Raw genomic sequence first — 121,896 nt, forward strand, 5'->3', positions numbered from 1 at the left:
CCAGACCACGGATCAAACCCATGTGGCCTGCATTGGCAGGCGGATTCTTAACCACTGTGCCACCTAGGAAGTCCCCAGGCCATTGATTTTTAACAATCCACTGCTGGTCATGCTGAAAGGCTTTGATCTGTGTTGCTGTATAAGAACTACTTTTTACTATCAGGTAAGTAAATCAAACATTTCTTTCATAAACAAATACCTTTTTAAAAATTATTTACTCATAAATATCCTGTGGTTTAGGAATTCCCTCACGGTCCAGTGGTTACAATACCGCCCTTTCACTATCAGGGGAGGTTTGATTCCTGGGGGTGGAACTAAGATTCCAGAAGCCTTGAGGCGCAGCAAAAAAAAAAAAAGAAAGAAAAAAAAAAGTTGACAGTTACTGGCTCACGAAAAAGTGTGAAAAAAGGCAATTCCCCACTGAAAACGAGATACACTAATACGTATCTTTTAATGGTATTATTGATGTTTGCTTCCATTAAGACCAAGAATATAAAATTGTAATAAATTCTGGTTTTGGTATAAATATTTAAATTTAAAATAATGTAAGTTTTAATACAGCAGTTTTTCAGTATTTTTTCAACTACGAGGGTGAGTCAAAAATTACCCTCACTCCAATCATATTAAAACTTCTGTAAATTCTACAGCCAGAGTGCGGATAATTTTTGACCCTTGTACTTTAACATGGTAAGGAAAATCACAACTCCCTGGCGGGCCAGTGGTTCCGATTCCACACCTCCACTACAGGGGGCTTGGGTTCCACCCCTAGTAGGGAAACTGAGTCCCCCTGAAACAGGGAAAGCCAAAAAAAAAAAAACCCAACAACATAGTAAGGAAAACTGAGAGGGAAGAAACTGAAGAGATGGGGAGGGGCAGGGCAATTCACCTCTAGGTCTATTAACCAGTAGAAGTATGTAATAGTTCAGTCACTAGGAGGCAAACAGATAAGATCGGAATTAAGATATCTATCAACAGGCCCTCATCTTGCCACTTCGTCACCAAAACAGAGCCTTTAACTCAGAAAGTGGCGATACCTGAGACCAAGCTGCATTCCTGGTTGAGAAGGGGAAATTCCCAGCAGGGGGTCCTTGCCCTCTGCTTTCCTTCAGGATTTCGCTCTCGTTCTGGAAGGCTGGGGCGAGGGGAAAGGAATGTGGATACGTCCCCCGCGAGAACGGGGACAACAGACCACCATCAGAACCCGCTCTCCCAGGGTCCCACGCCGCGCGAACGCGCGAGGGTAGCACGTGGCGGAAACGCTGCGCATGCGGAGAAGGCGGTGGCTCCCTCCCCCTCCCCCCCGCACGCGACGGGGCGTACCGCGCATGCGCCCGGATCTGGGGACACGCCCTCTTATTTTCCTGCGGGCAGGTGAGCGGCGGCCTCGCTTTCGCGACCTCTCGCCCCGCCTCCTGCTTGGCTCGCCCCCGAGGCGTTGCCATGGGGACCCAGCGGCCACAGCCGGCCTGTGGCGCCGCCGCCTGCCTGGTCGCTTCTGCGGACCAGGCGGCGGCGACGGCGGGAGCTCATGGAGCTTTCGATTAACAGCGTGGACAAGACCAGGAAGCGGTCGGGCCTGGGCCGTTGCAAGCATTTCTTTTGGCTGGGCGTCGCCTTCGACACGGTGGGCGCGACCATGCTGTTCACCGGGGTCTTCGCCGATCTGCTCTTCTACGACCTGTTGCTCTACCTGGGTTCCATCATCATCTTCCTCAGCCTCCTCTGGTGGGTTTTCTGGTACAGCGGTAACATCGAACTCTCTTCTGAAGAGCCCTTGAGCAGGCCGTACCACCTGCCCTCCGCCACCACGCTGGAAGTCCTGAGCCAGACCATCAGCAACCGCTTCTCTTTCTCCATGGGCAGCGTTTCCAGCACTTTTATGCGGATGCGGCGGCGGCGGCACCGCAGGAGGTTCCTGCAAGGGAGTGCTCTGGATATGACCGTCACGGGCCAGGTCGAGAACCAGCTAGACCAGGACAAAGACGGGATGGAAGGTGCCAAGGAGAGCGGCGACGCTCAGGGCTTTGGCAGCGAGGATCTCCCCAAACCCGAAGCTGTCAAAAGTTTAGAGGGAGTTTACCCCCTGGGCCCTGATGCCGGTCCCCTAGGCCCAGAGGCTAGTCTCCCAAGGTTTGTTAAGGGACCGTCGACCCATCTGGTGCTGCCGTTCACTCCATCTCCTCTGGACCAGCCTCTAACTCCAGCCATCCTGGCTTCTAAGAGCCTGCCCATAGTCCCCATGGCCTCTGCTAGCCAGCCTCCACCAATTCTGACTTCTAAGAGCCAGCCTGTAGTTTCCTTGGCCTCTACGAGCCAGCCCCCTGCAGTTTCTCTTGCCTCTGTGAGCCAGCCTGCTGTCCCGTTGGCCTTTACTAGCCAGCCTCTACCTATTCTGACTTCTAAGAGCCAGCCTATAGCTTTCTTGGCCTCTACTAGCCAGCCTCTACCTATTCTGACTTCTAAGAGCCAGCCTGTAGCTTCCTTGGCCTCTACTAGCCAGCCTCCACCTATTCGGATTTCTGAGAGCCAGCCTGTAGCTTCCTTGGCCTCTACTAGCCAGCCTCCACCTATTCTGGCTTCTAAGAGCCAGCCTATAGTTTCCTTGGCCTCTATGGGCCAGCCCCCTGCAGTTTCTCTTGCCTCTGTGAGCCAGCCTGCTGTCCCGTTGGCCTCTACTAGCCAGCCTCTACCTATTCTGACTTCTGAGAGCCAGCCTGTAGCTTCCTCGGCCTCTACTAGCCAGCCTCTACCTATTCTGACTTCTAAGAGCCAGCCTGTAGCTTCCTTGGCCTCTACTAGCCAGCCTCTACCTATTCGGATTTCTGAGAGCCAGCCTGTAGCTTCCTTGGCCGCTACTAGCCAGCCTCCACCTATTCTGGCTTCTAAGAGCCAGCCTATAGTTTCCTTGGCCTCTATGAGCCAGCCCCCTGCAGTTTCTCTTGCCTCTGTGAGCCAGCCTGCTGCCCCTTTGGCCTCTACTAGCCAGCCTCTACCTCTTCGGACTTCTAAGAGCCAGCCTGCTGCCCCCTTGGCCTCCATGAGCCAGCCCCCTGCAGTCACTCTTGCTTCTACGGGCCAGTCTGCTGTCCCTTTGACTTCTACTACTCAGCCTTCAGTCCTCTTTGCCTCTAAGAGCCTGCCTGCTGTCTGTTTGTCCTCTACCAGTCAGCCTCTGACCATCCTTACCTCTCAGAGCCACCCCCTGGTACCTGTGGCCTCTCAGAGCCACTTCCTGGTATCTGTGGCCTCTGACAGCCACCCCCTGGTGCCTGTGGCCTCTCAGAGCCACCTCTTCATGACTGTGGCCTCTCAGAGCCACCTCCTGGTGCCTTTGGCTTCACAAAGCCAGCTCCAGAATCTTTCTCAGGCCTGTCAAACTCAGCCACCACTTCTTGAGGCTTCGCAGTCCCAGGGTCTGGCCACCCAGGTCTCTCTACTCCAGCTTCTGCCCACCCAGTCTTTTCCAACCCAACCTGTGGACCTTCAGGTGGTCCAGGCTATCCAGGATTTTCAGGCCATGTATCACACCCAGCAGGCCTCCCAGAGCAGCTCTTTGGTTCAGAGGATTGGACCAAGTCAGTCTCCATCTGCCCAGGAGTTTTACAAAGAGCCAGTTGCTTTTGAGAGCCCACCACCAGCGGGCCAGGATCTAAGTCAGAACCCCCCTGACATCGCATCCCTGCTCCCTGAGTCCCCAGCTCCAGCTGCTCAAGCCCAGCAGTCAGTGCCCCCTGGAAGGGCACCCACCCCTGTCCCGCAGAGGAGGAGTCACTCTCTCTAGCACAGAACCAGGCCCCAGCCTTCCGAGTGGCCCTCAGGCCTCTGCCAAGTAAGTACCTTTGGAGGAATACCTCTAGTATTCCTTAACTGTTTCCGGATCCATGTTCTGGTGGTTTCCTCAACCCCCTCTGTTCAAAAACATTAAATTACTGGAGGTGAAGTGGCCTTTTCCTTTAGGGATTAGATCATTTGAGCTTTGGTAGATTTTTGAAATTTAGTGCCCTGAGTGGATGAGTTGCTGTTAAGGTTTTATGGTCTACCAGCCTGATGATATTTTATTTGGACTTTGTAAGGAGAGGGTGTTAATTACCTTCCCTCAGGGGCTCTAAGGTTGGGGGGAGGTTCCACAGTGTTTCTGAAACAAGATGATTTTAGGTGGTACAGGGACACAGCACAAATAGCAATGAGCCTTCCATTGGGAAAGTTATTCCCTTTTCAATTATTTTTCAATCCTTCTGATTATATAAAGGAGAATGTCCTTAGTTTGGGGTTAGCGATCTCTAAAACCTCTGTAACACTTTGGAGGCAACACCTGCACCCAGCTAGGATTTAGCACCATTTGTGTTAACAAAGTTATTTCAGTGGCTAACTTCTATCCACGCCCAGTATTACTGGTTTTTGTATATATTGATACAATAGTGGTGGTTGCTTTTTGAAATCCACTTACTTAAGTAAAAAATACTTTACATGAATCAACGTAAAGGTAAAAATTAATTGTAGAGTGAAACTTGTAAAGATTCTGAGATTTGGAAAACATCTGGTTATTTGTACTAAATCATATGCGCTTTCTAAATCACAAGACCCTTTATGCTGACCTATTGGATGAACTCCGTGGTTAAGGCTGTTGAGGAGGAAGTTCACTTAACTCCCAACTCCTTGTCAGTTCCAAGGGTAGAAAAGATCACGTGAAGGTGTAGCGGGATTTTATAGAGTGAAGCAAGACACTGAGGCTTTATGCAGGAAGCAGCTTTTATTTGTGCCCACACAGGCTGGGGGAGCGGGGCAGTTTCTTCTATACCTTTTGTTAAGCTCCTACACATTAGGCTTTTTTTGTCTCCCAAATAAGGTAAGGAGGAAGGTAGCATGTGATTTGATTGGATACTCTTTCATGGCCTCTGGGCCATTTTTAGAGTTTCAAGGGCTCCATAGTAACAGAGGTAGGCAGGAAACATGCAAGAGGAGTTGTCCAGTAAGCAGGCACATATAGATGACAACTGGGCCCAGCTACATTTCTCTCTGGTTGAGTTATGGCCTCTGGGTCCTTAAGCTCCTAGAGTTCCCACCACAAAGGTCAAAATTGGTGACCTGCTTCTCAGTGGGTTAAGTGCTGAGTGTCAGTATCCTGGTCTTTCTCTCTAATCCTGTTTGATAAGTTACTTGGGGGGCGGGGAGGAAGAGTATGGGGCAGACCAATACTTTGAAATTATGTTAATGCTGTTTATTTAAATGCTACCAACATATTCAAGAAAGTGTTCATCCTTATTTCATATTGGTTGGTGTCATTTCCAGCATGAGATACAACTGAATATTCGGTGGAAGTCAAACTCTTAATTTTCTTACAGTTTTCTCCAATTTGCCGTTAAGAGAATCGCAACACTCTCTAGGTGTATACACACATATATTTTCTATAGATATACATAGAGGCAAAGCGTTTTAGCTCTTTTGATTTTGTACAGTTTGGACACATGGATTCTAAAATGAGATACATTCAGTGATTTATGTTTGTCTTCTTAAATTTTTTTAAAGAGCAAAACACTAACAAACTAATAATTCCAGAAGTTAAGAATTTAGTATTATCGAAAAAGATCATTTTTTATCATTAATTTTTTCAAGTAATTCATATAATCGAAATAATTCACCATGTAATTTTTGAAGGAGCACTTACTAAGTGCCAGGAATAATGGTAAACATAAAAGGATGTTTCATATAAACATGAAAGAATGCAGACCTTGCCAGCAGAAAGCTTATCAGCCACGTTCTCTAACTCCAAAGAGGAGAAAATTTTAGACAAGGAAGGAGAAGGGACAGGCTGGTGTCTACCTGATTATTTTTAGTGGAAGGATTATTTTTGACAGGAAGAGCCATGTAGTGCCTTTCAATTAATTAATTCATTGACCCGGCATTTATTGAATTTCTAGCAAGTGTGGGGCATACCATTAGGCTTTGGGGATTCAGAGATAAGGGACCCCTGCCCTCCAAGTGCTCACTGTTTATCAAGGGCAACAGATCTAGGAATAACTAACACAGCTTGCTGTAACACGAGTCTACTCACCGTCTTCCTGAATATACAGGTGTGGGCTGGGTGAGGGATTTTTGAGTTGGATCCTAAGTAGGTGCCCATTGGTTGAAGAAGATAGGAAGAACATTCCATGCATGGGGGTAAATCATCAGCAGAAAGACTCAGAGGTTTAACAGTCCCTGGCTTGCTGGGGACACAGTTGGGAAAAGATAATCTGATGCTGTAGTCAGCAGTGCTTGGGGTTGGTGGTGAGGAAGTGGGAGACCTTTGCAGGCTTTTAGAGAAGGGTAATTGTGTTCATAATTCTACCTGTGGGCGCTGTCATAAAGTAATGGCAACAGGCCAACAATTAGAGAATAATTGCTAAATTTTCTCCCTGTTAGTCCTGATCTGCAAACAGCCCTCTTAGATGTTAGCAACAGTTTCTAATTAAAGTGTAGGCTCCATGGGTATTCATCCTGGAAAACACTGTCAGGTGTTTATTTACTTGTACATAACATTTTTTTGCTACAAAGATTGTTGCCAGGCCCTTTCCAGATTCTTGAGTAGCACTACCATAGAAATGAATAGCACTACCATAGAAATGAATATCATTTCCGCAAGACTCTTAGGCAAGCAAAGCTTTTTATTAAAACAAATAGCTTGTGCGCAAAGGAGAAGGTAGAAAAACAACACCAACAACAAAACAGAACAAAACAACACAAAACTTCCAGCTTCTGGAGTAGAAGGGGCGAGTTGCTTTTATAACAGAAGGGAGGGTTTGTCACATAGATCACCGATAATTTCCAGAAATCATCAAACTTCTTGGATCAGCAGTGGGTAGCTCCGCAGTGGCCGTCGGGAACAGGGAGTGCTTCTGTGAGAGGCAGAAGTGCATGAGCATTTTCTGCAAGAAAGCACAGGAACAGATAAGATTCAGATTTATAGTGCGCTTCTTTGTCTTGGGGCAACTAGGCATACCCCTTAGTGTAACAGAGATAAACTTATTCTTTTATTCCTTCGAGCCCAGTTTTTTGTCCCTGGGACTCAGACCCCCCGGCCTTTGTTCTTTAGCTTACATGGCCTGTTTTGCCCAAGGCCTTTACCCCGGTCCTTTTCCAAAATGGCTGTGCTGTTGTCTTCCTGTCTCAAGATGACACCAGGTAGAATGCCACCATTTTGATACATTTCTCTATATTGACGGTAGGATAAGTACTTATCTAAAATGGAGGTTGACAAATTGTTTTTCTATAAAGGCCCATGTGGTAAATATTATAGGCCCTGTGAGCCAAAAGGCAAAATCCAGGCTGCTTATATAACAAGAAAATAACTACTCCCTCCCACCCCTACCCCCACCCCCACCCCCCATCTGCTGGGGGGTGGGCTGTACAGCTGCTTTGACTCCAGTTGCATCAGCTGGAATCGTCCACCTGACCAAGAGCAACTAGCCCTAGGCAGAGGGAGACCGGCCTGGCCAGGCAGGTTTGCAGCCACCACGGTGTATTTCAGTCTGCCCCAGTGACCTGCAGGTCCGAGGGCATCATTCTCTGCTCTCAGAGAACCTGGCGGTTCCATCTTTGTCTGCTGGCCCGAGGAGAGCTGATTTGCCCAGCACCTGGCTCCCAGATTGAGATTCCACCATTGGATGCCTGCCATCGGCCGGTAGCAGAGTCTAGGGTGTGTAGGTGGTAACGTTCAGGCCCTGAGCAGACCGCTGACCAGACAGGCAGGCAGACACTGGGAGCTCTGGGGAGAGCCGGAGTGGAAACCGATGCCTGAGTGTGGTCCTGGCGGCCCACAGCCGTGCAGCAGCGCAGGGTGGGGAGGGGGCCGGCTGGCATCTAGTACGTGGAGGCCAGAGGTGCGGCCAGACACCCTGTAGTGCTCAGGCCAGCCCCTCCCAGCACAGAATCACCCCGCCCAAAACATCATCCCTGTGAGGTCGAGAAACCCTGACGCAGACGAATAAAAATTTGCACTATAGTTCCTGAGGTACTTAAAAAAACAAAAACAAAAACCCTTATTTTGATCCTCAGGTGACTCATTACTTCTTAAATAGTAATGGTATCTTCTCCACTAGACTGTGAGGCTCATTCCCCTTTGTTTTCTTCATCTTTGTGTTCCCATTTTGTATCATTCTGAATCCACACACGCATTTATTAATAATAACAGTTAGAGCCCGGGAGAAGGCCCGGAGGACGGCGGCCTCCTGGAGGCTAGGCTGTGACCCGCGGCTGCTGCCTTGCCTTCTGGGCTTGGGCGGTGGCCGAAGCTCAGGGCTGGTTAAGGGGGCTGCTGGGTGGGTGGTCTGTCGGCCGTGCAGCTGGTCGGAGATGGTTTCACAGCACACAGTGGCTGCGGGCTGATCCTGTTAAGATACTAATGCCGTCACTGTCCCCTGCAATGGAAGAAGGGAACATTGTGAAATGGCTGAAAAAGGAAGGTGAAGCTGTGAGTGCTGGAGATGCCTTATGTGAAATAGAGACTGACAAGGCTGTGGTTACCTTAGATGCAGGTGATGATGGCATCTTGGCCAAAATAGTGGTTACAGAAGGATCTAAAAATATACGGCTAGGTTCACTAATTGGTTTGCTAGTTGAAGAAGGAGAAGATTGGAAACATGTTGAAATTCCCAAAGATATAGGTCCTCCATCACCCGCTTCAAAACCATCAGTGCCTTGCCCCTCACCAGAACCACAGATTTCTACCCCTGTCATAAAGGAACACACACCGGGAAAACTGCAGTTCTGTTTAATTCCAGCTGCCCGCAATATTCTGGAAAAACACTCACTGGATGCTAACCGGGGAACAGCCACAGGTCCTCGGGGGATATTCACTAAAGAGGATGCTCTCAAACTGGTCCAGTTGAAACAGATGGGCAAGATCACAGAATCCAGAGCCACTCCAGCCCTGCCAACCACTCCCACGGCGCCTTTGCCCCCACAGCCCGCAGCTGCACCCTCCTATCCCCGGCCAGCAATCCCTCCAGTATCAACTCCTGGACAACCTAATGTAGCGGGTACATTCACTGAAATCCCTGCTAGCAATATTAGAAGAGTTATTGCCAAGAGGTTAACTGAATCTAAAAGTACTGTACCTCATGCATACGCTGCTACTGACTGTGACCTGGGAGCTGTTTCAAAAGTTAGGCAAAATCTGGTCAGAGATAACGTTAAAATATCAGTAAACGATTTTATCATCAAGGCAGCAGCTGTTACCCTTAAGCAAATGCCGAGTGTTAATGTAAGCTGGAATGGAGAAGGCCCAAAGCAGCTGCCCTTTATTGACATTTCAGTGGCTGTGGCAACAGATAAAGGTTTAATTACACCAATCCTAAAAGATGCTGCTGCTAAGGGTCTACAGGAGATTGCTGACTCTGTAAAGGCTCTGTCAAAGAAAGTGAGGGATGGGAAATTGTTACCTGAAGAATACCAAGGAGGATCTTTTAGTATTTCCACCTTGGGGATGTTTGGCATCGATGAATTTACTGCAGTGATCAACCCTCCTCAGGCCTGCATTTTGGCTGTTGGGAGATCCCGACCTGTGCTGAGGCTCACCCAGGATGAAGAGGGGAATGCCAGACTGCAGCAGCACCAGCTCATCACGGTCACAATGTCCAGTGACAGCCGAGCGGTAGATGATGAACTGGCTACCAGGTTTCTGCAACATTTTAAAGCAAACCTAGAGAATCCTACCTGACTTGCCTAATCCTCAAAGATAAGAAGTTGGTCTTTGGCTGGTTGTTACTGAGAAACATACACTATAGGAAAACAATTAGGTATTTAAGTGTGAAGTGGGTGAAATTTTTATTGATTTAAGGTGAAAGAGTCTGACCTAAGTTGTCTTCATTTTCAATTTGGGTTCAATGTTATGGAAGTAAATAACAAACTGTAACTAATAGAAGGAAAAGAACATTTGGTTAGTCAGATGCATTTTTAATTTAACCACTGGTGCTGTACAAAAGGGTTGTTAAACTAGATGTAAATTAAATTAGATGTTTGGCTCATTGGAGCATTGTAGAATATTTGAGGATGTATGATAAACTGTAAAATGAAAACATTTTAGAACTCTACCTTAATTGTTTTGAAATTAGAAGTGGTCTTCAAAGAGATGCCCATTAAAGTAGCAGTGGGACCTCACTTTTACAAGCACTGCTCTAGATATACTTGAACAATTTAATATGTACAGAAGTTTATTCTGGATACTAGTAAATAAATAAGAATCACTCTGTATTAGGGGTTGTGGCAACATTATTGAATTTTTTGTGTATATAAAGCCATATGTTTAGAATGGTTTCTGTTAGTCTTATTTTACACTTCTATGACACTGTGAACTAAAGAGTTAAAGAGAATCAAAGGTGAAGAAAGAGACCAAAAAGTTTTATTTATTTTGATAATAAGCTATAGTTAAAACACCTAAACCTTTAGAAATAAACTGCTCACCTTCATACTGAGTTGGAATATATTAAATTATGCTATTTCCTAAAAAAAAATAATAATAATAACAGCTAACATTTATTGGGTGTTCATAATACACTCCCCACTGTGCTCAGTAACTTACAGGCTTTATCTCATTCGTCACAACAATCAGAGATAAGACATCATTATTATCTCCACTTCAGGGAAGGGAGATTTGATAATGGAAGGTTATGTAATTCTTTCAATGTCACATAAATGGAGGCGCTGGAATTGATGTGTAATTGATGTATAGTTTGTTGTAAGGTGTGTGTTATAAGCTTTCCTTACCAGGGATAGTTACTAATGAGCCTTCTTCTTAAGCCTGTTAGTCATAACTTAAGCTGTAATACCCCAGATCAGCCTTTGGGCTGTTTCTCTATTTAAAGCTTTACTTCCTGAGAGAGAGTGAAAATCAACAACTCTTTAATTTTTTTGTTCCACACTATGTTTATGAATCTCATCTCAAATAAAATTGTCTTTTTCTTTCCAGAACTTGCCAATGTTCCTACAGATTTAAGTGCCAAGTTTATAAAAGCACAAATACTTACCTTAATCTCGTTTTGGAAACCTCCGTCTGGAGTCCTGACCTATCTCAGACCAGCGGACTTAACCAGACTGCCTCTGCCAAGTATACACTTCAGTGTTGGGGAGAATTTTCCAGTCTCAGATAATAAAGATATTTATTACCAGAATCTTAAGCCATAATAAACTATGTTATACCAAATGAACTTTGCTTTAAAATAAGTTGGTCTTTAAAATAGACTTCTCTTGTGAAAGCATTCCAGCATTATAAGTGGAAAATAATGTCTCACATATTCTGGGTGAAGATGTAAGTACAAATCCCACAGAAATGGACATTGAAAAATGTAGCTCCTTGTATTTAAGGATACTTTGTGACCTCATTAAGCTATCAGAAAGGTTAATACAATGTATTATAACATGTTATAGTTTATATTTATGTGTTCATTTAAGTAATATGAGATTCCCTTTTCCTCAAGGATTTAAAACCTGCTGATTTGATTGCATACATTAATGATAATCAAATAAAATTCATTTGGGACTGCTCTCCTCTTATGTTCTTTCTTTGTATCAGTGGATTGTTTATGCAAGAATGCTCTAATATAGGGATAGTCTCCTTTTGAAATTTCCAGTTATAGGCAAGAGTACATTTTTAGGTGGTACGGCACTTTAGATCAAAACTTCCAAAAAGTTAGCTGTTTTTATATTTCTTCCCCTTTTGTCTCATGTGCTTCAGTATTTCTATGTTTATAATTTTAAAAAATTAACTCAAGCTGGAAGATTTTATGCACTGCAGATACTTGGAAAAAGAATAATGGAAGGACATTATGCTAAGTGAAATTAGCCAGTTACAACAAGGCAAATACTGTATGAGTCCGCCTATATGAGATTTCTTATATCAGAGAATCAAATTCAAAGAGACAGAAAGTAGAATTGTGGTTGCCAGAGGCTGGGGAGAGTGGGGATTGGGGAATTGTTTAATGGATACAGAGTTTCAGATGAAAAGAATTCTGGAGATTGATTGTACAGCAATGTGAATGTACTTAACACAACTGAACTGTACATTTTAAAATGGTTAAGATGGGGCCTTCCCTGTTGGTGCAGTGGTTAAGAATCTGCCTGCCAGTGCAGGGGACACGGGTTCCATCTCTGGGCCAGGAAGATCCTACATGCCGCAGAGCAATTAAGCCCATGAGCCTTGACTGCTGAAACTTGTACCCCTAGAGCCCACGCTCTGCAACAAGAGAAGCCACTGCAATGAGAAGCCTGCACACCCCAACAAAGAATAGCCCCCTCTCGCCACAACTAAGCCCGCACACAGCAATAAAGACCCAATGCAGCCAATAAATATATAAATTTTTAAAAATGGTTAAGATGGTAAACTTTATGTGTATTTTACCACAATTTTTAAAAAAAGAATAATTGGATGAAACCAGCAATTTATAAACCATATGACATTTATAAATTTATTTTTAAGTAATAAATATATGCAGTAGTTGAACTTCTGAATATAAAATGCATCAGGTAAGCACAGTTGTTTTAATAACTCAAGAACTATGGTTAAGAACTCAGAGAAAAGTCCACTTTAATGTAGTACGGGACAAGGGACCAGGTAAGTGCAAAGGACATTGTTGGGGTCGGGAAGAGGTGTGTGTGTGTGGACACACATGTTTCAGGAACCTACAGAAGAGCCTTTTATCTTGCAGTGGCTAATCAGTACTAACATGATTGGATTTTATCTTGGGTAAATAGAGGTGGTTCTAAAGAACTACGGTTAGTGAACCTCAGGTGCTACCACAATGCCGAGAAGCAGATAGTCACCTTGAAATAAAGATAGAAACAACTTTAATCATCTAATGTTTGTGTATTTTAGAAACACGAGGTCCCCATATGACTGACTACCTAGAGCAGAGCTGCCCACCAGCCTGGACTCCACACAGGCCTTGACATGAAGGAAAAATAAATCTCCTTATTCTTAAAAAATAAGTACAGCAGTCAATAAATATCAAAACAAAACTTAACTTTTCAGGTTTATTCTCCCACATTTTATAAGAAATGTTTTTATACTACTCAGCCTTAAAAAAGAATGAAATTTTGCCATTTGCAACAACATGGATGGACTTGGACATATTATGCTAAGTGAAATATGTCAGACAAATACTGTATGGTATCACTTGTATGTGTAATCTAGTGATTAAAAACTAGTGAATATAACCAAAAAAAAAAAAAGAGAGAGAACAAACTAGTGGTTACCAGTGGGGAGAGAGAAGAGGGGAGAGGCAAGACAGGGGTAGGAGATTAAGAGGTACAAATTATTATGTGTAAAATAAGCTACAAGGAAATATTGTACAATGCAGAGAATATAGCCAATATGTTATAACAACTTTCAATGAATGATAAACTTTAAAAACTGTGAAGCACCATATTGTACACCTGTAACTTACATAATATTGTACATCAACTAACTGTACTTCAATTAAAAATGTGTTATAGGACTTTCCTGGCTGTCCAGTGGTTAAGACTCTGTACTTCCACTGCGAGGAGTTTGGGTTCGATCCCTGGTCAGGGAACTTAGATCCCACATGCCAGGTGGCATGGCCAAAAAAAAAAAAAGTGATATAAAAAAATTAATGTTTATATAGGATGAGCAGATTTTTAAAGTTTAAGTCTTTGGGTAATGTATTTCCATATTACAAAATTCAAAAAGCATATAATAGCCCATAGTAAAATCTCCCTGTAATCCTCAGTACAGTGCTACTGATTGATAGACATTAAAAAATGTTTAGTTTCTTGTAAATCCTTTCATTCAAATATATATATAATACATTCATTATACATCATTCATTTATGTATATAAAGTGCTTATACTGCACATTCTAGTGTTTCTTTCCATACTGTTCAATACCTTGCTTTTTTCACTTAATTATATACCTTGGGGAGTTAAAGAGCTTTCTTTCTTAGGAACACATAGCATTCCATTGAGTGGATGTACCATAATCAATTTTTTTTTTTTTTTTGGCCATGTCATGTGGGATCTTAGTTCCCTGACCAGGGATGGAACCTGGGACCATGGCAGTGAAAGCACCAGATCCTAACCACTGGACCGCCAGGGAAGTCCCTATCATAATCGATTTAATTTGTTTCCTGTTTATGGATGTTTTGGTTGTTTCTATTATAATAAATGTTTTTAAGCAATAATAAATTTGGACCTAATATATAGATATGGACCAATCAGCTGCTAATGATTGACTATTGACTTTAAGAATCCCAAAGGCTGTTTAGTCTAGTCTGCCCCCAAACAAACAAATAGAAATCAGAAATGCCCTGCCTAAGATCTCATAGCTAGTTAGTGGCAAAGGCTCAACTAAAATCTGATAGCCCTGAGTATGAGTCCTCTTTTCGGTAAATCAGTATAATTATCATTTCATTGCATTGTAAATAGTCTCCTTAAAAAATATGTCATCTTATGGACTTCCTAGGTGGCGCAGTGGTCAAGAATCTGCTTGCCAATGCAGGGGACAAGGGTTCAAGCCCTACTCTGGGAAGATCCCACATGCCACGGAGCAACAAAGCCCGTGCACCACAACTATTGAGCCTGTGCTCTAGAGCCCGTGAGTCACAACTATTGAGCCCATGTGCCGCAACTATTGAAGCCCATGTGCCTAGGGCCTGTGCTCCACAACAAGAGAAGCCACTACACTGAGGAGCCTGTGCACCACAATGAAGAGTAGCCCTCACTCACTGCAACTAGAGAAAGCCTGTGTGCAGCAACGAAGACCCAACAGAGCCAATAAATAAATAAATAAAATAAAATAAATAATAATGAAAAAAATATCATCTTAGAGATTTGAATTTGAGCTCAGGAAGGATAGTGAAGCATTTTTCTTTTCCCTATCACCAGAACATTTAAAATTTTTTAAGACATAGTACGTGGATGTGGTTAACACCGAAAAAGTGAAATAGTACTAAAGGCTATACAGTGAAAAGCAAGTCTTCCTGCCACCCATGATCCCACAGTCCTTGATGGCCCTTTCCCAGAAACAAGCATTGTTTTTAGTGTCTGGAAGACCTATCCAGAGTCTGTGCAAAATCCAGCATATGTATTTATAAGACTGTGTGAGTTTTTTCTTTTTTTAAGCAAGTGGTAGTATACTATACATCTTGTTCTGTACCTTCCCTTTTTTGTCCTCCTCCCCTTTTAAAATTCCTCTAAAGTTGTTAACACGCAAGTTAAATCTGACTTTACAAGTTTTTAAACTCCTTGAAGGCTAAAATCATCTCTTTTGTTTCTGCCACAGGTCATATAAACTACACTGAAGTATTTTGGACTTAATTTTGTTTTGTTTTGTTAATATTGATTGATTGAATGATTGATTTGGTTGCTCCAGGTCTTAGTTGTGGCAGGTGGGCTCCTTAGTTGTGGCTTGCAGGCTCCTTAGTTGCGGCACACAATCTCCTTAGTTGTGGTATGTGAACTCTTAGCTGTGACATGCATGTGGGATCTAGTTGCCTGCCCAGGGCTCGAACCTGGGCCCCTGCATTGGAAGCATGGAGTCTTATCCACTGTGCCACCAGGGAAGTCCCTGGACTTAGTTTTATTCTTCTAATAATTAAGGTCACACTTGACATCATCCTGAAAAAGAATCAATGTGTGTTCTATTCAACACCATTCTAAGCATTTCATTTAATGTCTCTGGCATAATCAAAACTCAGTTGTGAGAAGGCTAGAGGTAGTGATAGTGAAAAACAAAATAACATCGTTCCAAGAGTCTCATTTTTATCTTTGTTTTACCCAAGGCTTCTAAAAGTGGAGTTACTATGCGTAAAAAGTGATTAAATTGATTTATTTTTTGTTTAGTGCATACTAAGTGCCGGATACTGCAGGGAGCACAAAGATGATTCAGTCTCTGCAGAAGTCATCTCCTTTCTCTCTGTGTTCATGATTGTACAGCAAGAAATTAAGGGCTGAGTAGTCCATAACTAGATAATCAAGCCCTAAGTAATCAGGCATTGGCTGCAGTTTTAAAAATAAGTTTTAAAAGCCATAGGAAACAAACTACAATCTAAGTAATAAGATGCAAAATATTCAAGGTGTTACTGCTGGGCAAGTTATGAATTATTTTCTTTTTTCTACAATAAATCCACCTCCTATCTCAAAATTTTCACCTGACTGCAACTACATGTCTCATATTTACAGGAAAATCAATGGGCAAATGCTACCGTCACTTAATTAGAACCCACTCTGTCCTGCTCACTGTGCCATACTCTGTGGTTTGTGCTTTATGTGCTCTAATCTAATCCTTACGATAGCCCTGAAATAGCTCAAAAAAAAAAATAGTTATCCCCATTTTATAGATAAGGAAACCGAAGTTCCGAGAGCATTTAAGCAGTTGCCCAACAGAGTAAACGACAAATCTGGGGTTTGATTCCTGCTCTGCGTGGCTCCGTTCTAAAGGGCGAAATTCCATCAGTAAAACCCATGAAATGTATTTTTTAAATTTTAGAATTAATATTGTTAATGTGATTATTTACCCATCCCCCATGTTGTATGAGTGAATATACTTCATTAAATTAAATAAGCATGGAAGACTATATGCTTCTTAGTCATCTCCAGAAAAAAGAAAAAAAAAGACGAAAGAAAACTGCATTTTGACAAGTGCCAAATATCATAAATTATATCGGAGTATAACTATAGACTGTACGTAGTATCGGGCTTCCAGTATCACAGTCCACAGATCTAATGCGAATGCCCCACCACGGGAATATCTCTCATAGCTTGACTTTACTGGACAAAATGGCCTAGGGGTCATTACTTATGATTAACAAAGTGATGTAGAACTTTTGGAAAAGTTGAAAGGGGCAGTAATGAAGAGCTTAACATTATTTCTGCGGTAGCGTGGTTTGATCAGCCCGAGAAAGAGCACTTTTCTAGTTCTTGTTTCTGAAAGGAGTGAGTTGCAAGTTTAACCCTGTGAGCTAGGTCAAGGCGTACAGCGCTAGGTCTAGGCGTAATGCTCTTTCTGCAGTGCCGCTCTTTCTCCTTAACGTGCTTTTATATCACACAGTATGTATTTACCACACTATTTTAATAAACGCAGAATGGATCATACAGCAAAATATAGTTCTAAGGCTTTGTCCTCTTGTTATATAAGTAAATTTTTAGTTAAATGATTTAGTGTAACTGAGCAGGACCCCACACAGCCTTCCCAGGACAGACACCGCCCCCCCCCCGCCCCCCCATCCTCTGCATACCTCATTTGTAGAAAAGCTTTAGCCTCCTAGGCTTTCCCCCAGTTCCAAAGAATAAATTTAATCAGAGAAATGAGAAAATGCAGAAACAAAGGAAAATTGTCAAACAAGACAAAAAAAAAAAAGTTTGGCCATTAAGCAAAGTCAAGGACATTTAGTACCTCCTCGAGGGCTATAGGTAATATTCTGAGCCATATCTTTTGAGCTGTTTTGCAGATACTGGAACCCTCACTAGGTAGAAGGAGTTAACTGTATGCTGCCCACAAGCATGTAGACCCCAGGCCATTTGGAACCAGAAGGACTAGCTGATCAAAGATTTATGGCTCAGATAATGTCCCAACTGCAAGACATCATGGCTACTTAGAACTGTGTGATCAAGACAATCATCTCTGAAAATAGAAGACTGCACACTCCCCAGTGCATAGCACTTTCTTCTTTTCTCTATATAATCCCCAAGCAAAACCTGGGGAGTTGGGAGTTGGTTCTTTGGGACATGAGTCCTGCTTCTCCCCAGGATTGCTGGCTTCCTCAGTAAAGCTATCTTTCCTTTTACCCAATACTTGCCTCTTGGTACTGGATTCTTGAGTGATGAGCAGGTGAACCTGAGTTCAGTAACAAGTATGGACAAAATGTTCCGGTACCATTATCAGATTATATTATGGTGAATTACTGTTAAACAATATATTATTTCTTCTGAAATTTAATATCCACTCAGCTTAAATTTCTGTACTTTGTGTCTTGCTTTGCAAAACGCTAACATATTTGAATATAAAGAAGGAAAAGGAATGAGCATTTGCCTTACAAAAGGATTCCCAATCATTTGTTTATTTTCAGGATTCCACTTTTGGCTGTTTTCTCAATGGTTTCTCTTCTCACCCACCACCACCCTTCTCCAAATGACTATTACCTCAACCCTGGACTGTTAAACTAAAATCCTAACTGATGTCCCCTTTTGTACCCATGCCATGGGGTCTTGCACACACTTTTCTCTCTGCCTTCAAGCACTGTCCCCTCACAGCCTCCTGACCTCTTCACCCTTAGTGATTTTATTTTTTATTTTATTTTTTTATAATTATTTTATTTTAATTGTCTGTTTTTATTGTGTGCTCACTAGGAGCCAGCCACTGGTTCACCCTTAGTGATTTTAAAATTTCAACTCAGTAATCACTTTCTCAGGGAAATTTCCCAGAACTCCCTAAAGATGTAAATTATACATATTATAGAACCTGTAGCACCATGTATTCACCTTTAAAGGACTTAATAGATTTGTGTAATCAACGATACATTTAATCAGTGTCTGTTTCTCTCACTAGATGACAAACTCTATGAGGCTAAGGACCATGTCATTGTTGCTGTTAGCTGACCACACACTCCCAGTGCCTAGCACAGGGCCTGGTACCTAGGTGTCCAATAAATACTTGTTGAATAATAGATGAATATAGATGTTAACTACCATTAGACTGAAAGTCTGTAGGCAAAGATAAAGTTGAGGTTTGTGGTCCTACCAACCAAAGATCAATTAGAAAGACAGATAAAGCTATTTTCTGAAATTATGCCAATAAAACAATAGAAAATATGTTACTGATTCATAACTTAAGTTAGATGCAGTTGCCTTCTGAGGAATTTAGGGGCGAAATTAAGGTACTTTTCTCTCTAGCATCCTTCTGGTAAAAATCTGAAAAACATTCCAAATAAACATTAAATAACATAAGGCTTTTGTCTATTATCACTATTTTCCAACAGAATAAAATGGTAAGTGATATTTTTAAATATCCTTCAAGAATATTAAAAGCAAAAATGAAAATTTTATGACTGTTTACAATCTAATTTTGTATATTGTTTTACCTTTTTGTTCTCAAGTTGTTTCATATGTTTTGTGTCTTCAATTGGACTAAAAGTTCACTAAGGCCATGCTTTCTATCAGTGGTTCTTAAATTTGAAAATATTGTCTCTCGGGGGCATTTGGCAATGTCTGGAGACTTCTGCTTGTCACAATGCAGAGGAGGGGAATGCTACTGTCACCTAGTGGGTGGAAACCAGAGATACTGCTAAACATCCTACAATGCACAGGACAGTCTCCTCTCCTCGTAAAGCATCATCTGGACAAAGATAACAATAGTGCTAAGGTTGAGAAACTCTGCTTTATACTTCTCTGGGACAAGGAAGGCTCTAAGTCAATGGTCTTGGGTGTATTTATATTATTATTTGATAATATATTAAATACATTAATTATATTGTATATAATTATATCTACTTATGTATTACATATAAATTTATATGTATTTTTATTATCTATAATTACTTATACTTTGTGTAAATATATGATACATTAATTAGTAAATATATTAATAATTAATATACATTAACTATATATTAAAGATACACAGTTGAGATCTTGCATTATGGAATGGCATTTTTAACTACTGAGCCCACATGCCACAACTACTGAAGCCCATGCACCTGGAGCCTGTGCTCTGCAACAAGAGAAGCCACCGCAATGGGAAGCCTGCACACTGCAATGAAGAGTAGCCCCCGCTCGCCACAACTAGACAAAACCTGTGCACAGCAACAAAGACCCAACGCAGCCAAAAATAAAAATAAAAAATAAATAATAAATAAGCTACATTTATTATTATTTTTTAAAATGGAATGGCTTTAAAAAGTTATTTATTTAATTAATAAAAAAGTTATTTATTTATTTGGGCTGTGTCAGGTCTTAGCTGCAGCACACAGGATCTTCGTTGAGGCATGTAGGATCTTTCATTGCAGTGCAGGCTTCGCTAGTTGAGGTGTGTGAGCTCAGTAGTTGTGGCGTATGGGTTTAGTTGCCCTGTGGCATGTGGGAATCTTAGTTCCCTGACCTGAGATTGAACCCGTGTCCACTGCATAGGAAGGCAGGTTCTTTACCACTGGACCACCAGGGAAGTCCCAGGAATGGAGTTTTTATAAAGAGAAGTGATTCATAAAATAATTGTTGACTCTTTTTGGAAAGGGGAAAGGAACAATGGGCTGTCTATTATTGGCTTTGCTATTTAGAGATTGTTCATTTGAATCGTCCCTGCCATCCAGTCATTCGAAAAACATTTCTGGAGCATTAATAGTGACGCTTCCATCTACAGCAAAGATTCATTGGAAGCCATTTGGTACAATATGACCTCACCTCTCAAGACTGGGTTGGAGGAGGGCACCTGACTCTAATTTGGCCAGTGAGAAATTCTTTTCTGGTGCTTTAAGATATCCGGTATCCTTAAAACAAATTCTCCTTTTCTGCTTAAACTAGCTTGAGATAGTTTCTCTTACTTTCAAGCCAAGAGGCTTTAACCAAGAGAACTAGGGATGACTGTAAAATTCATCTCTAGGGGGAGACTGCTCTTTTGAAAAACAGTTTAATGGGTCTTCTGGGTATATGAAAGTCAAAGTTTCATTCTGGAGTGGAGAAGCTCAGAACAATTATGGACAACTGTAATGCACAGTGATGTAAAAGGATGACTATATTGTGGGCAAGGCTGCATCTTTCTTTTTAATTAATTAATTAATTAATTAATTGGCTGCGTTGGGTCTTCGTTGCTGCGTGCGGGCTTTGTCTAGTTGCAGTGAGCGGGGACTACGCTTCCTTGTGGTGCGAGGGCTTCTCAGTGCAGTGGCTTCTCTTGTTGCAGAGCAGGGGCTATAGGCTCACAGGGCTCAGTAGTTGTGACACACGGGCTCAGTAGCTGTGGCACATGGGCTTAGTTGCTCCATGGCATGTGGGATCTTCCCGGACCAGGGCTCGAACCCATCTCTCCTGCATTGGCAGGTGGATTCTTAACCACTGCGCCACCAGGGAAGTCCCAAGGCTGCATCTTTACACGAGCGTGTTAATGCTTGTTTGCTTGTTGTTGTGTTGGAGAAGGAGGGGTCTTTATTATTATTTATTAGAGTTGGAGGCAAAAAGAGATCAGAGTCTGGAGAAGGCAAGATTGGATAAAGGCGGCTTTTATCCTGGCCAGCTGAGTTGGCCCATGGGACACAGTGAGTAGAGGATCTCCAATGAGGAAACATGACCAAAGAACTCTAATAGTAGGTTATGCTATTCAGTTTTAGGATTTTTCTTGTATTGTGCTCAGGTTTCATTGAAAAAAATTTTAACATAGAAGCCTTTCCTTAACTTTGCTTTGTGAAAATAAGAGTTGTGCTCAAGCTTAAGCGCAAGGTATTGCTGGGAGTATATATTGGCACAACCACTTTGGAAAGCTTTCTTTTCTTTTATTTATTTATTTTTTTTAATTGAAGTATAGTTGATTTACAATGCTGTGTTACTGCCCTACAGCAAAGTGACTCAGTTATACATTTATATACACATGCATATATACACATACATATATATATTCTTTTTCATAGTCTTTTCCATTATGGTTTATCACAGGATATTGAATATAATTCCCTGTGCTATATAGTAGGACCTTGTTGTTTATCCATTCTATACATACCAGTTTGCATCTGCTAATCCCAAATTCCCACCGAAAGCTCTTTGACTGTGTCTTATATACCCTCCAAGCCAGCAACTCTACCCTAGGAAAATTCTTGCATATATGATTCAGGAAACTATTATAAGAATATTCATAGCAATGTACATAACAGTGGGAGTGAGCAGGGAAAGGAAAAATCTAAATGTAGGAGATAAGAAACTGGATTTATAAATCATGGTATATTCATATAATGGAATGCTATATGGCAGAGAAAACACAGTTACATACGACAGGGATGGGTCCTAGAAGCCTGTTATTGAAAAGAAGCAACAGTATAATACAGCATGGAAGTAATTTTATCATTGAAAGACAAGTGAAAATAAATAGTATATTGCCTGGGAACATGTATGGTTATTGCATAACAAAAAGTTGAAATGAAATTTAAAAAAAATCAGGATAGTGATTACCTTGAGAGGAAGCAGGGAGAAGGTGGGATGGCGAAGGGTCAATAATACAGGTTGTTTTATAGCTTGGGTGTACATTCATAGGTGTTCACTTTACCATATTTTATAACTTACATTAACATATTTTTAAAAATTAACTTATTTATTTTTGCCTGCGTTGGGTCTTTATTGTTGTGTGCAGGTTTTCTCCAGTTGAGGCAAGCAGGGGCTACTATTTGTTGTGGTGCAAGGGCTTCTCATTGCTGTGGTTTCTCTTGTTGTGGAGCATGGGCTCTAGGCGCGAGGGTTTCAGTAGTTGTGGCACGTGGGCTCAGTAGTTGTGGTACACGGGCTCAGCAGCTCTGCGCATGTGGGATCTTCCTGGACCAGGGCTTGAACCTGTATCCTCTGCATTGGCAGGTGGATTCTTAACCACTGTGCCACCAGGGAAGTCCTACGTTAACATATTGATATATTTTTTGGTTCATGTCAGACTTTCTAAAAATGAAAGAGTAAAGTAATTGTCAAATTGCTTGACAGTACAGAGTTAAACTTCTACCGGATGAGAGTGCACAGAATTGTGATTTTTTTTTCCAGCTCTACTTTGGGGGTGGAGAGGCAGAGAATCCCACTTAAACAGCTGCCTTGAACATCTCTGTGAGCTAGGACGCAATTTACTCTGTTTTGGGGACAATGATGATTTCCGTCCAGCATTCAGCAGGAACTCTCAAGCAGTAAGGGAAGAAATGGTGTCTCCAATGGAGACAGGAGAAAGACAGTTATTGATTTTACACTGTGGCAAAAACAGAACAGTGGTTTATATTTAACCAGTTGCTGTAGCTGGTTTATGTCCTTTTGCTATACAGTTTCCAAAGGTTGCAGCATTTTCCCTTCTTAGAAACTGAGGGGAGGGGCACTACCTCTTTCTCTCTGCCTCCTTCCCACCCACCCTACCTTGGTATCTGTGGTTCCCTATGCTTGGAAGACCCTTCCCTGCTTCATTGGTCTGGCCTACTCCGTACCTCCTTTAAAATTTTAAGTTTAAGGGCTAATGCCTTTTGGAAATTGTCGTCTCTCACTCTTTGATTTCTCATCCCAGCATCATCACAGTTCTGAGATTTTTGGGTAAGTCGTTTCGTCAAGCCTGTTTCCAGGAGAGTAAGATTAGCTCGAGTGAGACTAGCGTAGAAGGTACGGAGAAGCAGGTTCCTAGGTCAAAATCCGACTTTTTGAAACCCCCACCCACCCTCTCTCTCTGCGGGTTTGGATTAATCACAGGGCGTCGGGTTCTTCAGTTTGATTGAGGGAGGCTTTGACTCCAAAAAGTTAATACTCGACATAACCAGACACCGTTTAGCACCTGCCGGTGTCCGGGCCCATTCTCTGGGACTCTCAGGGCTGGACGGAATCATCCTACGCATCTCTCCGCTGCCAGTACCAGAGGCGCGCTCAAGCGCTGCACCTCGCTGGGCGGAGAAAGTCCTCCAAACGGAAAGAGGGGCCTGATGCAGGGCGCGAAGGAGCGCGCCTTGGCGGCGCTCTAGCCCGCGGAGGTCACTCAGCTCTCCCTAGGTGGGGTTCCTGATTGGCTGAAGGCTGTCGCTCGCACGCGCGTTTTCCGGGACGGAGGCGGCTCTAGAAAGAATACGATTTCCGGCGCAAGCTGCAGCCGTCGCGTGTGTCCGGCCAGATGGCGGCACCGCTACTTCACACGCGGTTGCCCGGAGATGCGGCCGCTTCGGCCGCTGCGGTCAAGACGCTGGGCGCGTCAAGGACCGGGTAAGAAAACTCAGGACGCTTCCTTCTGCGCGTCTGGGACCAAAGCCCGGGACCGGGATTAGGGGAGCGGAGCTGAAGGGTCTGGGACAGAGCTAATGGAGTGGGGTGGGAGCAGAGGAGAGAGGGTCACTTCGGGTCCTCAAGAGTGAGCCCATGTCCCTTAGATGGGTAATAAAAGTGGGAGAAGGACTGGAAAAATGAGCCTGTTCTCTGTTCCAGAGTCCCCCTTTCTCCCCATTGGGCTCTTTCATAGCATCCCAGGCCTGGGCACTACATTCTGCTCCGTTAGTCTTCCCTCCTGCTTCTTCGACTAGATTTGGAAAGAGGTCCCTAGGCTGTTTGGATTATTAGCCAAATGCTGCCACTGATGGCAAATTGCGTCTTAAGTTTTTTTTTGAAATTTGTTTTGACACACGTTTGTTTGTTTCTAGCTCAACTCTTAAAGCCCTTAACCCCCATAAAACACTTTGGGGTTTAACTTTGAGAGTCCTTAGCGGCATGTTGTGTTTAAAAGAAGCAAACTTTGTGGAACAGTTGGCATAATGTCATTCATAATATTTTTTAAGTACCTACTTTTGCTGTTAGACGTGGGGGAGAGTTTATCAAAAGAGACAGTGTCCCTGCTCTCAACAAAGCTTACAGTCTGAGGAGGGAAAGACAGTAAATAAAATAAAGGACAATTTCAGAGAGTGGTAACTGCTGTGAAGAAATAAAACATGGTGATGGAAGGCGGGGAGGAAGAGGATGGGTGCTTTAGATTTCTGATGGGGAAGGTCTCTGACATTTGAGCTTCAACTTGAATGAAGACAAGGGCCCGAGCATGTACAAATCTGGGGAATAGCATTTCTAACAGCAGGAATAGTAAGTAAAATGGGAATCTGCTTGGCAAGTTTGAAGAACAGAAAGGACCCTGGCAGCAGTACAGTAAGTCGCTGGAGGTGAGGTCAGAGAGGTAGGCAGGGGCCAGATTAATGTAGGATCTTGAAGACCACGATAAAGAGCTTGGATATTTTATTCTTTTTTTTTTTTTTTTTTTTTTTTTTTTGACCGTGCTGCGTGGCTTTGCGGGATCTTAGTTCCCAGACCAGGGATCGGATCTGCGCCCCTGGCAGTGAGAGCACCGAGTTCTAACCACTGGACTGCCAGGGAATTCCCTGGGTAATTTATTCTAAGTGAAGTAGGAAACCTTTGGAGAATTGAAGCAGGAGAGTAGAGTAGCATGATCTGTCTTAAGTTTTTGAAAGGTCATTAGGTCACTAAGTGAAGAATGGATTGTTGGGGGATTCAAGTGGAAGGAGGGAAGCCAGTTAGGAGGCTTTACCAGTAGTCCCACTGAATGATGTTGGTTCAGTAAATGTTATAAATTTTATTGTTCCCTGCCGTGCAGTTAATGGCTTGATAATCTTGATTCTATAGGCTTTCAGATATGCTTGCATTAGAGAATGATTTCTTCAATTCTCCCCCAAGAAAAACTGTTCGGTTTGGTGGAACTGTGACAGAAGTGTTGCTCAAGTACAAAAAGGTAAGACGTGATAATGTAAGGTTTAGTGGTGTTTCATCCCAGCTTTATTGAAATATAATTGATATATTGAGGTTTGATTTTTGCTGGTCAGAACACAATTACAGCTATTATACTAACGACCAGTAAACAGTGGATTTTAGATATCAGTGTTGAAATCAAATGAATTTAACAACAGAGCGACAACAGCATGGTGCTGTCAGCTCAGAATTAAAGTAGTAACCCCTTTGTTTAGGTTTCACATCTTCAAATGCTTTATTTACCTAGTAGCTTTTAAAATTTTTAGCGAGTGGTAGGATAAAAAATGAATAGATCAGAGGAGTTCCTTAAGCATTGCTTTGGGACAGCAAACTAGCTCTGTTAATGGAGCTTTTTTTTTCCTGGCTTTGTTTTTGTGTTAGTTTTGAAGTGATTCTGCTGTATCTCAGTAATGGTGGGAAATGTGCATCACTGTCTGTTTCTGTATGGAACCTGCATTTATATCCATATATGTGAGTGGGTAGTGTCATAGTGTATTGACTCATGTTCAAACGTCAGTACACAAGTATACACCAGTATACCTAAATAAGAATGGCCTGTCGTCATTTTCTTTTTACCAGGCCCCCAGCTGCACTAATGTGAATTTTTAATTTTTGTAGTCAGGATTTTGTAATCCACAACAGTTGTGTGAATGTTACAGTGTTCTTTTTTTTTTTTGATATATATATATATATGTATATATATATTTTTAGAACTTTTATTGATATACAGTTAAAAGTCCAGCTGTTGGTCTTTAACCAGAAACCCAAGCAAGGAAAAATTCATTTTTTTTTCCCTTTCTTGTTAAGGGGGAAACAAATGACTTTGAGTTGTTGAAGAACCAGCTGTCAGATCCAGAGATAAAGGTAATTAACTTTGTGTTTGATTATTAGCACAGTTGTTGCCACTTTGCAGAGACATCAGTTTGTGCTTTTGGTCCTATTCCATTCTCTAGAACTTGTTCTCTCTATGATCCTTCTTTAATGGTTCTCAGCCAGGGGCACTTTTGCCCCCAAGGGAATTTGGTGATGAACTGGGGACATTTTTGATTGTCACAGCCGGGAGAAGGGAAGAGCACTACTGGCATCTAGTGAGTGGAAGTTAGGGATGCTGCTGACCGTCCTACAGCACACACGGCAGCCCTTCACAACAGTGAGTGACCTGGCCCCAAATGCCAGTCGCCCTGAGGGTGAGAAACCCTGCTTTAATTTTTCCTTTTTAGAACCTTTCTTCTATGCTGCGTGCAACTCTCATGTCTCTCCATTGCTAAAACAACAAAACAAAAAACCAACAAACAGTGACTTGTTTTTCAAGCTACTACTCTTTCAGTAATTTTGGAAATGGTTCAAGGTATATACTTGTCATGTAGTAACAACTCAGTAAATGTTACTTCCCTTTTGTTTCTTTATTGCCCAGTTTTGGAAAGAGTAGTCTTTTACTGTGGGCAGTGGTAGTCAGATTGCCTGGGCTAAAAATCCCAACTCCTTTGTTTCCCCGTGTGTGACCTTGGCCATGTTGTTTAACTTCTCTGCCTCTGTTTTCCTCCTTGTAGAACCAGAGAAATAAGAGAAGTTCTTAAAACGTAGAGAATCCAATGAGTTAATATACAAGAAGCACTTAGAACAGCCTCTGACTCAGAGGACTTTGTAATCGCTAGTTGTCATTCCTGTTGGCGGTGTGCATTTTCTCACTTCTCATTCTTGTTTAAATCCACTGTTAAGTCCACTGCTATATTTACTATGACAGAGGTTACTGATGATTTTCTTATATGCTGATTTCAGTGGACTTTTTTTTCCCCAAGCCCCATAGTAATTCCTTGTAGCAGTTTATACAGTTGACTACCCATTTCTTAAAACCTTTCCTTTAGGACTTCCCTGGCGGTCCAATGGTTAAGACTCCAAGCTTCCAGTGCAGGGGGTATGGGTTCGATCCCTGGTCAGGAAACTAAGATCTTATGTGCTGCAGCGAGGGCCAAAAGAACAAAATAAAATGAAAAAACAGAACAAAACAAAAAAACCCTTTCCTTTAGTTTCTTTGATCTTCTCCTCTTATCAGTTGTCTCTAATCATTCTCTTGACAGGTTCTTACATTTGGTATTGATTGGATTTCCAAACTTAACCCTTTCCTCACTTTACAGATTCCTCCTCACTTTACAGATCTCCTTATGCCCTCATGGCTCTGAAATTTATCTGTGTCCTGATAACTTCCGGATTTGCATCTATACCTCGATTGCTCTTGTGGTCTCCACACCTCTCTCTCTCTCTTTTTTTCCTTTCCTTTCCTTTTCTTTCTTTCTTAAAAATTTAATTTACTTTTTTCAAAGCATAGTTGAATTATACTTTTGTGCAGACTTGTTTCTTAATGGCCAGCCCACAGGTGTTACAGGCGCCCTGAATTTAGCATTCTCTCTCTCCCAAACCCACTTCTGCAACCTTCTTTATGTGCTTAAATGACTGATTGCTTATCTCTATCTCACATACCCTGCCCCCGGCCAATTTATCCTCAACAGTGCAGCCCAAGTCATCTCAGAAGCACATTCTAAACATGCCATTGCCCTACTTCATGCCCACTGAAAAAATAAAGGACCAGCTTTTTAGCATGGCCTGCAACAAAATTTTCAGTGTTGAGTCTCACTAGATGCTTTATTTCTTGAATTTGCCACTTCTTTTCATCTTTATGCCTCTGCATGTGCCTTTTCTTTCTGGCTGTAAGACGCCCTCTGTATCCACTTTGTTTGCTACCTGTTTGAGCATGGGCTCTGGTTACAGAGCCTCCCTCCCTTACTAGCTTTGTGACTAAGGGCAAATTATTGCATTTTAATCCCTCAGTGTCCCCAGATATAAAATGGGAACCAAAGATAGTACCTATCTCATGGAATGATTGTAAGGATTAAACAAGTTAATATATGTTAAAGTCTTATAATAGTGCCTTGCACATAGTTAGTCTTATATTAGTGTTTTTTATTATTATTACTGTGATCATAAAACTCCTACTCTTTGAGATCCAACTGAAATGTCATCTTCAGTAATGAACTTTCCCAGGTTCTGTCTGAGCACGTGGTTGTTCATTCAGTCCATGTCCCACACCGCCAGCAGATCTTTCTATCTATAATTATTGATATAAATCTGGCTCACAAGGACCTCAGTGATTTGTCTGGCCCCTCTTTGCTCCCCAGATTTTTCTGTTGGCCTGCTTGCTCACCATGTATTCCAGCCATACTGAAGCCATGCTTTTACCTGTGTAAGGTACAGAGCACCCGAGAATGCTCACTCTGTTTAAAGACAGTGGAAGCATCACTTCCTCTTTAAAGCTGTCTCTGACCTGTGCCTTCTTCTGTGGGTACAGAGAACCACATTCTTTGTATTCTACTGTATTTTTTTTTTTTAATTTATTTATTTATTTATTTTATTGGCTGTGTTGGGTCTTTTTTGCTGTGCGCAGGCTTTCTTTTTAGTTGCAGTGAGTGGGGGCTACTCTTCGTTGTGGTGTGCGGGCTCCTCATTGCCGTGGCTTCTCTTGTTGCGGAGCACGGGCTTTAGGCGTGTGGGCTTCAGTAGTTGCAGCACATGGGCTTAATAGTTGTGGCTCACGGGCTCTAAAGCACAGCCTCAATAGTTGTGGTGCACGGGCTTAGTTGCTCCGCGGCATGTGGGATCTTCCTGGAGCAGGGCTTGAACCTGTGTCCCCTGCATTGGCAGGCGAATTCTCAACCACTGCGCCACCTAGGAAGCCCTCTACTGTATTTTATATCCGTACATCTCCTTGGGACTTTGACATACCAAGAATCACATCAGATTTGTCTTACGTTGGTTCATAGGAGTGTTAAAATAATTTGCTTCTAATAATAGTTCGGTGCTACAGCGCCAAAGTTTCTCACTGGTTTACTTTAAAAAGTGGAGCAGTTTAAATGTCCTTATACTTTTGTTGCACTTGTTTTAGTGGAAAAGTGACAGGATAGAGCTAACTTATTTTTATTTGTGTGTAACTTAGCTTGTCTTCTCTGCTTCAGGCCTTGTTATCCTTAATGATTGTGGACATTATGAAGTTACTGTGGTGCAAATGAGTTGCCTCTTACTTTATTTTACTGCCAGGTTACTTAGGGTTTCATCAGTATATAGTCAGTGTCACTGAGGTTTGTCACATAGATAATGCAGGGGAAGCACTCACTGGTTGAGTGAACCAACCAGTGAGGAGAAGGTGGAGAGCTCCTCCATGTGGGGCAGGGCATGGTGGGAAAGTGGGCAGAGCGTTGATCTGGGCGGACAGGTTTGAACCTAGTTTTTTACTGGTTTGGTTGGGAAAATTGCTTATTAAACTTTCTTAGCCTCAGTTTCCTCAGCTGTAAAATGGGAATAACTAGTCCATTTGCATTAGGAAAAGGTTAGGATTAGGAAGAGGTGTGCATGTACAGTGTTGAGCACCGTGCCTGGCACGTGGTGTGTTCTCAATAAACAACACTTCCTATAAGTAGTGGGTTGATGTAGGTCCAGCCCTGTCTGTTAATAGCTTATCACTGCAGGTTCAACAGTTTGTAGTTTGTTGCTGAAGGTACAACACTGTATTACTTTTGTGTCTTTATATGGCTCTTTCCCCTGCTGAGTCTTAATCAGCATTAACCATTTTCTTTCAAAAATTAGCCCCCCCGCCCCCTGCTTTTTCCTTTTTTGGCTGCGATGCACGGCTTGCAGGATCTTAGTTTCTCCACCAGGGATTGAATCTGTGCCTTCAGCAGTGAAAGTGCAGAATCTTAGCTACTGGACCACTAGGAAATTCCCCAAAATTAGGGGCCTTAAATTTTTCTTGTGTATATTGTGTATATGCATGAGTACAAAAAATATCTTTATTAAATGTAACTGATATCTTATTCTTTACATGGCTTCTTTTTTGTATTTAGCAGGTTTTCCCATGTTACTGAAAGTATTATGAATAGTAATTTTATTTTCTGAAAAATATTTAATGGAGTAGTGGAACCATCATTTGTATAGAACACATTTTAATTCATTTAAACCCATTTGCAGGTTGGGTTAAGAAAAAGTTACATTTTGATGACTCTAGTTTAATCAGCTTAGACTGAATGTTGTCAACATGCTTGCAGGGCAGCATGAGTATAAAGGGGGTAGAGGTACCTATTGGTCCTTGTGGTCCTAGAATGTTTGAATCTTACAATTCTTCATTTTAAAAAAGTCCCAGGTGTGAACATTTGAGATGTTCTTACTTTTCTAGGGCAAACAGAAGTGGTAAGAATTAAGTATTGCATTTAATTCTTCTCCTGGTATATCAGTTACTATATTACTTTAAAAAAAAAAAAAAGGAAAATTTATTGTAACATATTTTTCCATGTTGAAACAAACTAAGAAATTTTCATCCCAATTTTGGCTTAAGTCCAAGTTTGTGACTTTTTCCCCCTAATGTAAATATTGTTGATAGATGATCAATGCCAGATAGATATCACTTCTCTGTTATTTCAGAGGATTTGTGATTTTGAAAGTACTTTTCTTTGTTTAACTTAAGGATGACCAGATCATTAACTGGCTGCTGGAGTTCCGTTCCTCTATCATGTACCTGACAAAAGACTTTGAGCAGCTTATTAATATTCTGTTGGTAAGTTCACCATTTGTTTCATTGACTGTTTTATGTAATTCAGTACTTTGAAAATCGTAAGTATTGTATCGGTAAAATGTTTCTTTTGTCTTTCTCTCCCTCCCACCTCTAGAGATTGCAGTGGTTGAATAGAAGTCAGACAGTGGTAGAGGAGTATTTAGCTTTCCTCGGTAATCTGGTATCAGCACAGACTGTCTTCCTTAGACCATGTCTCAGCATGATTGCATCTCATTTTGTACCTCGTAAGTGGTTGCTCTTTGCTTGCTTTGATTTTTCTTTTTTCTAATATCTGTTAAAATGCTACCTTCCCACCATATTTTGGGGATTATGCCACCATGGGAGATTCCAGAATACTTACCTGGCAGCAGTTCTGGTACATGTCTTTTCCCTATAATGACCTCTGTGGAAGTGTCTAGATTCATTTGTTGCTGTGATTTTTATGAATTGTAATTTGCTTTAGTGAGCTTCTGATGAAGTCTTGGAGCTCAGGGATTTTTGGCTACTTAAACCTCCTGCCCCCACTGTAAATTTTATTGTATTAAGTTTGGACAGTGGAAAAACGGCTTTTTGTGTAGCTCTTGATTGTTTAGATCAATGTTAGAAGAATAACATATTTTCTTTTTTCCTTGAAAGCCCGCGTGGTCATTAAGGAAGGTGACATAGCTGTTTCGGACTCTGAGGATGAGGATGATAGTAAGTATGAAGGGGACAGCCGCGAAGACTGCCTCCTGCATCTCAGCGAGTGCTGCCCAGCACCAGAGGCCTGGCACCTCCAGGGCTTGTTCTCACAGGTGGCCCGCAGCAAAAGGCAGCCTTTGATGGGATCTTTTTGTTGTATTTATTGTTAATGTGCAATCAGTGGCCCTTCATGGCAGTATTTATAGTCTTCATTGATAGTCACGGAGAGAAATCTTGAGATTATTCTTTTGCTGACAGATGATTCAGTTTTGGTTAGCAGGCATTTTTAGACTTGAGATAATTTTTCAGTTTTTGGTTTTATCTTGATGTTCATACTCTCCCTTTTCACCTTGTAGATCTTCCTGCAAATTTTGACACGTGTCACAGAGCCTTACAAATAATAGCAAGATATGTCCCATCGTGAGTATACTTTGGTTGTTTATTTTGCATTGTTGTGTTTAAGTCTCAAGAAAGTTATGATCGGTCGGTAGAAAGTCAGAAAGTGTTCATAGCATCAAAACTGAAGTTGTATGCTGCATGTTTTTTGTATCCTCTTGATATCCCGTCACATTCTACAAAAAATGGCATTTCAGTTCTCTATTCATTGTCTTTAATTATTTTTCAAAACTTGTATGCAGATTCTCCCCTCCAGCTTTTTACAGTGGTTGGAATTTTGCTTTTATCTTCAACAGACATAATATCCAGAACTTTTCAGCGAGAAACCCCTGTTTGTCATGCCACATGAATAAAAATTAGTTCTAAGAAAAGCTTTTAAGGTGTGTAGGGTTTTTTTTGGAGGGGTGGACTTCAAATTCCCCCAGGAAGTTTAGCAAATAAGCTGACTTTAAAAATTCAAACCTGATAATTTTTTCTCCTTTTTAAAATATAATACATATTTATAGTGGGAAATGTTTAGATTTTAAACTGAAGCTGTCTATGTTAAACTTTTGTGGCACAAGGATCCCCCTTTAATTTGCTGTTGATATCAAACTTAATAGAAGCTTATTTTTCCCTAAGTTGTTAACAGATTTTCTCTGAAGCCATTAATGCTTTATTTTCAGTTCCAATTGCTTAAGGTAGGAGTTACCGTTTGCCTCCTGTATCCATGTTTGCTTTTAGAATGGAAATGTTACCTTCCAAGAAGGTCCAGTTAACATGGATTGGTTGATTTTTTTTTTTCTTTTTAAAATAGAACACCGTGGTTTCTTATGCCAATACTGGTGGACAAATTTCCATTTGTTCGAAAATCAGAGAGAACATTGGTAAGAAATCTTTTCATGGGGGAAAGGAATGGAAAAGTTGTTTTGTGAGATTTAGTTTTAGGTGAGTTTAGGTCTTTTTCTTAAAAGTTGTTTTGTCTGCTGAATTTTAAACTCAAGACTAAGAATTTGACTCAGGTTCCTTTCTTACCAAGCAACTGATGGAGTGTTCTCAGTGCCTTTTCTCTTATTCCTATGTGCAAGTCAAAGGCAGAGTCCATTTCAGAAATACCTGAATAGGCTTAATGCTTACACAGATAGGAATTACTAGGAGATAATAGTTCATTTACTACCAATTGTAAATATGCGTTATTTGAAGATGAAGGCACAGCCTTCTGTAGGTGAAGTCTTAAGTTTTTTTGTATAATATTTAGGTCATCTGTGTAGCTTTTAGTAACTAATAGTGGTTTCCTTCTAAATATAGATTATTGTTTTCCTAAATAAGGTATTACAGGTATTAAATAAGGAATTAATAACTTTTGCTGATATTTGTGATAGTGTGCTTCAAGTGGAATATTATTACAAATTCTATATCTCTTATGAACATAGCTGCAAAAATTCTCAACAAAATACTAGAAAATTGAACCTAACAACATATAAAAAGAATTAAGCACCATGATCAAATGAAATTTATCCTAGGAATGAAGGTTGATTTAATAACCCACAATCAATTAGTATAGTATAGTGTATCAGTAGAATAAATGATCAGTACCACACGGTCATCTCAGTAGATGGGAAAACGCCAAAACTTTTTATGACAAAAATAGAAGGGAACTTTTTCAACCTGATAAAAATTCACAGCTAACTTCATGCTCAATAGTGAAAGACTGAAGGCTTTCCCCCAAGATAAGGAACAAAACAAGGATGTCCACTTTTGCCACTTCAGGTCAGTATTATTCTAGAGGTTCTAGTTAGGCAAGAAAAAGAAAAGGCACACAGATTGGAAAGGAAGAAGTAAAACTATCTCCTCTTGCAGATGACATGATCTTATGTATAGGGAAATCCTAAGGAATCCACAAAAACACTAGAGATAATAAATGAGTTCAGTATAGTCACAGGATATAAGATCAGCGTACAAAAACTGGTTGTACAGGACAGTGGGGAAAAGAATAGTCTTTGCAACAATTGGTTCGGGAACGAGTATTTTCTCATGCAGAGAATGAAATAAGACTTCTCATGCCATATACAAAATTGAACTCAAAATGGATAAAACTCTTAGAAAAAAACATTGGGGAAAATACTTGTCACCTTGGATTAAGCAACAATTTCTAGATATACCACAAGCAACCATACAAAAACCAGTTAAGTTGGATTTCATCAAAATTAAAAACTGTTGTGCTTCATAGGACACCTTCAAGAAAACGAAAAGACGACTTAAATAATTGGGAATACTTGCAAATCATATATTGGGTAAAGGCCTTGTATCTAGAATATATGTAGAGAACTCTTACTAAGTCAGTAATAAAAAGTCATGTAACCTAATTTAAAAATGGACAAAAGGTCTGAATAGGTGTTTCTCCAAAATAGACATACAGGTGGCTGATGAGCACATGAGAAACTCAACATCATTAGCCATTAGGGAAACGCAAGTCAAAACCACGAGATACTGCTTCTTACCAATTAGGATGGCTGTACTCAGAAAGATAGATAATAGCAAGTGTTGGCAAGGATGTGGAGAAACCAGAACCCACCTACGCTGCTGGTGGGAATGTAAAATGGTAAATGGAGCAGCTGCTTTGGAAAAGAGTCTTAAAGTTCCTCAGAAAGGTTAAATGTAGACTTGCCATGTGACCCAGCATTTGCATTGCTGGGTATATACCCAGGAGAAATAAAAATTTATGTCCACCTAAAAACTTATGTGGATGTTCAAAGCAGCATTATTCATAGTTGCCAGACTATGGAAACCAAATGTTTAGCAGCTTATGAATAAACAGAATGTGCTGTCAATACATTGGAATACCATTCGGAAATAAACGAGAAGGGTTTACTTGCCACAACATGAACGGACCTTAAAAACAGTATGCTAAAACACCACATGTTATAAGATTCTACTCATATGAAATATCTACGTTAGGCAGATTCATAGAGAAAGTAGACCAGTGGTTACCTAGGGCTGGGAGGCAGTACATTACTAGAAGATACAAGGCTTTTTTTTAGGGTGATGAAAATGTTTTAAAATTGATTTTGGTGATGGTTATATAACTGAATATACTAAAAACGATTGAAACACTTTTTTAATTTTTAAATTTTTTATTTATTTGGCTGCATTGGGTCTTTGTTGCTGCATGAGGGCTTTCTCTAGTTGTGGCGAGCAGGGTCTACTGTTGGTTGTGGTGTGTGGGCTTCTCATTACGGTGGCTTCTTTTGTTGTGGAGCACGGGCTCTAGGCGTGTGGGCTCAATAGTTGTGGCTCGTGGCTCATGGCTCTAGGGCGCAGGCTCAGTAGTTGTGGTGCAGGGGCTTAGTTGCTCCCTGGCATTTGGGATCTTCCTGGAGCAGGGATTGAACCCGTGTCCCCTGCATTGGCAGGCGGATTCTTAACCACTGCGCCAGCAGGGAAGTCCAGAATTTGTACACTTTAAATGGGCGAGTTATATGTGAATTCTATCTCAAGAAACCTGTTTTAAAAACACTGTAGGAGTATATAAATCACAAACTTAATTTACTGGGGGTAATTAAATTATGCTAATAGTATGTCTATAAATAGTATAGTTTCTATGTTGCTCAAAACATTCTCTGTTGAAATGTTTATCTTTTTATGGTTTAGGAATGTTATGTTCATAACTTACTAAGGATTAGTGTGTATTTTCCGACCTTGAGGCATGAAATTCTGGAGCTTGTTATTGAAAAGCTACTCAAGTTGGACGTAAGTATCGGATAACCTGTTTTTCTCTTTGATTTTCATTTATTAAATAATGTTATAGTAGTTATAATATTTCAAACAGTGGTAGCAACAATGGAAAGGAATCCACAGTTCTACCTTTGATTCATTTCTTGAGCATTTCTTTGAACACTGATGTGCTGGTGTTTACAGACAGTCCCGTCCCATGGTTGAGGAACAGACGTTACTTAGATAATCACGTAAATGGAAGAGTACAGTGGTGGTAGATGCTATGAATGGAGCACACACATTATGAGCTAGAAAACCTGATGTCGTCAGAAGTTGGGAAGGCATTCCTAAGGAAGTGATTGGGATTCTTTATACCTTTTTTAAAGAGGCCTGCACTAAGGTGCAGTGGGAATGAGAAAGTGGTGACACATGGAAGAAAGGTCCTTGAGACTGGATTGGAAGTGGAGGAGTAGAGGGGAGAGGACTCCTTCAAAGGCAGCTCCCTGTGGAGTGAAAGTTCAGTGTTGCTGTAACATAGTAAGAAATGTCAGGAGGAAGTTGCAGGATGATGAGTTCCATTTTGGATGGATGGAGGTGCAGGTGGGGAGCTAGATGGAGAATATTCACCAAGCAGCTGTAGCTGCAGATAGGGGACTGAGAACAAACCTGACAGGAGAGAGGAAGTGAGATCAGAAGTGGGAGGAAAACCGGGAGTCTGGACACCCACGGAGGATCTGGAGGCAGGCAGGCTTTGGTCAGCAGCATGAGCTATTGCTGCCGTTTTTAAGGAGGATGAGAAAAGCGAAGTCCTTGGGTGTGGTGTTTAGGAGGTCTTCTGTTGCTGCGGAAAGCATGGATGGTTAGGAAGTGGGGCTGCTGGAGACCCGGTGAGGGTTGTGGGGTAAAAAGGGGTTGAAGCAAGGGCGAGAGGCATGTTTCAGGGTTGGGGAGGCTTGAGGTCTGTGGACTAAGGAAATAGGAGTTGATGGGAAGAACATCGATTCTGTCGGGGGAAGGCGGTCTAGGAAGGGCCGGAGTTGGGTGGGCCAACACACGTCTCACTTGGAGTTAAGCCTCGCTGGTCAGCTGCATACATATATGCTTATGGAACATGTTAGAGTACATTTAGGAAGAAGGTCATGTATAGACACTTAAAAGGTGTGATTTGAGAGTATGTTAAACAAGATACCTGAAGGGGTATATATCAATACCAAAATAAATATTCAATAATTCAAAATTGGTTTCATTTAATAATTTTCTCCTCGATTGATGATATGCTTATACACCCTGCATGTGTCTTGTGCGTAGTAAGAGTTGGAATAAATGTTGAGTTTGATGAAGCTATCTGATTTAGACCAACATAGCACAGTTCGTGTTGATTTTATGTAAGTATGTAGTACAAGGGGCTTGATTTATAATCTTGTAATTTCCTTCATGATCCAGACCTGTTTATAGGTTTGCATCGTGATTGTGTATTGAGTTACAGTGCTATATAGGGTGCTAATCTGGACATCTTTAAAGCATGTATATGAGATGAATTTCAAGTCCCTGAATAATGTAGTTGTATTTTAAATGCTTTTATTCTCTCTCTTTTTTTTTTTTTTTCTTTTTCTTTTTCTTTGTTATAATGTAGGTGAATGCATCCCGGCAGGATATTGAAGATGCTGAGGAAACAGCAGCTCAAACTGGTAGTGGAACGGATGCCACAGAAGGCCTGTTTAATATGGTCAGCATTTATTAATGAAATCAGACATACGCAGTTCACAGTCCCAGAGGGTGGGAAGAGACAGACACCTTTTTCAAGGCTTTGGATTAAAACAGTAGTTCAGCAAACTTGAAAATGATTTCTTAAATAAGTAGTTTGCTGCTTTGTTGCTTATTAACTAGTAGAGCTTATTTCCAAGGCTTTGAATTTGGGTTTGGTGATGTATGTTTCATTTTTATTCTTCTGTTTGTTCTTTGTTTTTGTAAACCACATATTGTTTGTGAAGGAATGATAAGTAGAAAAGCATACCAGTGTAGTTTCTGAGTTTTACAAATTGTATACTTTCGTGAAGTGCTTCTCTGCCTGGGGTGATGTCTTAAGTTGGGCTCACCAGGAGGAGAGCCTGAGATGGGGATTCCTCACACCCTTGGGACAAAGGGTGTGAGGAAGCTGGAAGGGGCAGGGGAAGGAACTACGTGAGAGTTTGGTCTCAGTTGGAAAGGGGCTACAGCCTGTTCCCCCCCGCTACCCCCAGGAGCTCTGCAGCATGAGTTGCAGGACAGAGTTAGTCCTACCTTGAGACCAGGGAGATGGTTTCTTGAGACTTCATGTCAGTCGGTTATTCTGATGGGGAGGGGGTGGGAGGAGCAAGGGCAGTTCTCTGGAGAAGGGGGGCAGATAGCAGCTGGGGGGTGGGTGCCCTGTCCGGGAAGGGAAACCTGGCACCAATAGTGGGTGCCAGGAGCTGGGGGAGATCTGTGGTGTTGGCATGGCCACACTTTAGGTGGGTCTCTAACTGAGAATCAGAGGCTGAATCTGTGGTTTCATTTTGAATTCCACAGCTGGTTCTGATTCACACCTCTGGTTGAGAGCCCCTGCCTGGAAAGGTCTCTGTATATTTTGTTTTACCTTTTATAGGAAACAGTTACCTCAGAATTTTCTCACTAAACTACTGAGTTTTTTACTTTACCTTCAAAGGATGAAGATGAGGAAACTGACCACGAAACAAAAGCTGATCTGGGAAGGCTCGATCAGATGGTCCATCCTGTAGCTGAACGCCTGGATATCCTGCTGTCTTTACTTTTGTCCTACATTAAGGATGTCTGCTATGTAGATGGTAACAACCTGTAGTAGTCACAGTAGCTGCTGCTTTGTTGAATACCTACAATGCACTGTGCTGGGTATTTTTCATATGTTAGTACTGATAGCAATCCTGTAAAAAAAGAAAAATCACTATTTTGAGTATGGGAAAGAGAAGGTTTAAAGAGATTTGTTACTTGCCAGCATGACGTAGCTCGAGAATAGTGGGACTGGGATTCAGGCTCAGCCATGTTTGTCTTCAAAGCCCTTGATGATCTTTTCAATGATTATTGTATTGAAAGCTTATATATGGAGTTTGGACAATTTGGAGTTTGGACAGTTCTAGGTGGACCTCAAGTTCAAGACATTTAAGAAATGGTATAGTAGATGTTGATATATGGTACTTGTGGTTACGTACTGAGTTTAGTGTCTAGGTACTTTGGTTGTGCCAGGTGTTGGTACTATAGTGAACAAATTGATATACTTCTTGTCCTTACGGAATTTTTAGTCTAGAGGCTTTGCCATGAAAAAACCAGATTTTTTTCCATTTGGGTTGCTAAGATTTAAGAATGAAACTCCGCACTCAGAATAATAGGACTTTAATCTGAATTAATATGTTACTGCTTTAACTTTTTTGCTGTTATAAAAATAATATGTGTTGATTAGAGAAAATCTGGAGAATACAGGAAAGGATTTAAAAAGACAGTTTTTATGGCCACATTCCTACTATTTGGAGAACGATTATCTTCCCTTTTCACCTCTTGTGAACATTTTCTTCCACCACTCACTGTTCTTCTAAAGTAGGTATTATTTAATCATGTGAATTTAACTGGTTCCTTGTTTTTCCTCCCCTGCTTTTTTGCCATTATAATTAACAGTGTAGTGAACACCCTTGTATATGTGTATCAGTTATTTGCTTGTGATCAATTTCTAGCAGCAGTGTTACTGGGTCAGAGGGTTTCTGCTTCTAAATGGCAGTTTTACAGTGTGCGGCCTCACAGAAGTGTGTGTGAGATGAGGGCCTGCTTCCTTGCCAGCGCTGGGTTATAACTAAAAAGAAACTGCAAAATAAAGATGGCATTCCCCGCCAACCCTCGTAGCTTATTGCTTGCTTTCTAAAAATTTGGTAAGTGAAACTGGTAACTTGAATATAATGTCTTTATAAAACTGAAATGCCAAATTTTCTTTGTAGGTAAGATTGATAACAACAAAACAAAGGATTTATATCGGGATCTCATAACCATCTTTGACAAACTCCTGTTGCCCACCCATGCCTCTTGCCATGTGCAGTTTTTCATGTTTTACCTCTGTAGCTTTAAATTGGTGAGTATGTCATTCACATCATCATAGCTTATTTTATTCTTGCCCAGAATTTTCCCTTAAAAAATGGGGGGGTGGAGGGAGGTGTGGAGAGAGACCATGAGGTATTTCTTTGTCTTGAGCTCATTTTACTTAGTTCCCCTAATAAAATACAAGCCCCTTTCAACCCATGGAAGGAGCTGAGGGCATTGCTGCTGCCTGTCAGCTGAAGCTAAGTGCTCTGCAAATGTCATCCTGCACTTGGTCCACTAGGTGGTGCCCTTCCCTTTAATTCAAGCCTTTATTAAAATCTCATATGGGATATTTAACTGTTTATTTTCTTTATTCTCTTTCAGTTGATTTTAACTAGCCCAAATTAAATTTTTAATCTAGAATTTTAAAACTTTAGACTTCGTTTTTCTATTTTGAGAACAAAGCAAAACAAAAGAACACAGGACTCTTCTTTGCAACTATTTTGTAGCTTCCTAGAATAGTCCAGGAGAGTATTGGTCATGAGTAGGAAGGTCAGACTCCATCTACTCCAAAGCATGTGTTAGTAGCTTTTGAAAAGAGCTATTTGGAAGAAGTTGGAGATTGTATTTTTTATTGAAAAGAAGCGAATTGGTCTGTTTTTTCCCCCTGCAATTAGCATAATCAGTCAAATACCAGCTATATTTATTTAAATTATTTATTTATTTATTTTGGCTGCACTGGGTCTTAGTTGCGGCACGCGGATCTTCGTTGCAGCATGCGAACTCTTAGCTACGGCCTGCATGTGGGATCTAGTTTCCCGACCAGGGATAGAACCTGGGCCCTGGCAGTGAGAGCACCGAGTCCTAACTACTGGACTGCCAGGGGATTCCCACTAACAGAGTTTTAAAAATTGGTGGATCTCAAAGCTCTGTAACAAATCTATAGGGTTCCAGAGCCCTGATTCTGATGCTCAGCTAGTTTTGAGATCCATTGAATTATTTGATGCTGGGGAACACCTTTGTGTGTGTGTGTGTGTGTGTGTGTGGTTTTTTTTGTTTTATTTTTTTAATAAAAGAGTTTGACTTTCTTTAAAAAAAAATTAATTTTATTTATTTATTGGCTGTGTTGGGTCTTTGTTGCTGCACGCGGGCTTTCTCTAGTTGCTGAGAGCAGGGGCTGCTCTTCATTGCAGTGCACAGACTTCCCATTGCTGTGGCTTCTCTTGTTGTGGAGCACGGGCTCTAGGTGCGTGGGCTTCAGCAGTTGCAGTACACGTGCTCAGTAGTTGTGGCACATGGGCTTAGTTGCTCCGTGGCGTGTGGGATCTTCCTGGAGCAGGGATTGAACCCGTGTCCCCTGCATTGGCAGGTGGATTCTTAACCACTGCGCAGTCTAGGAAGTCCCACCTTTTGTTTTTAATAGTATTTTTCAAGGTGTTTAAAAATAAGAACTGATAACTGTATTCATTATTTATCTAGCAGGATAACTGAGATACTAGAACTCATATTGGTGAGTTAAAAATCTTAGGGTTCTGATAGCCAGAATACTTAAGCATTAAAAAAGGATGAGACCAACACCTTCTCTTTTTATAGGGATTCACAGAAGCATTTTTGGAACATCTCTGGAAAAAACTGCAGGATCCAAATAATCCTGCTATCATCAGGCAAGCTGCCGCAAATTATATTGGAAGCTTTTTGGCACGAGCTAAATTTATTCCTCTTATGTAAGTAACCTAATTTTCCAAGTGCTTTTCATATCTTGCTTTAAAAAGTATAGTATTGTCTCAAGTCAGAGAAATATCTGCCTTATTTTTTCAGTCTGTCTTTAAAGTGGAAAAATTTTCTCCCCCACTCTATGCAAGATGTGTATGTTTCTAAGAGGCAGTTTCAGAATAAAATGTCTCCCTTTTAAACTGTAAAACCTCACATGCGGAGCTTTCGTCATCTGTTCTGTACGGTTGCACTTGAATATGAAGACCCATTTGTCTTCGTGGATGGTGCACAGTGTTGTATACTGTTTTGATTCTTTTTATAGGTTTGTCATTTTTCATTTGCATTCCGAATCAATTGTATCTGTTAAAGCTGAAGAAAAAAAATCCTTTTAAAGGTAATAGATCTATTTAGGAGGCCAGCTCTGGGCCTGTTTCTTCTAGTGATCCATGAAGATATCTTTGGGCAAGGATGCTATTACAAACTCTTCCCTGACTACTAAAAGCTGTCTGGCCATTCTGTCCTAAATTGTTGACCACAGGACTTCATCAGAACCCCCTAGGGAATGGTGAGGTCAGCCAGACTGTCTTCTCTTTTGAGATGTGGGTAAACATGCCCTGTTCTTTAGCCATATTCCCCCAAGAGGGCTGGGAGGCTACTGGCAAATCCCTTCTGAGTTGATGAGGAAAAACTCTTCTCCAACTCTTAGGACTTCAGGCATTCTTAGCGGCCCGCCTGTTGTTCCTAGAAGGGCCATGTGCTTGACTTTGTAACTGGAAGGCTGTCTTTCCACCTGCCCACTGTTTTCTTTTCTTTGTTTGCTTCTCCTCTATGCCCATGGGTAATAGGTAATGAAGCCAATGGACAGACTTTTCTTAGTTTGTAATGAGAGGCAATTGTGTGTGTTGTCACTCTAGTTTTTAATGAAGCAAGTGAAGTTGACTTGAATTTTTCTTTTCTCTAGTACTGTAAAATCATGCCTAGATCTTTTGGTTAACTGGCTACACGTATACCTTAATAACCAGGATTCGGGAACAAAGGCATTTTGTGACGTTGCTCTTCATGGACCGTTTTATTCAGCCTGCCAAGCTGTGTTCTACACTTTTGTTTTTAGACATAAGCAGCTTTTAAGTGGAAACCTGAAAGAAGGTCAGTGATATGGGGTTGATGGGTATGAACTGGATTTTTCTTGTGTGCTAGTTACCTTTGGAATGAAGATTTATTAGTTTTTTGATGAGAACTGTAGTTGGAAAACTGCAAATGCACTCAAACTTTTGGAAATAATTTCAAGCAGCTTATAGGCCCCTGAAACCCTCCTTAAGCCTTCTCTTTAACAGTTGATGGACTTGAGATTGAGAACCTCTGCTTTAGAAGGTGGCGTCAGGGGTAACTGTAAACCATGAAGTGAGGCTGAGCACTTGTGCTGTGGCTGCGCCAGGCTCAGAGCTTTACATCCGCAGCCCCTCCCCTCATCCTTGTAAGGGCCCAGTGAACAGCCAGTGTCCCTCCCGCTTTCCAGAGGGGACCAGAGCACAGGGAAGTAACTTACTGGCAGGATTAGAAATTAAAACCAGGTGAGGAGGACTCTGAAGCTTGAGATCATACCAATTATGCTCTTTTAGCTAAAGATGAGTTGATTTACGGGTTTTCAGCTTTGTTAATTCCCAAGGGTTAAAATTTAAATCTACCAGATGAAGCTCATTTCTTGGGCTAGTGTATTATAGAAGATAGTCCCCAAGAACAACATCGGTAAAGTCAGCTTAAATTGTTTGTTTTCATGAACAATTCAAATAGTTTAATAGGTTATTTCCTCTAAGCCAGAGTTTCTCACTCTGCACTCACTGCTGGTGCCTTAGGCTGGGAGGGCTGTCCTGTGTATCAGAGGGTGATGAGTAGCATCCCTCTTGCTCTCCCCGCTGGATGCTGGTAGCACCTCTCCTCATCCTCTGTTGTGACAACTAAAACTGTCTTCCAGATGCCACCAGGTATCTTCTTGGGGACACAGTTGCCTTTAGTTGAGAATCACAGCTCTAAACTGAAACTTCTATTTGTTGCATTATGTGTATTTACTTATGACTACTTCTAAAAAGATGTGGGACTTAAAAATAGTTGCACAAACTCTAGTAGGACAAGGTTTTATCAGAAGGCAAGTAAAAGCACTGCTTATCTTTGTAAAAAATAAATGATAACAACACGAAAAGACAACCCTCAGAATGGGAGAAAATATTTGCAGACGAATCAACAGACAAAGGATTAATCTCCAAAATATATAAACAGTTCATCCAGCTCAATATGAAAAAAGCAAACAACCCAATCAAAAAATGGGCAGGAGACCTAGATAGGCATTTCTCCAAAGAAGACATACAGATGGCCAAAATGCACATGAAAGGCTGCTCAACATCACTAATTATTAGAGAAATGCAAATCAAAACGACAATGAGGTATCACTTCACCCCAGTTAGAATGGACATCATCAGAAAATCGACAAACAGTAAATGCTGGAGAGGTGTGGAGAAAAGGGAACGCTCTTGTGCTGTTGGTGGGAATGCAAATTGATACAGCCACTATGGAGAACAGTATGGAGGTTCCTTGAAAAACTAAAACTAGAGTTACCATATGACCCAGCAATCCCACTGCTGGGCATATACCCAGAGAACAGCATAATTCAAAAAGACACGTGCACTCCAGTGTTCATTGCAGCACTATTTGTAATAGCCAGGACATGGAAGCAACCTAAATGTCCATCAACAGATGAATGGATAAAGAAGATGTGGTACATATATACAGTGGAATATTACTCAGCTGTAAAAAGCAATGAAACTGGGACATTTGTAGAGACATGGATGGACCTAGAGACTGTCATACAGAGTGAAGTGAGCCAGAAAGAGAAAAACAAATATTGTATATTAACACATATATGCGGACTATAGAAAAATGGTACAGATCAACCGGTTTGCAAGGCAGAAATAGAGAGACAGATGTCGAGAACAAACATGGACACCAAGTGGGGAAAGCGGGGAGGGTTGAGGGGGAATGAATTGGGAGATTGGGATACCAAATAGTACACTCTAAATATATGCAGTTTATTGTCTGTTAACTGTATCTCAATAAAAGTTCTAAAAAAATAAATAAATGATAAGAGCCTTGGTTACAGAGGACCTGTTTCTTGTAAGCCACTACAGTATCCCATTTTTAGTCATTTTGATCAAAATGCATATCAGAGAATCTCCTAACAAAGTACACTTAGGCACAGGTTGGTTTGCGGTTTGCTTGCCTTTTAGAATAAGTGAGGTGTCGTTCTTTTTAACACAGGAGAGAAGTGTATTTATTGGTTCCAAGACAGTATCTACCTAATTTTTCCTTCTACCCCCGCAGTTTTCTTGTTTAAAAAACAAAACAGAAAAACCCCTGACAACTAATGCACACTTGAAAAACATGCTCAACTTTACTGATAACTTAAGACATAGAATTCTTGCTGTTGGTTTTGTTGGCTGTCAGCTTGGCATAGTGTGTATATAAATATATGGAATTCAAAGAGAAATTCCATATTGTACAGTCATTAGCCCTGAGGAATGGAGAATCACTGTGTTGCCTCAGCTTCTTAATGATTCCATGATTGTTAGCAGAAGTCACATCACACAGTCTGTTTCCCTCCGTACGTTGAGCCTGTGCTGAACTTTTGTAGATCTGAGCTCCAAATTGTCGTGTAAACGTACTGCCCCCTAGGAATGTACATTTGCTTCCTGAATCTTTAAAAGAGTAAACTCTCTTCTTTGGAAAAGTTGGTTTGGTCATAAATGTGTATGGTTAAGCCTAGTGATGTTCTTTGGGCGCTACGCTGTGTGACTGTCTCCGTGGACCTTTAAAGCATTTATGCGAGTACCTTTTTTAAATTTGCTGTTTAATGTATAAAATAATAAGTGCTGCCTAGACTGTTGTGTTTGTACCTTTTAAAAAAGTCTTTTGTTTTTTAATCAAAGGTTTGAGGTACCTTCAAAGTCTAAATTTTGAACGGATTGTGATGAGTCAGCTAAATCCTCTGAAGATCTGCCTGCCTTCGGTCGTTAACTTTTTTGCTGCAATCACAAAGTAAGTTGTTTATGCTTTATTTGTGAAAGTTATTTAAAAGTAAATGTATGTTAGTATTGTAAAATTCCATTAAATTTCTGTGAAATTATTTAACAAAATTAATAGCAAAAAAACATTTAAAAACCAGTAACCCAGTACTTGCAGAAAACACTGCATTGAAGGTATTGTGTTTATATGTTGGTTGCATTGGAAATTGCTACTGCTTTTTAATCTAAGGAGCATAATTCAGCAGAAGCTTAGGCCCTTTGAAATAAGTAAGGCAGCTAGCAAGCCAAGAGGTACAAACCACAGATGTTTATTAGAGTGATTCCCATAATAGTAATAAAAATAGGCTGGGCATGAGATAGACACCCAACAATAGGGAACTGGGTCAGTGAGGGCCTTGTGGCTACAGCTGGTGCGTGGCATCTGTGTGTCCAGCACCGTCCTGGTGAGCACTGTGCATAGACCTTACTTAATCCTCACACAATCCTGTGACTGTTATTAACCCCTATTTATAAATGGTGAGATGGGGGCACAGAGAGATTGAATGACTTGTGTGAAGTCATGGCTAGACTGTGGCAGCACTAAGGTTTGAATGCAGGCAGGCCAGCTCCTCCGTCAGCATTCACTGAATTACTCTGCTTCACATAGAAAGTGAATTGGAGACCATATTGTGGATATGAGGGCAGGATCATATCTTCGACAGATTGTGTTATTAGAAGACAAGAATAATTTCTGCATCCCTCAGTCCCCTTTAGACATGCTGTTGCTCTCATTCAGCAGCCTTATTTTTCCTTCGCCGGCCATCTCGTTCAGGGTATTCCCTCTCCCCTGAGGTCTCAGAAACGATAGTAAAGAATTAAGAGAAGAAACCAATAAGCAACAGTGTGCGATGGGTAGATGTTCACAGCACACTGCAGGAGGATAGGAAGCATCTGGAAGATCAGGATGGATGGAGCAAAGCAGAGGCCGCTGCCTGTAGAATACTTGTGGAGTGGGAGTAGAGGGCTGCAGCTGAGGAGCAAGCTGGTCAGAGAGGCTCTAGATGTGGGGCTGGGATTAGCAGCAGAGGTTAGGAGTAAGACGTGAGGCTGAGAGCAGGAGGTGGAAATAAAGGTCTGTGTCAAGGAATTGATGTATCCTTCTGTAGCTACTGCTTCTGGATTGAGTTGACCATATTGACCCATATAGCTGTATTTTGATTTTGACTGCTCTGTGATGTTCTCGTGATTTTAAAACATTGATTCCCTGTTGGAATTTAAGCTGTCTGAGTTTTTCAGTGTTGGGAGCATGGTTGTATGTGTCTTGGTGCACAGACATGTGCTTCCTGTCACCCAGAAGTACAGTTGCTGGGTTGTAGGAGGTGCATACCTTCAGTTTTACCAGATATTGTGAAATACTCCAGTGTGGTTTGTCCATTTAACACCAAGAGTCAAATGTGATCCTTGGCTAGTGGAACAGAAATGAACGCATGGTGCTTAAAATTACAGTAGTGACCTGAGAGCCTGAGAACAGAGACCTGAATGAGTACCATGGGAGGGAGGGAGGGGAGAGTTGACAGGGGTGAGCTGCATCCTCATCTCAGAGAAGCAGCCCAGTGAATGATTTTTGAAGTTGCTAAGTCATAACCACCAGAGGATTGGCCCCATAATGGTCCTGTTGATTTTTACCGCAAGTTCTTCTGTCCATTGACTGTTTCCACTCACTATGCCTGTTCCTTTCTTTACCATTTTCTGAGGTCATGATTCAGTAAACCCCACGGCGCTCGCTCCGTACCCTCCTTAATTTCTTCAACAGCCAAGTCTCTCATCAACAACCCCTATCCTTTCCCAATGAATCCTGAATCCCTTTTTTTACCAACCCATTAATTCACTTACAAACAGTAAAAAAATAAGTAGTGATAGCTACATAATTTTGTAAACTAAAAGAATTACTTTGAACGCATTAATTTTTAGTCAGTTGTGCCTATGAATAATCTAAGCCCACTCATATTGTTACAGTGATAGCACATTTTCTTTCTCCTTAGCTAACTTGTAAATAGTAGGCCCAGAGGACTGTACCCTAAGAGCATTACTTTCTACTTTGTTATTTTTTCTTGTAGTTGTTAGGTTCAATAAGATCTATATAGTCAGGGTAGCTGTCACACACAGATGGGCATGTCCACGCAGAGTAGTGCCAGCACGTTAATGCCTCTTTCTGTGTTGGTTTTGTTCCGCAGCAAGTACCAGCTTGTCTTCTGCTACACCCTCATTGAGAGGAACAACCGCCAGATGCTGCCCGTTATCAGGAACACTGCTGGGGGGGACTCGGTGCAAACCTGCACCAACCCACTCGACACCTTCTTCCCCTTCGATCCTTGTGTGCTAAAGAGGTAGGTACTCTTAGACAATCGCCCTTTTGGTGGTGAGTTTTTTAAATTAATTAATTAATTGGCTGTGTTGGGTCTTCGTTGCTGCACACAGGCTATCTCTAGTGAAGAGCAGAGGCTACTCTTCGTTGGGGTGCGCAGGCTTCTCAGTGCAGTGACTTCTGTTGCGGAGCACTGGCTCTAGGTGCACACGCTTCAGTAGTTGCGGCACACAGGCTCACTAGTTATGGCACACAGGCTTAGTTGTTCCAAGGCACGTAGGATCTTCCTGGACCAGGGATAGAACCTGTGTCCCCTGCTGGGGGATTCTTAATCACTGCGCCACAAGGGAAGTCCTCACCTCGCTGGTGAATTCAAACGCTGTGTGTGTGTGCCTTTTCCAGAATTGGGATATAGGGTTTCTTTGCGGTGAGTGGCCCTTGTGGCCACTGGGTCTCGTGGTCTCCTTGCATGTATTCCAGGCCCAGTGTGGAGAAGCCTGTTGGAGGCTGCTGAGGGTCATGGCACACGAGGGCTTGCAGGTCCCTACCTCACTTGGAGCCCCAGAGTGACACCAAGAGGTTTTTGTTTTCCTTGAAACCTTTTGGTCTAAAAATGTAAGAGGCTGGGGATAGAGGTACCTGGATAGGGAGGGTGCTGCCTTTTCTTGGCTCATAAATTTCTGCCAAGTGACTTGTTCTTCCTGCAGAGACCATATCCCATACTGTTGCACAGGATAAGCAAATGCCAAGTGATTTATCTGGTTGGGTAATTCTGGAGAACCTCCAGGCCAGTCTTAACTTCTAATGTATATAAGAAGTAGGATTTCTGCTATGACAGTTTGTAACTAGCAACACAATACTTTAGGATTATCTGGTCCCCCAAGTCTTGGTTGACTGAAACCAGATTGGTCTTTTTCCCCAGACTTATTTTTAGTGAATGACTGTAGGAATATAAAAAAAAGAAGTTCCAGAATAATATAATTCTGCCTTCATTTGGACATACTATAGCTCACTGTCAGTCTTTGCAAAGTTGAGAAGTAATTTTACTTGAAAATGAAAAGATGAGAAGCAGGAGGTATAATATTCCATGTGAGTGGATGAACTCTTCCAGAGAAGTAGCCACATTATAGAACCTGCATAGAGTATTTTTGGACACTGTTTTTTTTGTTGTTTTTTTTTTTTTTTTTTTTTTGGCACACGGGCTTAGTTGGTCCGCGGCATGTGGGATCTTCCTGGACCGGGGATCGAACTCATGTCCTCTGCACTGGCAGGCAGATTCCCAACCACTGCGCCACCTAGGAAGCCCTGGACACTGTTATTTGAGTGATAGATTTTACTTCTTCATTTTGGGTAATGGGTCTTGTGAGAAAGCTAAATACGTGGTGACCTTCACTGTAGTATTTAATTTGATTTTGAAATGTGATCTTTTTGACAGGTCAAAGAAGTTCCTTGATCCTCTTTATCAGATATGGGAAGACATGAGTGCAGAAGAGCTTCAGGAGTTTAAGAAACCAATTAAAATGGTAAAATTGTGATTCAGCACACTTTCTGGGAATCTCCTATGTGGTTACAGATCACAGTCAAATAGTTAATAGCACTGTTACACTTGGAAAACACTGCATTTGTTCATTCCGCCGTTACAGAATTCCAAGCGCAGGTTATGTTCTTATGAGAAGAGTGTTTGTTTTTTAATGAATTGTTCAAACCGGACATTTCACATGCTGACTTTGGGAAGTGAATGGTGATTAAAAATCAGTTTAACAAATTTAGATCTTTACCACTTGATCGTTACCACCAAGTGGCAGTCTCAAACTTGCTTATTGTTAAAATGTTCCCAGTAGGCCTTCACGAATAGGTGGTGAAGATGCAGGGCTGCAGCGTGTCCTCCAGGGCACGGCCCATGGAGCTGAGGCATGTGAAGAACATTAGAATCCAGTCGTAAAAAATGCCACCGTTTGTTTCTTTGTGGCACATTCATTTCTACATTAGAAGTCAGCTTTAATGTGCCCGTCTTCTTTTTTACAAGTAGTCATTGGAAAGCTCTTTTTATTTTTATTTTTTCTTTAAATTTTGCATTTGAGGAGGGTGGTCATTCATTCATATTACATTAGGTTGAGCAAGAATGACATATCATGTTACCTGCCCTCCTTGAGCTTAAAATCTGTTTAAAAAAAATCAGACTTTAAACAAACATTCACAACGCGTGATGAGCACTTGTGTGGGTAGTTTGTGATGAAGTGTGCATCAGGGGAAGCTTTCAAAATTCAGATTTGTTGTTATTATTTCTTGAAATTAAGATTTTTTTCTTTTCTTCACCTTTGTCTTTCCAGAAGTAGCACATTCCTGAGGAAAGGAATTCTTGAAAGCATTTCAAACTGCTGCTTGTGATCTTGTTGATAATCTCTGTTCTTTGTGCAGGAGGCGGTGGAGGATGAAGAAGATGACTTTTTGAAAGGTGAAGTTGGCATTACACCGAGCTCCTTTGATGCACATTTCCGTAGTCCTTCAAGTAGTGTGGGCTCTCCACCCGTCTTATACCTGCCAGACCAGTCCCCCCGCTCACAGGGATTTGTGATTGAGACTGACATCCCTCACGTCGTGCCCTTCAGTACCAGGGTTCATACTGTTTGAGTGCTATGCTGAACTAGAGGGAGTATATGCCTCAGGCATCTTACTTTCAAGTTAGACGTACTCTAGGGTCTGAACAGACATGGTAGGGTTTTTTGTTTTGTTTTTGTTTTTTTCTGTTTTACTCCTGTACAGACAAAAGGAAAAGACAGAATATCATGTGCAATATTTTACAGTGGAGTTGATGATAAATGTTGAAAGCCTGGCTTGTTTGTTTAATGTATACTTTTTTTGTGACAGCTTTGTGACACAATTATTGTGAAATTTCTAATATCGGCAACAGCCTATTTTAACAGATTTCATTTTTAACAAGATTTTTGTCAAAGCCATGCTTAACAGGGCTTTGTTGATATGCTATCTTTTCACTGAAAAATCCTCAAGGGCACTATTTAAAGTCTTCAGAATGAGTTTAACTATTTTGCATATATTGTTTACCCTCTTCTGTAACTGTATTTGTGTTCTGGGGTTTCAGTAGATGCAGAGAAGATAGGAAAGTGTGGGGAGGTGGCCGGGGCTGGTCCTGGATGCTGCAAGTTGGAGCTGGCACTGAAGGAGGAGGTCTCCAGGGACTTCGGACACGAATAAGAACCTGGAGGGGAGAAAGGATTTAGAGAAACAGAATCAGACAAGTCATACATTTGTGAACGTAAACATGGATTTAAAAGAAAGGAGTTCCGGGTAAATGTAATTGACTGGAAGAGGGGTTGGACTTTTATAAAACACAGCTCATGGTACTTTCACCCTGAGGCTCCCAAGAGTGCTGTCAGAACTGGAACTGCTTGTTTTTAGTGGAATGTAACATTGGTCATTGAGAATTTCTTTAGGGGAGAGAGGGGAATAGGTTATTTGGTAGAATGGTTTTGCTAGCGACAGCAGGCCAGGGTTGCAGCTACAACCCTGTCTACTGGTTGTTCGTACCATGGGTTCCAGCTCAGTGAAATCCTCCTCTGGCAAGGCTCTGTTTGTATTTTTATAACTGAACACTGAGAGGGGTGTAAACAACCTCCCTGTATAACAAATTTGTGCAAGCGCTGCTAGTCATTTTGAAGCTCCTGCATATTTTAGCGTCATTCCTTATTTGTGTACCGTTTTGTTATTGTGGAAAAGGACATCTTTAAATATATTTATTTTTCTGCCACTTTTCCTAACCTTTATTTAAAGGCAAGCAATATTTTCTTGATCACAAATATTTTGTAATGAAGTACTTTCTCTTTCCTAGGGCTTTGTACGCTCTTGTATATTTACATTGATGGCAATGTAGAGTATGAATTTTAGTCTGTAAATATGTTTTTTGGTAAATAGAAATTTTTATTGCTTTAAGAAGTTTTGGATATTGGTGATTTTCTTTTAGTGACGGTGGAAAGTCGTTGGAGAGCCTTTAGGTTCTCTGTTTTTTTAACTGCTGACAGGTGGGTTTTTTGTATAGTGGATAAAATGAGTAGTTGAAAATGTGTCCATAGAAATTAACGGTAAGTGGGGTCTTTGTGAGTTGAGAAGTAGTTTTAATGTAGAAGTATTTAGACACATAAGTCTAAAACTTCAAAGGAGTTCAAGAAAAAAAAATCTGTTGTGAAAATAAAGCAATGACATGGTCCATGTGGAACCTTTGTTCTGTTGCCAGTGAAGGGAGGCGCCCCAGTCAAGAGGCTTCTCACACGAGTGTTCTTTTGGTTTCTGTGTGTGTGTTTTTTTTTAATCTATTGTATTACAGCATCATTTTGCAGTAGAAAACTGCAACTGAGACCTACTAAACTGAGACTTTATTAAAGAGGCAAAAATATTTCCAGTGTGATTGCAAGTACTCAAAAATAATTGCATATTGGTGATGAGAATGGCTTCCAGGTGTATCTGAAATGTCAGTGACTTTCCTTGATCACACCCAACTGGTCCAAGGAAAACAAACACTTCCAAAAAGTTACATGCTTTTAAGGAACATCTGTGCAAAAAAAAAAAAAAAAAAAAAAAAAAAAAAAAAGCTGTTTAATCTCCTTGGGGATTATATGAAAACAGGATTTTTCTGTCTTACTCAAAAGCTGGCTTTCAACTGGAGTGGGAGTTCCAGGGTCCATTTTTTCTGCCTGCTATGGGTGGATCTTCTTTAATGAGAAGTGGCTAATTCACACAAGTGTGAAAGGACCAGTGACTTGTGTCATGGGTGTCAGATCTGTCTTTTCTTTCTAACTAGCTGTGTGACCTTGAGCAAGTTATCTAGCCTTTCCCTGAGCTCCACTTTGAAAATAAAAGTGGAAATTACTAATACCTACTTTATGCTTGTGAGGTTTAGGTGAAAATGCATGTAAAGTCAGCTGTTTGGCTGCCTTGTGAGAAAGTTTAGTTACACAGTGTCGACTTAAAGAGAAAAATGCACAACGTGAGAGTTGCGAGTTATGTTTTATTTGGGGCAAAATGAGCACTACAGCCCAGGAGACAGCATTTCAGATAGCTCTGAGAAACTGCTCCAGAGAGGCAGGGGGGAAGGTCAGTGTGTGTGGTTTTGGTGAAGGGGGAGTACATGCAATCAAGCACATAGATTTTACAGCTCCTTACTCACAAGGAGCAGACGGCACCATGAAGAATTTTAGTGCTTTTCTAGATATGAGGAGATACAAGAATTGGGCTCATAAAATCAGCGGCTGAGAAGATCTAACTATCTGAAGACCAGTTCTGCCAGTTCTTCCCAGAGCACAGAGTGCCTCGTTTCTTCTCTCCACCTGAACTCCTTTCAGGGGGTGTTGAAAGTCAGCAGCTGCAGCAGCACATGATTTAATCCTTGTAGAGGTAGATGGCAGTGCCAATGGTGAGTGCCAGTTTGCGGTTGACTGCAGGAAGCACTTTCACGGAAAGGTCTTTTCAAGGCAACAACTTCCATTTCACCCATATTACCTACATGGTGCCAACTTAATCCCAACCGGAGGGGAAGGGCCAGAGTGCTGCTCCTGCCAGGCGGTGCTTATTACAGCCTCCCATAGACGTTTGGGTAGCTTCTCTGTGTGAAGTGGGTCCTCCTTTTTTGTCTCACCACTGTCTCTCTTGTAAAATTATTTTTGTTAATGTGTTGTGGAGTTGGGTCTCTTTGAGTAATACTTGCAAGCTTTAGAATAGCCGCAAGGTGAAAGAAGCCTCGCCAGGGTGTGTCTCCTCGAGCGTCTGTAGGGTATCTTGCTGATCTTTACCCGCAGGGTTCTTCGCCCATCTGTGAGTGCCTGCTGTCAAGCACCAAGTGTCATTCATGACTTATAAGTGTGTGGGGCTAGCAAACTTCAGGCTCCGTTTTCCTAGTTTGACAGTTTATATTTACTGTTAAATACAGTCCTATGGAGCAGCACAGCAGGTTCGCAGACTCAGAAAACTTGCTCATGGTCACTATGAGAAGTGGTACAGGTGTGATATGAACCTAAGCAGGCGACCCCAGAGCCCGCACTCTGGCCGGGTTGGCTGAAACGTGAGCCCGGCACTGAGGGCAAAGGCCCAGGAAAAGCGCAGCTCCTCCGCTCCCTCCCTCGCCCCCACGCGTTCAGGACTACATTTCCCAGCGTCTCTTGCGGAGGAGGCGGGGTGGGGGGGGGGTCTCCCCTGCGCTTGGACTACGTTTCCCATAGGGCCCTGCGGCCCGGCCGGAGATTTCCTCAGCTTCTCGGGGCTGCACCGTCTCCGTCGGACTCCACTTCCCGGGGGCGCCCGCGGCGGGGCGGCCCGAGGGCGGGGGCGGGGACGGGGCGGCGGGCGGCCCGGGGCTGGGGAGGCCGCCGCCGCCGCCTCCCTGAGCCTGCCGGGGCGGCCGCCTCCGCGATGCCGCTGCTCGTGGAGGGGCGGCGAGTGCGGCTGCCTCAGTCCGCCGCGGACCTCGTCCGAGCCCACCCGTTTCTGGAGGTGAGCAGGGCCCGGGCGGGGGGCTGCGAGGCGGGCGCAAGGGGACCCGCAGGCGGGCCGGAGCCCTCCTCACCCCGCCGCCACCACCCGCTCTCCCCGGAATCAGGCTTGAAACTTGGCGCAGCTGGGGTGCTGCCGGCACATCCGGAGCCCGGGCCGCCGGCAGCCGACGTTCTGCCCTCGCTTGAGGCATCTGTGGAGCTTTTACCTTCTTTGGACCTTAGAGGGCATCTGCTGACGCTCCTCGTTTCCAGAGGAGCGAACGGGGGCCCAGAGAGGTTAAGTGACTTGCCCAAGGTCGCCCAGCACTTGGGCTTGAGGACACCCCGGGACCCCCTCTTCCCAGACAGGGCGGTCCCAACCCCCAATCCGGACTTGGCCCCTTTAGGCAAATCTGGGCAGCGCCCTGGCTGGCTCCCTCGCCGGGGATTCCCACCCTTGGGGAGCGCGGCATTGTCCTTGGGTCCTCAGGAAGCAGGAGGTTGTTCCGGGGTGGGCAGGCGCGTCCTGACGGGGCGCCTAGTCTCCTAGACCCGGGGCCTGGGGCTCCCGGTTATTTTCGGGCAGAAGAAAGGGCCCTGTTTTTCCCCAGCTGGGCGGTGTTGAAGACCACACCCTGCGGAAGGGTTTTTTGTTTTTTTCCTGCTCTTGTCCTTAGACCTGTGAACTCTGAGTCCATGCTTATGTAGAGACTTTTTGGAAAAGGGTTCTTACTACACACACACACACACACACACACACACCAAATCTCCTTCTTACTACACACACACACACACACACACACACACACACACACACACACACACACACACACACACACACACACACACACACACACACACACACCAAATCTCCCACTTGTCCCAGATCCCGTTAAGGGGAAATCAACCGTTTCATTGATTTAAGAGATTCATGTTGAGCCCCTAATGTACGTTGGGTATGGTGTTTGCCTCTTTCCTTACACTCAGGGCATTTATAGGGTGGGGATGGATTTTAATCAGAGTGGCTCGAATACCATGACTTAATTAAGTGCCATAAAGGGGAAAAATGCCCCTTTCACTCTGCAGAATGAAGCAGGGGAACCTGGTTGAGTCTGTAGGCTTAGGGAAGGTGTTCTTGAAGTTTCTTCTGTAACAGTTGCCCGGTGATTTGTCTGCATGCTTGCTTTATTTTCCCTTGATCTCTCCCTCAGAATGTAAGCTTCCTGAAGGCAAACAGAATGTGTGTCTTAGCTTTGCATCCTCAGGGCAGTCCCTGTTGGTGAATCTGTGCTTTGTAAATATTTGTTACACAAATGACTGAGCAGAATGACCCCTGAAGATGACCCGGAAGATGGGGGGTGGGGTGGGGAGTGTTACTGACAGGAAAAAGAGTGATCACACTCTGTGATTCTCAACTTGCATTTCAAGAAAACGATGGTAATATTAGCCAACACGTACTGGGCACCCTGGCAGACACTAGGTTAAAGGTTAAGCACTTTCCTTGTACCGTGTCACTGCCACACCATTAACTGATGAAGTTGGGAGTAGGACTCACCAAGAGAAAAAAATGCAGCTGCCTGAAGAATGTAGGTGACCCGCGATTTTTATATCTGTTTGAAATTTTCTGATAAGAAGTTTAGATCATTGTGCAAAGCAGCACCCTCAGTGTGGAGAGAGGAGGAATGAGGTGAGATACCAGGGCGGCTGGGCCCCTAGAAGGGAGGTTTGGCCTCTTTGGGGAGACACGGCCTAGAAAGGCTGTGTAGTGGGGACTCGTTTGCCTTAGAGGAATGTGGAAGGGGAGAGGGGGAGGGCATTCTAGCTGGGCAAGCTGGACTGTGCCCTGTGGCCCATGGGCAGGAGGGGAAGGGCTCTGAGGGGTGGCTGGACTGGCCGGTCTCCCTGGCAGAGACGGCAGGAGGGGCAGAGTGGAAGATAAGCAGGAGAGGCAGGTAGTGCCGTGTTGCAGGGGTGCAGATGCATCTTTCAGCTGAGGCGCAGTGTGGAGGAATGGAAGGCTTAATTATTTTTTACTAACAAGTTGTGTCCCCTTGGTAAGAAAATAGAAATTATAAATCTCAAAAGGAAGAAAAAAAGAATCAGTGGCCACAACCATGCTTCACATTTTGGTAAATATCCTTAGAGGTTTTTCTTTGTATACGATATAGTTTTTGACGTGATAGCATACTATATATTGTTTTATAGTGTGTCTTCTTTCACGTGACAGTAGGTTGTGGGTGTGCAGCAGCAGTTACAAGCCTGTCCGTAGCTACGCTTAGCATAGGGTAATGGGAACAACAGCGAGAGCAAGGCCGTGGAACTCGCACAGCATCCCAGCCCTCGGAAGCAGGGACTCTTACAGGTGGGGACCCTGAGACCCCGAGGCTGGAGTAAGCCTCCCAAGGTCCTGCAGCCTGTGAGTGGTGAAGCCCGGGTCGCAGCCCTGGCCATCTGCCTTTGCTTCTACTGCACTGAGCAGTAGCCACTGGTCTCATGTGGCGATTTACCTTTAAGTTAATTAAAATTCAATAAAATTTAAAAAGTAGCTTCTCAGTCACACTACCACGTTTTAAGTGCTCGACAGCCACGTGTGGCCAGTGGCTGCCGAATGAGACAGGGCAGGGACAGATCGGTGCCGTCGCTGCGGAAAGCGCCTTTGGATGGTGCTGTCTGGAGCCTTCGCTCTTCACCAGTCGCTGGATGCTCAGAAACCGCTCCTGAGGCATCGTGAGAGATGGTCACATGGAATTCCACGCAGCTTCCTCCCTGCTCTTAAGCCTGCGAGATGCTTATGCTCCGTCCCCATTAGGAACATGTGCAGAGCTAAATCTTTTTAACCCCTGTAATTATTGCTCAGAAAGGTTTCTTTGAACAGAGAAGGGATGTAACAAAATCAGCGTTTTGAAGCAGTGATGCTGGCAGCCCTGGGAGGGGACAGAGTGGGCAAGGGAGACCTTGGGGTCAGGACAGGGGAGCGGAGTTGGGGAATGGTGACAGCCACCCCTACAGACCTGCTCTCAGTTAATCCTCCTGCAGCCTAAGGAGTGGCCGTCATCAGCCTGTTTCCCAGAGGGGGGGACATGCCCAGGTCACTGGCTCAGGGAGCGCCCCACCCCCGCACCATCATGCTCTGCGTCTCCCGCCAAGTGCTGTACTACAGGAATTTAGGTGTATGGGAAGCAAAGACAGATAAGGTAGCACCCATGGGGGTGGGAAGAAGGCTTAGTTCCGAGGGCTGTGTCTGGCAGTGCCCTCATACTTGCTCTCCCGTTTTTGAAAGAAGAATGGACAGAGTCTGGCAGCGTTGGTAAGGGGTACCCGGTCATCCTCTAGGGTGCAGCTCAGCCATTGGTGAACACAGGGGTCAGCCAGCTACAGCCACGGGCCACATCCTGTTGGTGGATGGCCCGCCAGCCAAAAGTGGTTTTTACATTTTTAAATAGTAGGGGGAAAAAGAAGAATAATACTTTGTGGGACAAGAAATTATATGAAATCACATGAAATTCAAATTTCAGTGTTGCCCGTAAATAGTTTTCTGGGGACCCAGCCACAGCCACTTGTCACGTGTCATCTGTGCTGCTTTCATGCCGAGGAGCTGAGACTGCACGGTCTGCAAAGCCCAAAATATTTACCGTCTGGCCCTTCTCCGAATCAAGTGTACTGACCCCTGGGTTAAGAGAACAGTGCCATTGCCATGGGAAATGAGGATGAGTGGTAGCAGGGAGAGACTGAGGGAACAGATGTTTTTTCTTGAATCTGAGTGTCCAGAGAATAAAAAAAAGTTGAGAAAATGGGCTGCTTTTATTTCAGAAAGCATGTGAGTTGATAAAGTAGGACCGTGTGTTTTTCCATAGAGGAGAACTTTGGCTAACATTTTTTTCATTTTTTAAAGTGAAAGACCAAAGCAGTGTTGCTGTTTTTGCATTCTGGCCATTCTCTCTCCTGATAACTTGTGCTTCTGTTTCTCTGGGAAATAATAGGAGTTGTGTTGATGAGAGATGTTGTGATTTTTGGTCTTGGGTATGAGAGTGATAATTCATTTCTCAGCAGTAGCTTTGCTTTTGGCTGGTGACCAAGCTGTGAAAATGAGTGGTAAAAATTTTCCTTGTCTCCTCCCTCCCCTTCCCCGAAAAAAGCAAGAGGAGGTAAGTATTAAAGGAATAACGAAAAGGAAGTTCTGCATTCTCCTTTATCTTATCTTGAACTAAGGTGAGAAGTGGTGTGGAAGTGAAAAGTGCTCACTGCTGTGGGAGTGTTGTGAGTTTCTGCACAGTTGGCTGCATCTCTTCCTCCCTGACTCATGCCCTCTGATCTCATGCTGCACTTCACTCAGTCCTTAGTTCCTCTCTTTTTTAAAAAAAAATTTAAAAAGTATAATTGATTTACAATGTGTTAATTTCTGCCATACAGCAAACTGATTCAGTTATATACATATTCTCTTTCATATTTTTTCCATTATGGTTTATTACTGGATATTGAATGTAGTTCCCTCTGCTACACAGTAGGACCTGTTGTTTATCCTTTCTATATGTAAGAGTTTGCATCTACTAACCTCAACTTAATTCCTTTCTTAAATGGAGGGTCTGGTTTCATTCTGACTGCTGTCTTGTTTCCAATTAATGGAAATTTATTAAAAGAGAACCCTCTATAACTCATCAAGCGGACCATCGTGTTCTTTTACATCTCTTGTGTTTTATTAAGTGAGCAAGCACTAACCTAAATTAGCAGCTGTGAGGAATGGCCAGAAGCCAGTGTAAGACTATAAAAATGTCCCCCAGTCTAGACAGTACATACACACTCTGTATTTGCACACTTGGTTAGGAAATTGTTTATTGAGGAGTTTATTTGTTGCAAGTAAGAAGGAAATTATGGTACATTTTAGTGATGTATCAATTTGACATTAAAAAAAAAAGTTTATTTCTCATTAAAGAATTAACCACCTGCATTTCCCACCCCTGCCAGGCTTACTACATAAGAATTTATACAAATGTTCCATTAGTCAAAATTTCAACACCTAATATTAACCTATCTTTTCATAAATTTGCTTATTTATGAATAAGCTCCTTTTTGGTTTTCTACTTTAATAACATAATGACATCCTAGAATCTTTGGAGAATAGAGAAAGGACCAGAGCAACAGGTAAAGGACTTGTGTTTGCCCTGTTCTAACACAGTCATGGTTCTGCTGGGGGATTTCCTTCCAGCCTTGTTCCCTGTGTAGCAACAGTTCTAGCATTGCTGTGTTAATAGCATATTTACAGCTTAAATTTTTGGTTTTTACTCTCGTATCCTGCTCTTCAGTTTACATTTCCAAACTCTTTTCCCATAGTCTCCTTTTTCATGACTGTCCAGTTAGCCGTTGTGAGTTGGTTCTGCATAATTTGCCTGCCTTTTCTGTTGCTGTCCCCAGCTTTGTGCCATTCTGGATGGCACAGGGATGAGCGTGTTTTGGGTTATTTCCGTAGTACAGATTTCCAGAGGTGGGATGACTAGGTCAGGAGATAGGGAAGGTCTGGACCCCTCCTCCTCTTTAAAGAAAGTGAAAAAGGGCTGTGATTTCTGAGCCACCCGATCCCCTAGTCTGTATGATCTGATCCTCTTTACAATTGTAAAGAACCATGGAAAAGGATTTTTGCATCCCTTTTCACAGGTACTAGAACCTTGTTCTACAGAGTGAAAAAAGAGCAGAACTTCCTTGTTTCTTTCACATTGTTCCACATGGTAGTTACTGCTGCTGCCTTTTTATTTTAGCCTTTCTGTCGATGATACACACAGCTCAGACCTCACGAGTGTGTGTTTCCCACGTAGGGCACACTTTGGCTCTCTCCACCTCTCTAGTTACTCAGTCCTCACTAATTGCCATCACTATTTTATTTTTTTTTTTTAATTGAACAGGAAAGAGCCAGACTTCTCAGAGGTCAGTCTGTTCAACAAGTGGGACCCCAGGGCCTTCTGTATGTTCAGCAAAGAGAGCTTGCAGTGACCTCCCCAAAGGATGGTAGGTTAGGAAGCAGTGAATTGGGCGTTATCCCCAAAGGCTATTGGATATTTTATTTTATTTCTTTTTTAAACAGGCTCCATCTCCATTCTGGGTTCTGATGATGCCACCACTTGTCACATTGTGGTCCTGAGGCACACAGGTATGATGAGAGAGATGAAGGAAAGCGTTACTTAAACGGACCCAACACGTGGGACCATGACTTTCTCCATTTGCGTTTCTTGGCTCTGCTTACCTCTTCTCCGTCTGCATGGCCCCTCCCTGCAGCCCTGGTCAGATGGGTTGGCTGGGCAGCCCAGACGTCTCCATTTTTTCCTTCTTACAGGCTGATCAGAGATGAGGCAGTCCGAATGGACAGGCATAGACCTGGCCTGCTCCCTGAGTTCTCATCGGGAATAACATGAGTCGTTTCGCCCTTGTTCTTCAGGTAATGGGGCTACCTGCCTGACACACTGTGACGGAACCGACACCAAAGCTGAGGTCCCCTTGATCGTGAACTCCATAAAATCCTTTTCCGACCACACTCAATGTGGAAGGTGAGCTCCACGCTACTCTCTTTTGTGACAGTGGGAACTTGGCACCATCGCGTAGCGGAAACAGCCGTGGCAGGAGTTCCAGCGACGTGGGCTGTCCCCAGCGCAGTGGTCGCCTCGCCCTCCTGGAGCAGCACGTGGCCCAGGGTCGGCCCCACCATCAGCAGCTGCTGAGGGAGCGAGTGGGTGGCGGGTACGGGTAGGGAATCAGAGGGAAGCTTGGACTTCGAACCTGTAGTTCAGTTCTCAGTATGTGCTCTTAGACGTCTGTGTGTCAGATGATGCCTTGCTACACCCTAGCAGTGGAATCTCTTCATTCCTTCAGAAGTTGTTCGTTGAACGTTTCCTGTGAGCTAGAACTTGTCATCGGTGCCAGCGACATAGCGGTGACCAGAGTAGACACACCCTGCCCCCCAGGGGCTCATCTTCCACAGCAAGGGGACAGCAGAATGGGATGCTAGTGGAGGACAGCTGTGCTGGGTGGTTCTGGGCAAACTCAGACTCACTCTGTGCTGCTAGCTTCCCCGCCTCGGACTGATCCATCTGCCTCCTGTTTCCAAGCTGTGAGGAGAACAAGGCCGGGGAGCAGCTGGGGAAGGCCAGGAGGAAGGCGGTGCCGTTCTCAGTGTTGCGGATTCTGTGCAAGAGCTGACGCACGCCCTGGGCGTCCACCACAGCACCTGACCCTCTTACGGGTGACAGAAAGGGTGACCACCTCAGTTTCCCATGTGCGGCCGGGAGATTCGGCTTCCCAGAGTCACTCAGCTAGTCGAGCAGGAGGCCTGTGACCCTGGCCTGGCTGTCTGGCCAGTGTTCACGCCTGTCCCCTCCCCTTTCTGGTTGGCAGGCCTTGCTCTCATCTGATTTGAAGTCTAAGGCAGCAGTTCATTTGAATGAACTAGTCCAGTCCTATGCAAGTTGTTAGAATCCCAGGGGTTGAAAAAGTCAGCCTCTCAGACTTTCACTCGTGTAACACAGATCAGTGTGTAAACTGAACTCTCCTTCTGCCGGGTCTGCGACAGGCTGGGCCAGCCTCGTGGCCTCGTGACCTGTGCAGTTGCCAGCCTGCTGGGACCCGCAGGTTACGTAGCCGGACTGGGCCATGGGCCCAGCTCTGTGATTCTCAGCACATGGGTGTGAGATAGCAGATATCATGAGGCTACCTGATGTTTTGCCTGGTGCTGCTGACGCAGAAGATTCTGGGTCATTCCTCAGGAGGATTTTGTCTGTCAGTAGAAGGGAGTGTGAAGTGCGGCTGCACGTTCCCGAGCTCTGGTCGCCAGGTCGTCACAGGCTGATGACCATGGGTTAGTGGAGAAGCGAACGTGGAACACTCAGTGTTAACAAAGGCGGTGTGGTTTTCCCAGCTGCGGGGCTTCCTGGAGCTTGGCTGTGTGTGGTGACTGCCCTGGGGAGTGGGCGAGGCTTCCCAAACTCATTTACCCCCAAGTACACCTTTCTGTCTCAGGCGGCCAGTGTTCAGGGGAACACACTTTGGGAAAAGCTGGTCGATAAGCACGTGATTTAGACACAGACCCAGTTTCCTTCTCTGTAAAACGGAGATGAGACGCCGTGTCTCCAGGAGGCGGTAGAGGAGATGGCACCCATGCTGCGTCAGTCCCATCCTTTCCCCATTCTGCATCCCAGGTCCTCTTAGGCCGAGACTTTTAAGAGGTTTTGGAAGCCTCACGCTGGGGTGAGTCGATCGTGTGACATGGTCGTTGTCTTCCAAAACAGCCTTTCTTACCCTCTGCCTCGAGGTGGCATCATGTTTGTGATAAGACACAGCTGCTCTCGGCCCTGGGGGGCACCCAGGCAGGGTCCCAGTGCACCGCGGCCCGGGAGCCGAGAGCTGAAGTTCACTGCAGACCCAGCACACGCCGTCCCATGCTGTTCGGCCTCTGACTGCTTCCCATCTCTTTGCCAGGCTGGAAGTGCACCTCGTGGGAGGCTTCAGTGACGACAGGCAGCTGTCACAAAAGCTGACTCATCAGCTTCTTAGTAAGTTCACTCTTTTCCTCAAATTTGATAAAAATGTGTATCTATTTTTGCTTAGATAAAAATCCCAATTAGTATAGAACCTATGAGGGGCACACCTGCTTGGAGCCACACAAATTGCTCAGCGTGGAATCTTCCATATAGACTGGATAGCAAAGAGCAAATGCTTAGAGCTAATGGGATGAGGACAAGATTTTCTTTCAGAATAGCACGTGATGCCTCCCGAAAGTGTGAGCGCTGTGAATTGTGTGAAAACAGAACCACCCTCCAGGCAGAAATGTCCGTTTTAATCTGCAGAGAATTAAAACCTTGATAATACCATTTTTCCCGTTAAATTAGCAAATGTTCCCCCTCTCCCCCCCAAAAAGATGTTGTTCTGTGTTAATTAAGCATGAGGCAACAAGGTGGGTGTTTCCTGCAGCACCAGAATGTACGTTGGTGCAGCCTGTCAGGAAAGCCATTTGGCATCATGGTCTATCATGGACCCGGTAATTCCCCTAAGAAAATAATCTGAAATGTGCACAGAGATTTAAGCCCAAGGATGGGCAGTAGAACATTATTTACAATAGGAAATAATCTAAAGTCCATTAGTAGAGAAGCAATTATATAGCCGTTAAAAAATAACACTTAGGAAGAGGTTTGAATTACATGGGAAAACACATATATACAAAACAATCAGGACATAAGTTGTCTACATGGTATCTGAGCTCAGCTGTGCACTGGACAAACGTGGCAGGAAATACACTGAGTGTTAACTGCTAGCATTATGGGCATTAAAGGCCTGTACAGTCCTGCCTTTAAAAATCCACATATTCCTCCTGTATCTTCCAAATTTTTCTTAATGATCATATTTTTTATGACTGATAATCAGGAAAAAGTTCTTTAGGAAGAGGGTAAAAATCTTATGAATGAGTTTGTCCCCCAGCCTCTCAGAATGGAGAGAAGAATGCAAAGCTTTGGTTGACGTTTCCTTTGAGCTTGAGGCTAGCAGCATCTGTCCTGGGCAGGCGGGGTTCTGGGCGTTAGCGCACATGGGTCTGACCGCTGATAGATGGGAGGCTGGTGGCGCCCACTCTCTGTCCCCTTCCTGACTTGTTCAGCATATGCTCCGCTATTTAAAGGGACTTTTTAATTGTGCATCAAATGCCTGAAATCTTTTGTATACTGCATACAGCTCACAACTGGCTTACATATTGGCAGATGGATTTGGGGGGGGGGGTTGGTTTTTGTTTTGTTTGTTTATTTAGGCTGTACCAGGTCTTAGTTGCAGCACGTGGGATCTTTCTAGGTGCGGCATGTGGGATCTTTTTTTAGTTGCGGCGTGTGGACTTCTTAGTTGTGGCATGCACATGGGACCTAGTTCCCAGACCAGGGATTGAACCCGGGCCCCCTGCATTGGGAGTGTGGAGTCTTACCCACTGGACCACCAGGGAAGTCCCTAAAGGAACTTTTTTTTGACATCAATTTTTAAATTCTCATTGTAGGTGAATTTGACAGACAAGAGGATGACATTCACTTGGTGACACTATGTGTGACAGGTGAGCTCTGCCATCTTTCCCAAAGCAGAGCTGTAGATCTGGGGGATGTTTTGCCCTCGCCCCTAAAGGAGGACCCAGCACCTGTGTCGCCATCGTAGACGCCACCCTTGTCGATGCTGTGCTGCCTTGCTCCGGCTTTTCCCGTATCTGCTTGGATGGCCTTCCCTGCCCTCCCCACGCCCAAGTCCCGCTCCACCTCAGTCGAGATCCTGACCCCCCTTGAGTGCAACTCCTCTGTCCTTCCTTGGGGTCCTCAGCAGCCTCCTCTGCACTCCTGGGAAGGGGGAGGGGCAGACCCCGGAGAGGAGCTCCGCCACGCATGTAGGCGGCTGGGAGGCACGCACTCCGGAGAGGCGGCTTGTTCGCTCTAACCTCACCGCTCCGAGGCTCAGCAGGGAAGCAGGGACACTGCCCTTTTCATGTTCTGAGTTCCCCTCCTTTGCAGTGGGGGCTCCTTCTTGGCCTTTATGTACAGAAAATAATAGCAATTGTTTAGTATTTCTTAAAAGTTAGACCTTAAAATTTCTTTTTTTTTTAATGTGTTAGAATTAAATGACCGGGAAGAAAATGAAAACCACTTTCCAATAATTTATGGCATTGGTGAGTAGCATGTGACTGGAGGGCTTATTGGTCTCCCACTGACAAGCAGCTCTGGTTAAAGGCCGGGTCCACCGCTAGCGAGCCTGCTGCTGGTGGTGTGTCACAGCCTCAGGTGCAGATCTGGACTCCTGTGTGTCTGCTGGGCGACCTGGGCGAGTAGTTTACCTTCTCTAACCTTTACCCACAGAACAGAGAAAACGTCCACATCCTAAGGCTGTGAAGGGAAACGGGTAGCAAACAGTGTAGGCATCACCCCCGCTTAGGGGGCGGCTGAATGTCAGTGGGCTCTGCTCCTCCCAGAGGCCTCTCTGCTTTTCTGCAGCCAGTCCTAGGGAGCTGAAGCAGAGTATTTGAATCTTCTTATACTTAGCAAACTAATGTTTTGATTGAGAACAAAGATCCTACAAGGAAATTACGCAACTGTCAGGCTAAGGAAGACCCAGTACTTTCCCCCCTCTTTGTGACAGCCCCGAGGACTCCCGAGGCTGCACTAGGGTGAGACTGGCTGTCTTTACAGAGGGCTCCTGCTGTCTCTGGAACATTTGATGTATTTGGCTGGGTGGTCACCGCTTTATTCTCCATACCTTGTATGTCTGGAACAGTAAAAACCAACACACAAACACCAGACTTGGCCCCCATCCCAGGCCACGTCTGCAGCCGTGTTTGGTCATGGGGCTGACCAGGGAGGCCTGGCCACGCGCTGCCTTAGGAGACGGCGCGCCTCCCGCATGGGGGCGGCCCTTGCTGTGGAACCAGGTCTTACCTAGTCTAGCGCAGGCCTCAGCTCTTCTGAGTGAGATGCTTGGCTGAAGGGTTGCAGTCTCCCTTTCCAGGAAGGGGAAAGCTACAGACACACAAGAGTAACTCTGTTCAGTTTCCACTCTTCTCTCTCTGAGGGAGACTCATCCCCTTTCTGTTACGTGAGGTGGTAGATGTGTGAGGTGGTAGATGTGTGAGGTGGTGCCAGCCCTCGTGGCTTTTGTCAATTGGAAGTCATCCTGTTGTCCCTCACAGCTGTCAACATCAAAACCGCAGAGATCTACAGAGCCTCCTTTCAAGACCGAGGTCCGGAGGAGGAGCTGCGCGCCGCCCGAGCTTTAACAGGAGGACCAGTAAGTTTGAGATCACCTTTGTGTCCCAGGGTTAAGGGGAAGAAGGGGCATCAAACTGCAAAGCCCTCAGCTTTATAGGCCTCAGCAGTGAAACGCTTACGTCCACTCCGTTAAAGCTGTACGTGATCAGGAACCACCACATACACACCGTGTGGAAGAATAAAGAATGTTTTCGGTTATAAGCTCAAGAGCCCGGGTCTCTGCCGGGAAGATGTTGGGCAGGTACATGAACAGCCAGCATCCAGATCCAAACAGAATGAGTGCCTTTTACTTTTGTAAGAACTTGACAAGTGAAGTTTCTGCAAAGAAAGGAGCGCGAAGGGAAAGAGGAGCCCTCTCCCCTCTGCACCTCAGGGTCACTGTCTCCTCTGGACCAAGCCACTGAAGACCACTTTGCTAGGATGAATTCATTAATCCTAGGAATATTCAGATCACTTTAAAAGTCTGACTGCCTTAGGGTGCTTTTTAATGAACACCTTCATTTTAAAAGTTAGGAAAATAAAAGCCTAAGACTTATATGCCGTTTGAGGAATGGGTGAAAGAATTGTTTTTAAAATGCTCAGTGTGAAAAAAATAGAAATTGCATTCAGAGCACCCAAAAGGAATCTGCTCACTTAGAAATGCTGCCATTTTCATTGGAAATGTATGGACTCAATGGTCTGTTTCGCCAACCCTGACATTGTTAGGGTTCCTTTTGTAGCCTCTCAAGTAGCATAACAGCCTGGATTTAGCGAAGATTCAGGACATATTTTAGTTTCAGTAACCAAAATCGAACATTGCTGGTTAAGCTGAAAACCACCATTGGCACATGTGAGAATTCAGGGAATTGATCATTTGGCAGATTAATATTTTTACAAATTGGCTTTTCTTTTCTTTTGATGGGGCAACAGGCGTGTGTGCTTTTAAGTTCCAAGGTTACTCGGGTGTAAGTGAGGCAGTGCACCACACAGCAGTGGGAGCACGGACTTCAGTGGACACACCTGGGTCCGGCCTGGCCCTGATGTTTACTGACACACGACCGTGCGTAACAGGCCTGTCTCCGAGCCTCAGGTTTCCAACCAAAATGGGAAAAACGCCATCTTCCTGCAGGATTGTTGTCAGAACTGAAGAAAATAATGTCTGTTTCCCACAAAGTGCAGTACCTGACAGGTGGGAAGTATTCAGTAAGCAGCAGCTTCTGTTAGTGTGAGACAAAATTTGAAAGACGCTTATCGCCCAGATAAATGCCTTAACTTCAAGACTACACTGGAGCTTGCATTGAAGGTAGGGTTTAAGCTGATAACATTCCTTAAATTCTATCCTTGAAATGTTCTTTTTCAGATGATTAGTATTTACGATGCAAAGACAGAACAACTTCGTATAGGACCGTATTCCTGGATGCCATTTCCCCATGTGGATTTCTGGTTGCAGCAAGGTGATAAGCAAATACTAGAGGTGAGAATTTACAGGTTGGGTAAATCTTAACTCTCTGGACCCTGGTTTCCTCATCTGTAAGAAAAAAAAGGGTTTGGACTAGATAACAGCAGCTTTGCTTTTCCTTCATTGTTTATTTGGAGGATGCCTTTGGCAGATACTGTTTAGCTGCTGTGTCCACTGGGGGGACGTGGAGTCCTGGATGGACATCTGCGCAGGGCAGCAGCAGGCAACCAACTGCTTTGTTCTCGTGAACCCAGGACACCTCATTTCTTATGTGACTTTACAACTCACATATCTTTATACAGTGATCTGAGAACAGCCTGACTAACGTTTAAGGAGCACAGAGAGACTCTGACATCTTTATCAAAGTAGGGAACAGAGCAGGGGTCTTCCTCTAATGCCCCAAATCTTATTTTTCCAGAACCTTTCCACGTCACCTCTGGCTGAGCCCCCCCACTTTGTTGAACATATCAGATCTACCTTGATGTTTTTAAAGAAATACCCTTCTCCAACTAACACGCTGTTTCCTGGAAATAAGGCTCTACTCTACAAAAAAAATGAAGATGGCTTATGGGAAAAGATCTCTTCTCCAGGAAGCTAAAAATAGGAGTTACCAAAGAAAGCAACTTATGGGCATGACAAAAGACCACTGGTGGGGGTAGGCGAGAATATGAATTTGGAATCTGCATCTGTTGAGTCTTAGGTCTCTTTCCTTACTCAGTGTTTTTCAAATGACTTTAAAATAAAATCTTATTTTGGCAAAGGCATTTGTTTAGGTTTACTTTTTGGTTAGTAATAAGAGGCAGAGGAGAAGCTGGCTTTCTCACTGGTCTATAAGCAGCTATTTCAGATACTTGGGTAGGTCTAATTCTGCTAAATTAGTAAAAGAATATTTAAAATGCAGTAAAGTTTGGTGAGAATTTATACATCTCAGAGATTTTTTTTTTGACCTCAAAATATTTTTGAAGCATCAAATCCAAAACTGATGTTGTATTTTTAGAAAGCTTTATTTTTCTGAAGTTGCTATCCAAAAGGAAGTTACCATGCCCAATGAATGCTATGATTTACGAAGAGAACGCAGTGGTAACAATTTCAAGAACCTTTATTGAAACCAACATTCAAATAGTATCTCAAGGGTGAAATTCTGTTTCAGCAAAACCAATTTAACAATTTCAAATATATATAAAAACATTTAAAAATTAATCTTGTTAAAGGTGATAATTTCCCCTTCCCCCATTTTATCTGCTATACTTCATTGCACCAAATAAACAGGGAAGACTTTATTTAATCATATGCACCCCCCCCAAAAAGAAAGAAAGAAAAGAAAAAGGAAAATTGCATTTTGACAAGTGCCAGATACCAGAAATCACATCAAATCAGAGTGTAATTATAGGCTTAATGTGGTATAACTAAGGCTTTCGATACTACAGTCCAAATCCAATGTGAATTCCCACCGTCTTACGGTGTCCCATAGCTAGACTTTGCTGGACTAAAAGGCACAGGGGCCGTTACCCTATGATAAATGCAGTGATGCAGTGCTTTTGGAAAAGCAGAAATGGGCAGTTATCAAGGGTTTACTTCCAATTATTTCAGCAGTAGTCTGGCTTAATGAGCCTGAGAAAGATTACACTTCTGGTTCTTGTTTATGAGTTGGACCCAAAGGGGTGAGCTGCTAGTGGGACAGAAGCTCCCAGGAGAACAGGTCAAAGGTGTACTGAATTTAGAATTTTAACGTAATGAGGTGTGACACGACATATTTAATACGAGGCTCTTAAGAGTAGCATCTATTGAGGTTTCAGATATTAAACATAGAAATGAGTACAGTCTGTACTTGTATGCCAATTTAAAAGCTTTACCAGTATTTAAAAATATACATATATATAATATGGTCAAGAAGAGTCTTTACAGGTATTCTTAATAGAGGAGTCCTTTAATTTGTTTACAAATAGTATAGAAAGGGAGAAACAGATCTGTGGCAGAGCTGAGTCAGACAGAAGCACTGCCAGGTCTAACCTGCTAGACAGCCCTGCCACAGCTTGAGCGGACATGGTCCTTACTGATGTCCCGGGAAAGCAGCAACTGGGGGAGAGGAGAGGGCTTCTGACACTCTTATTTACAACCCCATCGAAACCCATTCTCCTTCAAGCCAAACACAATCCAGTTGTATACGGCAACCTGATCAAACTAAACACCAAGGAAAACAGATGGCAAAGAACGCTGTGGGTCTCTCCCCTGCAGCAGGGCAGCAGAAAACCCAGGGACTTCTAAAGAAAGCTGTCTTACTAGAAGGTTATTATGTAACTTCTTACAAGTATGTTTGGAAAGATAAGAGCAGGTGTTTCAAGTGGCAGGCACTTGAAATGCTAAGTGTTCTTCATGAATAAAGTGTTTGTGGTACCTGGGGGGGGGGGGGGGTAGGGGGATGGTACTATTACAGTTGGACAGACAGAAACAGCAGTTGTTGGTTGTTCTATCAGTACATACCCACAAAATGAGACAAGGCAATTGCCCTCCCAGAATCCTGGCTTTCAGGCACATATTTGTGCAAAAATCCCAGTTAAGCACAAACAACAGTAATTTCTCGCATATTAGCATGTGGCACAATTCACATTTTCAGAATAACTTTACCTTCCCTGAAACAACGTTCAGTACAGTCTCCAAGCAAACACTGAGTTTTATCTCAAGCTCTCCGGTTCTTCTACCTGTGGGTGGTCATCTTGCGGGTGGAGGGCCCCAGGCTGCTCGGCTCCCGAAGGGGTGGGTGCCTCTGGGTGCTGCTCAGGGCTGTTCGCTCCTGTGGCATCTTGCCCACCCGACAGGTGCTCCATCTTCTCTAAGTCTTCAATGTGACTGACGGAGCTGGTCTCGCTCACGGCATCAGAACCTCTTAGGGACCTTTTAAAAGGCTTCTGGCCTAGAGGAAGATCCATGAACAGCACTGAACACTCGGAAAAGGACACTCTTGCAGTAGAAGCTGTCTGTGCTCTATGCAATCGCTTTATTTAATCACAGCTGCTTCAGCAGAAATCCCTGGGATCACCGGCTTTGAAGCATTTAAGTGATGAGGTGAGAAATGAGAGCCTGAGTGACACTAACATGCCTTCAGCACCGGGGACTCTGAGGGAACCTTGGTCAGGAAAAGCCTGGGGAAGTGGACACCAGGTGACACGTGACGCCAGCTCTCCAGGCCCCAGCCTCCCCCCGGGGAGTGCTACCCAGGTACTTCCCACGGCTCTGAAACGGCTGAAAGGGCAGTGACGGCTGTTCTTAAATGAACAGAAACAGGACTTTGGGTTAAAGAATCAAGAACACAAAGGAATGCAGGTAATACCAAACGGGAAAAGCGTCACAGGATGCAACGGTCTGTTTTCCCAAAGGAAACACAGCCCATTTTCTTCAGTGTTAATGAACTCCGACATGGGAGACACGACGTACCTGGAAGTCTCTGTTTAGTGCGAGTGCCTGAGGGGGTCTGAGGCGGTGTTACTCCCGAGCCTTGTACTTTGTACACGTACGTATGTTCCGTGGACTCCAGGGAACCTGCGGGAAGAGGGGGGTGGGGAGGTGTGGAGGGAGCTCCTGGCGCAGGCGGCCCCGGCGGGGGGCCCTGCCCAGCCTCGTTCCCTGATGAGCTTCCTGCTGGAGGCCCCGGTCTCCTGACGCGTCCGGGAGTCCACAAAGCCACCTCGCAGCTGTGCCCACGAGTCCCGGTCCTGCTGGGGTGTTTCAGCCTTGTCTCCCCAGGTATCCCGGGTACGTGTGAAAACAGCCAGCCAGCGGTGCGGGGGAGCCAAGCTCGCCTGGGGAGCCAGGCCCCTGGTGGCAAGTGTCCGTTAGCAACAAGGAACGGGTGCCTCTGTGCTAAAGGCTGCGGCTCGGCAGGCTGCAAGTCAGATTATCCCTTGCCGTCATATGACAATATAAGCTCCAGGTTCAGGGAATTGTTCCACGAGTAGAACAAGAGGGAGGAGCGTGCAGCTCAATATCATCTCCAAATCCCAGCAGCTGGTAATACGTGCTGGTTGCCTGGTCTGAAAAAAAATGGCTCAGTGCTACAGACTACGATCTTTCACTTGCCCCGGCCAAAGCAGCCCTCTGCCGAGGCAGAACACTCATGACGACTGCAAGGAATCTTAACACTGAACCAAAATGCCCAAGGCACAGTCTAGAGGACAGGACGCTGGACCCCAGGAAGAGGAGTCCACTGGGGACAAGAGGCATCTGCTCTCATGCTATTTCAGCTGTTGGTGCAGGAGGGGGAAGAGGACAGAGTCCCAGGGGCAGACAGACCTCGCCTCCTCTCACAGAGTCCTGGCCCACTGCCTGGCGTGAAGGCTGGGACACAGACAGACCCCTCAGCACGAGTGTGGAGTCTCAGGGCATCCGGCAAAACTCTCCAGATGAAAGGGAGCCGGGAGGAAGTCAGTCCTACCTGCCGTTAGGTTAAAAGTCCTTCCCTTCTGTGAAGCCTGTACTGGAGAAAACCAATTCAGCACGGACCCTACCACGGGGATCTGCCGCAATACCCCCTGCAAAACATAAGCGTTGCTCGAGGCCACTGTGCGGAGGCCGGCGCCCAGCCCGAGGTCAGCAGGGGAGCCCGCCCTGCAGCCTCACCTCTTCCAGGAGCCGCTCCTCATTTGCCTTCTGCAGTTGAACCTGAGCTTCCTGAATTCCTTTCCGAACCACTTCTGTCATGTTTTCCAGAAGCTGTGTTAAGACCAAGAAAGGCATGATTTGTCTAAGCTTCTTGCTGGGGGCCTAGAACTATGAACATAGCGCTGGGGACATTTTTCAAAAGCATGTTAGTAAATGGCACTTTAAAATGCCAGTGTCAAAATAAAACAGAAAATCAAACAGAAGAGGTCAAAATGCTGAAGCAGGCCTAGGCAGACATACCTTGGTGACCAGCCTCATTTGCCAGGGAAAGAAATAACTGTCCCTAGGATCTGAATGTCTTATCAACAGAAAATAGACACACGCTCAACATTCACAGAAACGGAGGCAGAAGTGAAACAGGCGGGTTTGGAAGAAACTTCAAGAAGTCCACCCAAGAGTGAATACAGTTGGCTCCTAGGTTTCACTTCAAACCCCTTCTCTTCCACACCCCTACTCCTAAAAGTGAATCACATGACACAGGTTTCTGTCTCCGCTCACACTAATCTTGCTTTGGTTCCTTTTCTCTCCTTTTGAGTGATTTCTAGTGACTTGCATATCTGGTGTGGAGAGCGTCCTGTAAGCCTGACAGCCTGGTCCTCGATGCCAAGCGGCCAAGGGAAGCAGGTCTATTACTGGCGGAAAGTTCTGTTAGCAGAAGCATCACCCCCCCTCCAGCCTCAGACCCAGCTCTAATCAGGAACTCTTCCGGCCTTGTTCGGGGAGGTGAAAGCATCTTCCTGAACGCACAGCCTCCCCTGACCTCTGTCCACAGCATTTGCCACCTCACTTGCTTACATGCGTCTCTTCCCCATGTGGGCTTGTGAGTTCCCTGCAGGCAGGGGCTGCATCCCATCGCTGGCATCCCTGATGCCTGCACAATGCCTGGCTCACAGGAAGCCTTTAAAAACTTGGGGAAAGAATGAACAGACACAGCCAAGGACAGCTTCTTCCTCTGTGATTTAAGCTACTTGCCCAGGGAAAACCCAGAAAAGGAATGAGACACTGATTAGTCTTACGGACCCTGGAGTTTTCCTCGATTTCTCGGGCTGTGACTGTGATGGTCTCCACTAGCTCGGAAACATCTATGTCGTCACTCGCCATGCCAATGTAAATACAGCTCTTCATGCTTTTATACTCAGGGCCTGTGGGCAGAAACAACAGACTGACTTGGTTCCCAAGTCCTCTGTCACGAGTCAGATACGGGCTGCTCCTTGTACAGCAGCGTGACCAGGCACGGAGGAGCCTTCCCAAGGGAGTGAGGATGGGGATCTAACGAGACGGGACCCAGAGAGGCTGCAGAAGGGGCGGGGAGCTTGCTCACCCTAGGAAGAACTAAACTAGCTAAGGCAGCCCATTTCCCTTTAACCAGTTAGAAGACGGCTTCCAAAGTTCACAGTTGATTTACAGAAGGAGTAATTACCCATTTTAAATGTAAGGTCAGATTCCAGTTCATTTAACTTTTTCAGGAGTCCAGCATGGATTTTTTCCCCTTCTGGATCCAATTTCAAACTGCCCTTATCATCACTGGCGTGTTCATACCTGTAAACAGCATCACATAACAATGCTTCAGTCATCTGCAAGATCAAGTGTCTCTTCCGACACAGGATGACAGGGGGAGTAGAAGCTCCTGGAAGTTACCAAGGGCATGGAATGAGACGAAGGGCAAAGGAGCCGCTCGGAGGGTCTCAAGATCAAAACCTTTCAGAATGTCCCAAGGGAAGCCCAAGTCTCCAGGTGCATGAAATTCAGGAGGGGTGAGGTCGGGAAGTCCCATTGCTTGGGAGAGGAACAGGAGGCTTCCCCATCCATAGAGGGGACGAAGGGGCCACAGGAACCAGAGGGTCGAGGACTTGTGCCTGCTGGGAAGTGGGTTCTCCTTAGTGAGCTGTAGTTCTCTGTACGTGCATCAGTGCTGCACCATATGTAGTTCTCCTAATAACTTGCAAGTTGGCACAGAAAGAACACACGGCGGCTCCTACTCCCCTGAGTGTGTGCTGGGCCATCTGCCCTCTGTGCTCTTGTAAATGCCCAGCACATCTAGGTGGACTTCCATCTTAGATTTCTACGCTGGTTCACAAAATGACCCACGCATGGTCTTTACACCATACCTGACAACGCCTATTCCAGGCCAGTTGGGGTCGTCAACGTATAAGAGGCCTGCCGTGCCCATCACCTCCTGCTTGAACTCCTCTCGCAGCTGCAGTGTACAGGTCAGGACCGGCAGCTTGCTCTGGATGCAGGCTACGAGCTGGTCCACATCCTCGCCCTGAGTTCCTAACACTGAACACGTGCACAGAATGTTAGGCAGACGCTTAAGGAATGGCTGAAAATGAGGGGGTGGTGCTCCCACTTCCGCTGTCAGGAAGTCAGCAGCTCTAGGTACAGCCAATTAGCTGGAGCTGAGGAGTTTAAAAAAAAAAGCCACTAAACCCAGATATGGAAGAATCAGGTGTTAAAAATTCATAAAGCTGGCTGCTCCGGGTATAGACACATTTTTTTCTTATACAGAAGATAGAATTAGCCCCTCTGATTTAATACACAATAAAATCCTACCATAGAAATCAGACTCTACTCACAGAAAGACTCTGCTTAAGTCAAGTTAAAACATCATATTACAGGTTAGAAACAAAGAGGCAACCACACAGTTCTCACTCCACGTTGATATCATGGAGAGAAAGAGGGGGGCTGTAGGAGGCGGGGGTGGGGAGGAAGGGCAGGGTGATGATGGCAACAGCACCAAGTACTTTGAAGGTCAGAGCCTGAGAGGTCTCAGGGTTCAGGGATCCAAGAGTCTTGGCAACAACACTACACCCTCACTTCCACTGATTCAAAGGCTTATGTGATCTAAGCCTCGACACAGGTGGCCTGGAGTGTCCGGAGCTAGCTTTTCCAGGTTCAGAGGCTAAGCCTCTGGGGCTGGGCCCCCTGCATAGCAGGAGCAGAGACTCCTAGAAGGTCTGGAGACTACTGGCCATCTTCACGGTGGCCTCTCTGTGCAGGACAGTTGCCTGCACTTCGCCACTTTGATGTCTTTGAGAAAAATATCTTTCAAAAAATATTGAAAACACCTCACAAAAAACCATCAAACATTTTCTGAAAATGTTTAAATCGTCTCAGAGAAAAGCACAATCAGATTTTAAGGCATCTCTTTTCAGCTTATTTTTAAGTGCCTACTATAAAATATGCCAGCCACTACCCAACACATTTCATGGTCACAATCTCACAGTAATCGTCACGTCACCACTATGAGGTGGTGGGGACAGGTCTGGAGATAAGACACTTGCTCCAGGTCCCACGGGTGTGAAATGGCCGAGGGGGGACAAGAACCCCCAGGACTTTGTCATAAAAGTCCAGGTGCTTCCAGCTCTACTGCCCTCTAAAATGTCCACAACCGTGGTCCTTGGCCTGCACTGGCCTACTTGATGCCCAGGCTCTGCTCCAAGTACACACAGTCACCAGCATCTCTGCAACTGGGGCCGGGCGCTGGGAGTTTTCAGAGCTCCACAGGGATTCTAAGGTCAGTCTGGACTGAGAACCACTGAACAGAAAACAAAGGGTCACAGGACATCAAAACCCAGGAATTCAAACGCCTTCAGAGGTCTCTCTTTCTGAGAAGTTATGCCAGAAGGTTAATCTACCTAAACTCACCCAAAAGAAAAGGAAAAGCCTCTCCAGAGAGAGCACAGACTATCACAAGGAAAAGCTAAGCAGCCCCACAGCCTGCACTTTGACAGACACGCCCCTGGTGCACCCAGGACGACACCGAGGCCGAGCCATGGAGACTGGTTACCTGCCGCCGTCATCAGGGGGCTGAACCGCATGCACGTGCCCTCGGCATCCAGATCCATGACCGTGAGGCCGCTCGCAGGCACCAGCTGCTTCAGCTGCTCTCCCAGCTGCAGGGAAAGGGGCAGAATGAACACACTCCTGCAAGGAGGGAATCCAGGGTCTCCGGACCTGCCCTCGGTCACGCAGCCCAGACCCAGGAAGCTCCTGGAGGCTACTTTCATCTCGGATTTTCTTTACTTACGGCGCCTTCTTTTTAAAAACTGTAAATTTTACATTTTTTTTCTTACTAAAAAATCTATGTTCATTATAGAAAAATCTAGTCAATACAGGTAAACTAAAAAAAGAAAAAAAACTGACTCATAATACACCACTGAGAAACACCCACTGTTAGTATAACCAACCCCACCCTCCAGATCCTCTGTGCGTGTGTGTATCTTCTGTTGTTGTTATAAGACATGACATTCCACATGCTGTGTAATAACCTGCATTCTTTCACACAACTTACAATGGCCATTTCCCCTGTGCCATAAACATGCAGCGAAGTGGTTCACACTGGCTGTTCTGCACACCACTGAGTGGATGCACCGTAAACTATTTGCCAAAACCCCTAGGCGGGGCATGTGCAACTTTTGTTTTGTTGGTTTTGTTGTCATTGTTGCGGGACCTTGGTTCCCAGACCAGAGATCAAACCCGTGCCCCCAGCACTGGACGCAGAGTCCTAGCCACTGGAGGCAGGTCCAGTGTCTTGCTAGGAGTGGGACTGCTCTGGTGAACACACCTTTACACTGTTTACAATATTCTTTATACCCAAATCCAGGAGGTACGATTTCAGTGTCAAAAGGCAGCTAAAGCGTAATGCCCTTGACCCATGGCACCAGACGGCCACAGGCATGCAGGGGTCTGGCCCACATGCTTCTGGTGTCACCAGAGCTCCAGGGGGGTGCACCACAGGCCACGTTTTGCATGTTGCTGTTCAGCCTTGCACAGCCGCAGGGAAACGTCCCATGAGGAACCTACAGAAACAGTGCTAACAGGACCTGTCGGAAGCCGTGCCCGGCACAGCACCTGGCACAAGCAGGTGGGGCTGTGGTCTGCTTAAGAAGCCCAGGACGAAGCCCTGCACCTTCACAGGAGGCTCCCCCTGCGGGTTTCTGCTTTCCCAGACAGGACCATGTGTTCTCCCACCATCCAGGACACAGAAGACAGGGCATGCGGCAGCCATTCTTACCCAGTGGTTCAGGGCATCGCACGAGTGCCTCTCCCGGCCAGCTGCTGACGGGGCCACGCTGGATGCCGGCACAGCATTAAGTCCTGGATCTGACACGGAACACGGAGAGGGGGTTTGCCTCCCAGAAACACAGCTAATGACAACTCACCCCTCCAACTCTGCTTCACGTAGCGCCCAACGTTCATGTGAGAGAAACGTCTCCAATTTTGCAGAAACCAAACGTACGTCTCACAGTGAATGAACGCGACGTGGCACGTGCACACGCCGGAGTGCACAGCCGCAGAGGTGAGAACAGCCTGTCACGTGCTCCACGTGATGCGCCCCGAAGACTTTATGCTAAACGAAATAAGCCAGTCACAGAAAGACAAGCACTGTGTGATTCCCTAACACGAGGTAAAGTCGTCCAACTCACAGAGACAGAGAGCAGAATGGGGGGTGCCGGGGGCAGGGGGCATAGGAGTTAGTGTTTAATGGGTATGAAGTTTCAGTTTTGCAAGATGAAAAAATTCTGGAGAGCTGTTGTGCAGCGATGTGAGTATATTTAACACTACTGAACTGTACACTTTAAAATGGTTATGATGGTAAACTTATGGGTTTTTTTTAACCACAAATTTTTTTCTAAATGTGTCTCAGAGGGTTTAAAGCTTTCACATTCTTTTTCCCTCATTAAAAACACAACATGAATACATTCACATTAATAGAATTCTTAAATTCATTTTAAAAGTTTTTCTTTCAAGGAATTTCGAGGGGAAATCAAAGCATAAAATTATGTTACCAACCAGTCTACAGGCACTGAGGACCGTGCGGGGAAATCAGGGACCCAGCAGCACGCCAGCCTCACAACACGACTGGCCTCCTTTTGTTAAACGGCCGAGGTGCCTGCTTGTGCCAGGCGCTGTGCTGGGCATGGGGTATGATACGAGGCAGACAAGGTTTTTGTCAGGTTGGTGCTTACGTTCTATTGAAGAAATAGCATAAGGAAACGAAATGAAATCACCATATATTCTTGTTAGGGCCCTGAAAGAAGGCAAGGGCTCCGATATAATGTGAAGGAGTCACCTTGGATAGGACGGTGCCCGTGAGGAGGTGGACACTGTGGAGACCTGAATGGTGAGAAGGAGCCAGAAGAGTGAGAGGGACAGCAGGGCAGAGGTCCTGCTCTAGGACAGAGTGGAGTGTTCCAGAGACTCAGAGAAGACCAGTCTGATGGAAGAACAGTGAGCAAGAAGAGGAAGTCGGAGGGGACGGCAAGGGCTAGGCCCCGCGGGCTCTGTGAGGCCTGTCCAGAGCCTGGACCTCATCCACGTGCAACGGGAGGATACGCGGGCTTCTGGGCAGGGAAGTGACAGGATGTGGAGAACAGACTGGAATGGAGTGTGTGGAATGTATGGAAGTGAGAGGTCAGGTGAGAGGGGACCCTGGCTGTCAGGTGAAAAATAACAGAGCCCTGGACTAGGTAGGGGGCACTTGGGACATTCTTTAAAGACAGAGATTCCTGGATCCAGCTCACTGAATCAAAATACTTAGGAAGTAAGGCCCCCAACTCTATTTTCTTTCTTTTCTTTTTAAATAAACTTATTTATTTATTGGCTGTGTTGGGTCTTCGTTGCTATGCCCAGGCTTTCCCTAGCTGCAGTGAGCAGGGGCTACTCTTCGTTGCGGTGTGCGAGCTTCTTATTGCAGTGGCTTCTCTTGTTGCAGAGCACAGACTCTAGGTGCGTGGGCTCAATAGTCGTGGCTCACAGGCTCCAGAGCACAGGCTCAGTAGTTGTGGCCAACGGGCTTAGTTGCTCCATGGCGTGTGGGATCTTCCCGGACCAGGGATCAAACACGTGTCCCCTGCATTGGCAGGTGGATTCTTAACCACTGTGCCACCAGGGAAGTCCCCCCAACTCTATTTTCAAGAGACTCTCTCTCATTCATTCCAGCACTAGTCCAGGGACTGGTGTTTGGAAACTACTGATTTAATCATAGGAAAGTGGCAGGAAAATGCTAAGGCAAATAGGTCTGGAGTTCTTGTGAACATTGTTAAATTCTTTTTGAAATGATGACACTATTTTAGCAATCAAAATATTTTGGACTCTAGTTAACCAGAAGTGGTTTAAAATTCAAAGCCCTTAAACACAGACAGAAAAATAATCCTCTTTTTAAAATCACCTACCTGAATGGCCAAAAGGCACATGAAAAGCTGCTCAACATCACTAATTATTAGAGAAATGCAAATCAAAACGACAATGAGGTATCACCTCACACCAGTTAGAATGGGCATCATCAGAAAATCTACAAACAGTAAATGCTAGAGAGGGTGTAGAGAAAAGGGAACGCTCTTGCACTGTTGGCGGGACTGTAAATTGATACAGCCACTAAGGAGAACAGTATGGAGGTTCCTTGCAAAACTAAAAATAGAACTACCATATGACTAGAGACTGTCATATAGAGTGAAGTGAGTCAGAAAGAGAAAAACAAATATCGTATATTAACACATATATGTGGACTACAGAAAAATGGTACAAATCAACCGGTTTGCAAGGCAGAAATAGAGACACAGATGTAGAGAACAAACATATGGACACCAAGTGGGGAAAACAGGGAGGGTTGAGGGGGAATGAATTGGGAGATTGGGATACCAAATAGTACACTCTAAATATATGCAGTTTATTGTCTGTTAACTGTATCTCAATAAAAGTTCTTAAAAAAAAAAATCACCTACCTGAGCCTGGTAATTCCTGGAAAAATCTGAACACTACCACTGGAGAACTGAGCTCATCTTCCACCTAAAAAATGGAATCTGATTATTACCAAGTAACTAAATTCCAAACACCTACAAAATCAAACAGTGAGCTTGAAAAATAGGCTACAGATGCTGCACGTAACACATAAAGGGAATTCCCTAGTGGTCCAGTGGTTAGAACTCGGTGCTTCCACTGCCTGGGCCTGGGTTCAATCCCTGGCTGGGGAACTAATATCCCGCAAGCTGCATGGAGGGGAAAAAAAAAACAACCACCACAAAAACCACATAAAAAAGTTCAAAGGTTAATTTCAGTTGCTAGAGAAACAAGAATCAAGGGTTTAGTAAAATTCTTAGAAATAATCATAAGCCAGTTCCAAGAATACGTGCCTGAATTATAATATCTGACACTGACCGGTACGTTGAAAATGAAAAGCATGAGGAAATTTTAATAACCATGGATAAACATGGGTCTTACATCAAAGATCAAAAAAGGCAAGGAAATAGTGGCACTAGAATCAGTGCTGAGAGACCACGCTTTTAAGAATTCAGAAATAACGCCACCTCAGGCAGGACTGACGGGAGCTTTTTCTACGCATACCCTACTCGTCTTGTAGAACTCTGAGCAGGGCACAAGGCCTGCTGGCAACGTGCACACCCACAGTTTAGAACTGGGGCTATGTTCTTCTAAATCACTGAATCGGACAGGCACCAGACAACTATCTTCATTAACAGATTCCACAGCACATGAAGATGGCCACCGCATTAAGACTGCACAGGTCTAGGCTCATGTCCTCCATCGAACAGATGTACAGGCAGCCAACAGCTTCCCCTCGGGGTCAGGACATACAGGGAGCAGCAATGCCCTTGACAGACTGTGGTGTTGGACGTCGGGGGAGGGGGCAGAAGGGAGAGAAGATCTCTAAGCATTTAACAATCCTAGTACCACAATTCTCGTCTCACTCATAGGGCCACAACAGCACATGCTAACTGGAGAGACAGGAAGTGGCTGGCCCAAGGTCTTTTCTACTAAGCTTCTCAAAGGAACAGTGGGTGTGACTCAGATCAAGCAAGAGGTGCATTCGAATCTGCGAAGTATTTACAGAGCCAATTCCTGTGCTTTCTTGTCTGCTGTCTCCTTTAATTGTCTCATAAACAAATAAATCTACTAACACCTTCAAAGTTAGAGGGGTCTAATGTTCATACAGAATGGAGTAAGCCCAATAAGGAAATAGGAACAAAGTGACAAAATTCTGCACCTACTCCACTATTCTCAGTTAGGATAAGGCAGAATGACTTGAGTGCCAAGACTTCTATAGTCTTCTGTTTCTTATTTCTTTGAGCTCCGCGGTCTCAAATGTCAGTCTGTGTGAGAAATACTGTACAGGGTTATATACATAGAATTCTGGTTCTGGCAACACGGTAGACCAAGCTAATACTTAAGCCATCAATTCTAAATACCTGAAATGCTTGATTAAATGTAACCAATAACCAAAAGAAGTTCAAACCATTGCTAGGCTCACAAAAAAGGTGAATCCAAAAAGAAGAGAAAACAGAAAGAATATTGTAAGCTGAGCTGCAGGGGCTGGAGGGAGAGGAGCATGGATGGGGCCCGGAACTTCACTTTAATGTCTAAGGTCTTGGGTTCTCAGCCCATGTTGGGGACAGTGCTGAGTTTACTTAAAGCCAAGACCCTTGAAAAACACTCTTATGAAGAGAGAGAAAAACTCCACCCACTCATCAGTAAGAAAGCTTAACTCTGCCTGAGGCTATGTAGAGAGAGAAAAAAATTCTCTCATGAGAAATCAAAATCTCAGGTGTGCTCTGCACTCTGTAGTGCAGGACTCCTAAAGCTGTGAAACCCACATAAATAAATGGACCTAGGCCAGTCACACAAGAAAAAAACATCTAGCTCATAACAGAAAAATTACAACAGATACAGGAAACGAGTCAGCAGACACAACCTAGAGGACCATCTGTGGCCCCAAGAACTGAGACACTGAAACAACCATCAGAACAGACGGTCATCACTGTGCTTAAACAGAGAAACGAATGACCAGAAATCATCTTTTTTTTTTAAAAGATGCTTATGAAACAGAGAATAACTTTAAAAAGAACTAAAGAGAATATCCTAAAATGAAAAAGAGGTCACTGAAAGTAAAAACACAGTGAATGGGTTAAACAGCAGATTAGGATGCAGCTGAAGAGCAAATGCTGAACTCAAAGAAGGACCTGAAGGGCTGCTCTAGAAGGCAGCAAAGAAGTGGAGGTGTCCAAGAGACTGATGGAAGGTGGAACGACAGGGTTCAACATGCAGCTCCCTGGTGTTCCAGAAGGTACAACTAGAGAAAGAGGTCTTACCTGAGAAAATGAATTTTACAGGATTGGGAAAAAAAAAAAAAAAAAAAAGAATCCTCAGGTTAAATAAGCACAAGTCCCAAACAGGATTTAGAAAACAAAAAACAAAACAGTCCTCACTTAGATACATCATGGTGAAAGTGGCAGGACACTAATGACCAAGAAAATCTTAAAAGCCAGCAGAGACATAAACACGAAACCATGTTAACTGCCCCCCAGAGGCATTCTGGAATTTTCCGGTGTAAGGATGACATATGAGTTTCCCCTCACACGCTGACTTTAGAATCTACTTACTCCATGTGCCAGAGGAGAGTCCAGTAAAACAACAGCCTCATCAAAACGCAGGTGCAGAGGAGACTGACCTGTGCACTGATAAGGCGGGTCACAAGTGCCACCTGGCCCTGGAATGGGCCTTGGTGCTGGAGGTGGTGAGCTGGGGCAGTGAGTTTGTGCTTCTGGGATGGGCGAGGCTCCTGAAGGGCTGTCTGGATGGGAAGGAAGACGGCCATGGGTGCTTGGAGAAGGGAGTGGCTGTGCAGCAGAGAAGCTACTCTGAGAAAACCTGGGATCAAGTCCTGGCTTTGCCACATACTAGTTTTCCAGGACTCTGGACACACAGCTCACCTGAGCCACAGAAATGGAAATTACTCCACTCTACCCCAGAGACTTACTGTGAGGATTCACCTATGAAAGCAAGAGACAAATACTGTGGCAGAGAGCACTTCTATTTCATGGTGCCTGACAGTCTTCATTTCCCTTTCCCATGCATTGTCTCATGTGCCCCTCATGACAAGCCCCGGAGGCAGGATGGCCTCATTCTCCTGTAACTGACCTGAGATAGATGGTCCACTGGCTAAGGACACAGGCTTTGCGTGTGCATCCCAGCTGTACCACTGCCTCGCTGGGCAGCCTGGGCACTCATTTAACCTGTCTGTGCCTTAGTTTCCTCACCAGTAAGAAGAGAATAACCACTGCATCCAACTCTCAGATTCTATGTATTTATTCACACTTGCACGCCTACTGTGTGCCAAGTACCACACTTGGCACAGGACATAAAACCATGAAGAAAGAGACAAAGGTCCTTGCCTTCACAAGGCTTCTTCAGGGAAAACCAGACAACGAACAAATACAGACCATGATTTCAGGTAGTACTAAGCGCAGTGAAGGAAAAACCCCCGAGCACAGAGGGTGATGGATGATGGTAGAAGTTATCCTAGGTAGGGTGGGGCTACGGAAAGGCCTCTCTGAAGAGGTGATATTTGAACTAAGATCTGAAGGATAAGAAATCAGTAATGATATGAATTAGGGGGAACAGTGTTTCTCGGTACAGGGAACAGCATGTACAAAGGAGACTTGTGAGGGTTAGATGAAATAGGTATGTTAAGAGACTTAGTACCATGGGTGCTACACAGCAAGCATTTCACAAACAGCAGCTGTGGTGATGGTGATGATGATGATGGTTGCGGACAGGCCACAATGCCTCACGGTGTTTGCCAGTTCCTGTACCCCCTTACTGAGTAAAGTAGCCACTGGAAGGAGGGAGCAGGGTTATGCCTGGGCCATATGTGGCCTTACAAAGATGTCCCAGCTACTGGAGATTAATTAGTACCATCAGCTCCTCCCTGCTTGGAGGAGAAAGAGGAAGGGGAGGACATGACGAGGAGCCTGAGAGGGCTCAGCAAGGGCGGGACAGGAAGGACACAGGCCCGCCCGGGATGCCTTCACCTCACCAGCGCGCTCATTCTAGTCCATAATTTAGGTCTCTGTTTGCAATCAAAGGCATCCAACCAACACACCTTCACCGCCAGCTGAGCTCACAGGCTTGGGAGGCTAACAGAATGAGTCAGTGTCTCAGGGCCCCCGGGGTACTGCTGAAATTGGAACCCAAGTCTCCTGACTTACATTCATCCCCCTGCTTCTCCGGTGGGACCACTGTCCTCTCCCAAGCTAGGACCTGAGTCACCTCAGGTCAACTGAGTAGCTCCAGGCTCCTACTCGGAAGGCAATGCACAGCAGCCCCCATTCGGACACTTAACCCGAACCGCGCACTAAAGTGGAAATAAACTGCACTCACTTGAACCCCAAATAAACTCAAACGCTAGTTTTAAACTTAACTGTATCCTGCAGAATTGTCAAAGAAACACCAGTGACCTTGTTTAAATCAGAATCTGACCTACATATTTTCTGAAATCCTGAAATACAATGAAGCAAAACATGAGAACATTCAAACCTGAACTGATACGGATACTTTATCGGCCCCCCTAAATCCTCATCTCTTTGTCTAGTTGCCGGCCTCAGGGCAGTCTCTGACAGATGCTGGTATCTTTCAGGAAGACACCAGGCAAGAGGAGCCGGGCCGCCCGCTTTTCTCTGCCTTATTCCCCTTTGTGCAAATGCCAACTCTGGGGTCAGAGGATTTCAGAAACAGTAGCCCAAAGCACTCTGAGAGACAAAATGATTTTTCATTTCAGGAAGATGGGTGTGCTAAAAATCCTTGCACAGGTGAAATCAATGGTGTTTATTACATCTTTGTGCAATTCTAAATTTTAACAGAATACAAACTGCAAATGGATTATATGAAAAGCATTGTAAGGGTTTGAACAGTACATGGGGCAAATTTCTAGGCTTTCTGCTAACTGTAGAATTAGGTCATCAGTACAGGCATGACTCTCCCCCAAAGAATGTGGTTTTACTGGAGCTGCCACAATTCCACGGACATGCATCAAGCTGGAGAAAATCATTCTAAGTCACTGAAGTTAAAAGTTATTTACTTAGAAAGACAGATCAAATTATATACTATACCAAGATTTTGATGTGGTTCACTTTCTTCAAACTTTCTTGAAATCGTTGACTCTGCAAAATGACAAAAAAAAAACACAAACAGTTTATGTAATCTCATAGTAAGAAGCTGTTTTCATGAGGGTCTTTGCGGGTCTCAAACAAGGATCTCAGGCAGATAAAGCCATCTGTGACTTGATGATTTCTAAGTCTGGCTGCCAATTTTTGCATTTCAACATCTGCAAATAATCCCCAATATTTCAGTTACAAGTTACATTTAGTGGTTCCAGAAAAGCTTTTTCTAATGAGCCTTATGTGAATTTGTCATATTAGCAATACAAGTCATTCACTCATTCAAAAACTACTGCGGACAAGGCAACAAAAGCAAAATTAAACAGGCAGACTACGTCAGACTAAAAAGCTTCTGCACAGCAAAGGAAATCATCAACAAAATGAAGAGGCAACCTATGGAATGGGAGAACATATTTGCAAATCATTTACTTGATAGGGAGTTAATATCTAAAATATATAAAGAACTCATACAACTCAATAGCAAAAAACCAAACAGTCCAATTAAAAAATAGGCAAAAGATCTGAACAGACATTTTTCCAGACATACAGATGGACAACGGGCACATGTAAAGATGCTCAACGTTGCTAAACATCAGGGAAATGCAAATCAAAACCACAGTCACCTCACACCTGTCAGAATGGCTATCACCAAAAAGACAAGAAACGACAAGTGTTCACAAGAATGTGGAGAAAAAGGAACCCTTGTGAACTCTTGGCTGGAATGTAAATTGGTGCAGCTACTGTGGAAAACATATGGAGCGTCCGCAAAAAATTAAAAACAGAACCACCGCAATTCCACGCAGGCTATCTGAACTGAAGAACACGAAAACACTAACTTGAAAAGATATGTTCACTGCAGCATTATGTACAATAGCCAAGATACAGAAACAACCTAAACGTCCATCAAAGGATGAATGGATAAAGAAGATGTGATACACACACACACACACACGCAATGGAAAATAATCAGCCATAAAAATGAATGAAATCTTGTCATTTGCAACAACATGGGTGGAGTAAGGCCATTATGCTAAGTGAAATAATTCAGACAAGGATCTCACATGTGAAATCTAAAATAAAACAAAGCTCATAGCTACAGAGAAGACCGGTGGTTGCTAGAGGTGGGGGTTGGGGTGGGTGGGTGAAGGGGAGCAAAAGGTACGAACGTGCAGTTATTAAAAATAAGGCATGGGGGATATAATCAAGAATACTCTCTCGGGCTTCCTAGGTGGCGCAGTGGTTAAGAATCCGCCTGCCAATGCAGAGGACACGGGTTCGATCCCTGCTCCAGGAAGATCCCACATGCCAGGGAGCAACTAAGCCCATGTGCCAAAAAAAAAAAAAAAGAATACTCTCTCTTTTTTTTTTTTTTGGCCTCCCCACGCGGCATGCAGGGTCTAAGTTCCCCCGCCGGGGATCAAACCTGGGCCCCCCTGCAGTGGAAGCATGGAGTCCTAACCAGTGGACCGGAAGGGTAACTATGTGTGGTGATGGATTGTGGTGATCATTTCACAGTGTACACAAACATCAAATAATGATGATGTACCCCTGAAACAAACATCATGTTATATATCAATTATACCTCCAAAAAGAGAAAAAAAAAAGGGGGGGGGGGACTTCCCTGGTGATGCAGTGGATAAAACTCCACACTCCCAACATAGGGGCCTGGGTTTGATCACTGGTCAGGGAACTAGAGCCCTCATGCATGCAGCAACTAAGAGTTCACATGCCACAATGAAGGAGCCGGCGAGCTGCAATGAAGGAGCCTGCCTGCTGCAACTAGGACCCAGCACAATCAAATAAAAATAAAGAATTAATTAAAAAACAAATTACTGAGTGTAAATGTGTACAAGGCACAGGACTGACACTGGGAGGAAGAGCAAAGGTAAATGAGAGTGCACAGCACCGCGAAGAGCTGGTCAGGAGCATGGGGTCTGGAATAACCACATCTCGGTTCAGAACCTGGCTTTGCCCCTCAGCACCTGTGGGACTGTGGATAAATTACTTATCTGCCGCTTACTAGCCATGACCTTGGACAAGTTTTCCAGCCTCTCCATGCTTCCGTTCCCTCAACTGTAGAGTGGGATGACAGCATCTATCTTACACGAGTTGCTACATGTTAAGTGTCCAGAACTGGCGTGCGTTACCTAAGTGCTAATGACTGTCATCATCGTTATGCTAACCTTGCAACCCCAGTTCCCTCATCACTGACACGGGGACAAAGTAATAGACACTGCATGGCATGGGGGGTCATTAATTCACAGATGTTTATGTGAGTGTTGGGCACAGGAAAACCCCTCATGAAAACTAATTCTTAATATGTTATCAGAGACTTCCCTGGCGGCACAGTAGTTAAGAATCCACCTGCCACTGCAGGGGAAACGGGTTCGAGCCCTGGGCCCGGAAGTTCCCACATGCCGCGAAGCAACTAAGGCCACATGCCACAACTACTGAGCCTGAGCTCTAGAGCCCACGAGCCACAACTAATGAGCCCATGCTCTACAACCACTGAAGCCCGTGTACCTAGAGCCTGTGTTGTGCAACAAGAGAAGCCACCACAATGAGAAGCCCGCGCACAACAACGAAGAATAGCCCCTGCTCGCCACAACTAGAAAAAGCCGATGCACAGCAATGCAGACCCGATGCAGCCAATAAATAAAAATAAATAAATAAATTTATTTAAAAATATATATAATACGAGGATATGTGTATAAAAATAGATGATTGAACTTGGTGTACCCCCCCAAAAAATATATATATATATTATCAGTGGACCTTACATTGTGGGGGAGCTGTAGGGACCAAATGAGAGCTTGCATCCCCCGTGCCACACAGTGCTTGGCACTGAGTAAATGCTCAGGAACTGCTTCCCATGAAGACGAAGAAGGAAAGGAGGAGGACACATCTTTACTGTCAGGCAACATGTGATCTGGCATGGACTACAAGGCAGGACTGGACACAGGAGACCACACCTGCTAAACCCCCATGCGGTTTGCATGTGTGCGTTTAGCAGCGGTGCCAGCAGCAGAGTCAAGTCCCCAGGAGGGTTTGAGATCCGCTACAGCATCTGCTGGCAGGAAGATGCCAGAGCTGCGTGACCTCAAGGGTTTGGTGGCTAATGTCATCGTTATTTTCCTGCACTCTGTAAGCCAGAGGGAATTGAAAAACTCTCCCTGGAGTGCCCAAACCTTCCCCAAACTGACTAAGTTACCACGGCAATGAAGACTTCTCCCTCTGCAGAACCAAACCTCAAGATGTGAGCCAACAGCCCAGTGAGAAAATGTTTTCAAAAATATGGTGCTTCTGCTCTTTACAATAGCCAGGACATGGAAGCAACCTAAATGCCCATCAACAAATGAATGGATACAGAAGATGCGGCATATATATACAATGGAATATTACTCAGCTATAAAAAGGGATGAGATGGAGCTATATGTAATGAGGTGGATAGAACTACAATCTGTCATACAGAGTGAAGTAAGTCAGAAAGAGAAGGACAAATGTTGTATGCTAACTCACATATACGGAATCTAAAAATGGTACTGATGAACTCAGTGACAAGAACAAGGACGCAGATACAGAGAATGGACTGGAGAACTCGAGGTATGGGAGGGGGCGGGGGGTGAAGGGGAAACTGAGAAGAAGCGAGAGAGTAGCACAGACATATATATACTACCAACTGTAAAATAGTCAGTGGGAAGTTGTTGTATAACAAAGGGAGTCCAACTCGAGGATGGAAGATGCCTTAGAGGACTGGGGCAGGGAGGGTGGGGGGGACTCGGGGGGGGGGGCGTCAAGGAAGGGAGGGAATATGGGGATATGTGTATAAAAACAGTTGATTGAACCTGGTGTACCCCCCCAAAAAAAAAAATAAAAAAAAAAATAAAAAAATGGTGCTTCTGTAAACATAATGAACATAAATCTTAATATTACTTAATGTAAAAATGAAACTACTTCATTTAGGAGGTTTCTATTTCATTACAAACTAATGTTAAAATGAACTATCCTAATATTATAAACCAAAGGACTCCTGCTACAGTAATACGAAAATACTGATTTTTCTTAAATATAAAAATGACACAAAGAAGTGCCAATTCCAGGAATATAGTTAAAGTAAAGATTTATTTTTAGAACTATCTGCATACCTTACTATATGATTAGGCACTGCTATACGAGCTTTACATGTATAAACTAAGTCATCATAACACTCTTCCCCTACTTTACAGGTGAGAAACTGGAAGTACAGAAAGTGACACCCCATTGACAGACGAATGGATAAAGAAGATGTGGTACACATACACAACAGAATATTATCCACAACAAGGAACAAAACTGGGTCATTTGTAGAGACGTGGATGGACCCAGAGACTATCATACAAAGTGAAGTGAGTCAGAGAAAAACAAGTATCGTATGTTAATACATATATGTGGAATCTAGAAAAATGGTACAGATCAACCGGTTTGCAAGGCAGAAATAGAGACACAGATGTAGAGAACAAACGTATGGACACCAAGTGGGGAAAGAGAGGGTGGGATGAATTGGGAGATTGGGATTGACATATATACACTAAAACGTATAAAAGATAACTAATGAGAACCTGCTGTGTAGCACAAGGAATTCTACTTCACTGCAGAGTAGAAACTAACACAACACTGTGAAACAAATATACCCCAATTTTAAAAAATAAATAAAATTTTTTAAAAAAAGAAATGTGATATCATGCTTTAGACTTAGGTGGAACTCAACTCTCAAACTGCATAAATACGGCATTTTTTCTGGTTTCTAAACTACAACATAATTACATATTTTTCACAATTAGAACACCTCAAACAGAGAACTAGAACTTTCCTTAGAGCCTTGCAATTTGGGACCCCAAGCCAGCGGTGTTAAAAATATCCATGCCAGCCTTACTCCCTGCAACCATCATACTCCTTTACCCTCAAGAGTCGGTCAGTCAAGTGGAACACTCATCCCGGCTTCTGCATCCTTCTCCACTCCTTGGCTGTCAGCTTGTGACTTCTCTTCTCCCCTATGCTGACACCGGCATTCATTTTAATCTGATTCCATTTGGACACAAATTCCTGGACAGCCCCAGCAGTCTCTCCCAGAACTTTGAACAAGAAACCTATATATGCAGGGCAGTTAGTCTGCTGACTTATGAGAAGGGAATTCCAGACAAGGAGCTGGGGGGAGGGTAAACCAATGAAGCATTTTTCTGTCTCTGTTTTTGCCATGGGGTATCTGTGACTCACCTGAACGTCAGGTTTCTACTCACCAGCTGACAGGCGTGCTTAATCCTCTCCACAATCCCATCAAGTCCCAAGTACTGCAGAGACAACCACAGTGGCAGGGCACGCAGCTTGTCTGCTGGATTATTTGATGTAAGACTGGCAACTAAAGTCTAAAATAGCCAATATGAGTTTATTAATCAAAGCCAATGAACTCACATAGCAGAACTAACTAGTTACCACTTTAGCAGAACTAACTAGTTACCACTTACTACGCACTTAGTTTGCGTCAGATGAGTCCCTCCCAGAGCTGGAGCTCTCAGCCACTCAAGAGGCAGCCCTTTCCAAGGCTGTTCTGAGCATCCTCAAATACCTGGCCATTATCACCTGAGCAAGGCATTAACTGTTTAAGAAGAATCACTGGAAGCTCATTTTGCATGTGCCTATCACTAACGATCCACTAACAAGAACCACCACTATGCTTTTAGAAACTATATCATGTTACAATGTGGATCAAAAGCCTTAAAATACTCTTACTTATTAATTCCACTTCTGGGAACCCAGTCTAAGGACTAATTCAGAACACAGACTGATGCTCATTATTTTAGTAACAAAAGTTTGAAAACAGTCTAAAAGTTCACACGTGGAGAATGATTAAATACTTGTGGTATTTAAGTGATGGGATATTATACAGTGATAAAAGGTTTTTCATACACACGGGGAAATATGGGGAGACTAAATAGAAAAATATATAGGGCGTAGTTTCACTTATGTTAAAAAACAATTTTTTGAAAAAAAAAGTCATAGAGGTAGCATTAAGGAAAATGTTCACTTTTTCCTTTTTCTGTATGTTGTCCCCAGACCCAATGATTATTAGCCACTGCCCACTCCCTCCCAGGAGAGTAAGTTTACCAAGGCAGGATCGTCGTGCTTATAAAGGGTCACGGCAGGAACTGCTGGCAAACCCAGCCACGGGCCTGGAGTCAATGTCATGCTGTCACATTTGGTTGCAGCCTACCACAGAGAGAACAACTTCTTGTTAGACTATCAGGACACACGGAACTCAAAACCTTCCTCCATTCACAAAAACCGTGAAAAGCCATCAGGGATTAGGTGATTTTAAACTCCTTCTTGAAAACACAGTATTTAGTAAATCAACAACATACCAGCACTGATGAGGAGACATAACCTAGAGCCAATGTTGCCAGGTTCACACTGGAAGAAAAAAGAGACCTAATTATTTACTGCTGCTTATTCACTAAGTATGTACTTTAAAAAAAAAGGCTGTGCTGTTCCCCAATGACACTTACATATGTCTTTCAGCTGTGTTGGTAGCTTTTATAAGAACAACATGAAGTGTGGTATGTATACAAATTTCAGGAAAACGTGGAAAACGCATTTTAATCAAACTGTATTTCAGGAGATGTCGTCTACTTATTTAGCATAATGGACGTCTTATTCTGTATTATATCTCTAGTAGGTATTATTTCCCAGTCATCATTCTTTCCCAGAGGGATAGTATTAAGACCCAACACACCGTGTATGTGTATGAAGTGGAAATGGACTGCCAGGGCTGCCCCGTATCCTCCCCTCTCTTCTCTTCACAGCACTCCAACGGCCTTCTGGGAAGTCACTCCAGTCTCCTCTAGGAAACCACAGCCCCGCAAATCACCTACGCTATCAGAGTACTACACTTCTCTGGCCACGGTAACTGGCTCAGTATGAGACCTGGGCTGGGACTTGTGACCCGCCAGACACACGCCTGGAAAGGCAGCTGGAGTTGGCGCAGCTACTCTGCACCAGACGGGAAAGGCTATTGACAGACGGAGCCACCACAGAGGAATTCAGCCAAGGCACCTGGCTGACGTGGTGCTTAAGGCCACTCCTAATACTGGTCTTCTCAGCTACAGGAGCCAATAAAGCCTCTTCTTACTTCAGCCAATTTGGTAATTTTGTTATCTGTAACCCAAAGAGCCTTGAGTGCTGTGACAACAAAGAGCTCTTCCCGGGCACTCGGCAGGCCCATCATGGAGCCAAAGACCCTCCACTCACCCCTCCACGTGGAGCCACATGCTGTACTGCTCACAGAGCTCTTTCAAACGCCCAATCTTATCTGTGTGCCCCACTGCTGCAGTTCCTAGGATAAAACACACAAGAAAGGATACTAAAAGGAACAAATATTTTCTGAGCCTTTACAGTCTGATAACAGCTTCTATATACGTTATCTCCCTAGGAGAGAAGTAACACTGTAGCTCTGTTTTATTGAGATTTTCTTTGTGGACTGGCTTAAAATTGATTGATTAGTCAAGTTGTGAAGAGGGGGTATTCTTCACTATATGTATCTATAAAATCAAGCTTGTTAACTGTGTTATTCAAATCCTCTATATACTTATTTTCTACTTATTTGATGTGTTGTTTCATGAGAAATAGATTCAAGTCTCCCACTAAGATTGTGGGTTTATCAATTTATACTTGTATTCTATCAACTTTTCCTTTACTATTTCAAAGTTATATTCATAAGCTTTCATGCCTGTAACATCTCTGAGCAGATGCCGTGAATTATCACTAACATGAAGTCTACTTTATCTCACAGTAACCTGGCTACAGTGTTTTTGTTCTGTTAGAATTTGCCCAAGATATCCCTTTTCCATGCTTACTTTGTCACTTTCTGGGTTATTTTTATTTAGGTGTGCTCTCTATAAAAAATACATAGATAATTTTTTTTTTAATCCTATTTGAGAGGTTCTTTGTGGTTTTTTTGTGAGTTTTCTTTTTTGCTTTTTGTCGCACTGTGTGGCTTGCGGGATCTCAGTTCCCTGATTGGGGACTGAACCTGGGCCACCACAGTGAAAGCGCTGAATCCTAACCACCAGACCACCAAGGAACTCCCGAGAGGTCCTGTTTTAACACAGAAAGCATTCTGAAGGCAGTTTAAACCTATTACACACCATTCCTCAGGTGATCTATTTACACGGCAGGCTTTGCTGAGCAGACCCTCCTCACGGAACATTTAGTAACGTGTGGAGTCACGCATTCTCCCAACTGTCCTAAATTTCCATTTAGCAGAACCCACCTAATGAGATTTCAAACCCTCACCAACGGCTTCAACAAACACAACTAATACAAGTGCTTCTTTTCCAGGGGTCATGCCAGGAAAAAGGCTGAAAACACCGCTCCTCCTCCTGCCCAAATCTGTCTCAAATTAAAAAGAAAAAATCTAGAAAGACACATTTAGTTTCGTTGAGACAAGATCAGGGGCCAATGCCTGGGTTGTGTCACATGAGCCATCAAAACGTAAAGCCTAGTGCTGTGTCTAATGACGGGACCACACTCAGAGTCTCTTCATTTCTGGCAACGTCTGCTGCCTAACCACTGGGATGTGGGCTCTGGTGATGGCAACACAGTCGCACGGGTAATTCAGTCACGTGCAAACTGCGGCCTCTCCCATCTTTTAAGTGACTGATAGGAGACTGGTTGTGTTTCTTTTTAAACATACAATACACTAAGTCAGGCAGGAAGTGGTAGTTTTTCTGCTGGCAACAAGGTGGGTAAGTGTTTTTTCTGTTTATTATTATTATCAATAATCAGCTTTACTGACTGAAGTATAATTTACATAAAATAGAATCCACTCATTAAGGTCCAATGCATTTTGACAGTGTAACCACCATCACCCCCAAAGTTCCCTCATCCCCACCGAAGTTTCACTTTTCTCCACTCCTCACTTGCCCCAGACAGTTGTGATGTTTTCTGTCACTTTAGTTTTGTCTTTTTCAGAATTTCATACAAATGGATCGATCACATACTATGTAATTTCTTTCAGGTTTGGATTCTGACACTTAGCATGTTTCTGAAACTCATCCATGTTAATATGTGTGACCAGTAGTATTTCCATTTATTGCTTAGTATCCCATGGTATGTTTATATTACAATTTGGTTATCCATTCATCAAGGCAAGGGCATCTGGGTTGTTTTCAGTCAGGAATATTGCACCCCTAACTGAAGGGACGGTTTATTACTCTGCATCTTTGCCAGTGTTTGGCACTGTATTTTTTTATGTTCTCCATCCTAATGGATATATAGTAGTAGCTCATTGTAGTTTTAATTTGCATTTCTCTAAGCATCTTTTCAAGCGCTTATACATTCATATATTTTCCTTGGTGACCTGTCTACTCAAATCTCTTGTTCACTTTAAAAACTGTACTGTTTATCTCCATAATATTGAATTGTAAAACTTTCTTATATATTTTGGATACAGTCCTTTGCCAGAAAAATGTTTTGCAAATATTTTCTCCCAGTCTGTTACCTGCCTTTCCATTTTCTTAACAGTGTCTTTGGATAGCAAAAGCTCTCCCCGCTCCTTAACTGAAGTATAGTTGATTTACGATGTTGTGTTAGTTTCAGGTATACACCAAAGTTATTCTTTTTCAGATTCTTTTCTATTATACGTTATTACAAGATATTGAACATAATTCCCTGGAGAGCAAAAGCTTTTAATTTTTGATAAAGTCCAATTTATGGTTCTGCCTCTTGTGTCCTAAGAAATCTTTGTCCTGAGCCAAGGTCACAAAGATTGTCTACATTTTCTTCTAGAAGTTTTATTGCTTTGTCTCTTACGCTTAGACCTGTGAACTATTTATAATTAACATCTGCATATAGAGTGAGATAAGAGTTGAGATTCAATTTTTTCCCATATGGATATACAATTGGTCCAAGACCACTGGTGGAAAAGACTATCCATTCCCTCTTAAATTAGCCTGGCATCTTTGTAAAAATAAAAAAAACTGACTATATTTCTATGAGCGAGTCTATTTCTGAACTCTATGCTATTCGGTTAATCTCACACTCTTATTTGTAGCTGTACAGTAAGTCTAAAAGTCAGATAGGGTAAGTTTTCCAACGTTGTTCTTTTTCACAATTATTTTGGCTCTTCTTAGATCCTCTTATGTCCATATAAATTTTAGAATCAGCTTTTCAATTTCTATAAGAAACTGGAAGTCTGCTGAGATTCTGATAGGGATTGAGTTGAATCTATACATTAATTTGGGAGAGATCTGACAATATTGAATCTTTCAACCCATGCACATGGCATATCGTTCTATTTATTTGGGTCTTCTTGAATTTCTCTCGGCAACATTTTGTAGTTTTCAGTGTACATATCTTACATTATTTTGTTAAATTAATCCATAAAGTTTTTTTTTTTATGCTATTATGAATGGCATTTAAAACTCAATTCCAGAGACTTCCTAGGTGGCGCAGTGGGTAAGAATCCACCTGCCAATGCAGGGGACACAGGTTCGATCCCTGCCCCAGGAAGATCCCACATGTCACAGAGCAAGTAAGCCCGTGTGCCACAACTACTGAGCCTGCACTCTAGAGCCCGTGAGCCACAACTATTGAGCCCATGTGCCGCAACTACTGAAGCCCATGCGCCTAGAGCCTGTGCTCTGCAACAAGAGAAGCCACTGCAATGAGAAGCCCATGCATCACAATGAAGAGTAGCCCCCACTTGCCGCAACTAGAGAAAGCCCATGTGCAGCAACGAAGACCCAACACAGCCAATAAAATAAATAAATAAATTTATTTAAAAAAAAGCAAAACAAAACTCAATTCCAATTGTTCATTGCAACTTTGGTACATCTGCTTATTAGTTCCAATGGCTATTCTTTCTGGTTTCCTTAAGACTTTCAACCTATACCATCACGCCGCCTGCAAATAAAGACAGTTCATTCTTCCTTTCCAATCTATATGTCATTTAATTATTTTCCTAGCCTCACTCCACTGTCTAGAGCTTCGAGTACAACGCTGAATACAATCTGGTGAGCACAGCAGAAAGTGGTAGTTGATCTGCTGTCTCAAAGGTAGACATTTAAGTGAAACGTTTAAAACTTCCATTTAGAAAGGAAGCACACGAAGGAGTAGAGAAGCACTTACAACCTCAATGAAAAAGTATACACACACGGACTTCCTAGGTGGCGCAGTGGTAAAGAATCCGCCTGCCAATGCAGGGGACACGGGTTCGAGCCCTGCCCTGGGAAGATTCCACATGCCACGGAGCAACTAAGCCCGTGCACCACAACTATTGAGCCTGTGCTCTAGAGCCCGTGAGCCACAACTACTGAGCCCATGTGCTGCAACTATTGAAGCCCACGTGCCTTAGGGCCCGTGCTCCACAAGAGAAGCCACTACAATGAGGAGCCTGCGCATCACAATGAAGAGCAGCCCCCTCTCTCAGCAACTAGAGAAAGCCCGTGTGCAGCAACGAAGACCCAATGCAGCCAATAAATAAATAAAATAAATTAAAAAAAAAAAAAGTATACACACACAAACAAGAACTCTCCAAACAAGCCAACAATTAAGGGAATCTAATGGCCAAAACTTTAGTTTATAATTCTCACCAAGTACTGATAGCGACTCCCTTAAACATGTGGCACATAAACATTCTGAAGACTTGATCTCTTTCAGGCTAAGTATACCTAGCCTCTTCTTTGTACGTCCAGGATGGAAGATTCAGGTTTATGATACCTACCAGCATTTGCAACAAGCAACAGGGGCAGTTTTCCTTGTTCTATGTCATCTTTAATCAGTTTCTCCAGGAAGGCAACGTCCTGGCATTGAAAGACAAAGCACAAAAACATGAGACGACCAGCATAAAAGCTATACAATGAAAAATTATAACTTCTAAAAGAAGCAGATGACTCTCAACATTTATCAGATCAATTCTTTTCTTGACAATTTTCCAATCATAGATGTGAAAACAAAATTGTTTTCCTTGAAGACTAACTAGAAAAATCAGTTAAATGAGATTAAAGTTAGAAACTGCATACACAGAACCAACATTTCTCTAGTTTTAAACATTTACACACACACACAAAAAGTTCTCAACCCCCGCTCAAAAAAGAGCCAAAAACGTATCTGATATTATTCATTGATGTATCTGAACCAGAAAATCTAACTACCTTGAAAAAGAAATGCAGAACCCTAAAACCTACCCCTTTTCCTTTTGACTTCAGTATGGAAAGGCTTATCACTTGCATGTCTAAAAATAAGCAGAATCCAATTCCAAGGATTACAATAAAGAGCTTCACCTTGAAAATCTGCCCATTCATAAATCCAGGCAACAGTGATAACCATTTGAAAGAATGAGCTTTAGAAGGAATTTCTGAGGCTTAACTGGACTCCATGTTTCTACTTAAAACAGGTTATGCAGTGATTACAAGAGTCCTTAAGAGCCAGGTACTCCTCACTTTCCTGGACATTCAAACCTGGCAGCATGTACTATGCAATGGGAAGGTCTAAGCAATCCATGAATAAGCTAATAATCACCTGCAGGCCCACACACAGAACTGCAGTTGAAAGGAAGGTACAGTTTCAAAATACAATGCTTTATTCTTTTATAAACCAACAGAAGAACTCACCATCTGATGCTGGGATCCAAACATAGTGTTACAGGGCACACGACACAAGCAGGGGAAGGGCAGGCCAAGCTGCAAGAAGAAACGTGCAGTTTTACAAGAAAGATCTCTGTCACCATTCCCTTATGTCCCCAAAAGACTGTGGCTCTAAGTCACAACTATTCTTTTTAAACGTTCTCTCTCCTTAGGAACGCTTAACATTATAAATATATGCTAAAGTGTATCTAGAAAAAAACTAAAGTGCATCTAGAGAGTCAAGCCAAAAAAGAAAAAAAAGGGTGATTTTCCAGGAGCTGTCTTTTAAGAGGATGCAGACAATGTAAAATTTTCTAAGTAAGTAACTACCAATTCGTTCTCTAAATGAGTAACTATCTTTTTGTATTCTAGAATACACCACAAAACCTTTTCCAAATAGAGAAACAAACCGAGCCCTGTGCATCTGGGGCATAATTTAGGATCCTTCCTCCAAGGATTAGTGGTAAATAACACTGGCTAAAGGCATGCAAAGAACAATATGGGTCCACCCGTTCCTAAAAAGCAAGAAATATGGACTCGTAGATGTACATATCTTGAGAGGAATAAAGTCAGTGTTATGGAGACAGTAATTTTATATTCTTTTTTTTTTTTAAGTAAAAAAGTTAGGCATTTATTTCACATATTCAACATAAGGAAAACAATTTGGGGAAGTCCCCAAATTCAAAATTGGGGTAGCTAACAGGAAGACTCCCAATTATATCAAGTATTTTGTTCTCATTAAATTTGATAAAGTGCTTTGTTTCCCATAAGCACTATGAATAGAGCAGTAACATCGCTCTTATGCAGAGAAGCATATAGTCTTCATTTTCAGCTTCCAAATTCTTAAGGCGTTTATGTTTTAGGAATTTTTTTTAACATTTGCAGCATATTGCTTCTGTATCACTAAGACTTGGAAGCATTTAAAGACCAAAAATTTAATGAGCATTTTATTCACATTTTTTCCCCTTAAAGAGTTTTTCTTTTAAATTATGAAAGTGAAACCCAAGTAAAACACACAATAAAGAATTATAGACATTAAAAGTGAAAATGTTCCCCACCTCCCAGTAAGCCACCAATCTACCACTGTTAACAGGTTAGTATAGAACTTTCCAGATATTTTCTAGGCAAAAATATATGCATTTATATAAATATATTTTTCTAGGTATAAAAAACATATGCATATAAGCATGTACACACTTTTAAAACTTGAACATGACTATTCTGCCACCTGCCTTTCCCACTTAGCAGAACACCCTTATGTATCTTTTGAAGACTGGATTGCTGTCCTAAGACAGCTGTGGGTCCATAAGAGCCTGGCCTACAGTAGGTACTCAGTAAGTAATCTGTTTCATGTTTCTATGGGGATATTATAAAACTCCTTGTTTTGTACACCCTCAAGAAGAGGACATAATTTCTTGCCACCAGTGACCACAGCTCAGAATCAACCTTAGCTCTGAGTTTTCCCTATGCATCTCCCTGGGACTCCTCCATCTTACAAAAGACAACCCCTCCAGTACTATGGATTTTGCTTTAAAACATTCTTGGCCAGGAGGTTTAACAAGTTCTTGATTCAAAGTAGCTCGCTAAGCAGGCTACCATGAACTTTAAAAAATGGTAATGCTCTTTGATCTATCTAATAATTCTGAACTGGTTCTAAAAAGTCATCTGAGGAATATAACCTGATGTATAGATAAAGCTTTATGCACAAAGATGTCCAAAACAGCACTATACAAAGAGCATTTCCTGAAAATGGTCATAAAAAGCAAAAGAATGTAAACACTCTAATTGCCCAAAAGGGAAAGAGTTAAAATACTATACATGCACTTGAAGAAATATTATGACGATATTAAAAATATACTTTACTTTGAAGAAATGGTAAAACATGATATGCACCTGTTATAACAGTAAGTGAAAAAAGCCAGATATAGCCATGGAAAAATACATATACACTCTTGATTAATCAAAGTTTGAAAAGAAAGAAAGTAAAATGTTGACTGTGGTTGCCTCTGGGCAACTAAAATATATATATATAAATGTGTATATATATATTAATACACATTTATATATAATGACAAAACAAGCATATAAAAAAATCTTCTTTTCACTTGAAAAAAACAGCAGCTAAAGAAAAACTTTCAGTACAGAACAAAACATCATTTCTTTAAAATAGCCACCTTATGCCACATTACCTGATTACAAAGGTACTGGCCCAGGCCAGGCCTAGCAGCAGCACTTAGATATATAACAGGTGTCTTATTATATAACACATTGAACCCATCCACCACAAAGTCTTCATAACGGGAATGAATGGCAAGCCTGCAGATCTTTGCAAGTCCTTCTCTTTCTTCTTCGTGGAAATAAGCACAGCCATTTTCATACCTGGTAAGAGACACATATGTCAGTATGTTCCTATCTCTGATTTTATATCCCTATCTTATAACCACGGATGTAATTCTTATCTCAACCTATAAACTGTCACCCAGATCAGTCAAAGGAGATAGGGATCACCCTCATCTCAGATGGCTGACAACTCACTGCAGCTGCAGGTTATAAAGAACAGAGGCAATGACCCTTCATCCACACCCAGCTCCAGAAAGAGCAGAAGCTATGAAAACCAGCAGAGAATAGGAATCCCTCAGGTATAAAAGGCTGAAGATCAAGAATTGGCTTACTTTACAAGAAAGCCAGCACTGGATAATGCAGGCATGGTTCTTAGTAGTTTCAGCCCTAAAATATCCCAAGTAAGTAAAGTTGTCAAAAATGCTAGTCAGGCTAACTTTTGCTTTCACTATTATCTGCTTGGGACATTTTAGTCTTCTCAATCTCCAAAGAGAAGGACAGAGAGAATTTTAGTTACTGGTGTTGGATTTTTTTATTTTTTGGCTGTATTAGGTTTTCATTGCTGCCTGGACTTTTTCTAGTTGTGGTGAGCAGGGGCTACTCTTCGTTGCAGTGTGTAGGCTTCTCATTGCGATGGCTTCTCTTGTTGTGGAGCACAGGCTCTAGATTGAGCGGGCTTCATTAGTTGCAGCCCATGGGCTCAGTAGTTGTGGCTCTCGGGCTCTAGAGCAAAGGCTCAGTAGCTGTGGTACACAGGCTTAGCTGCTCCATGGTATGTGGGATCTTCCTGGACCAGGGATTAAACCTGTGTCCCCTGCATTGGTAGGCTGATTCTTAACCACTGCACCACCAGGGAAGTCCCATGTTTGGATTTTAATTAGAAGAAAGTTTCTCCTTTGCCATACAGTTAAGGAAACTCATACTCTCGCCAGGTCAACATCTGAAAACAAGTCTCCCAAGTTAAATGTTCCAACATTAGGTAAACATTCCTTTTCCATAAAAGTAATAGCATAAATAAACACAAAATACCATTGGGTCCCGTTTCTTCTACTGACTCCTTAATCTGCTAGAATTTCTTAATAATGTCAATAAACACAAAAGAAAGCAAATCTCAATTTCATGACACATACTCATCTTTCTTATGACAGCATTTCCTTTCTACTAAAGCACAGCTAATACTTTGATTAAAAACACCTGAATCCATTTCACTGCTATATCTTCTATCAACATGTGCCAATTAGGAATCTTAAGAACAAGCAACTATGGACCTTATCCAACATGCATGTGCTCATGTTCTCAGCTCTTTACACATATTAATTCATTAGTTCATTTAATCCTCACAACAATGTCATCAAATAGATATTAAGGTTATCCCCATTTCATAGATAAGGAAAATGAGGCATGGAGTGGTTAAGCAACGTTTCTAAGAAGAAAGGGAAGAGTGAAGTGAGTCAGAAAGAGAATAACAAATATCGTATATTAACACATATATGTGGACTATAGAAAAATGGTACAAATCAACTGGTTTGCAAGGCGGAAACAGAGACACAGATGTAAAGAACAAACATATGGACACCAAGTGGGGAAAGCAGGGAGGGTTGGGGGGGAATGAATTAGCAGATTGGGATACCAAATAGTACACTTCAAATATATGCAGTTTATTGTCTGTAAATAAATAAATAAATAAATAAATAAATAAAAAGAGGAAAGGGAAGAGGCAGATCTGAACCCAGGTGGCATAGCTCCAGAAAAGAGATCGCTCACAGTCTATACCCAACTCATAAATGTCTTTACCAAAAACTGAAAACTTATTACCTGAAAATTCTGCATAGCCATAAGGTAGTGTCTGAAAGTATCCTAGTTGTAAGTTTTCTCAGCTTCTCTTTGTCCAGAGTTGAAATATAAGCTCCCAGACTATGCCCCAACAAAGCTATATGACCTTGTTCTCCAATATTCTGGATTCTGTTAATCAAAATTTATTAGATTAAAAAAGAGTATTAGTCAAAGCATAAATAAACAAAACTTAAGAGACACAGTATTCCACAGAAATTTCTGTCAGACTTTAAATGCACTAATTGCCTAGAAGGCAGAAATTGAGATAAATTTAGAAAATTCAATGCATATAAGGCATTAGCATTTGGGGGGGAAATTTTTTTTTTTTAATTCGAGTCCTTTTTATTAAATCCCAACTAAATATACCAACTGTTCTTGAATAATTTTCTCCAAAAAAGTTTTTTAAATTAAACACCAGCTGTAAGAATTATGGAGAGTAGAGCTGAGATAAAATGTGCAGAAAATTTAAGAATCAATAGATGAAGATCGACTCCCTGCATTAAATAGCTATTTATAACAATACAGCAAATTTGAGGGGAACTAGGTATTGTTTTACATACAATTAAAGCAGATGGACTAATTTCCCTTATAAAGAATAAATGTAATAAAGAAAAAGACAAAAAACTGACAGAATACTGGGCAAAGGAGACAGTACAAAGAATAAGAAATATAAATGAGTCTTACAACATACAAAAAGGCACTTAGCCTGGTTCATAAGAAAAATACAAACTAAAACTATGCTGAAATGTCATTTCTCACCTATCAGACTGGCAACAATCCTTAAGTCTGCTAATACCCTTGGCATGCAAAGGTGTAGGGGAGACACACTCTCACACACTGTGGGTGGGAATGTGAACTGGCACAGTTTCACGGAGGGAAATTTGGCAGTATCTGTCAAATTTACAAATGCACAAACTTATCTGGTCCAGCAACCCCACTTCTAGGGCTTTAATCTCCAGAAACACCTCTTCTCCGGGAAGTGACACACGTACAGAGTTACTGGCTGCAGGAACGTTTGTAAAACATGAATAGGAGCCTCATTAAATAAAATATGGCTCATCCATTCAAAGCAACACTAATCAGCTCTTAAAGGAGAAAGCTCCTTGTATACCGCTATGCCAGGAACTCCAAGACACAAGTGGAAAAAAAACCAAGGCACAGAACCACGTGCACAGTATTTAAGTACTGGCGGGGTTAAGTGCTTGGGGGTACATATCCATGAAGTATCTCTGAAGAATACACAAGAAAGTGGCAGCTTATCTCTGTCAACTGTTTTTTAGGCAAAAGGAGAACAAGGTAGGGAGGCAGAGGTAAGAAGAAAAATTGCCTTTGTATATACCCTTTCCATCTTCTGACATTTGAACTGGAAGAATGCATTACTTCCCCCCAAAATTAAATTTAAAACAATTAAAGAGAAAATGAAACTAAATCGCTTGACAGATGCATAAATAGAAATAAAATAAACATGATTTCACAGACAGCATGGCCTGCCACCAATGAACTCAGCTGCAGCACTTCTCAGCAATCAGAGGCAGAAGCACAGGAGCAGAAGCAGTCAGAAACAGAAAAGCACACAGCAGCTATTCTCTGGCCCCTGTGCCAGCCACTCCCTAAGACACAAGACCATAAAAACGACAAGATTTTAGTAAATGACTTCCTTTTACAAAATATATTATCTAAAATACGTCAATGTCTCTCTGAAGAAAGTGAACATCGTTTTCATATCATATGTAACTAGGAATTAAATACAGCTTATTACTGCAGCAACTTGTGAGAATGCAATCATTATCAAAATCAACACATGTGCTTTCAAAGAGACGCAGGCAACTGCTCCCCATTACCGGGTACTCTGGGGCTCCTCGTCTTCATCTCCGTGCATCAGGTTCTGAACTAACTGGAGGATGCTCACCATGTCTTGTCCACTGCGGAAGAGAAAAACAGTTGACAGACAGGTGGAAACAGCACACATCCCCCACCAGTCTCACACTACTTCTCTCGTCGAAACTAGATGTGACACGTTTTCTTTTTTAACTGAGTAGCTACAAAACGTGTTTTTAGATACAGCATACATCATTTTCTTTAAATAAAGCTCAAACTATCAACTGAATTCTGAATATAACCTTACTTGTGATTAATTAAATCTTTTGCCTAAATATAAATTTGATTTTTAAAAATTTCACCAGCTTTAGCAATATTTTTCTACCTGTTCATTTGTATCTTGGAGACTATTTATAAGCAGGTTATAAGGGCCAAAGTAGTCCTTATAAGCTGCTGGAAGGTCACATAAGCAGCAAGAATACTCCAATGCCACTGGTGTATCTAGTTTCCCTCCAAGTGGGAGTCTTGTCTGTTTGTTCTAAGAGAGTTAAACATGAAATACAACCATCATTTATTACCACCTCTTCCCCAAGCTGGGGAAACTGGAGATTTGCTTGGAGTATAAATAGACTTCTTTTCCAAGATATGTTTTTAAATGCTCATTACATGAGGAGGTGGAAACTTATGAGAAGAATGTGAACCGTGAGGTTGTTAGCAAGGTGACTTGTAAAACATGATGTCACAGTACTATCACTCTATTAATGAGAATGTGAGTAATAAAAAGTTCCCTCTTTTGAAAAAGCACCATCAAAATAATGTCCCTAAACCCATCCTCCTCAAGGTGCTGACCTTCATATGTGAGGGACTCTGGTCCTTGGACATTAATGATGAGGCCACGTGACCTTGAGCAAGCTGTTGACACTCACAAAGCCCTACTTTACACAACCATGAGGATGCCATTAGTCCATGGAAAGCACTGAACACCCCTCCTGGGGAAGTGACATCTCAGACGTGTGAATACTCCTGACCAGTGCCATTAATGCCCCCCCGCCACCGCCCCGCTCTGAGGACTACAGATGTTCTTGGCAGTATCTTGGAGACTTCGGTGGGATGAGTAGAACCCTTTAATTCCCTTCAGTAGGCCTGGGATGAGACTTGTATGATTTGGTTCCTGTTCTCAGAGAATGAACTTCACCCGTAGGGGACTTCCAGTGAGCACCCTTCACCTATTAGAATTTGGGCGTGTTAGACGTGACACTTATTGGCACACTGGGATCCTTCCTCCATACTATTCTTTTGCAACTTTGTACATATTTATATTCAGGTCAAAGGACAACTTAAGGGAGTTGTACTACTTACCTATGCACAGTTTCCTGGTTATAAAAAAATAATAAGTTTGTCTGAGGGACACGGGGCCGGGACTTTAACTCCAGATTGAGTGATAACATCCTGTGGAGATGTTAGCTGGAGAGCTACTTATTTTCTGATGTTTTCCCTGCTAGCTCAAACCACACACACTTGACAGATTTGTTTTAGTTGCCAAAAAATAAACCACTCTGCTAATAAAGGATTAGAGTTGACATTTTCCTTTCATTTACTATATAATAAAATGATAAATCTTATCAAGTTAAAATAACTCTCACGATAAAGCTCAGTGTACCAAATAGATTACTGGTTCTAAGGATGACCCACGTATGATAGCTGAGTTATGAGTCTGCACACTGCTTTTGAGATAAGAGATTGTGTTAAACTCTGAACGGGGAAGAGGGAGAAACAGAAATGCCATTGCATCACCAACCAGCCAACGGCATTTCAGTTTCCTGACCTTAAACTGAATATAACTCTCAATTTGCTTTGTGCTCATTAAAGCTAAAATTGTAAACCAGTGATGGTAAAATCTTGGTTGAATGAAAATGTACCCCCTAAGGAAAGGTGCTTCTCTTCATGGCCACCTACCTGCCTTGCAGTGGCCCTGGAATACCCCCTGATAGGAGCTTCTTTCCATTCTCCTCCTCTGTTCTTCTAATTTAAAGGAAATAAAACACTGTTACCCTTCTAACATTTGAGCATGAACATGTGATAATGCTGCTCATAACCTCTTAGCAACTGACGTGAGACGTGAAACACACAGCTCCCCTCCCCCTCCCGGACCCAGGATGGGGTATAGTTTAGTTTTAATAAAGAATATTAAAAAAATAATAATACTTCAACCCATTTCTTGGTTACTTGATGCCCCATATGGCCTGAATATACAATAAGAAGTATTTATAGATTCAAGTCAATACATTAAGCAAATGAAACTCTTAATAGGCAGAACTGAAAATTTAAGTCCTGCCCCTCAATTTCAAAATCCTTTAAATACAAAGCACCTTCTACCCAAGACAAATACCAGCTTTAAAGTCAGCTAAAGCTAAGCGTGATGTTCTGAAACCAAGAGGTGTCTTTAACAGGAGGAAACCAGTGCCGCCAGTTTCACAGCAGGCTGAACGTGTTTAATGGGGTCACTTCTGTTCCCAGCCTCACCTCTGACTGTCCTCCAGCATCTTCATGGCCTCCTTCAAGTTCTTTCCCATTTCAGCTAGTGTAGGGTCTGCTATCTGGGAAACAAATTTTCAAAAGGTTAAATTTTAACAACTCTCTACTACTTCTGCAACTTAATTCATCCAGAAAAACTAAAAGCAAGTCCATTTTCTTCCTGATGTATTATAAGATACCTGGATTATTAAGCACATGTTTGATTTTAAAATTCCAACAGTACAAAGGTGTAACATAAAAAAGTCCCACTCCCCAGGGGAGGCCACTTTTAAGTTTGACATGTGTCTCTCCAAAGTTTCACTTCACTCTAATGCACCTCTCCAAATTGCTTTTCTCCACTTTATAGTGAAAATGGTTCTAGGTCAGTAGGTTCACTTCATTCTTCTCAACGGTTACACATTTTTGTTGCTGATGGTATTATAGTTTACCTAACCAGTCCTGAACTGGACCCTTAGTTTATTCCAGTTTTTCACTATTAGAAGCAAGGTCCAGAAAAGTATGTACACTGTACTATTTGTTTTACTGTTGTAATAGGATGAAAAATAGCCCCCCCCCAAAAGATATTCACATCCTAATCCCCGGAAGTTGTGAATGTTACCTTAAATGACAAAGCCTTTGCAGATGTGATTAAATTAAGGATCTTGAGATGGCACGATTACCCTGAATCATCCAGGTGAGCCCTAAATGCAATCACATGTATCCACATGAGAAAACTGGAGGGAAACCACACACACAGAGGGAGAAGGCTATGTGAAGACAGAGATGAGGGAGACTTGAAGATGCTGGCCTTGGAGTTAGAGTGATGGAGTCACCAATCAAGGAAGGATGCTGGCAAGTAACATACGCTGGAACAAGACGGAAGGGACAACCCCCCCAGAACCTCTGGGGGAGCACAGCCGGCCAGCCCTTGATTTCAGCCCAGCGACGGTCGTTTCAAACTTCTGGCCTCCAGAAGTGAGACAGAATACATTTCTGTTGTTCTAAGCTACTCAGTTTGTGCTAATATGTTACGGCAGCCACACAAAACTAATACGCTCAAAGATCTGCAAGTGCTTCTGAAAACTCTGGATGCTTACACAAGCTAGTAATAGTGGTTGCCTCCAAAGAATGGCTACAGGGGGGCTTCCTAGGTGGCGCAGTGGTTAAGAACCCGCCTGCCAATGCAGGGGATATGGGTTCGAGCCCTGCTCCAGGAAGATCCCACATGCCGCGGAGCAACTAAGCCCGTGCGCCACAACTATTGAGCCTGTGCTTTAGAGCCTGTGAGCCACAACTACTGAGCCCATGTGCTGCAACTACTGAAGCCCACACGCCTAGAGACCATGCTCTGCAAGAGAAGCCACAGCAATGAGGAGCCCGTGCACCACAACGAATAGTAGCCCCCACTCACTGCAACTAAAGAAAGCCCACGCACAGCAAAAAAAAGACCCAACACAGCCAATAAAATAAATAAAGTTATATATATATAAAAAGAATGGCTACAGGGGTCAGAGGGAGTCTTTGGTTCATGTCCTTTTGTTCCTTTTGTATTTCAGTACCAAGTGTACAGCTACCTCCCATTCAAAACATAAATGAAACAAAATTTAAAAAATTCTTGCAGAATTAAAACACTCACTTTCCTTTCCTTCTTCTCACATCTCTGTAACAATTTTTAGGGAGGCAATCTTGTTTCCTTGTATCCCTATATAGTTATGAGTTGGGTTATAAACAATTACAGAAGCTCTCTTTTGTTCCCCTCTTACTCTTCAAGTGTACTTCAAGTGTATTTATCTGCTCTTCTCTTCATATTGTCTACTGTACCTAGTAATAGCTTATACAATGTGCAATGAATGTATATTATCTTTAGTATTACATTACCTCCTCAAAATTTTTTCTTAAAGAAATTCTACTGTTGGGGGCTTCCTAGGTGGCGCAGTGGTTAAGAATCCGCCTGCCAATGCAGAGGACACGGGTTTGATCCCTGCTCCAGGAAGATCCCACATGCTGTGGAGCAACTAAGCCCATGCGCCAAAAAAAAAAAAAAAAGAAAGAAAGAAATTCTACTGTTTATCAATATAAGTATCATAGAATGTTAATTCTATTAAGAGATCATAGGCGTCTAGTCCAGGGATTTCCCACCTGTGTGTTCTTCTAAGCCTTAAGACTCCTGGGAAGAACTTTGTGGAGACGAGGTTGGGTAGCCAGTGGAGCTTCTAGCTCTCTGCCCCACTTTAAGGAGATCAGCTCTGTTTTTAACAATAGGGTTTTGAGTAAAGTTTCATTAAAAAGATGAAAAAAGGTATAGCATGGAAACCTGATTCTGGCCTAACATTTTATTTTTTTTATTTTTATTTTTTAAGAGGATAAGCTCAGTAGTTGTGGCGCACAGGCTTAGTTGCTCCATGGCATGTGGGATCTTCCTGGAGCAGGGATCAGAACCTGTGTTCCCTGCATTGGCAGGCGGATTCTCAACCACTGCGCCACCTAGGAAGCCCAGGCCTAACATTTTAGAGGAGAGGAAACTAAGGCTTAGAGAGGTACAGTGACTTGCCTAGGCTCACAGAGCTAAGAAATGACAGCGAGGTGCCTGAACCCTGGTGTCCTGACTTGTTTCTGCCTCTTTCTAGTACATCACACTGATTCCACAAGGGATTAGAAAATAATCACGTAGCCACATCTGATCTTATTTTTACACAAGATAGAAAAATCATTAAAAACAAACAAAATACAGCTGTTTCCAATAAAAATCAGGGTTTAAATGTAACCATGAGATGGGTTAGAGAGCAATCTGAAAGGGCCTGCGGGCTCTCCCGTAACAATTCTGAGTACGATGAGGAACAGATGATGGGCAAGAGGACTGATCTCGCTTCTCAGTCTGCTGGTCATGGTCCCTACCACCCTCCTCTCCTGTGACACTGCAGTTCCTGATCATCTGGCCAAATGCAAAGATGAACAGTCTGCCTGACTGATTACACCTCCGTGTTTCATGCTTATAACAACTGCCCCGTCTGAAATGTCCCTGTGCCTTTTATCTACCTCTAACCACCTATTAAATCGCAATCCACTACTTCCAAGAAACCCTTATGGATAAAAACGTTTTCATTTTTTCACACCCCCTCTAATGATGTAGATACCATTTTTTCTAAACCAAAAATCTGGACTCACTTGCCTGGGAAATGACTGTATTTATGGGGACAATGAGGACAGAAGGCCTGAAACTGGGGCCATTCTAATATGCAACTGCCATTTACCCTCATGATTCCTTACATCTTTTACTGTGACTCATTGGACAGATGATCTTTCCAGTATAGGTACCCTCCCCAATTAGATTATACGCTTCCTGAAGGCAGCCATCCAGACTCCTATTAATTTTGACTTCTCTTACATGACCAAGGGTCTAAAGTCAGCTTGATTCCTGGGTTGCCATATTACCTCTGAAACCCCTTAGGAAGGCACAGCATATTGGATATCGACATGTTGGCTCTAAGTTCAACACAGCTAACTTTTCCTATGAGATTGAACAGATTTTTCAGTTAAGAATAGACAAAGTAGTTGACTTAGTTTAGAAGCCACTTCATATGACAATACCTTTTAAATGCCTGAATCACATGTGATGACAAGATGCCTACACTGAGAGAGGCAGGAGGGAAGTGCAGCTTCATATTTCCCCGTCTGAGTCAGTCAGTCTGTCTGTCTGTCTGTCTGTCTGTCTCTCTCGCGCGCGCACTCACTGAGTGGAAAGGCTGACTTTTGAACTGTTCTTGTTCCTCCTCTGTTTTAGGGAGGGAAGTGGGGGCAGGGGGGAGGGGGTAGCAGATGGGTAGGACAAATAGCACATTTAGTTAAATCTGAATAAATTAAATGTGAATACAATGTGACTCCAATGCTGTAGACCCTCACGTGCTTGTGGTGTTAACAGAATAATTCAAAATACAAAATGTTATCCAGCTGCAGGATATTAGGCCCTCAGTCAAGGAATGCTCTAAGATAATATGTATTAATTGGTTCCTTAAAACTAAAAACCATGCCTCCGTAAGCTTCTACTGAGGACAGTGACTACTTTCTTATTCACATTTCATATTCTCAGTACCTGTTAATAGTGCCAGACAGAGTACTTGTGTGATAAATGCTAATAAACAACAGCAGGGAAACAGCCAGACACAAACCGAAATGAGTGAAGAATTAAGTTGAATAAAGATGTCCATTATTCAGTATTTAGAGACTGTTTTACAAAACTGAGGGAAGAAAAAAATAGTACTCTATGCCAAGTTCCCAGGAAGAATGTCATGTATTTCTTTTTTTTTTTTTAACTTTTTATTTGTTTATTTTTTACAATAAACTGCATATATTTAGAGTGTACAATTTGGTATCCCAGTCTCCCATCCCATCCCAAGAATGTCATGTATTTCAACCCTTAGCACCTGACACAGGGTCTGGCACAGAAAAAGAGCTCAAGAAGTTTTGTGATCCTTAATAATTACTAACACTTACCGAGTTGCTTATTATATTTCAGGCATCATGCTAATTAACACCTTCACATGCATGACTTGCTGGCTAACCCAAAGGCACAGAGTTAGTATGCTTTAGAGCCAGAATTTAAAACAAGGTCTGTACTACTCTAGAACCAGTGCTCTTAACCACTAGGCTCCTCCATTTCATCAAATAAGTAAACAAAGCAACTCACACTTTGAAAAAGCTCTTGTCTCAAGAACCATAATTAGAGCTAAGTAAGGTCTCATTTTAAAGATAATCCTTTTTTTAAAAATAAATTTATTTTATTGGCTGTGTTGGGTCTTTTTTTGCTGTGTGCGGGCTTTCTTTAGTTGCAGTGAGTGGGGGCTACTCTTCGTTGTGGTGAGCAGGCTCCTCATTGCTGTGGCTTTTCTTGTTGCAGAGCACGGGCTCTAGGCGCGTGTGCTTCAGTAGTTGCGGCACATGGGCTCAATAGTTGTGGCTCACGGGCTTAGTTGCTCCGCGGCATGTGGGATCTTTCTGGAGCAGGGCTCAAACCCATGTCCCCTGCATTGGCAGGCAGATTCTTAACCACTGCGCCACCTAGGAAGCCCAAAGGTAATCCTTTCTTGATTGATGTTTTCACCTAGATAAAAAGTGGGTGTATCGGAAGACTATCCCTACAGGTAAAATTTCTATACAAGTGCCTCAACCATAAATTTATCACCCCCACCAGGGCATTTTGAAGAGTGCAAGGCAGGGACTTCCCTGGTGGCACAGTGATTATGAATCTGCCTGCCAATGCAGGGGACACGGGTTGAAGCCCTGATCTGGGAAGATCCCACATGCTGCAGAGCAACTAAGCCCATGCACCACAACTACTGAGCCTGCAAGCCACAACTACCGAAGTCCTCATGCCTAGAGTCCATGCTCCACAACGAGAAGCCACCATAAGAAGCCCGAGCACTGCAACGAAGAGCAGCCCCAGTTCACAACTAGAGAAAGCCCGCACATAGCAACAAAAACCCAATGCAGCCAAAAATAAATAAATAAATAAATTTGGGGGGGAAAAAAGAATCATCTACATTAAAAAAAAAGAGTGAAAGACAATACTATAAATAATTAAGCCAGGACAACAGGTATAAAGTGGGACAATACTGGGCAAACCAGGATGTACAGTTACCCTAGCCTTCACTACAATGTTTACTTCATATCTTAAACCAGTATTCCACCTAGCGAAGGCCATACAAATGTTTGCAGTGGTGGCTGTTTATGAGTTATATAAGGTAAAATGAAAGACAACATATAATTTGAAAGGAGTGCACCACAGTACAAGTACTGCCCACAGCACTTGTCTCAATGCTCAAGATCACACAGTACCGCTGCAAAGGACTTCTTTTCCTACCTATAAACATATCTGAGTACATTTCCCCCATTCAAGTCTTGAGTACAGTGACCTGATTAAAACTCTGGGGCCTACCAGAAACAATTCCTGAAAAAAGATCCCTTTATTACCAAAAAAGTCAATAGATTCCAACCATTCCTTCTGAGGCCAGCTGGCGTTTAGTCAGTTTCCTTTCCATTATCTTTCCTACCATCCTGAAGCGAGCCAATCCAGTCTGAATATGAACATGGTGTTTCCAGATGCTTTTCTAGGAAAGGGAGATATAGCCAAAGCATACTTCTGAGTTGGACTGCTAGGGCCTCCTCTCAGTCTGGGTTCCTCAGCCTTAAAGAGGCCTGTAGCAATTATACTGTTTAAAAACACTCACAAAAAATGCAACAAAGCATATAAGGAGTGTGTATATCCACAGGTTCACTTTCTAATTACAAAAATTACCACCACATGCTCACTACTGAAAATTCAGAAACCGTTACTAGACTGTTAGTCATTAGACTACAAATTTGTAAATTATATTTCAGCTATGGTTGCTTCTGTATAATGAAGTGGATTCAGTATTTTTGCTTCAATTACACTGAACACAGATGTGTGGCATGGCTTAATGCAATTTCAAAGCTCCAAAGGACAACCATTCAATTGTTCATATGATAACTGTCACAGAACTAGACAGCTCATTTTGTAAAATGAGCCCTGCCACTCATCCTTTTATAAGCATTTTTTTCAACTATCATTTTTATACTACTTGATTTCCATCACTTTCAGTTAGTGTGGATTATTAAAATAGCCTGCCACTATCAGAAGAAATAGTATATACGTAATGTTAAAATATCATTAAAATTCTCACAATTTAAATGTTGGAGGAAAAACGTTGAAAGTCAAATGCGAGATAAAATAGTAAAGGAGGTCAGGAAGTAATTCTCAATTTTTCAAAAAAGCTAGTAGGAAATTATAAATTTATTTGGAAAAAGGCTACATGGATTAACGAAAAAAATTACTTATTTTTGCTTTTGGCTAGAATTATATCAACTTACTTATGAGGTAAACTACCCTTATTATTTGGAACATATTATATTTATCATTTTATTCTACTTCATTAAAAAAAAAAAAACTGCTGGACATGACCTGTTAAACTGATCTGACATCTCATGTACTGCAATTTGGAGGGGGAACCCACATCATTTTAATGGATGTTACTGAAAATTAACACCGAGTTATTAGTAATGGAATAAACAATCATTTAATAGATAAACTTTCTTAACTGAGTTGTTTATAATAACCTTTCAAAAGTGGAAACTATAGCAGAAGAATAATAAAATCTTAGGGCCTAGTATTTGGGAACTACTGCTCTACAGTCACTTAAAATTTTCAGCTTTCAAGATGCTTAATCAAGCTCTTGCATACATTTTTCTTCAGTTAAACCAGCCTACCAAAGTGTGACCAAAAATTACATTATTTACTTTCAAATGAATTAGGGAAAAAAATAACATCTCAAACCCTGACTTCATAAACATTACTGTTTAGCACAAATCTAAGTTTTTTAAAAAAGGGGCTGTAGTGACAGAAAGCAGATTTGGAATCCACTTGCAGAGGAGCACAAGGGAACTTTTCGGGAAAGTGGGAATGTTCTGTATCTTGATTATGCTGGAGGTTAAATGACAATACACAACTGCCGAAACTCAAACTGTGTAATTAAAGTGCATATTTTTATTGTATATAAACTGTTCCTTCATTTTAAAAAAAGAGGGGTGAATTGATTTAGTCGATTGAAAAGTAACAGTACAAGTGGTAAACTGATGTGACAAAATTCACAAAGATGGTGTATGAATAACTGATATTTGAAAAATGCAGAGCTCAACATTTAAAAAGAAGCAACATCCAGAGAAGGGGAAGTCTAAAACATAATTTAAAAAACATATAAATCACAACAGTCATTAATAATATAAGTACACAATACTGTGTTTCGATAAACTTTTTTCAGGGGAGGAATGTTCATTTTGGGGCGTTCTAGGGCTTTTGACAGAAGAAAAACTAAAGCATGTCAGAGTACCAGCTGATTGTACCAGAAGACGTTGATGTTATCAAATGCTAGTTTCCAATATTTGCATCAGACTTATTAAAAAAAACTACACAGAAATTACAATACTGTAAACCAACTATAACTATACTTCAATAAAAAACAAACCACTACCTTTCTTCAACTGATCAAGGTGATCAGATAAAGCTCTGAACTGATGTTTCTAATGTTCCACCTACTCTTTTGCCTTCCACAGCTTTCTAAGCAAGGTTAATCCTGGACAGTGATAATCACTTTCCTCCCAGGTGAAAACACAAAGAATGCCCGCTGTCTAGCACTAAACAAGCACCCCCAATATCACTCATCTCCAAGACGCAATGAGAACAGCAGCAGCTGCCCGAGGAACACAGCTGTTCCTTTTGGGTCAATGATGAGAGAAAATGATAGGGATTCTCCAAGTGATACAGCACCTTGCAAACCTGACTTACTCACTGGAGCCTCAATTTCTACATTGGTAATTTCTTTTGTGTAGTTCCAACAGAAAAGTATTTAATTAAGAACCAGGCACCTATGTTTGTCTTTTAAGAACTGGATACTCTTGGAAAAATCTTATTTTTAACTATCATGGACTTCACGCTTGAGTGTGTGAGAACATGAAGACATACTGTACTTATTGGCTCATTAAGCATAATAGTTTAGTTGAAAAGGGATATGCAAATACTGCATAAGGTGTTAGTATTTAACCTTGCAAATCCCTCAAGAAAGAGGCAGAAAAGAAAATACAGGGGGGAAAAAGGGGCAAAAATATACAAAACTTTTTCCCTGGTAGCGACAGGAGGCAGTAACACCAGATCAAACCTGGCATCAACAGAAGTACGCAGAAGGGAAGAGGGGCATTTACTTCACTTGCCTTAAGATACACGATGGGAAGGCCAGGGATCCAAGTCTAAGTTTCAAAAAATGTATTCCAAGAGACGCTTACTTCTGGAGAATCAATTCACGTAGACGTTTTATTTTATTTTTTATTTTTTAAATTTTTATTGGAGTATAGTTGATTTACAATGTTGTGTATGTTTCAGGTGTACAGTAAAGTGAACCAGTTTTACATATATCCACTCCTTCAGATTCTTCTCCTATATAGGCCATTACAGAGTATTGAGTAGAGTTCCCTGTGCTGTACAGTAGGTCCTTATCAACTATCTTTTTTACATATAGTTCACTTAAACATTGTATCATGAGCGTTTGTCAATAACTACATGGATGGAGAAATACCACAACAGGCAAGCTCTGTTTCTAAAAAGTTTACTAGCTTATTTGGAATCACACAGTTATTCTGGAACAAAAATAAAATTGCTTAAAGCAAAGCATGCTACAGTCACTGGAAAAAATAAGTCACTGAGATATGCTTCTTAAAGAAGGTGTTTCCTAGGACTTGTTGGGGAATCAATTCAGAAAGATAAAGATATCCACTACCTGTATCAACATCATTATTTCCAAAACTGAACTGGAATTATGTAGGTTTAATGTTGCCAACCTTATCTTAAAAATAGTAATTCTGAGGAAAAGAACCCATCAATTCTTTCCTTTTATGTATCTCCAGACCTTTACTGTGTAAAACTGTACACTGTGTGAAACTGTCAATACTCAGCTATTTCTAGTGGACAAAACCAGCAATTTCATATGATTGCACCCAATACAATGTCCAGTCTCATAACTAATTCAGTCTCACTAGGCTCCTGAAAACAAACCTTGCTGCAGCAAAATGTGCAATGCCACTGAGTTGCACCTTCCAACTGAAGGCTTTATTTTGCTGTTTCTGTTTTTCTGCATGTAGGAAAAAGCTCAGAAAAGTTTACTTCGCCCTCAGTCATTTGAAATCCATAATGCCTTTTCCACAGGCATTGAGGGGGGGAAAAAAAAAGTGGACAGGGCCCCAGGCTGGACCTCAAGGACTATCAAACCTTAAGGCAGCTAAACACTTAACATTTGCCACAAAGGAAACAAAACAAAACAAAACAAAACAAAAACAAACCCCCAAACCAACAAAAAACAAAAACTATTGCGATAGTAACAGAAATTAAGTCAACAAAATATTAAACTCAAAATAATTTTATGGCCCTTGAATATTGTTTGGAGAGAATGGATGTAATTTATGCTAGATAAAATTGAATTTCTGAAAGGAATTTTTAAACATTTTCAAGGTGATTGGAGGCATATTTTTTATATTTGATTTAACTTCAAAAGGTGAAATGGCTTCCTTTCTCTTATGTTCTACCAGCAATAACATTAGGCACAAACATATGATAAAGTAAAAATCTACATTATATTTACATTTAAAACAAACCGAGAAAAGCCATGATTGTGGACTAAAAATATTCCACCTAAAGAATCTCTTCCACATCATCCTTCCTGGTCACTCACTCGATATCCTTTGTTTCTTAATTCCTGTGATTCTTTTCACCCCTCTTTGCTATACAAGGCTTTGCCTAAACTTGTGTGCCCCTTACTAGAATGTAACCTCTCCCAGGGATCATGTCTTATTCACCTTGTGTCTCTCAGCGCTGGGCTTTAACCACAGTTGACTAGCAATAAAAATTTTAAGACAAAACAGGTTTCTGCTTTGGGTGAAAACAAATGACATTAACTTCAAGCAACTGCTATCTTTAATCATAACTCATAATGCCAGACAAGGTAGAACACACAGGACCGGGGAGGACCAACAGCTCTGCTGCTAACTACAGCTGCAATCTTGAATAAATCAAAAATCACCAACGCCATAAATGTTTAGGATCAGGAACTTTGTGCCATGTTTTCCCTGACACCCAGCATTTGATAATCATTTACTACCGAAGGCTCCATGCACCTGTATGCAAAACCCTCAATCATGATGATATAGAGATCAGCTTTAAATGAATGCTACCATTATAAGCTATCATATCCTCATGGAAGTCCTTCTATTCTATGTGAGAGTGGGGTCTACAAAGGCATATCACAGAAACTGGTCATTTCAAGCCTGGCTAACAGGGGTTCTTTTCGTGAGCTTTTTAAGTGAAGAGCAGGAAGAGAAATGCTGGCAGTCCTTCTCAGTAAGGACCAGCAATGATCCCTCCATGCAGTTCCTACTGCCCCTTATACACAGTAAGGTGGTAACAGAATTTTCCAAATCAGGTCCAAGGGGGTAGGGGGGACTTAGCTCAGGATGAGTACAACAGTCAAAAATGGGCTTGGTTGTAATTATTTAGGTCAGAAACAGCGTCAAAGTTGCCTCTTTTAGAGACAAGAATTAGATATACAGTACCATAAATTGGCCCTGCTCTATAGCACTGTCCAACAGAACTCTCTGTGGTGATGGAAATGTTTTATTATCTGTGCTGCCCAGTAATGCAGCCACAAACCACCCTGTGACTGTTGAACGTTTGAAATGCAGCTAATGTGACTGAGGAACTGAATTTTAAATTTACTTAATTTTAATTACAGTTAAATTTAAATAGCCAAATGTGGCTGGTGGACAGTGCAGCTCTAGATTCTCTACGTCAGTGGTTCTCAACCAGAGGGGATCCCCTCACCCCCAGGTGACAACTGCCTCAACTGGAGAAGTTTTTGGTTGTCACACTGCAGGGAGGGGATGCTACTGGCATCTAGTGGGTTGGAGGCCAGGGATGCTGCTAAACATCCTACAGTGCACAGGAGAGCCCCCTACAACAGAGAATTATCCAGCCCAGTGTCAGTGGTGCCAAGGTTGAGACAACTGCTCTAAGTTTACTCAAGGCTAGAATTAAAGTAAGTGCAAAACAAACTGCAGTACACCTTGTCTAAACACAATACCCAGGAAGAAGGAGATTTTTCCAAGCAACAGGAAAAGGTTTGGGCCGTTCCACAAGTTTAAAGTAGCAGGTTTTTATTGACGGTGTCGAACACCTCATTAAGATCTTCCGCATCAGCGTTATTACTTCCTGTGGCAATTTTTAACTTGGATATTAACATAAGTAAACACTGTGCCACTTGTTCCTTCTGAGCTGGATGTACAGTATGGCGGGCGCTGAGGCTCCGACTCTTCTAGTTTGAATTCCTTGCCCCTTTACTTAACCTATTTCTAGTTTCTCTGGACATCACTAATTTCCAATACAAAAAGAAAACTGATATATTGTTTCACAAACCAAGGCAAGAAAATGGCTCTGTCATTGCAGGTCTGCATGTCTACATAAAGAAAAGGCAAGGGTACAAAATTATATTTGGACCAAAGGAAATGTACTGAGTGAGTCTATTAAACGATGACAGCACACTACATTTTAGGGTGAGAGAGATTACTTGAAATTGTAGAGGATGGGTATCAAATACCATTGTGGTTTCTGTAGGCAGTATGAATTATGCAAGGATGAGTTTAAATAGGATCATTCACAACTGCTCAAATCGTTCTCAAATGTATACTAGCAATGTAGAATCTAACTCAGCACAGTCTACTCCTCAAAGAAACCAGAATAATGGGCACAATTCAATGTTTTACTTTGATTCAAACTATTTTTCAGAACACAAAATCTTCAACATTCATATTACAGCATTGCTTTTTCTTTTCTGCCCACTTAGCACCAAGAGAAATTGTTCATTACAAGTAAAGCGCTCTATTGCTTCAGGGAATATAAAAATGAGATACAGTACTAGTTCTGAAAAACTTACATTCAGAACTTCCACGCTGGCCTAAGGCAGAGACTTCCAGCCCACACATTCTGAATTCCTAAAAGATCACTGCAATTTTTGTGAATGTGCCAGCATTAAGCATGCTGGAGTTTCAGTACTTCAGATCTTCATTTGAAGAGTTTAAGATCTTTTATCATCAATTAACATTTAGGGAGCAACCACTGTAATCTACCAATTAAATACCAGAAAAGTAATATTTAAAGCAGGATTCCAACCCACTCTGTTTTGCCAATTTGCCTATAATGAACTATTCTTGGAGGAAAGAACACTCCAGTTCTTTAGGTTCCTAACTGAAATGACACAAAGCCCCTCTCATCTTCTTTACCAAACCGGAAAGGAAACAACACTGAAGGGACATTTTTAGCATCATTTTCTATTCAACCATTGGCGTTTGTATTCAACTACTGGTCCACACAGGATATAGACCAGGGGTTCTTAGCCTCAGCGCTACTTATAATTCTCTGGTATACGGTTTGTCCTGCGCAATGTCAGGTATTAGCAGCATCCCTGACCTCTACCCACTCGGTACCAGCAGCCCCTCTCTAACCCCGGGTTGTGACAACCAGAAATGTATCCAAACGTTGGCCAATCATCTCCTAGGGAACAAAACTGCCTGGTGGTTGAGAATCACTGATTCAGGCTGAAACTCAAAGTACCAAAAGGTAGACACAATGCTCATCAAAAGCCTGGAGAGACTTTATTCCTAGCCAGAAAAACAGGTAACACTCACCACAGAGGCGGTGGAAGAAAAACATATTACTTTTATCCATTCTTGATTCCTTCCACCCAATTTATGAGAAACAACACAGGCGTAGGCTATACCACTGTGTACACATGAAGACACCTGGCTCAACTTATAGAATTACTCCCTTCAACTTTGCAGTGACAAGTGAACAAGTCTACAGCAGCTGCTGCACTGAAAAAATGACAAAATATGTTATTTCTGCCAGTTCAAAATTAAAATAAAGCAGTCTTAAAACATGAGCATTGCTCCTGAATTCCACATATATGAAAAACCGGGTCTGGACAAGCAGACTCCCAAGCTTGAATAGAAAGAAGTACTCTGAGGGCAGAAAGTTCGGATCTGAAGGTAGGTATCCATGAAGAAACCCAAGCACTGGGTCTCGTTTACTAGCCTTAAATCCGGGACAATTAGAATCCATTTCACCTGCCAGAGCGGTCAGCCAGGTACATCACGCTGCTGTTTCCCAAAGAGGAAGCCAGAGGAAAATGTTGCTACCAGTGGATTTCCGACTGACCTCAGGGTCTCCCCTCGCCACGGAAAGGGGGAGCCAGAAAGTTGTGGAGCAGCAGCATCCCCCCAAAATCAAATTCACAATCTACAGAAGCCCCGCCCCTTTTTGGACCTCAGGGGTCTCTCAAACTACTGCACCAGAATCACGTGGGGACGTGGTTAAACCCACAGGTCCCGGTCCCGCCCCCCCCCCTCCCGAGGTTCGGACCCAAGGGCTGAAAATCTGGATTTTTACCAAGAGCCCCAGGTGATTCCTAGGCTCGCTGAAGACGGCACTCCACTGCTGTCACATCTCCCTTCCTAACTCGGAGACCACAGACAGCCTACAGATTTGCAGCTGGCTCCGAAACAACTGGGGCTTCATCCCAGGCGCTTCTGGGGGCCGCAAGTTGTTAGCGCCGTCATCCGAGAGGAAGAGCCGAGCTCTGTCAGGCCCCAAGGTCGGGCCGGCGGACCCCGACTGGGCTCCGGATCGCTCGCGGCCCCGGGCAGAACCGGGCCCAGCCTCTCCCGGTCCACGGGGACCCGAGAGACCCCCGGCCCCGTGACGTGACCAGGCCCCAGCCTCGAGCGCCGGGCCGGACGCCCTCGCGACCAGGCCTCCTCGGGCGGGCCCGTTAGCCCCCGGCCCCCTCCCCGGTCACAATGGCAGCTCGCGACCGGGAAACAGTCGCCCCAGAGGCGGGGGCCTCGGGCCGCCGCGCCGAGTCCACCCCTGGTACGGACCTTCTCCAGGGGCGCGTCCATGGCTGAGCGGCCGGTGGAGCCCGATGGAGGCCCGGAGGTCCCCGGCGCTACTTCCGCCTCCCGCGCCCCGCTGCCGTTTCCACGCTGGCAGCGCTGACGTCCCGCGCGCCCGCGGCTGGCGGGGCGGAGATGAGGAGGAGCTGCCTGGCTGCGCCGCGGGGAGGGGAGTGCGGGTCTCTGGGAGGCGGGGTGGGGCGGGGCCCCGCGGGGTGGGAGGGGCCCTCCAGGCTTCCGTACCTGGCCGTCACGGCGGCCAGCCCAAATGGCCCCAGGTGAGAGGGGGAGACTGGACGGTGGAGCCGTTCCAAACTCTCTTCAGAAGCCTGTCCGGGCGTCAGAGAAGAAGTGTGATAATTACAAGGCATCACTCATGTAGTAAAATGCTGGAGATACTGGTAACGCACCTGTACTTCTGGGCCTGGTGTTCAAAGTTCCCCCACCATCAACATCCCTCAGGAATGGAACAGGCCATTCACCACCGAGGGGCGGGGCGAACGCCCGCGCCCACGCCCTCGCAGTTTCGGGAGTTTCCCAGGTGCTCAGGGCTTCGTGGCTTTCAGGTATGGGACTGTTTCACGATTGATCGCTGCTCTGAAAGAGTGCTGATCAGCGCTGAGGTATTTGTCTCGGACCATACCACAGAATTCTAGATGGGAAGGACTTTAAGACAGCTGGCTCAGCCTCTTTCATCATGTCAGGCCACGATTATGATTTAAGTAATAATGATACTAATAAATCAGGGGCTGCTCTTCCATTTCACGGTGCAGCAGCCCTGTGATGTAGAGATAATTATTATCACCGTTTCACAGTGCCAGTCTAGGTAGGATCCAAGCACCTTGACCCCAGCGTCTGTACACAACACATACTGCCTCTATGACCGCTTCCACCCCTGCTGTATAAT

The 121,896-nt window shown here is 43.0% G+C and overlaps 5 protein-coding genes across 8 annotated transcripts; 4 read left to right on the forward strand and 1 right to left on the reverse strand.

The window, feature by feature from the left end:
- Positions 1-1,356: 1,356 nt before the first annotated feature.
- Positions 1,357-11,514, forward strand: LOC130829279 (uncharacterized). Its single transcript, XM_057695628.1, has 2 exons — positions 1,357-3,829; positions 10,946-11,514. The coding sequence occupies exon 1, from the start codon at positions 1,529-1,531 to the stop codon at positions 3,779-3,781; it is 2,253 nt and encodes a 750-aa protein (XP_057551611.1). The 5' UTR covers positions 1,357-1,528; the 3' UTR covers positions 3,782-3,829; positions 10,946-11,514.
- LOC130829280 (pyruvate dehydrogenase protein X component-like) lies at positions 7,057-9,730 on the forward strand. The gene has a single exon (XM_057695629.1). The coding sequence runs from the start codon at positions 8,381-8,383 to the stop codon at positions 9,695-9,697; it is 1,317 nt and encodes a 438-aa protein (XP_057551612.1). The 5' UTR covers positions 7,057-8,380; the 3' UTR covers positions 9,698-9,730.
- Positions 11,515-23,783: 12,269 nt separating the features above from the next.
- RRN3 (RRN3 homolog, RNA polymerase I transcription factor) lies at positions 23,784-52,547 on the forward strand. Of its 3 annotated transcripts, none has more exons than XM_057750681.1 (18): positions 23,784-23,893; positions 25,310-25,415; positions 26,240-26,296; positions 30,942-31,031; positions 31,144-31,273; positions 31,665-31,724; positions 32,066-32,129; positions 32,902-32,971; positions 35,736-35,834; positions 37,432-37,524; positions 38,482-38,620; positions 39,776-39,906; positions 41,448-41,578; positions 42,529-42,713; positions 45,545-45,653; positions 47,854-48,006; positions 49,420-49,507; positions 50,403-52,547. In XM_057750681.1, the coding sequence occupies exons 1-18, from the start codon at positions 23,805-23,807 to the stop codon at positions 50,613-50,615; spliced, it is 2,007 nt and encodes a 668-aa protein (XP_057606664.1). In that variant the 5' UTR covers positions 23,784-23,804; the 3' UTR covers positions 50,616-52,547. The 3 variants fall into 3 exon arrangements, with proteins under 3 accessions (XP_057606664.1, XP_057606665.1, XP_057606666.1); XM_057750682.1 differs by having other exon boundaries at positions 23,786-23,893; positions 25,361-25,415; XM_057750683.1 differs by lacking the exons at positions 23,784-23,893; positions 25,310-25,415 and adding an exon at positions 26,489-26,582 and having other exon boundaries at positions 26,261-26,296.
- A 1,704-nt stretch (positions 52,548-54,251) lies between these two features.
- NTAN1 (N-terminal asparagine amidase) lies at positions 54,252-68,420 on the forward strand. Its single transcript, XM_057747790.1, has 10 exons — positions 54,252-54,482; positions 60,358-60,460; positions 60,537-60,602; positions 60,888-60,996; positions 62,921-62,994; positions 64,476-64,529; positions 65,076-65,129; positions 66,144-66,241; positions 67,562-67,675; positions 68,079-68,420. The coding sequence occupies exons 1-10, from the start codon at positions 54,402-54,404 to the stop codon at positions 68,256-68,258; spliced, it is 933 nt and encodes a 310-aa protein (XP_057603773.1). The 5' UTR covers positions 54,252-54,401; the 3' UTR covers positions 68,259-68,420.
- A 923-nt stretch (positions 68,421-69,343) lies between these two features.
- Positions 69,344-121,170, reverse strand: PDXDC1 (pyridoxal dependent decarboxylase domain containing 1). 2 transcript variants are annotated; one of them, XM_057747788.1, is made up of 24 exons: positions 120,975-121,170; positions 106,440-106,513; positions 105,873-105,938; positions 103,940-104,020; positions 102,081-102,227; positions 100,115-100,304; positions 97,914-97,982; positions 97,025-97,103; positions 92,551-92,635; positions 91,665-91,713; positions 91,411-91,512; positions 90,546-90,671; positions 85,222-85,272; positions 82,782-82,904; positions 80,044-80,107; positions 77,334-77,422; positions 76,107-76,212; positions 74,425-74,596; positions 73,737-73,855; positions 73,337-73,458; positions 72,275-72,367; positions 72,090-72,186; positions 71,093-71,197; positions 69,344-70,571 (listed from the first exon to the last, which is right to left on the reverse strand). In XM_057747788.1, the coding sequence occupies exons 1-24, from the start codon at positions 120,993-120,995 to the stop codon at positions 70,333-70,335; spliced, it is 2,469 nt and encodes an 822-aa protein (XP_057603771.1). In that variant the 5' UTR covers positions 120,996-121,170; the 3' UTR covers positions 69,344-70,332. The 2 variants fall into 2 exon arrangements, with proteins under 2 accessions (XP_057603771.1, XP_057603772.1); XM_057747789.1 differs by lacking the exon at positions 82,782-82,904 and having other exon boundaries at positions 120,975-121,169.
- Between the last annotated feature and the right edge of the window lie 726 nt (positions 121,171-121,896).

Source organism: Hippopotamus amphibius, chromosome 9 (genome assembly GCF_030028045.1).
Source record: "Hippopotamus amphibius kiboko isolate mHipAmp2 chromosome 9, mHipAmp2.hap2, whole genome shotgun sequence".
NCBI classification, from domain to species: Eukaryota; Metazoa; Chordata; class Mammalia; order Artiodactyla; family Hippopotamidae; genus Hippopotamus; species Hippopotamus amphibius.

What these genes read in the sequence shown, in the direction of transcription:
- LOC130829279 (XM_057695628.1), top strand. Translation starts at nt 1,529, where the DNA reads ATGGAGCTTTCGATTAACAGCGTGGACAAGACCAGGAAGCGGTCGGGC.
- LOC130829280 (XM_057695629.1), top strand. Translation starts at nt 8,381, where the DNA reads ATGCCGTCACTGTCCCCTGCAATGGAAGAAGGGAACATTGTGAAATGG.
- RRN3 (XM_057750681.1), top strand. Translation starts at nt 23,805, where the DNA reads ATGGCGGCACCGCTACTTCACACGCGGTTGCCCGGAGATGCGGCCGCT. An exon ending in CTCTGAGGATGAGGATGATA is followed by an intron (nt 31,725 to 32,065) that starts GTAAGTATGAAG and finishes TTCACCTTGTAG; the next exon opens with ATCTTCCTGCAAATTTTGAC. An exon ending in GCTAAATTTATTCCTCTTAT is followed by an intron (nt 41,579 to 42,528) that starts GTAAGTAACCTA and finishes TCTTTTCTCTAG; the next exon opens with TACTGTAAAATCATGCCTAG.
- NTAN1 (XM_057747790.1), top strand. Translation starts at nt 54,402, where the DNA reads ATGCCGCTGCTCGTGGAGGGGCGGCGAGTGCGGCTGCCTCAGTCCGCC. An exon ending in AGTGACCTCCCCAAAGGATG is followed by an intron (nt 60,461 to 60,536) that starts GTAGGTTAGGAA and finishes TTTTTTAAACAG; the next exon opens with GCTCCATCTCCATTCTGGGT. An exon ending in GTGATAAGCAAATACTAGAG is followed by an intron (nt 67,676 to 68,078) that starts GTGAGAATTTAC and finishes TTATTTTTCCAG; the next exon opens with AACCTTTCCACGTCACCTCT.
- PDXDC1 (XM_057747788.1), bottom strand. Translation starts at nt 120,995, where the DNA reads ATGGACGCGCCCCTGGAGAAG. An exon ending in CCAGGGCCACTGCAAGGCAG is followed by an intron (nt 104,021 to 105,872) that starts GTAGGTGGCCAT and finishes TCTCTTCCGCAG; the next exon opens with TGGACAAGACATGGTGAGCA. An exon ending in GACTTTTAACCTAACGGCAG is followed by an intron (nt 71,198 to 72,089) that starts GTAGGACTGACT and finishes CTCTTCCCGCAG; the next exon opens with GTTCCCTGGAGTCCACGGAA.